Raw genomic sequence first — 144179 nt, 5'->3', positions numbered from 1 at the left:
TACCTCAAGGATCATGCCCCTCCTCCTTGGGAGAATCAATCCACATCACCCCACCTCCTACCTGGAGGTATGGCTGCATGCGATCCCTCAGCCCACTTGGCTCGAAGTTTCCCCCTACTGGAGGTCTCTGTATGAGTAGATGTCTCTACTCGATCTCCTCTCAACTTCCCTTGTTGTGGCTGCTCCACAACCTCCTGAAGCTGTTGCACCAATCGTGGCTCCTCCACAATCGTCTGATACTTCTTCTGGCTCTGCATGTTGAGAGGTAATATACGCTCCTTCTCAACCACCAAGTCTCCATCAGTTGCCTTGCTGCTCAAGTCTTTGCATGCATCTTGAACCTCAAGAGCATACAAGTTCTTGACCCGTGAACCAATCTGCTTCACCTTTCAAGTGATGATGTGTCTAAGGAAAACCTTTCCCTTACTGAAGACTACATCATAGCCTCTGTCTTCCAGCATCGCGATCGACACCAAGTTTCTCTTCAGTCTTGGTACATACTTGACATCGGTCAAGGTAAGGCGAGCTCCATGCTCCCTCTGAAAAATAACCGTGCCTACACCTGAGACACTGTACTTCTCATCATTACCCATCCGTATGAGTATCTGGAAATCTTTCTCCTCCAAAGTACTGAACAAACTTTTGTCACCGGTCATGTGGAAAGAAGCTCCACTGTCAAGAAACCAACCACTTCCCATCATGGATGAAACCATGCATGCGAAGAGTGTGAAGTCCAACTCAAACTGTGAAGCAAGTGAGGCTACCTCACCTTCAGATCCTTCCTCGGATCCCTTCTTGGACTTATTCTGTGGGCAATTAGTAGCATAATGGCCCAACTGATGACAACGAAAGCATCGTATACCTTCGACTTGTCAACCTTCTTCCCATCTTGGAAGAACTGGATTTGGAAAGAGAAACCTTCCCCTTTCCCTTCTTTGCCTTACTCGCTAAGGCACAGTTCTCCTCATCATGCATAGATGAAGAATTGTCTCTGGTGCGTCGTCTAATCTCCTCTTGCATAAGATCCGACCAAAGTCTCTCCCATCCTGGCAATTTCTCCCTTCCATTCACCGAGTCCTAGTAGCTATGCCAACTCTTAGGAAGGCCAAGGAGTGCTAGACTCACCATATCCTCATCCTCAACAGTTACCCCCACACTTCTCAGCTCATCCCGGCATTGGGTGAACTTCATGAGATACTGGGGCATACTGTCTCCATTCTCACACCTAATGTTTCTGAGTTTATCCTTGAGCGCCAACTTCCTCTGGTCGCTCTTGCTTTGGAATAATTTTGTCAACGTTTTCCACATCAAATATGGAGAAGCCTTTCCATGGAGGCTGGATACAATGTGATCCCTCACACCCTCCAACAGAATCCTTCGACACTTTGTTGTCTTCTTTTGCCAATCCCTGACTTGAGCAGCATCAGTAGGTTTTGGGACATCCGCATCTATGAACTCCTTCAACCCATTATCATCTAACACCGCCTCCATCCTGTCCTTCCATGCAATATATTTGAGCCGCCCTCAAGGGCATACTCCAATCGCAATCCGTTGAAAGACATTTCAACTTTGACACCAAGAAAACATTGCTGCAAATTTGAATTCCACCATCTCAAAAAACTCAACCGCTTCTGATCTAAAATTCGTGAGAACAAAGTATTTCTCGTACAGAGATCGACTGTATGGGCATTCACCGGATATCTCACCTTCCAAAGAAGGATGAATCCAGAGGCTACCTGGCCCGATCACAGACTCTGCCTGAAGAAATAAAATGTAAACACTTTCTGAATATTAGATCTGATGATCAATCCTCGCTATATATCCTGTAGAACTTTTCTACAAATCAAAGAGCTCTGATACCATGTAGAAATTTTGAATAATAAACACATATTCACTAGAGATTATCCTGATCATGCACTATTGTGGAATACATGCACAATACATAAGCTCCTCTATGTTGATCATCAATTTAGCAGCATCAAAAACAATGAAACATCAATCGCATGCACACATTAACACAATATGTAACCCGGGGAAAGCTTACAGCTGAAAACCCCACACTATCTGTATATTAATGATTGAGAACATGTAACATTACATAGTAAAATACTCCTCACAAGTATCCAGCACTATCTCCACCTGTTACACACAATACAGCTCAGATCTGATCTCCAAATCTCCCCCGCTGCTTTGCCTGCCTCCACTGCACAATCCTACATGAAATGAATCCAAACTCGTTCCAAGTTCTATTTACCTTGGAGAATCACTCACACTGGAAATCATGTGAGCACAGGCTATATCACTGGGCATATGCAATTCTCATGGGCATACTCAATCCTTTGATTGTGCAAGATCTCATGCACAACTATAGTCACAACTGATAGCAATCTCAACCTCTAACACCTGTCTCCACTGAACTGTACATGCACTGAGTTAACTGATGTATTCTTCAGTTGCATTATGAGTTAATAATTAGTGAATTAATTAATAACTAATTCACACAACTCATCACTTAGTCTATTGGCCAATTAGACTAAATACAACTAGTTCAACTAAGTCAAACTGAACACAACTCCATCAACTCCACATCCAACTCCACAGAACTCAACCACATGAGTTCTAACTGATGTCCTACATGCAATAGCTCAACTGACCCACAAAGAAAGCATATTTCCTTCTGATAGTTGCATGTGCCACATCTGTAGCTCAAACTGAAGTGCTCCAAGAGGATAAGATAAAGTTTATAGTCTAAATATTATTATGAGACAATAATATTTTACTTTTCTATTTTTGACTAGCAACCTAAAAATGGACTCTGATCACTCCTGCTGTGATCCAAAAATAGAAGTCCATCTATTTTCCCAACATGACCAATCATCCATAAACAGCATCCTGCAACTCATAGACCAAGATCCATATGTCTAAAAATAGACATAGTCTAAAAATAGACTTTGCGCCAAAACTTGTCTGTATGACCACTTAGTGAAGGCGACTCCTTTCCACTAAGCTCCATCATCTTGTTGCATTCTCAACAAGCATTTCTTGTTGCACACTTTTCAACATAACATACTCCTAGTCGGTGAGGGAGATTCTAAAGAACATTTTCATTTTCTCAGGAAGTAGCCCCATGCTTCTTTTGTATTTTTACACCGAGAATCAAGGAATTTTTTTCTTAGTTATCTTGTTTTTACTCTTGTTGGAATTTATTGGATTTTGTAGAGGTGGTCTATATTCAACTATGTGACAAACTCCCCTATTGAGGAGAAATTTATGTAGTAAAGCATGTATGGTGCAGAAAAAGCTATCATGAAAATTGTAAAAGAACCTTGCCTTAATTTTTTCAATAGAAGTGTGTTCTTCTATTGCTACCCACTCGTGCGAATTCATTCTCTCGCCATTAGTTAATATTAAATTTAGTCGATTGTTAGATTCTATTTGTCGCATTAGGTAAGTGTTCAACACATTTCTTCATTTGGCGAGGACTGATTGGATAAACTTCTCATGTGCTTCTATGAAGAAATGCACTCTAACTTATGCAATAGATAGTCAATTTCTTCTTACGTAACTTTTCAAGTAGTTATTAATTTTCCTCTGCCACTACTCTTGTATCTCGTATAGTGTAAGCATTTATGCATGCATATTGTATAAACTTGGGTCCAACATTACTGACAATGGAACCAATATTGTAATCTAGTGAAAAATAGGCATTAGTCACCATTAGAGTGAAACATTGAGTAAGCTTAAAGAATCGCATGCATCACATGGAAGAGAAAAGAGACACAAAAGTAGTAGAGATCCAATGAAAAACACACTTGTATTAGTATATCCTCAACAACCAAACAACTTTTTCATATAGTCAAATACGTCCATATTTATATCCATGAATAGACAGTTGCAATAGTTTAACTATCTCAACTGACTTGATGAGGCCGAATTGTATGGTCGACTCGTCAGAGGAGCAAACCCACTTCCAATACATTATTTGATGAGTCGACTCGACTTGGCTAGTCAACTGAATCGATTAGCCCCTCCAAAAATATTAACATGTGGCTCCTTTTAGTATGTGACATACTAATATATATTCGATATAGATATGTTGATGTTATAATTTATGATTGTATTTCTTGATGTGATGGTATGCATAAGCATGCAGTTCTTTCTACTTAGTAAGAATTTTGTGAGAATAATGATGTTGTATTCTTGTTATTACATTCAAGAATTAGCATGTGGATTATTTGGTATTAGGTAATGTTTTATGATTATATAACTCATGCATTGGTTGCATGTTGTAAGGTGGGGACTGATAGGGAATCCATCGAAGGACTAAGAGAGTCGATTTATTTGATGATCTCGTGGGATCTCATACCTACAAGGGAGAATATGTAACACTTTATGGGCCGAGGAAAAACTCAATCAACTACTTATGTCAATGTTTTTTTTTCCTTGTAGATTCTTGATGGGATATGCAACCATATTGAGGAGGTCAAGTGCCTAATATTGGAGTTATGATGTAGAAGTCCACAAGTGTGTGTGGGACTTCAATGTCTGGGGCTATACCTGGTAAGAGTTGTGGAGGGAGTTTGGGTTAGCCTTTAAAGACATTTGGAATATGTAAGTACCAAATTGGATGCATGCCTTAGGGGCTCAGGTATAGACCAATGGGGGCTTTAAGCCTAGTTCCAAAAGTTGGGAAAGAAGAGATTGAGAGTACTTGCACTTTCCCTGATGTTGTGATGTATCTTTTGATGTTTGTTATGGTCACTTGGGTAGTCCTTATACTAGTTACAATAGAGGGTGTTGGTAAGAGAGAAGAAATAAATAAATTATATGATTAAACTTAACTTCAGGACGAAGTTCCTTGAAGAGGGGGAAGTATGTAATGCCCCATATTATCAAATTAATAAATAATAATAATATAGTAATAACAATACTAATAATAATATGTGAGAACAATAATTAATAACTAAATAAAATAATAAATAATAAAGTGGCATTCCAAATAAATAAATAGACTATAAAAATAATTAGAATAAAGTCAAGTTAATAAAAAGTAAAAAAATAAAATAAGCAAGAGTCAATTATGGAAAAATATGAATTGAGAAAAATTTAAGACAAAAGAAAAGAAAATTGCATGATGGCATATGGAAAATGTGCATGAAGATTTTCTTTTCATGCTTGGAACAAATTATAATTTATTTTATTTAATGGATGAGAAGGAGAATGTGAATCATTATTCTTTCCCAAAGGAGAATTATAGGATAGAAGGATTCATTAGCTAAGGTTGTTGATTGAAGGCTTGGGGGTAGCTAGTTGTAAAATAACATAGTGCAATTGAGTTTACGGTTGGGCGGAGAGTCATCCCCAAAATGTTGGTTGTGGCCAGCTGGATCTGAATAATGCAACAGTTATGAAATTACAAGGAAGTTAATTCTTCGTTCTACATGTAAGTTTATCATCTCTCGTGGATTTCATAGATTATATACTAACCAGCTGAAATTTTTATTTATATTGGTGATTAATGACCTTAATTTATGTAATTAATTTGTATTTAATTATGTTTTAAGTGTGGACTATTACAAAATTTTACTTTACTCATATTGGCTCTTTCATTTCATAGGTACATTTCTAGGATTAAAGATCATAAGGAATAATGACTTTAGCAATCGAATAGATGAGTAGCAATGCAATTTGCTAGACAACGGTAATGAAGTAAAACTAAGTTCAATCCACAATTTTTTAGTTCAATTGCATCATCCATTCATTTGATTAATTGTATTTTTCACATTTATTTAGTTGGAGGGAAAGCCTCATTGTCATTGAGTTAGTGTACAATCAACCAGAACCACAACATAAAATTGAATACATAGGAATTATTGGTCCAAGAATAGCTTTATTATCAAATATATCAATGATGTAATAACAACATAATCATGGATATCAACCACATGACAATTGTGTAACAATTGAAAACAAGGGTGGTACCATGAGTGAAACCTGCAATCTTCAATATCTATAATAAAGTTTTATTTTGCAAAATAAGTTCAATACATAGTTTTGGGATGTATTTGAATTAACATCCCTATAAAATCCTATAGAAATAGACTAATTATTAAAATTAACTAATTGTAACTTGAGCATAATATGATGTTATATTTTCAACTCTTAGAGTAATTTAAAGTTTATTTTAAAATAAACAAATGATTTAAATTTTAAAGTTTTATGAGCTAAATATTTTCTAGCCAATATAAATATGTGTGTTAGTTTTAGAACTAAACTGAAATCGAAACAATAGAATTTAGAGACCAAAAAAAGCAAGTTTGCATTTGATTTTTTGCATGTACATTGTAAGTTTCATCTACTTTACATGCAAACATTTCATTTGTTGACCTAAGCATCTATCAAGTAGAACCCTAAGTAGAGGTCAACCATCGTTGAATCAATGGTTCTGAAATGATAATCATTTAATTAATTAGGAAGAGAAAATAAAATAGTTGGAAATTTGGGAATCAAGTGGTATGGTTTAATTTTGCATGTTGATTGATTTGAAACTTTTTCCCTTATATTCACAAACTTCATTAGCGGCTAGTGGAAAAAATGTTAACCAACAACATATGATATGTTACAACCTTCGTGGTGGACTGGGTTAAACACATGAAATGATGCCTCGAAGGAAAACAATAAATCCCTATAAATGCTAAATAAAATTCAACGTTTATGATGGCTATGACATTATTTATAATGGAAAAGTAATAGTTTTTATATAGAAAATACATATTTATATGAAGTGAACTTTGAATCAATTTTGTTGAGAAATATAGTTCAAACCGGAGCTTCTTGCACAAGTTAGAGTGAATGTGTGAGAAGCTTGAGACAATTTCTAGTGGTTGTTTAGTAAAATTGTGAAATAATACTATATTGTAATTTTACTTAAATAAATATAAGTGAAATTCAATTACAGAGAGTAGTTTATTTGGAAAAGTGTGTAAATATGTTATGTAAAATATTATGAGGTTTTTGACTCGATCTCTGATGAAAACATGTCCAAAATAAGGGAAGGCATGGTCCACCTAGTGGTTATTGTGGTAATAGATGAAATCAGCCATGTATCACACGAGTACGAGAACACCAAAATTGATTATTCCACTAGTCATGTGTGTGTGTGAAAGTCAAATTTCCTATATTCTTCAATTCTAAGAAATGTAAATAAAATATTTTAAAGATTCTATAATTGTAGTGAATTAGATTGTTCTAAGGTTAGTCATACACCTCGTTGTTGAGAAAGATAAGGTAGTTGCTAAAATTAAAGAGATTAGTTGTGAAGCTATGGGGAATTAGTTTCTAGGATCAAGGGGATTAAATATCTCTCTTAAGCATAAATAGGACAAAATGGGAGAAGATGAACCACACATGAAAACATTTGAGAGAGACGGAGACAAAGAGAAGAAGGAGAATACACTTGAGAAGAGAAAGTGCAAATTTATTATAAAAGAAGGAGAATACACTAGAGAAGAGAAAGTGAAAATATGTTGTAAAAAACAGGAAGAGACAATTTGTACAGCATCAACATCTTAGCCAATCTGTACAACATCAACATCTTATAGTTGTATAATAGTAGTTGCTACCTTCTTTCTTCAACATAGCCATACTTCCAATTCAATAAGTTATACTTCTTTCGTTTATTTATCATATAATTGCTAAGTTACGACAGATTGTGGAGGTACCTTGTAAACTTTGATAATGGGAATGATAAACTGATTTGAAGGGAAAAATCATTGTGTGTGTGTGTTGTTCATTTACTACTTTCATTGTTAATTTTTTAACAATATGTGTGATTATTGCATGTTTGGAAATATGTATTTCTATGATTAAATGAGTTCATATTTGGTTTATTTAATTAAGAGAAACAGGGTACCAATCATCTAGGGCCTTTGGAAAATTTAACATGGTATCAAAGCTTGGTCTTTGATTGAAAGCCTCAAGGGTTTACAATAGTAAATCAATTACCAAAATCAATGGCCACTAGTTAGAGGGCTTCATTATTGTTGCTTGAAGGACTAAGCACTTTTTCATAATACCTTTTTTGTTTTATTTTTAGATCTAAGAAGTTTTTGAATTTGATATAAGATATGGAAATGAATGACCTTGTATTTGAGGAAAGATTGGATGGTGCCTCCAACCTTTTTCCCTATAAATTGAGGGTAACATTTCTATTGGAAGAAAATGATCCTTGGGATATTGTTAATGATGTTGTGCCTCCACCTATAGATATGTGGTAGTTGGCAGCACACAAAAAGAAGGAAGTGAAGCCCAAGCAAACGAACTTGGATGTCATGAAGGATCACCTAATTCCACAAATATCTGAGAAGACAATGACAAGGGAGATGTTAGATGCCCTAGTTAGCTTGTAAGAACATTCATAGAAAGATGATATCTGGAACAAACTTATATCTTTAGAGATGACCAAATTAGATCGTTACCAGTTACACGATGAAAATCCCACAGATTTGTGAGCAACTCACACTGGTTGGAGAGAAGGTTGCAGATGTGGAGTTGGTGAACATGGCAGAGAATGTATTCCCAAATTCATGGGAACCATTTATTAAACATATTTGTGCTTGAGAGAACCTTCCTAATTTTGAAACATTATGGGATGATAGTATCAATGAGGAAATTTGAATGGATCTAAAGGCCAACAAGAAAAGTGGTGATGACAACCTAGCCCTAATTGGTCAAACCAAGTAGGGTAGCGGTAAAGAACCCAACAAGGGTAAGGGAGAAAGTGATGATTCAGCCTCGTAGCCAGTGAAGGACTTAACTAAAATCAAGTGCTTCATTTATCATAGGTTTGGTCATTATACGTCATAGTGTCCGAAGAAGGGGGGCTAATGGAAATAGTAGCAGAACCACATAGCATCCTTTGCAAAAACTCAGATGACCAAGTTTGCTACCAAGTTTGAGAAAGATTTCGCAATGGTATCTTGCCTCTCTACTAATATTGTTCTGAGGAACGTTTGGTATGTGGATAGTGGATCGTCTAGGCATATAACATAAGCATGTGAGTTATTTTCAAGTCTAACAGAGCAATACTTAAGAGTCCAAGTTGAACTTGGTGATGATGCCAAGTACCCAGTAGTAGGAGTTGGTATCATTCCCTCCTAGCTCCAATCAAGTAACTCTTTAGACTTTAATGATGTTTTATTTGTTCCAAATCTCAAGAAAAAAATGTTTTAAATTTTTGGTTGTGGATGATAAGAGCTATGTAGTAGAGTTCAAGAATTGACAAATCCTTATCAAGCTATAGGAATCTAGCCCAGAAGCAGTACGAGTGATCAGGGTTAGGGAAGGCAAATTGTACAGGTTATAGGGTGAACATGTTTGAGCCCTAGTTCATAACACAAACAACTTATATGAGTTATGGCATCAGAGGACAAGGCACCTACATTATAGAGCATTGCCTATTATGAGAGAGATAGTCACAAGTCTTCCAGAGTTCAACATTGAGCAACAAGGAGTACACAAAGGTTGTGTGGTTGGCACATATGCCAAGGTTACTTTCCCAAGCAACAAGCATAATCTAAGGAGATTCTAGACCTTATGTTTCCTTCATTGATGATTTTCATGTAAGATGTGGATCTACTTCTTAAAGATAAAGGATTGTTATAGACATTTTTGCGCCTTACAGCACTGAGCATGAAATGTCCATAATCTAAGGGATCCAAAGTCCCTAAACATGTTGTTCCTACCCCTAGAGGAACAAGGCTATCAAACCACAGCAATTCACAAAAGTTCTCCACCTGAAACTGCTCAAAAACAAGTCAATTCAGGATCATGTCAACTGCTCCACTGACCATCTGTGTTGAATGTCAATGGCTCCACTGGCTACCTGCGCTGAATGTCAACTCCAACACTGGCTACCTGCGCTGAGCGAGATTGGACAAGTGGCAGACTCATTCCTCAAGGTGTCAGAACCCAGGAAACTTCCAAAATGACACTTGCCTCAGGGAATTCGACTGGTGATGAGTAAGAGGTTCCAAATCTCCAAGTGGAAGCAAGAACCTTCAAGTGGACTCAAGAACTGACAGAGGGAGAGGACACTAGTCAGATCTCAATCTGACTCATCCTCTCTCCAAACATCTATATATGGATCTCTCCTCCATGAGATCTAGAGGCCGGAATTTTGTTATTGCAAAGAATTGTTGTTGGTTTGAGACTGGAATCATTGGGTGCTTAATGCTTTGAAGGGGCTGAAGATAGGAATTCCATTTGCTGGGAAGGAGATGCTGGATTGGAGCCCTCTGGGTTGTATCTCTTCCTGAACCTTGTTATTCATCAATAAAGCTATCTTGGTTTCTCCTATATGCTGATGTATTTTGATGTATGAATGTATTAGTGTATTTGGTTTATCTCTAATCCGAAACTAGTTATGAATGTGAGTATCTATCTTTGTGTAGTGTTCTTCTCTTGTCGCAGGTAGTTGTTCTCTTTTGATCTTGCAGGAAGTTGTAGCTGGATAAGCAAGAAGGCAAGTAGCTGTGAACACCCAAAGAGAAGGGAGATTGGATCGAGGGACAAACGGAAGACACCGGTAAGTCTATTGATCTCTCTTCTTTCACATTTCATAAAGGAAGAAACCAGTGTAGCTGTATTCGTTTGTTGCTAAGGCACTGTCACACCTTAGGTGGATAGGATCGTCCTGCATAGGCATTTTTCCCCACAACAAGGATGAAGTCTTTAGTAGGTTTTAGGAGTTCAAAGCTCATGTTGGGAAGTAAATAGGGAAGAAGATAAAGGTTTCGAGATCAGACAATGGGGATGAGTATACTTCTAACAAGTTCAAGGATTTCTACGAGGTCAGAATTAAGAGGATGTTGATAGTTCCATACAACCCACAGTACAATGGGGTTACAGAGTGAAAGAATTGATCCATCATCAGGGTTGTGATGACCATGATTCATGACCAACACTTACCCATTATATTTGTGAAAAAGCATGCAACACGCCATTCTGCATCCAAAATATGTGTCCTCATAGGACCTTGGGTGATCAAACAACAACAAAGGCATTCACTGGTGTGAAGAAAGACGTGAAACATTTTTGCATCTATGCTTGTCCAGTCTATATTCGTGTACCTATAATAAAAAGGACCAAGTTAGATCCCTCCAACAAAAAGGTTTGGTTTTTGGATTATAATGAGACTTCAGAGGCCTATAGGGTCTATATTCCATGGTTGAAGAAGATGATAGTAAGTAGGGATGTAAATTTTGAGGAAGACTTAATATCCAAGAAGTCGCATGAGCCCATTCCAATGATAGGGGATGTGAAGCAAGAAACTTTGAAGGTTGAGCCATGGTCACCAAAGACACCAACAATGTCCAGTTTAAGACAACCTTCAGATGAGGAGAAGGAGACATTAGCCCCTTGTAGTTTTGTGAGGAGACCACAATGGTTCAAACAAGCTAAGGGATACTCAAGAGTATGTTGGGGATCCTAGGAGCACATTTAGGGAGAGCATGCCTTTGAATAATTTTACTACATACATGGCATTGATGAGTAGCATAATTAATTCTGAGCCTTCCAGTTTTCAAGAGGCAATAGACCAACATGTGTGGCAAGATGCTATTGTGGAGTGTTGAAGAAAGTAACTAGTGTCGGCCTTCATAATTGTACTTGAGTCATGATGTAATATATTTGTCAAAAGAAAATTTTATTATTATTAAATTGACTTATTAAAGAATGGGTTTCATGCTTGGGTCAATAGTCAACAGGTCAAGCCTCCATTGAAGGCCTTTGGGATTTTCTTGTTGATTCAAATTCAAAGTGTAAGAAACTTTTCTTGGGTTCATAAGTGTCAAAAGATAGAAATATATTTGTGTCTTGTCACACCCTCCTTCATCAAGTCACTTCTAGTGTCGACCTCAAATTAATCCTCTACAAGTTGGCTTCTCAAAATATTCAAGTCGGCTCAACTACAGACATAAACGACTATTTATACCCTAGTAACCTCGACCCTATGGAGGCAGTGATATGACATCCAGGTATGTATTTCAGACAACAAGAGAAGAGGATTCAGATTGTTTACAGGAACGAGGAACATAACAACTATAGGCCTGAAGTTTCAGTTCTATAACTACAAGTTTGAAATTCAAATATATGACTACAGGTTCGACTTTCAGGTGTCTAACTAAACGTCCAAAGTTTCAAGCATGACTACAGGTTTGAATTATAGGTATATGATTACAAGTGACTACAGGTTCAAGGGGTGACTACAAAATTGTGCCTTCATGAGGACCGAGAATCCAATTATATGCATAGGACTTAGAACTTATATATAGCAATATGCATATGTGACTACAATACCTAGATTCCATATGATGATAGGACTAAGACTTCATATGACTACAGGACTAAAGGTTAAAGATGACTACTATTGCATGATCAAAGTATAACAAAGCCAAGATGAACTACTTATAATAAGCATATGAAGAAATGGACCAAAAAATGTGCATTAGGTTGACTTGATGGATGGAAGGGTTTTTGGTCTAGGTATCAAGAGTCTTGGTTGTCCGACTGTGATTTGAATCTACTGAAGGAAGAGTTCTTGACTACGTTTTCCCCTACCTAGGGGTTTTTCCCTAGTTGTGTGCCTATATCTTGTGTTCCCTTTTTATTGTGATCTTCATGAATTGGAATTAGTATTAATGATAAGAACATAACGAATTGAAAGAAGATATAATAAATAAAACATCATAAGATAATGTCATAATAGAAGAAAAATCAAGTTAAATACATGATGCCCTAGATTTCTTAACATGGTAGCAAAGTTTGGTTCATTTGAAATGAGGGCAGAAAGAAGGTCACATTGGCTTAAGATCAAGAAAAGAAGGATATCTACCTAGGACCGAATTACTTAGGGCAAGGAGGACTTAAATCTGGGCACATATGCTACCTCTCTCCACAGTAACTATATTGTAGATCTGAGCATAAATAGCATAGGGAGAGTATCTTAGAGCAAAGGTTTAGATTCTCCATTAGAAGATCTGAATTTATGGTGTCACCTCAAAACTTTAAAGTCTAGGAGTGTATACACTTGTGGAGGAGCCAAATTTTTGTTTTGAGTATCACGTGAAGGACAAATATCAGTGCGAGTTTAAGCAAATTTTGCGATCTCTATAACTCTGGAAAGGACCCAAGCCTCCCTCAAACTTTTGAAGGATAACTATACATTGGTAAGGCTAAATATAAGTCGAATATTTGAACACATAATGAACTCAAGGCCAATAAAAAATTGAGTCCAGTCATCAATCAAATTTATATCAAAGGTATTGTAAGGGACTGAACCAAACGACATTGTAATCTTGTTATATAGTCATAATCACCACAGACTTCGAGGATCAAATCAGGTTACGTTACAATCACTATATTTGAAGAAAGGCAAGTTAAATCAAAGAAAGTCGACTATTGAACGAAGAATAAATTGATGTCTTTCTCCAGCATGTGGAAAAGGTCATGAAGATTTCACCAACAATCAAGTAAGTATTATATTTTTTTGTATGTCTCTAACCTCTGAAAATATGTCCTCAGTTAAGCAAGGAGAACAATAAATTTAGTAGATAACGAAGAGGTATATGACATTGAAATATCATTTGGTTTAGGATAAAAATGCTTTAGGTTACTTTTATGTTCTTAGGATAGGCTTGAAGAATGTTAATATATACTTTTGTTTCTAATTCATGATATCTAGGGCCTATAAGTAGGACAATGTCCCTAGAGCAAATAATAGTTTGTAATCCTTTCAAGGCAATCAAAACCTTAGTTAGACTTTATGTTATTGTACATGTATATTTTGTTTGTACTTGTCAATAAGTATTGCAGGCATAAGAGATTAAGAGAGAGCACTTCAAAAGAAACACTACAAGGTTTGTAGAAGGAGCAACTTTAGGTATGTCTTTAACTATAAAATTTACAAAACTTATTTTAAAATTTGTCTTGTATTACTCACTATCTTATGTTTAGGATTTGAATCTAAAATATTCTTGTTAGGGTGATTAATCGTTAGATTGAATCTACCCATGTTATATTACACTATCTTGTTATTTATTTATGAAACCCTAATCATTATGGTTCACTATGAAACCCTAGCCTCTTGTTGCTAAGGGTATGTCGATGAAACCCTAATCTACTTGGGGGTTGTTAATGAAGTCTAGAAATCCTATTCTTTTGAAGTTTAGGTTTTGATATTGTTATGATAGAAACCTTTAGGGTTTGATGTTAATTTCTAAATTGTGTATTGGAACCCTAGATCTTTAGGGTTCAGTAAATTAGGGTTTATAAGAAAAACCCTTGTAATATCTATACTAAGATTATAGAAATGGAACCCTAAGTGTATATCCATCTGATCGAAACCCTAGTCTGGAGAAAATTTGTTTTCTAAATGTTTATATCCTGGGTTTACCTAGTACATGTGAATATTGATATAAAATGTTCGTGCATGATAATGAAATCCTAGATATGTATATTTGAGTATGCTAACTTAACTGTTGATGCTCATGTTTTAGGTGATGAAATCTAGGTTTTGTAAAACACTAGTAAAAGATTAATATTTTAGGATACGATGCTATTGTTTTCAATATAATATAGCTTTGATAAAATCTATGGTTTGCTACAAACCTTAATAGAAGTCTGACAATCCTAGATATGTATATTTGAGTATGCTAACTTAACTGTTGATGCTCATGTTTTAGGTGATGAAATCTAGGGTCTGTAAAACCCTAGTAAAATATTAATATTTTAGGATATGATGCTATTGTTTTCAATATAATATAGATTTGATAAAATCTAGGGTTTGCTACAAACCTTAGTAGAAGTCTAATAGGTAAAAGCATATTGTTGAAACCTTAGATGTATAGTAGGATTGTTATTTAATTGTTGATATCTAAGGCCTTGTATACCAAAGATGGAGTCTAGGGTTTATGATAAAATCCTAGTAAGAAATCGAAGTCTAGAATATAAAATATATGTCCCTTGTTGATTATCAACCTAACTAAGTTTAGGTATTTAATTTCTAAAAGCATGAATGAGTTGATGTTTCCATGACATAGTTAACTTTGTGCTTTTGTATATTTGTTTTTGGTTGTACTTTCTATTAAAGTTTTGCAGGTACATAATCTTCAAAATATTGAAGATGTTTGTATAAGCATGATGGTTGAAGTTGTATGAATGATGATGATCAAGATGACCTTGATGCCATAAGGAGGAATGAAGGCATGAAATAATTTCCAATGTTATAAAAAGAGGAAGAGGTTAATCTCCCTAAGTTGAGAGGGAGACTCGATAAAAGAGAGGTTACATCTCACCGTTGAGTGGGAGGGCATACTATCATAGTCATGATGAACACCTTGAAGAAAGAACGAAATCGGAGAATGAATGAAAGTACCACAAATAGATTTACAATGTATTGAGGATGTCTTGGCGTCGCTGAAGAAATGAAAGAAGAAAAGCTTTCGACTAGTTGAATATGGATAACTTCATGATGATATAAGCAACATTTGAATGATTGAGGACCCCGTAGGTTTGTGTTTACCTCTATGTATATTTGAAAGTTTATTATTGATTGGGCTTGTGTTTGTATAGGTAAATCTCTCCATAAGAAGAATGAACAGTTGGGAAGCATGCTTGGACAAATATATCTAGTTTGATAGGGAGAGTTGAAGCATCTAATGGTGGATGCTTGGGAGGGCATTTGGTCGTCCTATGTGTTGATGTCTAGATCCTGAAGGGGCAGGGTGGCGTTGGTCATGGAGCTTCAATCTTGGATACACACCTAGATCCCTGGGTTGATGGTTAGCAAGTAAGCTTGATGGTACCTAGAGTGGTTGAAAGCTTGATTCCATCTTAGTCCCACCCGGATAGATTTCCCTAGTCAAGTATAGTCTGCAACATTGAGTGTGCTAGAATTCTTGGTAGTTCATTTCATTTTGAGATCTTCCATGTACCTTCATATGTATGTAATTATGAATACCTCCCTAGTTAAGAGGGAGTGTTGAAGAATGTAACTAGTGTCAGTCTTAATAGTTGTACTTGAGGCGCGATGTAATATATTTGCCAATAGAATTTTTTATTATTATTAAATTGATTTATTAAAGCATGGGTTTCATGCTTGGGTCAATAGTTAATATCTCAAGCCTCCATTGAAGGCCTTGAGGATTTTCTTGTTGAGTCAAAGTCAAAGTGTAAGAAACCCTTCTTGGGTTCATAGGTGTCAAAAGATAGAAATATATTTTTGTCTTGTCACATCCTCCTCCATCAAGTCACCTTGAAAGTCGCCTCAAATTAATCCTCTACAAGTCAGCTTCTCAAAATTTTCATGTCAACTCAACTACAGGCAGAAATGACAATTTATACCCTAATAATCTCGACCCTACAGAGACAACGATATGATATTCGAGTATGTATTTCAGACAACAAGAGGAGAGGAGAGGATTGTTTACTGGACTGAGGAACATAAAAACTATAGGCCCAAAGTTTCAATTATGACTACAGGTCCAAATTACACATATATGATTGCAGGTGACTACAGAATTGTGCCTTCATGAGGACCGAGACTCCAATTATATGTACATGACTGAGAACTTATATATAACAAGACTTGTTACCCACCACTTGTGAGTAGTATGCATAGATAATTTTTTTCTCCTAGATGGTCCATAATCGGCAGCCAGCAACCCCTAGATAGCTCGATGTGTCATTTTCTCCGCCACCTGAGCCGGTCACGTGGTCCCTCGCCCATATGTTATGAATGTATGTTTGAAGGTGGGCCTTCTCACCCCAAAGGTATGGCTTTTCATTGGTATAGTTGAGTAATTTTGAATACTTGTCACGGGCACCCTTGGGCATGAATTGGTGGGGGATTCGGTGGAAAGAGGGGGTTAGGTTTGTATTCTTGTCTCCATTGCCCGATTTCATGGTTACCCTTATATCCTAGTCCCATGGGATCTCCTTTACTGTCTATTAGCTTTGGGGCTGGCACTACATGGGAAATCCTGATTTTGGTTGTGTGGTCACGTTTCTTAATACCACCTACATTACTCCCCTTCCACTCATTTTAGCCCCATTCGTCTCTTTTCCCATTCGGGTCCACATGTGTCCACGGGGTCCACATAGGGTTAGCCTCCCACTCCTCTTGTCCACACCTTGGTTCGGGATTGAAATGATGCCTCGAAGTTTGATGCAGATAAAAAGAAAATAAAAAGCATAATTTGGCCACTCTCAATAGGAAATGTACCACAAAATGCAAAAGATGGCAGGGACACACAAATTTAGCATGTGGGAAAAAGCCAAACATGAGCTCTACCCCTTATCCATGGCCATGACCCTAATTCCTAAGAGCCCTCATAAGCTCTCTACATCATTGAGGAACCCATGATTGTCCCAAACCCTGGTGGGTGATGAACTGCCCCACCTCAAGGAGGTATCCACTGCTACATATTACACATCATGTTCTCCATCCCCCAAAGCCCCAAGAAATTATGAAAAAAAAAAAATCAAAGGCAAAAGGCATATGAATAAGGGTGAAAAAACAAAGGTCGAGGTAACTCGTGTACCACAATTTTCTCTCTCCTGCACTCATATACCTAGGTGTGGGCTTCCCTTATTGTAGCTACCCTTGCACCTTGACATGTGTTCTAGATGATTCCCCTGATCCCCACTCCATTCCATTATTATATCATTTGCCACCTACCATTTTAAGGATGTACCATGGACATGTCACCCCTTTTAAAGGTTGAGACCACCTAACAAGGTCCTTGGTTAACCCCCTATTGAGCTTGGAGACACTTATACATGCCAAAGCCCACTATAGAAGGGCATACCACCATGAAGTGCCCCATTGATCCCATGACTTGTAAGCTTTATTACTTGAGTATTCTAATGACTTGTTGTATTCAAGGGCAAAGGGAGGCATTGGATCTTATGCAGGATTGCAAGTGGGTCTTCATTTGGGGCTTGGTCTCCCTATACGGGGTCCTAGCCCTCCAGAGGGTCACATTTAGGGTGAGCGTTGAGAGCCATGGGCCTCCACCATAGAAAAGATTACTTTATGGATCCCCAGCACCGATCATTGATTGCTCGTGTTCCACCTTTTGGATGAGGATGATGCACCTATTTCACCATGCCCAACCGGCTCCACACTTGCACCATACACTTGGCAGATGTTCTAGGGTCTAAAGGATGTTTCTCGTTGCAGAGGGAGGGCTTACATCACCATCCTATCCCTTACATATGGTCTATAGGAATTTTCGATCCACTTGGAGACTCATGAGGATGTCCTTGTGCCCCCACACCCACTTGGGAGCACCACAGGTTCTTGCTTGGAAAACAAGGGGCCAACCCCTTGTCCACTATGTTTGGAGTCCATTTCTACATCATGGCACCCCTTAGACTTCATTAGGCCTCCTCAAAGGCCCAACGACTCACTTTGTTGATCATTCGACCCTCTTGAGAGGTTTGTCTTTACATTATTGAGCTATTTGGCAAGCTTGTCACCAAAGGTATTGTTATTATGCACATTATTTTATTTTAGGGGCTAAATTAGGCCAATTTAGCTAAATCAAATTCATTAGAGAGTGTATAAATAGAAGTGAGATGAATCATTTTGATATTCGTCACTTGGATTGGGTTATCTTATCTTGTAATATTTTTGCTATCCTTCTTGGAGAACAAGTTTGGATGAATGGGTGAATTTTGATGTTTGGATCTCTTTCATTTTGTCTTAGAGCTTCACTATTGGCATGTGTTGATGATTGGATATACTATTTCTTACATGTGAGTACTCTTTTAATGTTATACTTGTTCTTTTCTTTTGTCACATGCATGTGTTAGAATTTTCGCAATACTAGGTTGAAATTTACTGGAAATTTGATCTTTTATAGCATTGCATCATGTCATGGGCCATGTATGAATGAGTAAATATTCCTAGAGATATTTTGTGTCAAAATTTTATGTTGATAAGTCATCAAATATTGTAAATTGAAGTATAAAGACCTTGAAACAGTTGTTCTCATGCCCTGATGCCATGTGAAGTTGTTTTTAAGGCCTCCTTGACTAAGTGAATCCATTTCAAATATTAAAATCTCCTTGCCTCCATCTCTCCCAAAGGAAAAGGCATTAATCCTCCATAGATGATCACTCAAAAACATATTTTTCTCACCTCTCTCTCTTTCTTTCTGTTCCTAGCCTCCATAGGTGAACTAGGGCATCGATTTTCTCACGATTCACCCATCCAAAAACCTCGATCTATTTCTCACTACGGCATTGTTATGTCTTCTAGAGGCCCTCCAAATTTGAAGCAATTCCAACGATGGGATCTTAATCAAGCCCTAGATTTGAGATCGATTCTTGCCCTTGGTTTCCCTTATCCGGTGACCTCATTAAGTTCATTGCATCAAAATCACTAAAAAAATCCCCTTTGATCCCCTTCTCCCCCTAAATTAGGACAAGCACACCCCTGGTTGATTAATTCCATCCCCTTGACCTAATTTTGGGTCCACTTGGTCCTGTGTGGTCCCACAACCTATTGAAGTTAATATCACAAAGACCACTGGGAAACCAAGTTTTCACAAGGATTTTTAGGATGGGTATCTTCCTTACAAGTCTTATCCTCAAACCCTAGCTCTTGAAATTTCGTTGTCCCTTGCTAGGGAGACTTACACCTTGCTTCTCAAGCAAGAAAACCACACAATTGAGTCTCTCTTGTGAATAGGCCTTAGGAACCACTCATCCTTTCAATGACTCATTCATCTAGTGATTCCATTTATATCGGGTCTCCTCCCATCAGTGAAATCTGTAAAGAGCAGAGAGCCTTAATTGAGGTGACAGTGGGCTATCGCTCCATCGTTTCCCCTGACCTAGCAAATGGCCTTTAGGATCCCCTCCTAGGACCCCTACTAGTTTGAGCGATAACGTAACTCACATGTGACTACATGAACTAGATTCCATATGATGACAAGACTAAGACTTCATATGACTACAAGACTTGTAGAAATTCTCACTATAGATTAATCTGATTATGCAATGTACTAAAGCAAAATACTTAATCTAATTCTACAATCAAACTTGCGGAAGCTTAATCGCTTTGAGCAAGATCAAACAGAACACATATAACAGAGAAGAAGAATCAATACACATAAAACACAGAAGAATACTCTGGGGAAAGCCTCAGCTAAAAAACCCCGCTATCTGTATTATCATACGAGTGGAAATATCTCAGGATTACACAAAGCTTTAGATGTCACAGCTATCCAGCTCTCAGTACAATCCCTCACACTGCTCATAGACAGACTAGACAACTCATATGTCTTTCCCTCTATCCTCCAAGCCTCCTATTTCCTTGCGTTGTTTTCCCTGGGTGCTCCAGTTGTAACCTTGTGTGACACTAATCTCACACACTGCTCCAACACATTGTAAAACTGCGCAAATCTCAAGGAATGAATTCTTTCTGCATGTAAAAGATTTTCTTATAGGAAAATTCTTGCAACTGATAGTACATTGTCCCTGCCTTTAATCTCAACTAGGTCTTTGTCTGAACTAACATGCATGATTTATTTATGAGAGAATATTTAGTTATTTGGAGTACACTAGTTTCATGCATGAGTTATTTATGAGAGAATATTCAGTTATCTAGAGTACACTAGTTTCATGCATGCATGCATTAACTGACTGAACTCACAATTAGTTCCTCCAACTGTTTGGAATTAATTTAACTAGACTTAACTCAGTTAACTGAGCTAAATAATTACAACTCAAATACAACTCATCCTTATCTCCTTAATTAAGGGATAACTTCCTCAATCAAAGGGATAATTGTTGCATGACTTCACAAAGACTTCATGTTTGAATTTCTCCAACTAATTAATCCAAGATGACTTAATTAATTATTTTTCAAACAGTTGGTGAGACTAAATTCGAATTTTAGTTCTCAATTTTAATTCAAGGACAAATTAAAATTGGAATATTCTTGTTGCCAAATTTCAACACTCCCTCTCAACAAGAAAGGGATTATCAGCCACCTCGATCCTGCCTCTATGGAATTCAAATTTACACTTTGACAATGCCTTAGTCAAAATGTCAGCATCTTTCTCCTCGATCGAAATATGTTGCAACAACATGATCCTCCTCACCACACAGTCTCTGAGATGATGATACCGAATGTCGATGTACTTGGACCTGTCATGAAATACTGGATTCTCAGAGAGTTTGATACAACTCTGATTATCACAATAGATCACAGTTGGATCCATCCTCTGATCAAACAAACCAACTAGAATTTTCCGCATCCAAATGGCCTCACATGTTGCCTGACTTGCAGCCATGTATTCAGCCTCTGCTGAGCTAAGTGCAACTGACCTCTGTTTCCTGCTGTACCAAGAAACTGCAGCTGACCCAAGGTTGAAAATTCCTCCTGATGTGCTCTTCTGATCTAATGGACTCCCTGCCCAATCTGCATCTGTGAAGCCCTGTAGCTTCACTCCCTCTGTCCGTCTATACCATAATCCATACTGAGATGTGCCTCTGAGGCTGCCTTTCAAAACATCTTGGTACGCTGAACCATAGCTTGAATCAGCTGGTTCACCACATAGCACAAATTTGGTCGTGTGTTCACTAAATACATCAGTGAACCCACAAGCTGCTGATACACAGTAGCTTCTACTACTTCTCCTGAAGTAGCATCCTCCTTCCTCCAGTTACTTACTAGAGGAGTCTGCATGGGCTTACACTTCTCCATGTGGAATCTCCTCGATATCTCATTGGCATACTTACCTTGAGACACAAACAACTCCCCATCCTTCTGCCACACTTCCATGCCAAGGAAGTAGTGCATGAGACCCATGTCTTTCATCTCGAATTCTCTTGCAAGGTCCTCCTTGCAAGACATGATCAACTGATCATCACCTATCAATATGAGATCATCAACATAAAGAAAAATGATCAATTGCTTACCTTCTACCATGATTTGGTACAGGTTTGCATCCGCTTCACTCTTTGTGAAGCCCAACCCGGTGAAGTAGTTGTCGATCCTGGTGTACCAAGCACGAGGTGCTTGCTTCAGCCCATACAAAGCTCTCTTGAGTCAGCACACATGCGACTCACGGTAGAAGGTCTCAAAACCTTCCGAATGCTCTATGTACACCTCCTCCTCAATCTTTCCATTGACGAATGTAGTCTTCACATCCATCTGATGGATATTCCAACCCATTTGTGTTGATAGTGCCAACATCAATCTGATAGATGAGTACCTTGCTACAAGAGCAAAAGTCTCATCATAGCCGATCCCCTCGACCTGTGAGAAACCACGGGCAACAAATCTTGCCTTATGTTTCTCCACACTACCATCAACAGCTTACTTTACCTTGTAAATCCAACGGGAACTCACAACTGACTTGTTCTCCAGTCTTGGAACCACATCCCAAACACTGTTCCGAACTATGGAGTCATACTCCTCCACCATAGCATCAACCCAAATCGACTGCAGCATTGCTTCCTCAAAGGAAGATGGCTCAGTCTCAACACATTCCCCAACAAGGTCCATGTATCCAATGTACCTATCAGGCGACCTCCTATGTCTGCACTGAGAAGATGGTTCTCCCACATTCTCTCTCGCATCCGACAACAATTTGTCAACTTCTCTCGTGCGCTTCTGCCCATCTCTGGAAGACTTTGCTTGAGTGGATGTCTCCACTCCTAGAACCTCTGCATGCGGCTGCTCTGCATCAGTCTGAGGCTCCTCCTCCTTAGGAACCAAAAGTTCCTCCACAGCCTGTAGTTGGAGCTCCCTCTCAAGGGAACCTCGCATGGCCTTCTGCTCATCAAACTTAATATCTCTGTGAACCACTGTCCTCCAACAGGTAGGCAAGTACACCCGATAGTTGTGGGGTGTATCAGTGTGCCCCACAAGTATCCCCAACTCAGCTATTGGCTCAAGTTTATTCTGGGCATCCTTGGTCACATGGAAATATACCAATGAGCCAAAGATCCTGAAGTGACCCACATCTGGTCTCTCCCGGGAGAAAGCTTCCTCTGGTGTCTTCATCCCAAGTATGCGATGCGGGCTTCTATTCCGCAAATAGACCATTGTGTTGCATGCCTTAGCCCACAAATGAAGTGGTAGGCCTTGGTCATGCTGCATCGCTCAAGCTGCCCCCACAATCGTTCTGTTCTTCCTCTCAGCCACCCCATTCTATTGTGGGTTATGAGGTGTTGTCAACTCCCGTTTAATTCCTTCCGCTACACAGAAGTCCTTAAACTCTTGAGAGACATACTCTCCACCATTGTCGCTTCTTAAGGCCCTGATCTTCTTCCCTGATTCTTTCTCAACCAAAGCTTTGAACTCACAAAATTTTGAGAAGGTTTGATCCTTCTTCTGCATGAACTAGATCCAGCATTTACAAGAAAAATCATCAATGAAAATCACATAATACATTTGTTTCACAGTGGAGGTTGTCGAGAATGGTCCACACACATCTATATGAACTCGCTCCAAGATTGATTCAGCTCCACTGTCTCGATCATGAAAGGAAGACTTGGCGTACTTTCCCAAGGTACAACCTTTGCATGTGTACACTTGCTCAAGTTTACCTTTGGGAAGTCCGATAGAAATATGTTGCATTATCTTCAAGGCCCCGTGATGCAAGTGGCCCAACCACCCATGCCATAACTCGCCAATGTCTTGGCTTTGCACTAATTCTGCTTTCGAACTCAATGCAGCACAGTCATCTACCTCCAGCTTGTAAAGATTCTTTACTCGAATCCCAATCCTCTTGATCTGACCCGTGGCTATGTGTCTCATGAACGTCTTTCCTTTACTGAAGACAACATCGCAGCCTTTGTCTTCCAACATCGCGACTGATACCAAGTTCTTCTTCAGTTCAGGCACATACTTTACATCAATCAAGGTGAGAGGAGCTCCATGCTCCCTCTGAAAAATAATCGTGCCTTCACCTGAAACACGGTACTTTCCATCATCGCCCATCTTTATGCGCATCTTGAGGTCTTTCTCCTCCAAGGTACTAAATAAACTCTTATCGCCGGTCATGTGGAATGAGGCTCCAATGTCCAGGTACCAAACACAACCCACCATCGATGAAACCATGCATGCGATGAGGGTAAAATCCAATTCGAACTGAGAGGCCAGTGCCTCACCTTCTGATCCTTTCAAGGATCCCTTCTTGGATTTCTTCAATGGACAATTAGTTGCATAATGGCCCACCTCATGACAATTAAAGCATCTCACTTTAGATTTCTCAATCTTCTTCCCACCATGAGAAGAACTTGATTTGGAATGGGAAGCCTTCCCTTTCCCTTTCCTTGCCTTACTTGCTAAGGCTAGCTTTCTTCATCATGATGCTTAGATGAAGAACCATCTCTAGTGCTCCTCCTGATCTCCTCTTGCATCAGATCCGACCACAGTCATTCCCAATCTGGTAGTTTCTCTCTTCCATTCACAGAGTCCTGGTAGCTATGCCAGCTCTTAGGAAGACCGAAGAGAGCAAGACTCACCATATCATCATCGGTTGTCGTTATTCCCACACTACCAAGCTCATCTTTGCAGGTGGTGAGCTTGTTCAAATATGTAGAAATAGTGTCTCCCTTCCCACACTTGATTTTCCTAAGCTTATCCTTGAGCGCCAGTTTCCTCTGGTCGCTATTGTTCTGATATATGTCCTTCAATGTCTTCCACAATGAAAATGGAGTCTCCTTCCCACGGAGACTCGAGACAATATGGTCTTGAACTCCCTCCAGAAGAATCCTTCTCGCCTTCGCCACACACTTCTTCCATTCCGCCAATTCTTGTGCATTAGCTGCAGTTGGCTTGGGGATTTCTTGATCAATGAAATCCTTCAAACCATTGTCTTCTAATACCGCTTCCATGCGATCCTTCCATGCTATGTAATTTGAGCTGCCATCCAGAGCATACTCGAGTCTCAAGCCATTGAACGCCATTGGTGAACTTTGAGGTGTGATAAGAATTCGATTTTGTACCTGCAACCAAGAACTTCAAACTTCGAATTTTCCCTTCTCAGTATGTTGTTCACAGCTCTGATAACCTGGCTCTGATACCATGTAGAAATTCTCACTGTAGATTAATCTAATTATGCAACGTACTAAAGCAAAATAATTAATCTACTTCTACAATAAAACTTATGGAAGCTTAATCGATTTGAGCAAGATCAAACATAACACATATAACAGAGAAGAAGAATCAATACACATGAAACACAAAAGAATACTCTGGGGAAAGCCTCAGCTAAAAAACCCTTCTATCTGTATTATCATACAAGTGGAAATATCTCATAATTACACAGTTTTAGCTCTCATAGCTATCCAGCGCTCAGTACTATCTCTCACACTGCTCATAGACAGACTAGACAACTCATATGCCTTTCCCTCTGTCCTCCAAGCCTCCTATTTCCTTGTGTTGTTTTCCCTGGGTGCACCAGTTGTAACCTTGTGTGACACTGATCTCACACACTGCTCCAATACACTATAAAACAATGCAAATCTCAAGGAATGAATTCCTTCTGCATGCAAGAGATTTTCTTATAGGAAAATTCTTGCAACGGATAGTACATTGTCCATGCCTCTAATCTCAACTGGGTCTTTGTCTGAACTGACATGCATGAGTTATTTATGAGAGAATATTCAGTTATCTGGAGTACACTAGTTTTATGCATGCATGCATTCACTGACTGAACTCACAATTAGTTCCTCCAACTGTTTGGAACTAATTTAACTGGACTTAACTTAGTTAACTGAGCTAGCTAGTTACAACTCATCCTTATCTCCTTAATTAAGGGATAACTTCCTCAATCAAAGGGATAACTGTTGCATGACTTCACAAAGACTTCATGTTTGAATTTCTCCAACTAATTAATCCAATATGAATTAATTAATTATTTTTCAAACAGCTAGTGAGGCTAAATTCAAATTTTAATTTAAGGACAAATTAAAATTGGAATATTCTTGTTGCCACATTTTAACAGGACTAAAAGTTAAAGATGCCTACTACTGCAGGATCGAAGTATAAGAAAGCCAAGATGAACTAGTCATTAGCATATGAACAAAGCGACCAACAGATGTGTGCTAGGTTGACTTGATGGATGGAAGGGTTTTGGTCTAGGTATCAAGAGTCTTGGTTGTCCCATTGTGATTTTAATCTACTGAAGGAAGAGTTCTTGACTGGGTTTTCCCCTACCTAGGGGTTTTGCCCTGGCTGTGTGCCTATATCTTGTGTTCCCTTTTTGTTTGTGATCTTAACAGATTGGCATTAGTCTTAATGATAAGAACATAATGAATTGAAAGAAGAGATAATAAGTAAAACACCATAAGATAATGTCGTAATAGAAGAGAAATCAAGTTAAATGCATGATGCCCTAGATTTCTCAACATGGAGGAATACACTTCCATTATGAAGAATGATGTTTGGGACATAGTGCTAAGATTAGAGGGGGAGATGGTAGTAAATTCTAGGTGGCTCTACAAAGTCAAGTACGTTGTAGATGGCAATATCAAGAAATTCAAGGCGATGTTTGTGGCGAGAGGGTTCTCCAAAAAAAAGGGAGTAGACTATAAGCAGACATTTGATCCAGTCATTAGGTACACTCCCATTAGGGCAATTATACCTTTAGCTTCATTTATGGGATGGAAGATACATTAAATGGATGTGAATACAACCTTCCTTGAAGGAATTATTAGGGAAAAAGTGTACACAGAGCAACCTCAGGGCTTTGAGGTAAATGGGAAGGAGATCCAAGTGTGTAGGCTGAAGAAAACCTTGTATGGACTCAAGCAAGCACCAAGAGCATAGTACTCTAGGATCAAGGGGTATTTTCTGAATATGGGCTTTACCAAAAGTGAAGAATATTTTAACATATATTATACATTTGTTGGGATTGATCTACTTTATTTGGTGTTATATGTAGATGACTTGTTTCTTACAAGTGTAGAGAAGTTCATTGCAGGGTGCAAAGCAAATATAGCAACTAAATTTGAGATGAAGGACATTGACATGATGCATTACTTCTTGGGTTTAGAGGTTTTCAAGAAATTAGGGGTGCTATTCCTTGGGCAAGGTAAGTATGCAATTGAGACCCTGAAGGGATTTCGGATGGAGGACTGCAAACCTATGACCACACCCATGATCACCATTTTGAAGGTGGTGACAACTTCAAATTTAGAATTGATGGATCCCACATTGTACAAGCAATTGATAGGTTCCCTAATATATTTGGTCAATACCAAACTGGATATGTGTTTCAGAGTGAATATCTTGAGTCAATTCATGGAGAAGCCAAGGAAAAAGCATGGAGTAGCAGCAAAATATGTGTTCAGATATTTGAATAGCACAATTGAGTATGGTCTGAGATACTTCGGAGATGGTGAAGTGAAGTCACAAGGCTATATAGACTCAAATTGGGTAGGCAATGCAACATACAGAAAGAGCACCTCTAGGTGGTGGTTTAGCTTGGGATTAGCAGTGATATCCTAGTTCAATATCAATAGGAAATAAACTTTCATGGCATTAAGATCCAGTATATTCCCACTAATTAGCAAGTAGCTGATATTTTGACTAAGCTCTTCATAAAGGAAAGCTTGAAACATTTAGAGATAGACTTGGATTGGTGCAGAATTTCTTCCTCACTAAGGAGTGTCGAAAAATATAGCTTGAGTAGGAGCTTTTTGCACAAATTAGATGTGAAGGTGCGAGTAGTTCGAGACAACTTCTAGTGACCACTTAGTAAAAGTGGGAAATAATACCATCTTAATTTTACTTCAATAAATATAAATGAAAATCAAATTTTCTATATTATTCTAGCCTTAGAAATTTAAATAAAATATGATAGATATTATAGAATATTAGTGAATTAGATTTGTTCTAATCAGAACCATACACTTCCCTGTTGAGATAAAGTGGTTGCTAGGATTAAAGAGATTAGTTACTAATATATGACAGATTAGTTGCTAGGATTGACGAAATTAGTTTTCTCTCTCAAATCATATATAGGACAAGATGGGAGAAGCTGAAATACACATGAAAATGCTCAAAAGAGGTGGAGACCAAAAGAGAAAGGAGAGTGCATTTGAGAGGAGAAAGTGCAAATCTGTGGTAGCAAACAACAAGAGGGAATCAGTGCAGCAGCAATATTGTACAGTTGTACAGCGGCCGTTGCAGCCATCTTTTTTTAGCAGAGCCATATTTCTATTTTAACAGGTTAAAGTGCTTTATTTTGTAGTGTTTTGTTTACCACACAGCTGCACAACAGATTGTGAAAGTACCTTGTAAGCTTCATTGGAATGATACGCTGATTTGAAGGGGAAAATCTATGTGCATGTCCGTTATTCATTTACTACTTTCACTGTTAATTTTTCAGCCATATGTGATATTGTTGCATGTTCAAAAATATTCATTTTGTGATTAAACAAGCTCAAGTCTAATTTCTTTAAATAAAGGAAACATAAGACAGCAGTCATCTAGGGCCTTTGAAAAAATTGACAATTTTAACTCTAATTCTCTTGCCAAGTCAAACTTTCAAGACCATGGCATAAGAATAATAATTGAAATATGGTAAAACAAATACATATCCGTAATCTAATTTCTTACTCAAGAATTACAATGTAGCTTCTTAGACAATTAAGTTATAACTTTTATTTCTTCTTCATTAGAGTTTGTCACACAAAAGGGATAATTTTTTTACTCAATAATCACAATATAGCTTCTTAGACAAAGGAGTTGCAACTATTCATTCCTACCCATTGGAGTTTGACAAACAAAAAATAATATCACACAAAATATAATGGAGATAAAGAAGTACAACTCCAGGCCTACTACAATCAAATCAAATGAACACATTTGGCATCCATCATGTTCCCTAGAGAACATCGGTTCTTTCCTATAAACTGAACATACAGAATAGTAGTATACCAACATTATATAGGAAAAGTAAGCAATTTTAAAGTATTGAAGAAATGGACTTCAAGATGAATGAAAAGACATGTTATAATTGAAAATTGCTTGAAGTTTAAAGAGGACGCTATCTTGAAAGGGTAGGTTTATAGGTTTATAAGCTTCAGATCATTTATTGGCAGACCCCATCCATGCCAACAAGCCTCTCAAATATCATGCGATGCTCAGTTTTTCTATGACCACCTAACTAAGAGCCACTTCTCACAAATGAAACTAGAATAAAATTATCAAGAGAAGCTACCTATTTCCCAGAGAATTGTGTTATGCTAAGACAAAATGACATCTTTCTATAGCAGTGCTTCAAAAAACGCCTTTAGGGACTGCATTGCATCGAACAGACTTCGCTGGACTTTGCATTTGATCCAAGAGATTTGCACCAACCCTTATCCTTGAAACGCGTGTCATTCTCGTGGGGCAGATCATAGAGAGAATGAAACTCTAGTGGATGGCATAATGCTCCATCAAGCTCACCAGTGAACCAAATGCCAACTGGCAAGTCAAAATAAATGACTAAAATAATTGATTCTTTTCATTTTCCTAAATTTCCTTGTACTGTATTTCCAAGATTTTAATGTGGTTATTCTATAATTTATCAGACATTCTTTAAGATAATTTATTTGGAAATATAAGTATGAAACATCCGTAAGACTGTTTAGAAATTACTTGAGTAATTTGTCATTGCTAAAACCAAATTCATATACTAGACATAAGAATTAATGTTATAGCCAGAGAAGCTAAGAGAGAGATCTTGCGTCTTCAAGGTTAAGATACACAAATGGTTACTACTCTGAAAAGAATCAAAGCAGAGTTTGAAATAATTGAATAATTGGTTCCCTTGATGTATGGGTTTTATGGCAGAAGACCACGCTTCAAGACACATTTGGACAACAATGCAGTTGAAAGCATTAATTTTCAATTTGGTAAAATATTAATCATACTGACAGCATGACCAACTTGATGAAGTCCTGATTTTCACAAACATATTTTAAGAAGAATTAGTTTTCGAACTAGTTACACCTTACAACGGTGTTGGGTTCCATCACGAATCAAATGAAACTTGGGATGCAAAGGATGCACAGCCAACATTTTATGTTTTGCAACCACAGAAAACCAACTTTGCCAGACAAGCATCATCCAAGTCGAGCTTGTGATCTTACTCAAACAAACAATGTATTTTTCATTTTTGTTTTTTGTGACCAGGCTGAGCCTAGGCTGGGGCCAGCCCGTTTCTTGGATGGAAAAAGAACAATCAATCTATAGTGGGATGTTATCATCAGGATTATTCCGTCGAGCCTGGATGCCTTGGGAACCATCCTCAGCCCCTCCCCATGAGGTTTGAACTCGAGACTTGGCGAGGACTAAACCCCACTCAAACCAATTGATATACATTTCATGGTAAAGCAAACAATGTACTTGAAATAAAGGAAAGGAACATGATGAGCAAGATGAAAAGAAAAGACTGCCAAGTCACAAGCCAGTTGAACTCAATTTTTAAGTGAAATGGAAAATCTTTATAGGCTTCCCTTCCTCCTTTCACTTCAAAGAAATTGATCAAATGTACCTTGTTCAATAAACTATAAGGACAGTACGTATTTAAAGTAACGAATAAATTTGTCCCGTTTATAGGCTATTTTGGCAGATCTAAATATCATGTCTAATACTGAATCAGTTTCTCTGTTCTTTACATATGGAGATGAACTCTAGTACATAGAAACAATTGACAAGCTTGCAGATGATACTGCAGTCCCTTAAATCTTCATGAAAAGCCGTCTCCTGGTTTCAACATCAAATAAGAAGTAGGAACACAAGAACATAGCTGCCCTGTTAATCAAATGCAAATTATACCCCTGCATACTTTATTTCAATCTTTCTGAAACTCCAAAAGGTTGTGTACCATTAGCACCTTGGGTATCTTGGATCTCAGAAGAATCCCAATAACTGGATCGCTTGATGCCATGTAAGTATCTTAGAAACAATGTTACATTTACATGAGATGTCCGAAACTGTAAACAGTACGAACTTCCTTTCTTCCGATTACTGTCCATCAAGAGAAACTCTCTCAGGATCACAAACTTGATGCCTTGGCTTAGCATACCAATTTAAATGACCACAAATTCCAGTGGGAGTCACAGGAATATCTGTTATTGCCTATTTTGACTACCATTGACAATTTTCTCTCCAAGACGCCATTGTTATATTCTTACATTCTCTTGAAGAGCACTAGATTATCCCAGTGACGGAAGCAACTTCATTAGAATCCATGTATACATCACGGACAACGCAGCACCAATTGGAATCGTCACAAACCAAGAGACAACTATCTCCCGTACTGTTTCAACTCGAACATTTTCGAGACCTCTCGCAAATCCAACTCCCATCACTGCGCCTACTAAAGTATGTGTAGCAGAAACGGGAAGCCCAAGCTTTGATGCAATGACCACAACAATAGCAGCGGCAAACTCAGCTGCAAAACCTCTCGTTGGAGTCAACTCTGTAATTTTCCTGCCTATTGTTGCAATCACTTTGTAGCCCCACACCGTCAACCCTGCAACAATTCCAAATCCACCCCATGCAAGAACATCAATGGACACAACCATATTTCCACTTAAATGTGTTCCTTGAAGGATAGATAAGGCAGCGCCTAAGGGACCAATAGCATTTGCCACATCATTTGCTCCATGTGCAAATGACATAAAACAAGCTGACAGCACTTGCATATATCCAAAGACACTATAAACTATTTTCAGCTGATCTCCTTTTGGGCCAGCTATTTCTGATAATAAGTCGATCCGTCTAGGAGTTTGTTGCTCATTCAAATGTGCCTCTTTTGACAATGCAAGAAGATTGCCAAGCTGTCGATTAATAACACTGGTTATGAGAATGGTTCCCAGGATGCCACAACCAAGAGCTTGTGCTGTTGCAATTAACGGAATCGTGCTCAAAGGAAATGCCAAGTATGAAATAACTGTGACTCCTAAAAACACAGCAATAGGTGCAGCTGCGGCTGCAGCTTCGCCAGGATTTGGTGCACTGTACACAAACTGTACCAGGAAATCAAGTTAATAAATTTTCTTTACAGAGCATAAAGAAGATACAATTAGAATCTTTATCTTTTTTTCAGGATTTTGTAAGGTCAAAGGTGCAAAGCATCAGTATTGACATAACAGATAGCTTCATTGCAGTGTAAGAGAGGATGGGTTTAGAAAATCCAAACGATTCAGAGCCCCACCGTACGAATACACTTGTAAACAATAGAAGCAACTGCTGCGCCTATAGCCGGAGATATAATCCACGACAAAATGACTCTGCCTAATGAACTCCAAAAGACAGCTCCAACTCCTCCATACACCAGCCCAAAGCCCACTATTGCTCCAACTATACAATGAGTGGTGGACACTGGCAATCCGTAAGATGACGCAAACTACATTCACCATAAATATGCACCTGTCAACTATTTGAAATTCTAGGCTTTTGGTCCATTATAAATAAGCCAAGTGTGTTTATCTTATTCCTGTGAGTGCATAACAATCTTGGTTCATCCAACTGGTGTATGACTGTACTTGATTACAGAATATTTTGCACATACAATACATCGTTTAAAAGATAGGAAAGACATGCGTGGTTATATGCTACTGATAGAAATTCAATAACAAGAAGCAAAATGGGTGACTGCTTTATAAGGTTAGTCTCGTGAAATTTGGCAAACCTTGAACTGATCATTTTTTTCTTAATGATTTTCGGTGAAAAATTAACAGTGCAACTAACAGACAAACTTCCAAGTCACTTAAGAAAATTAACAGGGCAACTTGAACTAACAACAGCAAGTTTTGCATACTGTGATCAGAATATAGAGCATGACAAAAAATCAAAGGGATTGGTTGGAACTTTGGAAGTGCTTCCGAAACATCAGCACCGCATCAAATGGATTTCTTTCAACCTGTGTGTTAAGTTTGAAATTCATCCTTATGACACTTTGGCTATTCTAGTGGGGACAATGAAACACCTTGCGAACAGCTTAATATTTGAGTGGGACAAACAAACAAAAATTAAAACCCCTTATAAACAATTATATCTATAATAAACAAATTCTAATAGCAATGTTTTAGGGAAAATGGATTATGTAAATCACTTTTTTTCAGATTTAGGTTGAGTTTAGGCGGGGTCAATCTACATATTAGATGGATGAACGATCTACTCAACTACATATTAGATGGATGAACGATCTACTCAACAATTGTACAATGCTCAAGGCTCTGTCAAGCCCGGACATCCTTTTTACAATTTTTATCTCCCACAACTCACTTTCGCTCTCAACCCTTCCCATAAGATTTGAACCTAACCCCACACAAACCAAACTATGGATCACCTGAACAAATCAATAAAAATATATTAAAAATATAATTTCCTTCATGTTTTAAAGATTCCCATGACCAAGATTCCCATGACCTGCCCAGGTAACGAATGACCTTCCTATAGTACCTTAAGTTCAAATTTTGATTTAGAATTACATACGCTTAACCTAACCCCACACAAACCAAACTATTGATCACCTCAACAAATCAATAAAAATATATTGAAAATATAATTTCCTCATGTTTTAAAGATTCCCATGACCTGCCGAGGTAATGAATGACCTTCCTATAGTACATGATGTTCAAATTTTGATTTAGAACTACATAGGCTGTTTCATTTTCTCAAGACGCCATTTATCCATTCATATGAGAATGGAATCTTTTGTATATTTGTGACAGTGCTTCTTCGTAAGAAGTCACAGGCTCAAATCCAGAGGGGTAGAGTATGTACACCTTTGTAGACTTTAGCAGTCAAATCCCTGCCAAAGACTGATCCCTTGTCCCACAAACAAGGGGGTCTCATACACCAATTTAGTGTTAGACTTAACCATGACCTTAAAATTAGATTATTATTATTAGTATTTTCTAAATTTATTATCAGAATAATGTGATATATATATGAAGTTTGATGTATACTTAGACACCTGATTAAAATTAAATAATTATATTTAACAATAAATGTAATATGGGTATGCAGAGTGCCACCATATAGGGACGGTGCCTGTTATAGTTTTTATATTGCTCTCTCTAGCAGACATCGATAAAGCTGTTGATGCAAGTTATTTCTAATTTTATTTATGTTTTTGAAATATCAAGTGCTAAGCATTAGAAGAGCGATGTCATGAAGATTTTTGAAGTATTTCAAGAGAGACATCAATCATCGAGACTGGGACACCCTTGCAACGAAATGATCCAGATGAAGAAATGAAAGCATTGAGAGGAAGACAAGGTGTGAATAAAGGCATTATATCCGACAACATTGCTATCATACACCCATGCAATATCGATGGAGTTCGGACTCTATCGGGGCACAGTCAGAAATTCCCGAATGCCATTTTTAGTAGATATTTGGTTTCCGGGAGACCAGCCTTGCAGGTAGACGGTGATTTCTGATAAAACCCCTGTGTAGCAGCAGACGCGCCCACGCCTTAGAGTTGAGATGCCAAACAAGCAGCACTGTATGCAAACGTATGTGTTTTTTCTGAAGATGTCACAGAAAAATGCTCACAACCCAACATACATGATCAAAACGCTAATAACAGATTCCCACAAATTGTTAGGGCAGAAACAGGTTGTACAAAGATGCCCGCGTCTTGTGCACTTGCAGATGAACTGCAGTCAGAGCACAAACAGTCAAAATAAAGTTCCGCCGATGTGGAGAGTTGGCCATATTTGCGGAATGTGGGGTCCAGTTGGCTCGAACTGATGTTTCAGACCAGCAGATGTGACAGAGGTGCTGAACTGTAATAAGGAAGTATCGATTGTATGTTATAATGATAAGAATTGCTACCAAGTTTACAGATGGGTTCGCTCTAAACTTGGTTGTCAAAGGGAAGAAATGAGCATACTTGGTTAAGTGGTATAATAACACAAAGATAGCATCTTACTTTCAGAGAGCAGCAAATCTGTGATGAAGTCCATCCATACCTCTTTCTATTATTTTTATTGAGGATGACATTAGGATAGAGAATATCCGGATAGGGAATAGTTTACACCTTACCACGTTGACACGGGTCACTATTTTTGCTACAAATTGCTCAATATTAAACTTCATTTTTTCCGGTAAATTGTAAGTTTGGTGGAAACTCACATGATTAGCAAAGGGAGAGGATGCCAATGCTGAATAGCCTGTGCTATAAGAGGAGAGCCATGTTGGAAATAGAAACAATTTTAAAGAGGACACCATTCCTGATGGTCGAAGGTTGGCTGTTCGTTCCATCAATAATGCCCTGTTGAAGTATAATGGTAGTGGGCTCCATTATGTAATCTGTGAAGCACTTCTGTACCCAAGCAGGTTAATTGATTGAGATGAGTTGAATGCAAGTGGTCCATCCCATCAAATAAAGCATCTACAACGATATTCTCTTTACCTTTATCGTAGATGATATCAAATTCATAGGCTTGAAAGTGAGCGATCCACTATTTTTGCTCCTATATTAGAGTAACTTGTGTTAGTAAGTGCTTCAAGTTGAGGTGATCCGTGTTAGTCAATAACTTATTAGCAAGGAGGAAGTGATGCCATGTGACCACTACATGCGGAATGGGAAACATTGTTTGTTTTATGTGAAAATGTGTCATTCCTTGTCATGCAACTCTCTGCTTTCAAAGACAATGGATCTACCGAATACCATACCAAGTCCAAACCCAGAAAACTCACACTCAATAATTAACTTTGAGTGAAACCAGGTGCAGCAAGCATCGGAAGGGTTCAGACCTCTCAAAAGCTTGTTGTGCCTCGAATGCACTAGTGAAAGGCATCCTGCTTTGTTGAGTTGGTCTCATACAAAATGGAGATGAAAGTTTGCTAGGCCCAAAAACCACTGAAGTGTCTTGAGGGTCGTAGGCACTTACCACTCCTGAATTGCTTGAATCTTTGCATAATCAGTATGAACACCTTTTTGCAAAGATGATATGGCCAAGATATTCCAAGAAAGTCTTGGAAGGTCCACAATCAGATCCTTTTACATAGAGCTTATGATGTGCTAAAGTAGCTGATGAAGGATCCAAATGCTCTTGATGCTTTATGTTTATCTACAACCTCTACTTCATAGGAGGATACCATCAAAGAAGGCTAAGACAAACTTATGGAGATACTTACCAAACATTTCTGACATTAAGGCCTACAATATAGTAGGAAAAATGCAAAGCCCTAATGGTATCACCCAAAATTAGTAATGGCCTTGATGAATCCTAAACATCGTCTTTTGTAAGTCCTAGAGAGCGGTATAGGTATTTAGCAATAGCAAGAATGGAGGTCAATCTTATAAAAGAACTTGGCACCATGTTGTTCATCCATTAAATTATCCATGCGAGGCATGAGGATCTTATTTTTAATAGTGATTTAATTATGTGCTCTATAATCAATATGGGCTCTTGCTAGGATTTAAGATCCCAACTTCTGTAAGAATGTTTCAATCTCAGACCTTTGAAAATGGCTACATTAATAGGGATGAACCACAGTGAAGACTATAATAGCAACAAGATCAATGACATGTTTCATACCCTTTTTAGGTGCAAGTTTTGTAAGCAACTCTTGGAAGACCACCTTATATTTCTAAATTAGGGTAGAAAGGCTTATATGATTGTTGAGATGTATCTAGCTCCATATAGTACAAGCAAACCATGAAGCCAAAGTGGCCCTTCTTCAAAGGTGGTTTGTACCTATGTTTGGAGTCAAATAATATATGTACTTTTAAGTTTTTGGTGGTAGGCCTTTGATAGTGTATGAGTGACCATCTTTATGAAAGGAGAGGAATTTTTCTCAAGTATTAGTGGAATAGGTTCCCAAGGATTGAAGTTATTGAATATCCAAACAACATCTATTCATCCAATCTTTGGGAAATAAAACTCATCCATGAGAGTATAGCCTTCCACTATAAGTTACACCTTGTGCACCACACCGTCACACTAGATATGTTATAGCCTAGGATGCTAACGGGGAAGTGATCAGATGTATTAAGATATATTCCTGATAACTTGTTTCTTATCAAGAATATTTGTAGCATCACTAATATCAACTAGAACAAGGAGGCTTTGTTTTTTCACGTAGGTGTAAAACATCAAGACCACCCAACTCAATCCTTGTAGTAAGACCAAGGATTCCCTTGTTTCTAATCGTGGAGGGGATCAGTCTTCTGGCCTAGAGTCATTATCTAGTTCAAGGGGAGTATGCTCCTCTTCAGATTCAACCACTTAGTGGCATAGAACTTCAATCATAAAATGTTTTTGAGGGTTGCAAACATTTCCCTTCAACCAAGATTGACACCATCTATGACAGAGGTTTGAAGTTGAGGGATTACATTTTTGGGCAAGTTGGTGGCTAGGATTTTTGAGTTGAGGCATTTCATGCATTCCCCATTTTGTATTCGTTTAGTAAAGTAGTAGAAGGAGGCACTATCACTAAATTGTTTTTATATTGCTTTTAAGAAGTTTACTTTCAAAGGTGGAATGTCTTCTTTGTGAAGGTTTCTAGAATGTTCTTCAAACCATATTTAATCGGGTGGTCCTTGGGACAAAAACAAGACAATCTTGGATACATTCCGATGTTATTTTTATCATCCTTTTGTTTTAGAACAGATCTACAAGCATTATTTCAAGGAGTAGGAAAAGAAGACCATTAGTGCCATTATTCATTCTTCTTCAGCATCCAATCCCTCTTTTCCAATCGCCTTAATCCATAGCAATGATTCGGTAGCTTGGTAAATTAACTAGGTCTTGATTAGTGATTGTGGTCTATGTTTAATCTGGTTCCCTATGGCAAACATGCATTGATTTGTACCAGAACTATGTAGTAGCATCTCTAATTAATGAAAATAAATTCATCTAATTTATAAAGTTGTTTTTCTCTTGAGAATTTCATATCGACTCTCTTTGCTTGAGGTCTTCAGCTTTTCAGAGCTTTTAATTAGCGAGGTTTTCATTTTACCTTGTTATTTTTCTTCACTTCACCTTCCTCCATCACCCATTGAATTGGCATTAGTTAATCTTAAAAAATCTAAATCTTAAGTTCTACATCCTATTAGGGATAGCCCAATGAAAGTAGCAATCACTAATTTCGAAGCAAAAGAAGAACTAGTGACAAGGTTACTTTTCGCAAGTGGTCACTCGATCTCCCTTAGAAAGTTTCCAAGCGGCAACTTCAAGGGATAACATTTTGGCACCATTGCTGGGGAGTGAAGACTAGCTTCCTAGGAGCAATAACTTGTGTTACATGGCATACTAGTGAGCAACACATGTTTTGAAGATCTCATTGCTCACCTAGAAACTCCATTGTTCAAGGATCAGAACACTGTAGACATATTTTCACATTGATACTGGTAAGAAATATATCGTCTTCATGATATTCAAATGGCCTAGCAGCTCATTGACAAAAAAATTAGTAGGATAGAGTACTAAGACATCTTAATCTTCACAAACCAATTAAGGAATCAAACCAAAGCCAGCAATCACTTTCTCCTTCAATGTTTCTCAAGCTAAAAAGTGTTGATGCTTCGTTCTTTTCTTTCTACTATAGGGTATGCAAAGTTGTGAACTTCCTCATAGCAAGGATGCTTGTGTTTTTACACAACGAGTAGATTTATTTGATGAAAGACCAAAAAGAAAATAATTATCGAGTTGGAGACATTTCTGAAGTAGATGATGAGTTTAATATCCTCTCTTTTCCTCCTCATTGTGCTTAATATGAAGAACAATATGAGGAACTTTCAAACACTAATGATGACAATGTGAAATAGAAGATTAACGATGAAGATTCAAACGCTGAGAGTGATTGAGACTATGGATGTAATCTTCAGATGTGGATACAACACACTCATATATAGTTTTTCCTTAGAAATATATCCTCGGAAAACCCATAGGCACTTCCCTTCCCCACATTTTGAGGATGTACCTAGTGTAAAGTAGGCCATGTAGACTATTTTATGCTAACTTAGCAGGGGCATTGAATGAGAGACACATATGCAAAGGAAACCAACCCAGTGACTTAACCTTGAGACCTCTTTCTTGCTATTCACGACTCTCAACCACTCTAGATAAACCACCGAGCTTCCACGCACTCATATATGTCATTAACGTATTTGTAATCATGGCTAAGGCCATCCTTTTATTATTTATTACCATTCTTTTAATAGTAGGGAGTGATTAAAGTCGATCTAGTTGTTGAGTTTCCATGATCTTGGGTCTAGGTTAGTCTTATAATCACTGACGCTACCAAACCAAGAATCTCAACCATCAACTAATTTGCACAGTGGAAATATAAAGCAATAAATCACATATGCACAAATATACACGGTTTTTAACAAAATTGTACAATAATATACAATCGCCAATCTTCGTTATATTAAACCAAATCTAAATAATACAATAGTCTATGGTATACAAGATACAATGACAAACTTCATTGTGCAACTTCGATGTCGTATCTTGTCATGTCGGTCCTTTGCTCCCATACTGCTCACTAGTAGTGCCTTAGTCCATCAAGGCCACTACACATCGAGACTCCAAGAGGGCTGCCTCCTAACAATGTTGCAAGTCACTTCTGTTGCATGTACACGGGCTCATCAAACTGCTCTCTAGGTTGGCCAATACCTGAGCTCCAATCTACCTTCTAGTAGCCTCTTTCGTCCATCAAAGAGCTACTCATAAGGCTGCAATCTTCACCCAATCACGCACCAACAACGTCCTTCTTGTCTGCTGCTCTAAGGCTACTTTGGGTAGCCAACACACTGCCCTCCAATCATATCAATGGCACCCAATCACGTCACTACAAGATCTGCTTCGATGAAGACACACGATCACCCAATCTTGTCTCCAAATTGGCTCCCACAAGCTGCAAGGTAAACTGATCCAAATCCGGTCATAAACTATGACCCAACACTCCTCCATATACTGCTATCCTCCATTCTTTGCTTGTTGCTCCTGCAATTCTGGTTAGGGCACAATATGCAGCCCTTAACCCAACACACAGTCAACAAAACTAGCCCTCAAGAGTTGTGGCCTACCTTGGAGAGGCTCCTCCCATGCCATGCTATCCTCTAAAGGTTTTGTCCACCTCAATGTTGTCCTAGAATACCTCCAACTGCTTGCTATGGCCTGCGTTCTAGCACAACTTGTTGTAGCTTTAGGCCTCTTCTAAAATCTGCCAAACAGTCACCCCAAACAGCAACATATGTCCCTCTGCTCCTCGGCCTAGCAGCCCAGCATCTCGGCCCTAGAACAGCTTCTCAGACTTGTCTTTTTAAACCTCACACAGCCCTTAGATGGTCTGCAATCATGCCCAGAACTTCAGCCTCCAAACAGACCTGTCCACGTTGCTCCTCGGCCTCTACTTTAGACTTCTCCCACATTGTTCCCTGACCCTTTCTTGTTGCGGCTAGGGCATCCGAATTTCAGAGCTATCTTGGATGAATATTGCACAAGATGGATGCTCAAATAACCTCAATTCACCCTCCTTTTATATCCATACAAAGGGCTCCAACGAATTATTGAAGAGACCCATCTATTGGACGAATTTTACATCAAGCCTACATGACTTGAAAACCAATAATTACTAGTCAACTTCAAAAATTCATAACTCTCTAACGACAACTCGGAATCGGATGATTCTTGTTGCATTGGAATTGTCTCACCGAGCACTATCATCCTCATCCATCACATGTCACAAATCCATCATGGTTTTGGCCCAAACATCAATGGGTGCAAAACCCCACACTTGGGTTCCAAGCCCACAAGTGACCCTTGTGGCACTTTGCCCTCCAAACCCTGAACCCTAGGGCTTGGAATACCTCCCAAGCTACACAAATCAACACTCCCTCTTAGTAAGGGAGGTACTTCCAAGACTAGGAAGTCTCTCGTCAACATCATCACTGCTCGCAACACTTGCCCAACTCCTAGTACTCACAATCGCAGCAATCCCTACACAATGAACTACGCACTTCTGGGAAGTGTCATTGTCACTGTTGGAAGCACCCCGCTTCTTCTTCTTATCCTGTAACGTCTTCCACTCTCTCCATGATTCCTTCTTGGCAGTTGTAGGAGCACCCTTGCTCCCGACTGACCACATGCTCTTCTTGGACTGCAGAGTCTCCTTCTGAATTTGCAATCTCCCTCTCGAAGTAGACTCCCTCTAAGTCTCTGGAACCTGGACCTTCTCGGGATGGTGTACCTTCTTCTTGGGAACTTGTACCTGCTCCTCTCAAGCCTACACTTGCACCTGCTCCTCTAGAACCTACACTTGCTCCACCTCATTCTTTCCATGATCCACACGCTTGCCCGTCAACCTATAGAGACCATGCTCTCTAACTCCGAGTACAATCCCATCGGACTTAGAGCCTCAGGGCCTAAGTCTTGCCTTCTCATACTGGAACAAGACCTCAAACCCTTTCCTCTTGATCATTGAGATGGAAATCACGCTATATTTGAGTCTTGGTACAAACAGTACATCTTGGACCCGCATCATACGTCTTGTCTCCATTCTGAGTGGCACAGCTCCCGATCCTCAGATCTCCAACTGACTCTTGTCGCCCAACACCATGTGCAACTTCGAGTCCCATTCAGCTAGAGTCTCAAAAACCTCCTGTGACCCTGTCATATGCTTTGTCGCACCATTATCCACATACCATCCATCCTCATTGATAGTACCCTGCGAGAAATGAGAAATCATAGCAAAGTCCTCCTCTTTCAATCTCCTGGAGAGATCACCTATCTCAACTAAAGTGGCAACACTGGCAACCTACTTTCCTTTCCTCTTCTCATCAACTCCCTTCTTCTTCATCGGACATCTCGACGAATGATGACCCATCTCGGCACAATCGAAACACTTGACTCTACTCAAGTCCTTCTTTTGCTTACCCTTAATTCTTGATGCAAGTGCCATGTCATCATCTAAAGCCTTATTCTTCAGATGAAGATCCTCGTCTTGCAACTCTTCCTGAATGAATTCATCCCACAGCCTATCCCAGTCTAGCAGCTTCTCCCTGGCAACTATCCCTTTAATGAATGGCTTCCAATCCTCGGTGAACCCTTTCAAGGCAATCCTTACCATATCTCCATCTGAAGTAGACACACCGATGACAGCAAGCTCATCTGTGACCTGAGCCAATTTCGTCATATACAAGGTCACGCTTTCACCCTTTATCATCTTGGTGGACTTCAACTTATCCTCCAATACCAGTACCCGGTTCTTGTTCTTATTTTGGAACAAATTTTGAAGAGCCATCCACATCTCATGTGCATTGTTCTTCCCGGACAAATGAGGTATTAGGGCATCCTTCACACCATCTAGGATGATCAATCTCGTCCTCGCATCCAAATCTTCATATATTTCCAACTCCTTAGGGTCAGTTGGCTTCTTGATCTCTTTCTCGGCGAACTCCCAGAGCCTATTGACCTATAAGACCAACTTGATCCTTTCCTTCCAAGGACTATAGTTGGACAACCCTTCCAACCTATCCTCATACCAAAGACCTACCTGTAACTTCGACATTGTAGTGAGCCCTTCACTTACAATGTGACCGCCTCCCTGTCACGTTGTACTTCGCTACACACAACTCTGATTTACTTACTTCCAAAGTAGCTCAGACACGCTCTAATACCATATTGAATTTCCACAACCTTGGGTCTAGGTTAGAGTCTTAGAATCATTGATGCTGCCAAACCAAGAATCTCAACCATAAACTACTTTGCACAGCGGAAATATAAAGCAGTAAATCTCATATGCATTAATATACACAGTTTTAACAAAATTGTACAATAATGTACAATCACCAATCTTCGTTATATTAAACCAAATTTGAATAATACAACAATCTATGGTATACAAGATACAATGACAAACTTTGTTGCGCAACTTCGATGTCGTATCTTGTCTTGTCGGTCCTTCGCTCCCGTACTGCTCACTAGTAGTGCCTTAGTCCATCAAGGCCACTACACATCGAGACTCCAAGAGGGTTGCCTCCTAACAATGTTGCAAGTCACTTTTGCTGCATGTACACGGGCTCATCAAACTGCTCTCTAGGCTGGCCAATACCTGAGCTCCAATCTGCCTTCTAGTAGCCTCTTTCGTCCATCAAAGAGCTACTCATAAGGCTGCAATCTTCACCCAATCACGCACCAACAACGTCCTTGTCTGCTGCTCTAGGGCTACTTTGGGTAGCCAACACACTGCCCTCCAATCAGATCAATGGCACCCAATCACGTCACTGCAAGATCTGCTCCAATGAAGACACACGATCACCCAATCTTGTCTTCAAATTGGCTCCCACAGGCTGCAAGGTAAATTGATCCAAATCCAGTCATAAACTATGACCCAACGCTCCTCCACATATTGTTGTCCTTGTTGATTTGGGGTAGCATCGGATGTGCTCTAGCCATGAAAATTGGTGGAGAGGGTAAAGCGCATGAGATCTCCAAGAACCAGAAATGTTTTGGACAGATTGTACCCGGCTTGGGAGATATTAAAATAATTAATATTTTTAATGGAGTTCCCAAGTCTAAACTTGGGAAAAATAAAATATTAATGGGTATTAATATAAAAATGGGTTAGAAGGTTCCAGAAGTCATGGATCAAGCCAAATCTAATCTTAGTCATTGATTAGAGATTTAATCTCGGGCGTTGAAGGACCAACGAGAAAAGTATAAGAAGAGGCTTGAGGCTCAGTTGGAGAACACACTAGAGTGATCAATCATTCATTTTGCTAAAGCGGGGTTGCTATGTAAAAGTGAATCAGTGATCAACAGCGAGGGGCAGTGAGCACTGGACAGAGCGACAGAGGCAGCACTGAGAGACCAGCGCAGAAGTGCGGAGAGCGAGAGCAGCAGCGAGTTCAGGCCACGCAGAGCCCAGCAGAGACAGCGCAGAGGCCAGAGGGATCTCGTCATCCACGCAGAGGCTGTTGAAGTGACACAAAGGGTCCCAGAGGCTGCGCAGTGCCTCAGAGAGCTGACGCAGAGGGTCCTAGGGTTGACGCACGTCAGTAGGAGGCTAACGCAAAGGCAAGAAGGGCCAGCGTTGAACTTCAGAGTCGCCGGAGAGGGTTTCATGGGATAGGTTTTCTGAATACCTGTTTCTGAATATAGAGGTATTGTTGCCGTGTATTTTTCTCTGTCGGGTGAGTCAATTAGGCACCCAGTTGTAATCAAGGAAATATTGCATAATAATAAACCCTCAGAATAGTTGCACTGGTTTTCCCGCATTGGGTTTTTCCGGGGACATTTATCCAAAAATAACGGTGTCACTTGTGTGCTTGTTTTCTTTCAGTTGATGATCTGTAGATGTTGTCACTGTATTGTGTTTATTTAAATGTTTAAAATAACTTGTTCAGAATTTACAAGTAGAAGAAACAAACCAGCAGAATATAGATTAATTTTCTAACGGATAGACTTAGAAAATTCAACATGGTATCAAAGCGTGGTTGCAGATCACAGGAGAGCTGAAGGCATCAGCTAAGCAGAGCATTTGTAGCAGAATCGGTTGTCCCGAGTGACAGTAGTTGATCCTTACAAAAGCAACAGAGGAAGGGTTGACATAGAGGGACTGTGTCATCAGTCCAGGCTAGAGAGAGGCCAACGCAGACGCTGAGGAGGGCAGAGAGAGGCTCATGCAAAGCCACGCAGAGACCAGGAGGGTTGCGCAGTAGCTGAGGGAGCTATTTTTGTTGTAGTTGGGATTGCGCAGAGCCTAGAGGCTCAGTGCTTCAGTTGCTGGGGTGAAGGAAGTTGTGGCCAGTTTGCAGGAGCGAAGCTGGTGGGGTACTGTGGTCAGAACAATACCTAACAAGGCAAGACCAAGGTAGAGGGAGTTGCTGCTGAGGCGGATTTCTAGCCAAGGAATCTGGATCAGTGTTGCAGTTGCACAGACGATCGAAGAGGGGCAACTTGACAGTTGGCAGAAGGATTTCCAGGAGGGAAATCGGGACTCAGAGGGAGTCCAGAAGAGAACATCCAAACGGGAAGTAGACAGACTCGAAGGAATCGAACCAAGAACTTCCGGACGGGTTGTAGAGAGACTCAGCAGGAGTCAAATCGAGAACTTCCAGGCGGGAAGTAGAGAGACTCGGAGGAGTCGACAGAGAAGAGCAGAGAGATGGTCTTGAATGGGCTGAGAGATCAGGACAGGCTGGATGGGGCATACAGCTTTGTGGTCTGGAAGGCCAGGATCTTGTCCATTCTAGACAAACATCGTATCAAGGGCTTTGTCTTGAGAGTAATGGCTATCCCAGTTGACCCGGTAGCTAATGAAAGATACGAGGAGGCAATGGCTAAGGCAAAGTGCATCATCCTTGATGGGGTCAAGGATCATGTGGTCCAACATATTGCCGAGAAGGAAACGGCAAAGGAGATGTGGGACACTTTGAAGACATTGTACCAGCATACTTCCGTGCAGAGGAAGATGCTCCTAGAGAATCAACTAGGGTCATACCAGATGCAGAAGGGAGAGCAAATAGATCTCTTCCTCGATCGGTTGAAGGAGATCCGTGACCAACTAACTTTCATAGGGGCCACTCCGGATTAGGAGTTGATGGTAAGGACCACACTTAACGCAGTCTCTGAGGAGTGGGACATATTTGTCCAAAGCATACTGGGCAGGGCAAGTCTTCCAGATTGGGAAGAATTGTGGGCAGCGCTTCATCAAGAAGAGATCAGACAGCTGACCAAGACGGGAGGTAGCAATAAAAGGGTCAGGATCAAGAAGGAAGAGGAAGAGAATGCGGCTCTGGCATCTGCAGGAAAGCAGGAGAAGAGGAAGAAGGACCTCTCCAAGGTCAAGTACTTCCATTGTGGGGAACTAGGTCACTATGCGAACCAGTGTCCGAGGAAGAAGAGTAAGGGAGAGGCTTCTGACTCTAAGGCAGCTCCAGCGAAAGCAGAAAAAGTCGAGGAGGATGACGATTGTGCCATGAGTGCTCATGTGCCACTTTAGAGGAAGTGGGGAGACATCGAGCTGTAGTCAAGAGGGAGCCACGCAGAGGCAACAGAGACTGCGCAAAGCCAAAAGGGTCTGTGTCATCCACGCAGAGGCTGCAAGAGTGACGTAGAGAGCCAGAGAGGCTACGCAGAGCCTCAGTAGGCTGACGCTGAGGATTTCAGGCTGACGCTGAGCTTCAGATTGTGTTGGAGAGGGATTTCGTAGAGCAGGCTTTGCGAATACCTGTTTCCAAAGAGAGGTATTGCTACCAGATTTTTTATCTCTATCGGGTTAGCCAGTTTGGCACCCAGTGTACTCAAAAAAGAGCTACTTAATAATAAAACCCTCAGATAGCTGCACCTGTTTTCCCGCATTGGGTTTTTCCGGGGACATTAGTCCAAAAATAACGGTGTCATTTGTGTGCTTTTTTTGTTTCCTTCAGTTGACAATCTGTAATGTGTTGAGCATGCATTTGTATTTAATTTTCAGTATTTACATGATAAATAACTTGCTAATTAACAAAACAAGTAGGTAGGAATAAATCAGTAAAGTGCATGGAGGGTTTCTAACTGTTAGACTTAGAAACTTCAACATAGGAGAGCTGATGGCATCAGCTAAGCAGAGCATTGCAGCAAAATCAGTTGTTCCGAGTGACAGTAGCTAATCCTTACAGAAGCAACAGAGGAAGGGTTGACGCAGAGGGACTACGTCTCAGTAAAGTGCATGGAGGATTTCTAACTGTTAGACTTAGAAACTTCAACATAGGAGAGCTGATGGCATCAGCTAAGCAGAGCATTTGCAGCAAAATCAGTTGTTCCAAGTGACAGTAGCTAATCCTTACAGAAGCAACAGAGGAAGGGTTGACGCAAAGGGACTACGTCTCAGTCCAGGCCAGAGAGAGGCCAACGCAGACGCTGAGGAGGGCAGGGAGAGGCTCACACAGAGCCACGCAGAGACCAGGAGGGTTGACGCAGTGGCTGAGGGAGCTATTTTTGCTATAGCCGGGATTGCGCAGATCCTAGAGGCTCAGTCCTTCAATTGATGTGGTGAAGGAAGTTGTGGGCAGTTTGCGGGAGCGAAGCTAGTGGGGTACTGTGGTCAAAACAGTACCTAACAGGGCAAGACCAAGGTAGAGGGAGTTGCTGCCGAGGCGGATTTCTAGCCAAGGAATCCAAATCAGTGTTGCAATTGCACAGACAATCGAAGAGGGGCAACTTGACGGTTGGCAGAAGGATTTCCTGGAGGGATATCGGGACTCAGAGGGAGTCCAGAAGAGAACTTCTAGATGGGAAGTAGAGAGACTCGAAGGAGTCGAACCAAGAACTTCCAGACAGGAAGTAGAGAGACTCAGTAGGAGTCAAACCGAGAACTTCTAGGCGGGAAGTAGAGAGACGCGGAGGAGTCGACAAAGAAGAGTAGAGAGATGGCCGTGAATGGGCTGAGAGATCAGGACAAGTTGGATGGAGAGTCCAACTTTGTGGTCTGGAAGGCCAAAATCTTGTCCATTCTAGACAGACATCGTATCAAGGGCTTCGCCTTGAGATTAATGGCTATCCCAGTTGACCCGGTAGCTAATGAAAGGTATGAGGAGGCAATGCCTATGGCAAAGTGCATCATCCTTGATGGGGTCAAGGATCATGTGGTCCAACATATTGCCGAGAAGGAAATAGCAAAGGAGATGTGGGACACTTTGAAGACATTGTACCAACATACTTCCGTGCAAAGCAAGAGGCTCCAGGAGAATCAGCTAAGGTCATACTAGATGCAGAAGGGAGAGCAAATAGATCTCTTCCTCAGTGGGTTGAAGGAGATCCATGACCAATTGACTTCCATAGGGGCCACGCCGGATCGTGAGTTGATGGTGAGGACCGCACTTAACACAGTCTCTGAGGAGTAGGAGACATTTGTCCAGAGCATACTGGGCAGGGCGAGTCTTCCAAAATGGGAAGAACTATGGGCGGCTCTTCGTCAAGAAGAGATCAGACGGCTGACCAAGACGGGAGGTAGCAGCAAAGGGATCAGGGTCAAGAAGGAAGAAGAAGAGGATGCGGCTCTGGCATCTGCGGGAAAGCAGGAGAAGAGGAAGAAGAAGGACCTCTCCAAGATCAAGTGCTTCCATTGTGGGGAACTAGGTCACTATGCGAACCAGTGTCCGAGGAAGAAGAGTAAGGGAGAGGCTTCTGACTCTAAGGCAGCGCCAGCAAAGGCGGAGAAAGAAGTCGAGGAGGATGACAATTGTGCCATGAGTGCGCATGTGCCACTTGGGAAGAAGTGGGGAGACATCGAGCTGTAGTGAGGAGGACTACAGGCGATGAGGGGCGGATCCTTGAGGTACCCAACCTCTTGGATTATACCATGCTACGGGAGCCCCGAAGAGGAGTAGCAGGACTAACGGATGTCAGTAGAGACAGATGCGGATGAGGGGGTAGAGAGTGCTACAGTGCAGGAGTCCCCATGCAGTGCAAGGCTAGCAGGCTGCAACAGTGCAAGAGGAATGCTAGTGTTGCAACGGTGCAGGATGGCACAGAGAGGTTTACAACGGTGCAAGATGCAGGGAGTTGTTGCAGTAACGCAGAGGTCAGTAAAGGGAGCACTTGTTAGCAACAGAGGGAGCTTCAGCATCGAGAGTGTTTCTAGCCTGACAGGGATGTCAGAAGTTGGGTGGATCAGTTACTTACTTCTCAGTAACTGAGTTGCAGTGTAGTAGCAGTATGCAGTAGCACGATGCAACATGATGAGAGGGGGATGCAATGTAGATGCAGTGTTGGGAGGATGGACCAGCAGCAGCACAGATGTAGAGGGAGCTGTCGTACGGATGCAGCAGTGGCAGTGGCAAGGCCATGGGCAACAGTACAAGATGGAGCAATGCAGAGGATGTTGGGCGGGGAGGCCTAGCATCAGCACAGGTACCGGTGCCAGATAATCATTGTGATGCTCAGTGAGGAGTATTATTAGAGCACAGTCCTCGCTAAGAGGGAGTGTTGATTTGGGGTAGCATCGGATGTGCTCTAGCCATGAAAATTGCTGGAGAGGCTAAAGCACATGAGATCTCCAAGACCCAGAAATGGTTTGGACAGATTGTACCCGATTTGGGAGATATAAATATAATTAATATTTTTAATGGAGTTCCTAAGTCTAAACTTGGGAAAAATAAAATATTAATGGATATTAATATAAAACTGGGTTAGAAGGTTCCAAAAGTCATGGATCAAGCCAAATCTAATCTTAATCGTTGATTAGAGAGTTAATCTCGGTCGTTGAAGGACCAACGAGAAAAGTATAAGAAGAGGCTTGAGGGTCAGTTGGAGAACACACCAGAGTGATCAGTGATTCGTTTTGCTAGAGCGGGGTTGCTAAGCAAAAGTGAATCAGTGATCAGCAACGAGGGGCAGTGAGTACTGGACAGAGAGGCAGAGATAGTATTAAGAAACTAGCGCAAAAGTAGGGAGAGTGGGAGCAGCAACCAATTCAGGCCACGCAGAGCCCAGCAGAGACAGCGCAGAGGCCAAAGGGACTGTGTCATCCACGCAAAGGCTTCTGGAGTGACACAGAGGGTCCCAAAGGCTACGCAGTGCTTCAGAGGGCTGACGCAGAGGGTCATGGGGCTGACGCAGGTCAGCAGGAGGCTGACACAAAGGCCAGAAGGGCCAGTGCTGAGCTTCAGTTGTGTGCTTGTTTTCTTTCAGTTGATGATCTGTAGATGTTGTGACTGTATTGTGTTTATTTCGGTATTTAAATGTTTTAAATAACTTGTTCAAAATTTACAAGTAGAAGAAATAAACCAGCAGAATACAGATTAATTTTCTAAAGGATAGACTTAGAAAATTCAACAGTCCTCCATTGTTTCCTTGCTGCTCCTACAATTTTAGTTTGGGCACAATATGCAGCTCTTAACCCAACACATAGTCAGCAAAACTAGCCCTCAAGGGTTACAGGCTACCATGGAGAGGCTCCTCCCACGCCATGCTATCCTCCAAAGGTTCTGTCCACCTCAACGTTGTCCTAGAATACTTCCAACTACTTGCTATGGCCTGTGGCCTTCCACAACAGCTTGTTGTAGCTTTAGACCTCCTCCAAAATGTGCCAAACAATCACCCCAAACAGCAGCGTATGTCCCTCTGCTCCTCGGCCTAGCAACTTAGAGTCTCAGCCCTAGAACAACTCCTCAGCCCTGTCTTTTTAGCCCTCAAACAGCCCTTAGACAGTCTGCAATCATGCCCAGAACTTTGGCCTCCAAACAAACCTATCCACGTTGCTCCTAGACCTCCACTTCAGACTTCTCCCACACTATTCCTTGACCCTTTCTTGTTGCAGCTAGGGCATACGAATTTCAGAGCTATCTTGGATGAATGTTGCACGAGATGGATGCTCAAATAACCTCAATTCACCCTCCTTTTATATCCGTATGAGGGGCTCCAACGAATTATTGAAGAGGCCCATCTATTGGACAAATTTTACATCAAGCCTACATCACTTGAAAACCAATAATTACTAGTCGACTTCAAAAATTCATAACTCTCTAACAACAACTCAAAATCGGATGATTCTCATTGCATTGGAATCGTCTCGTCGAGCACTATCATCCTCATACATCAAATGTCACAAATCCATCATGGTTTTGGCCCAAACATCGATGGGTGAAAAACCCCACACTTGGGTTCCAAACCCACAAGTGACCCTTGTGGTGCTTTGCCCTCCAAACCCTGAACCGTGGGGCTTGGAATACCTCCCAAGCTACACAAATCAACACTAGTCACACTTGTACATGTACGGTTGCTAACCCCTCTCGGGGATAGTGTCGTACCTGAGTTGTTTATAAATGGTAACAACCCATTTTGAACTAGGCAATTAAATTTACATTTATGACCTAATTGTTTTTCTTTGTGTATATGTGAAACACTATTAGACATTAGCACTTTAGTATATGGACACATGGACCTATGTAAATGTAAATACTATAAATAATTGTTGTTATGTTATTAATGATAGATGTTATTTGATCTACTTCAAGCATGTGAGTTTTAATTGAAGGATTTTGGTACATGGGTACCAACTTTAATGATATGTTTTAAATGCAATCAATATCATGTGCAAGATGAACTAGTTGACTTACATGGTTCATTGATGAGTAAACTAATCTACATGTTGAATGGACCATGTGATAACCAAATAACTGTGATATTAAGTGGTCAATGTCATGAACATTGAATGAGAAATGGTATGATAGAAAGCATTACTATGTTATTTTATATTGGTTCAAACACATTGCTATGATATTTGTGAGCAAGTGTACATTTTTCAAGTGGCACAACCACTGAAACTAGATATTCAATGAGATGTTCCTAGAACATAGTGCCATAGTATGGTTTGTGATAGTGTTGACTCTAATTCTATTAGGAGGGGCAGAGGTATTGTCCAATCATCAATGTTTTAGTTGTGTTAAGCCACGGTTCCAAATGTGTGTGGGAAACTATCTGTTGCCTAGAGAATTTTGGTCAAGGTAGTTGACACTTTTGCTTATAGGCTCTTTTTGGGGTTAAGTCAATGTAGTTGATGCTTCAGTATAGTCCAGTAAAGAAAGGATAGAATTTATAATATGGAAGTAGGTAAAAAAAAAAGGATGATTCGGTGTAGTCGAGTGTTGTTGGGCTTTCATAATGCAACTTTAGTGGGGGTGATTTTGAAGAGATTTGGGGGTTACAAGTATTGGAGGAAAATATTATGTTTTTGAGGAGGACAAACCATTGAATCAGGGAAGATTGTGTGAGAAATGGATTGAGTTTGTGATTTTGACTAGGATTCTTGGACATAATAGCTGGTTGTGGTTTTGGAACTTTGGCCATGGACAGTTAGGAAACCCCCAAGGTTTCCTATAGCTAGGAAACCGACGAGATTGTTCCTAGCTGACTGGGAGGAAAAAAATCTAGTTTGGGTAGTTAACGAGGAAAGGAGATAGCTCAACATCAAGAGACACAAGCAACTAGAGTGAAAGGTATTTTACAATTTTGTGTATCCATAATTGGCTATGTTCAATTTGTTATTTTATGAGGCTCAAAATCAATATTATGTTGTGTATTGAAATTTTGTTATGAAGCTACTTTGAAATATAACATATGAGATAGAAATAGTTTAAATTGTACCATAAGGAAATTAAACATAAATTAAATACAAATGGAAATCAAACATAAACTTCTTTCATATGTTCATAACAGACCATTCATTAACAGAAAAAAAAAAAAAAAAAAATTACTTGATTACAAATTTTTTTTGTTTGTTTAATTCTAAAGCCACAGAAAAGGGCTTTACATAAATACACCACAACAACTCTCAATTATATTATCTCATCTTGTGATCTTCTCATCGATCTCTCTTAATAAAGTAACATTTTCCTAAGGGCATCTAACTGTTTGTGCTCTCTTGTTCTGGGATCTTTTCTCACATAGTGCACTTATTCTTGGCATTTTTTTCTCTGTAGCACACTTGTAACTGAGTTACTACAAAATTTGGGTTTGTTTTGATTCCATTCAATTCCCTACTTTCATTTGTGGATCTCAACTTGACATTAGAGTGGGTGCAAACCTTACTCTCTCAATTCTATAGTTGATTTGACAGCTATTAGGTAGTGGCATCTCTCAATTTCTCGTCATTGTTGAACCATAGTTTTCTTAGATCGTCTTTTTGTAGATTTCTCCAAGGTTATCAGAAATTAAACCCTATCAAGGGCGAACACCTCTATTCTCAAGTTTTCTTTGGCATTCTCGAGATCTTCTCACCCTCCAAGGCCAATGTCTCCTTGCCTAGGTTACCTAGATTTTTTACCCTTTAGTCCTATTACAACAAAATCTAACACCCAAGGGCGAACACCTCTATTCTCAAGTTTTCTTTGGCATTCTCGAGATCTTCTCACCCTCCAAGGCCAATGTCTCCTTGCCTAGGTTACCTAGATTTTTTACCCTTTAGTCCTATTACAACAAAATCTAACACCCAAAAAGTGTGAAGTCTCAATCATCAAGGTGTTGTTTTGTGCAACTCAAGAAGGCCACCCACTATCACCTCTCTAGTTCTTCCTCTTCCTTTTGGTTGGTTTTTCTTCAATTCAACGGAGGCTTCTTTAAGAATAGGATGATCAAGACTATGGAGTGGTGGCTCAAGGTGAAATTAAAGAGTAAGCCTTGATAAAACAAAGTGGTTGCAGTATAATGTGTGGAAATGGAAATGTCAATGGAGTATGGAAGAGAAAGGAAAGAAAGATGAAGGGAATGACAATGAGATGACTAGTGCCTACCATCCTATTGGGCTAATGGAGCCATAAGGCATTGAATAGATGAGAAAACTAGTATATCATAAACAACTACTTTGAAGTAAGCCATATGATAGAAAGGACCGGTAGCCCTATGATGCAATTTTCCAGCCAGTAGCCCTACCATGATCCACAAATTACGAACCTCAAATGCCTCTCATTTAATTTCCATTCAGTGCATTCATTCATCTAGCTCACTCATCCGATGAAGGTGGGTCATCTATTGTGAGGTACATTAGCCATTTTTGTATTCAAGTGCTTCCATTTAATGTTTAGAGGCATTTTAGTATGGATCATAGGTTGAATTGAATGATAGACTGCTATTGGTTGTATACTTGTTCCATACTTCACCTTGGTGGTTATCAGTTACCCTAGTTTAGTGTGACCACTCTTAGGGTCTTTCTTTCATTGTCTAGGAGGAGCACAAATAAGAGGCTTTGATGATGATAACATTCCATATTATCCATATATAACACTTGTCATCATTCCTCCTACTCTGTTATCCCATATTTTGATTGGTTGTTGTCAATTGCTCATGTTTTTCCCTATTGACCTTGTCCTATGAGAAGAAGGGGTTGTATATACCAGAGATTGGTGGCACTATAGGAAAAGAAAACACATGAGCCAAATATCAAAATGCAAAAGAATGGCAAGGGGTGATGTAAAGCAATAAAAAGCCAAATTATAGCTTGAGATCTACTCCCTTTTATATAGCCAGTTGTCCCCAAGAGTATCCATGCATATCACGCTATTCAAAGTAAAAAGAACTCTCTAAGAACATCCCACCCTTGATGAAGCAATAAACTGCTCATCGCTAGAAGGGGTTATCTCATTATTACATGATAATCAATGAGGCTTGGTAAATAAGCTATGTAATGGGAGCTTGGAAAAAAACAAAGGTGAGAGAAGGTAACTCAAGTAGCTAAGTGATCCCTCTACAAATGTGCTCATGGACAACGGTTTGATATAATCTAACATAAGACTATGACACCATTCATGAAGTAAACCCCAATCCATAACACCTATCACATACACCTATCTTCTGAAAGGGTCAAACTAGGAACTAGTCCTCCCCTTAGGATTGGAAGCACTGAATAGGGCCATGTGATAACCCTCCCATGCTTAAGCATGGTAACTTGTATACAATCATAAGGTAGTAAGACATTTGAAGATGATGCTTATATGAAGAACTTTAATGGCTTGAAAATTGAATATGGCTCACTTTGAAACTCTTATGCTTCTTGCACCCATGATGTTGATCTCATTTGATTCTTGAGTATGTGCTAGATATTGCTCCCAGGTACAACCAACATTCCTTGAGGGACTATATGATGCTTCTCTAGCACTTCAGAGAGGATATCCAACCATTATGATGATGACAAAGGGCACTTTGACAGAGGGCATTGAGCACTTCTTAAGGAGTGTTGACCTTGGGATGACTTTACACAATTGATGATACTCTCTCCCACCTCCAAGACCATGGACATTATCTATCATAACTAAGACATTGTCTTGAGAGAAGATGTAACCTTGATATGGCAAGATGCCCCCAAGCTAGCATTGCACCTACTTGATGGATGTTTCCTTGCTCTTGAGAATGATTGATGATGATGATGACATGGTACCCCTTTGGAGGGGGATGTACACTATTTACCATGATGATGTTATACCTTAGCATGATGATGTCCTCTATTTGATATTTTAGATGATGACTTGTTTGCCTTTGTGGATGACGTTGGGCTTGAGGATGTTTTGCTTGATGAGTGAGCATCCTTTTGATGGGAATGTGACTTTTGGGATGAGATGCACCTCTTGGAGCCATTCATTGCACATTTCATGGAGAGACACACCTTTTGGAGGATGACATCACCCTTGGAGGACACCTAACTCACACGTGTGGGTTAATTGAGGCATAATTTCATGTTATTTCATTGATTTAGCTATCTTTGGGGGTCGACTTGTGACCTATCCAACTTGTATCGTGGATTATTTTTATTTTAGGGATTTTTAGACTAAATTTAGGGAAATCGACTTAGTAGCTCCCATATAAATAGAAGGTTGTTTTACCCTTTGATTCATTGTGATGCTTGAAGATCATTCGTACTAGCTATTTGTCTCCTCTCTTGTGCGCTATGGAGCACTAGTGAAGCGAACTTCTCTTGGATGGTATTTTGTGGATGGTTCTCTCTCTTGGATGATTATTGGTGATCTTTGATGATATGTGCTATGCAAATGTGATTTACCTTCTTCCAATCTTGTTCTTATTGATGAATTAGGGTTTATTAAAATTTTCACCAAGGTTTTGTTGATGTTTTATGGCTCTAAAATATTCCTGCACAATATTTTTCATCAAGTTCTCTTGAGGTGACGAAGGTTTAGCTCCCTCCCTTTGAATTTTCCAAGAAGATAGAAGAATGCTGGGGTTGAAGAACTGAGGGACACTAGTTTGTCTCCCTTTATTTCTTTGAATCCACATCCATCTCTTTTCTTCTAATCATTTTTACTCCTAAATTCCATTAGCCCTAGATTAAGGCACTAGTCTTCTCTATTGGGCCAATCTTTTAAAACCCTAACAATTTATTTTATTTGTTATAGGGTAAATTAAGGTTTGTTTACAATAAATCACATATTTTCAACATTATTTTTTTTGGATGACATTGTCCTAGGGTTAGGGTTTGTTTGCAATTGATTGGAAAAGCAAACGAATCAACATTTTTCATCCATAATTTAGGGTTGACATCTATGGTTTAATGTGTCGTTATACTTATTTGAACCGCTAAAAATTTGTCGCAATATATTCTCTTGTTTACTCTCTTAGAATTTTGGATAGCTAGGAAGGTATTTCCGAGAGGGAAAACCCACCAAAAGTAGTTGGTCGGGCAAGTTACCCAAAGAATGGGGTTTTGGACCCAAAGAAATGGGTTTGGGACCTAAAGAAACTAATTGTTTATTCAAAAGGGTAAGAGAGCGAAAACCCTCAAAATCTAGAGTTTTCCTAAATGAACACAAAGGAAAAGAATAAATAGGAGACCAATGGAGAGGTCTCACTTGAGATAGCAATCTTATTCTTGTGGAAGAAGTAGCCCAAGAGGAGAGCCGCAAATATTCAAGTACAAGTCGAGTGGAGTTCTCTGTCTTAAGGAAGGACGAATAGCATCCCTTGAAGGAGTCGAATTCTCTATTTGGTTAACAAAGAAGAGGCTGGACATAAGGGTTTTTTGTTTGCTAGTTTGGAGGTTATACAGGCTAAGATTTTGTTTATGGTTAAGAATAGGATCAATGAGACTTCAGATCAGCAAACAAGAGAGGACACAGGACCTCAGTGTTGTGGATAGATAAAACAAAAGTTTGCCAGTTGTGTTAAGGGTCTAGTTCTGAAGCAGAGAGAGGGTTGAACCTTACTAGAGGGACATAAGGCCTAAAAAATGCCCAAACAGGCCCAGACAGGCCAAGAAACTATAGTAGAGATTCGAAGTGGTTTAGATCAAGCCACAGTATGGGTGATACAAGCCAAGAAGCCTCAGAAAGGGAGTTTGAGGTTGGTCGAGGGTTCCTACAGTAGACCAAGGACTTGTATAAGACTGGTATAAGGTGTCGAGGACTTAAGAAGGGCAACCAAAGCCTTGAGTAGGCCAATCGAGGCCCTAAAGAAGCCAGTTGTGGCAAACAAGAGGAGTAACAGTGGTTCTCCACTAAGGCCGCAGGCTAAAGGGTAGTTTGAGGTTAGGCCGCAAACCTACAAGGGGGGCCAAAAGGCCTCAAAACCTTAGTAAGAAGGGGCTTTTGTTTGCATAGAAAGGTTGTTGAGCTGCTTTGAAGAAGACTTTTTGGTAATGAAACTCTGAACAACAATGGTTTTGCGGTTGATGTGCATAGTGGGCTAAAGAGAACTAGCTCTGTATGATTTTGATGACAAAGGAAGGCCAAAATAGTGGATAAAGAGGTCTAAAAGCGTTGAAGGTGAAGGATTGCTACAACAAGTCTGGTTATTTATCTCTATGTTTTGTGGGCAGATTGAGGATCTATAGGATCAGACCTCAAGCCCTAGTTTTTGTATACTATGTACACTAGTTGTACTAGTGCTCTGAAGGGCCATGATCCCTGGTACGGAAGCCCCATGAATTTTTTATTAATGGACTAATAAAGACTGAGCTTTGGGCTCAATATATCTGTGTACTATATTTCCACTATGCAAAGTGCTTGTGTATTGGGGTTCTTAGTGTGTTTGTGTGCTTAGTTAAGCCATAGACCAGATCTCGGGCCTAAGGAAAATTCAACATGGTATCAGAGCTACTTTTAAGAGCACGTGGATCAGAGTGTGTGCAGGAAGCAGTTTAAGAGAGAGTTGTTGCAGCAAGCAACAATGTTGCCTAGACATGGAGCAAGAGGTTCAACTAGAGAAGGTGCCTTTGCTTGGACGAGATAGCTTCTTGTAGATGGCAGATTGATGGCAAGATAATGTCTTCATTGGGTCGTGGAGTTGCACATCCAACAAGGGAGCCATGTGCACATGAAGTATTTGACCCAGGCGGATGAGATCGCTTGCAGAGTTGAGTTGCAATGGTCTAGAGTTAATTAGACCCAATTTTTGATCGTAGCTCGGGATTGACTTTGGAAGGACACAAGTTCAGTATCAGCACTTTCCGAGAGGGAAATCAAAGTCATCCAATGGAGGTTGTGTAGATTCAGAGGGAGTCTAGCTTCAAAGGGATAATGCAAAGGAACGTCAGTTGCCCCATGGAAGTTTGAATCTTCAAGTTTGAGTACGACATAAGAGTTTTTAGCCCATGCAAAGACAGTCACGAACCATGAGAGAACACTCATGGTGGTGCAAAGAAAATTCGGTAGAGATTCGAAGTGGTTTAGATCAGGCCACAGTATGGGTGATACAAGCCAAGAAGCCTCGGAAAGGGAGTTTGAGGCTGGTCGAGAGTTCCTACAATAGACCAAGGACTTGTATAAGACTGGTAGAAGGTGTTGAGGACTTAAGAAGGGTAGCCAAAGCCTTCAGTAGGCCAGTTGAGGCCCTAAAGAAGCCAATTGTGGCAAAAAAGAGGAGTAATAGTGGTTCTGCACTAAGGCGCAGGCTGAAGGGTAGTTTGAGGTTAGGCCGCATGCCTACAAGGGGGGGCAAAAGGCCTCAAAGCCTTAGTAAGCAGGGCCAAAGTATCCTTGAGTTGCAGGCAGGCAAGAAAATGGAGTTAAGGGGCTTTTGTTTGTATAGAAAGGTTGTTGAGCTGCTTTGAAGAAGATTGTTTGGTAATGAAACTCTGAACAACAATGGTTTTGAGGTTGATGTGCATAGTGGGCTAAAGAGAACTAGCCCTGTATGATTTTGATGGCAAAGGAAAGCCAAAATAGTGGATAAAGAGGACTGAAAGGGCTGAAGGAGAAGGATTGCTACAACAAGTTTGGTTATTTATCTCTATGCTTTGTCGGCAGATTAAGGATCTATAGGATCAGACCTCAAGCCCTAGTTTTTGTATACTATGTACACTAGTTGTACTAGTGATCTAAAGGGCCATGATCCCTGGTACGGGAGCCCCATGATTATTTTTTTAATGGACTAATAAAGACTGAGCTTTGGGCTCAATATATCTGTGTACTTAATTGATTTCACTGTTGTTATATTTCCACTATGCAAAGTGCTTGTGTATTGGGGTTTCTAGTGGGTTTGTGTGCTTAGTTAAGCCATAGACCAGATTTAGGGGCTAAGGAAAATTCAACATGGTACCAGAGCTAACTTTTAAGAGCACGTGGATTAGAGTGTGTGCAGGAAGTAGTTTAAGAGAGAGATGTTATAGAGAGCAACAATGTTGCCTAGACATGGAGCAAGAGGTTCAACTAGAGAAGGTGCCTTTGCTTGGACAAGATAGCTTCTTGTAGATGGAAAATTGATGGCAAGATAATGTCTTCATTGGGTCATGGAGTTGCACATCCAACAAGGGAGCCATGTGCACATGAAGTATTTAACCCAGGCGAATGAGATCACTTCAGAGTTGAGTTGCAGTGGTCTAGAGTTAACTAGACCCAGTTTTCGATCGTAGCTCGGGATTGACCTTGGAAGGACACAAGTTCAGTATCAGAACTTTCCAAGAGGGAAATCAGAGTCATCCAGTGGAGGTTGTGTAGATTCAGAAGGAATCTAGCTTCAGAGGGATACTGCAAAGGAACGTCAGTTGCCCAATGGAAGTTTGAATCTTCGGGTTTGAGTACGATAGAAGAGTTTACAGCCCATGCAAAGATAGTCACGAACCATGAGAGAACACTCATGGTGGTGCAAAGAAAAGTCATGTTGCATGCAAGGACAAATATGCACCATGCAAGTTAAATCTTGATCAAGTACAAAAGAGACATCGCACATGTCACGACCGATATGGCTACACAAGGGAAAGTCGTGACTCATGCGAGGACAGTCATGGGTATGCACGGAAAGTCAGCGCTGAGGTATCCTTGAGTATCAGGGAGCCATGCAAAGGGAGTTAAGGGGCTATTGTCCGTGTAGAAAGGATGTTGAGCTGCTTTGAAGAAGATTGTTTGGTAATGGAACTCTAAACAACAAGGGTTTTAAGGCTTATGTGCACAGTGGGCTAAAGGGAACTAGCCCTACTATGAGCAGTGGTGTGACAGAGGTTTAATGGAGCAAATCTCTGTATGATTTTGATGGCAAAGGACAACCAGAACAATGGATAAAGAGGATTGAAAGGGTTGAAGAAGAAGCACTGCTACAACAAGTAAGTCAAGTTATTTATGTTGATTTGTGTAGCTTGGGAGGTACTCCAAGCCCTAGGGTTCGGGGTTTGGAGGGCAAAGTGCCACAAGAGTCACTTGTGGGCTTGGAACCCAAGTATGGGGTTTTGCACCAAATCATGTTTTGGGCATTTCCATGGGCACATTTCTACATGTGATGGCATGAGATGATAGAGGGCGGAAAGGAGAATCCAACGCTTCGAGAATCATCAAATTCCGAGTTGTAGAAGTGGAGATATGAATTTTTGAAGTTATATGATGGGTTTGCACATGTGTGTCAAGGTCGGCCTAAGGTGTTTTAGGCATGTGACAAGCTGGCAGCCCCTTGTGTGACGTTTTAGGAAGCCCTTCTATTGGTGTATAAATAGAAGGTAAGGACAAGCCATTTAGGCATCCATCTTGTGCAACACAAGAGCTCATTAACGGAGAAATACACTTTTGTTCTAGGCCGCAGCGAGGAGGGCTAACTAGCGTGGGAGAGAGGATTGTTTTGGGCCTCTTTTGGTGACCGAAATTGTAGGGAAGGAGGGCCGAGGTACAAAAGTGAAGTTTGGAATGTTTAAGGGTTTATTGTGGGTAGTTTATACCTGAAATGATATGCCGCAAGCCTTGTTGTATTAATCCATGGCAAATAAAGGAAAGACAAACCCTTGGAGAGGCAGTCGCGGCTGCTGTGGGTAGGTTGTAGACCCTACTACTTTGTTTGAGGGCAGCATAGGGTGGATTGAGGGTTGTTCATGCCCAGAACAACAACAGAAGAGGAGGAGACCTCTCCAAGAGAAGGTCGCAACAAATGAAGGGAAGTCGCAGGTGATTCAAGCATAGTTTTAAAAATCAGCGTACCTAACCGGTTACCTGTCTAACTGGCCGATTAGCAAGCCCATCGGTTGGAACCAGTGAAAAAACCTAGTTTAATAGGCTGCGTGACGAAAAAATTGACCTAACCAGTCCTAACCGGCCAGTTTAGGACGAAACCAGCCGATTTGTAGCAAACCAGCCGGTTACCGACCATGCCCACTGAGACCCCACTCAGCGCATTTCTCAATGAGTTTTAGGGGTTTTGGAGGGAAACTAAGGGTTCTTTCCCTCCAAAAACACCCTCTCCAAGCCTTTAAGAGGCCCCTCTCCCTCTCATTTGTCTCACACATCTGATTTGGAGTGTTTATGAGTGTTTGTGAGTTTGTTTGTGAGCTTGGAGAGTGTTGAGTTTTTGCTGGAGTAGTCATCTTGGAGTTGGATTTGGAGCTATTTTTGAGATAGTTTGTATCTGCCAGTGGAGTTGGCATCTTCAAGAGGAGGCTAAGGAAGCTAGTTTGCATTTCCAGGTAAGGATTTTCACTTGAAAATTCCTCATTTGACTGCTGTCCATGAATTAAATTTTTTTATGTGTTATAAATTTATAAACTTCTCACTTCTATCATCTATGCTATCAAATCTCTAGCTCTATGCCATCAAATTTTGTAGCTTGCATGTGCATTTGTTTTCCTAAATTTAGCTTTGGTTTTCCATGTTGCTTAGCTGCAATTTTATTTTTAAATGGCAGATTTCTTTGCAAATTGTAATTATTTCAAGCAAACATGGCTCCAAAAAGAAAGGACAGTGCATGGGCTCATTGTGATGTAATTGATGGAAAAATGATATGCAAATTATGCCATAAATCTACTGGAGGTGGGGGTATTCTTAGATTGAAACAACACTTAGTTAGGATAAGAGGCCAAGTAACGCCATGTGGTGCACCAAATGCAATGTTGGGTCCTATTAAGGCAGAGTACATTTCCAAGCTTGAAAAGTTTTATGATGATAAGGCTAGGGAGAAGGCCATCCAAGATGACATTGCAAGGAAGAGGGAATTATTAGAAGCCATGAAAGAGAGTGGGTATGATGATTATGAGATTCAAGACTCAACTTCTATCCCTTCCACCAATGACCCCTTTCACTATCTTCATCCTTCTTGTGGCTAACCATCAAAAGGAACAAACATCCAAAGTTTTTTCTCATCTTCTGCCAACATTTCCTCTTCTAATCCCACTTCCTCCCAGCCAAGTCGTCAACCCACTTTGGATCAACATTGGAAAAACAATGCAAAGAAGCTTCTCATCAATACATTGCTAGATGGTGGTATGATTTAGATAACCCATTTAATGTTGCTCGCTCACCTTATTACCAAGCTATGTGGGACTCTGTTATAGCTGCAGGAAAAGGCTTCAAAGGCCCTAGTATGCATGACTTGAGGGGAGCTCTTTTGCAAAAAGAGATATCTTACATTGATGAGTATTTGATTGAATTTAAAGATTCATGGCTCAAAACAGGTTGTTCCATCATGTCAAATGGATGGACCAATGGAAAGAACCGCACTATCATTAATTTCCTTGTTTCTTGCCCTCAAGGAACCATGTTTTTGAGATCAGTTGATGCATCTGATAAGGTGAAGGATGCAGCCCTTCTATTTGAGCTTTTGGATAACATTATTTAGGAAGTTGGGGAGCAGCATGTTGTGCAAGTCATCACCGATAATGCCTCAAACTATGTTCTTGCTGGAAAGATGCTTGAGTCCAAATATAAGACCATATTTTGGACTCCATGTGTTGCACATTGCATAGACCTCATGCTTGAGGATATAGGCAAAGTGGAGTGGGTAAAAAACATTGTAGAGCATGCCAAGTGCATTACAAAATACATTTACAACCACTCATGGGCTAAGTAACTGGATTCGTCCAAATGATCTGGCGAACCGGAATCCGACGTGTCGGGTACGATTCGGCCAAAAAACAAATCCTAAAATAGGATTCGTCGAATCCTATCAAGATTCTTTGAATCCCAAACGAATCCCAAATTTTGCCAGCATGTCCTGACTTTTGCCTACATGTCCCAATTTCCAGGATTCGTTTCGCCGAAAAGGGACTCCCGCGGGTTAAAAAAGGCCGCATTTCCTCATTTTAGTCGCGTTGTTTATCATTTGGCTTGCATTGTTTGAGCTGTTTGCAAGGAGAGAAGAGTTTGGAGCAAGGAGCTAAGGGAGTAGAGCGTTCGGCAAGGAGATTCAAGCACCAGGTAAGTGCATTTCAGCGCCATTTTTTTGCATTTCTTATTCTATTACAGCAGTTTGTATATGATTTTTTGTTTACAAATTTGTGCATGTTTTGTTCATTTCTTTTACAGTATTCATGGCTCAATCAAAGGCAGTAGTTAGGGGGCAAAGGAAGGGCAAGAATGTCTCCATTGGAGATGCCCCTCCTCCCCCAATATCATCAGAGTCCGCTGCAAGTAATGTTGACGAAAGAGGAGGACCTAGAGACAACACTGATAAATATCCATTGTGGAAATATGTCACAAGAGAGGATGGGACAAGCACCAAGGGGAAGGGAGGAGGCAATGTGCAATGGAGATGCAAGTTTTGTCACATTGCTTTCAAAAGCACATATTTCCGTGTGAAAGCACATTTGTTGGCTTTACCGGGTTGTGGGATTGGAGCTTGTAAAGTTGTTTCTTTACAAAAGATAAAAGAATTGGAAAAGGAGTCCACTATTGGTATGGAAAATGTGGCTTCAAAATCAAGAAAACCCAAGAATGAAGACCCCCTTCCATTATTGAGGAAAGCCACCACCAAATTTCCATTTGAGAGTTCTACTTCTACTGGGAGACAAGCAGCAAAAAGAAGAGCACTTGGTCCAATGGACAAGATTTTCCAAAAAGAGAGACGGGAAGAGCTTGATCTCACCATTGCCTTCTTCTTCTATCAAAACTTCATATCATTTAATGTTGCACGCTCACCTCTATTTATTGAGATGTGTCGAGCTCTAACTCAAGGGGCTCCAACAGGGTATGTGCCCCCTGGGTCAGAGAAGCTAAGAACCACATTGTTGACGAAGGCAAAAAAGGAGGTGCAAAAAATGCTCGAACCTATTGTAGCATCATGGCCAACATCTGGGGTTAGCATTGTTTCTGATGGATGGACAGATCTAGCACGACACCGAATTATCAACTTCATGGTGTCTTCCTTGAGTGGTCCAGTTTTCATGAAAGCAATGGATACACTTGGAGAATACAAGGATGCACAATTTATTGGTGAGTTATTTATTAAAGCTATTGAAGATGTAGGTGTTGATTCTTGTGTGCAAATCATTACAGATAATGCACTTGTTTGCAAGGCTGCTGGCATGATTGTGGAAGCTAAATATCCACAAGTGTTTTGGACACCTTGCATTGTCCATTCATTGAACTTAGCACTGAAATCCATTGCTTCTGATGTGATTTGGATTGGAAGCATTATTGAGGATGCAAGACATATCCGTAACTTTGTGCAAAATCATACAAATGCCCTCACTATCTACAAGGAGTACGCCAATCTATCATTGTTGAAGACTGCTGATACACGGTTTGCCTCTTCATTCATGATGTTGAAGAGGTTGAGGGAGGTCAAGACCGCTCTTGGGCCCATGGTTATTTCTGAGTTTTGGTCTTTTTGGAGAAAGACAGATCAGGTAGCCTCTAAAAGAGTGAAGGACACAGTGCTAGATGATGCTTGGTGGGAGAGGGTAGATCTAATTATTCGGATCATGGACCCTATCATTTCTTTACTTCGATTTGCAGATTCAGACAAACCCATCCTAGGAGAGGTTTATGAGAGATGGGATTCCATGATTAAGTCTATGAGGAGCATTATTCTACAGAGTGAGTGCCCCAAGTATGAGACATCACTAGAGGCCTTCTGTGATACTATACAGAATATTCTTGTCAGCAGATGGGACAAGAATTGTACACCTTTACATTGTTTGGCTCACTCATTGAACCCCAAATACTACAGCCATGAGTGGCTGAATGGTGGACGTTCCCGCAGATTCCCTCCTCACATGGATGGTGAAATCTCACAGGTGAGGAAAGAGGCATTCAGGCGGATTTTTCAGGATACTGCATTGCTTGATGAGGTGGAGGATACCTTTGCAGAGTTTTCCACTGGCAGTGGTCGATTTGGAGGTTATGATGTGATTAGAGACAGGGGGGCTAAGAAGCCCTATTCTTGGTGGGAAAATCATGGGGCAACAAGCCCTCCTCTTCAGCAGTTAGCCATGAGGCTCCTCTCTCAAATGACTTCATCCTCTTGTTGCAAGAGGAATTGGAGCACATATGGGAATTGTATAGTGTGAAGAAGAGCAGGCTTGAGCAGTCCAAGGCAGAGACAATTGTGTATGTGCACATCAATCTTCGTCTTATTTACAGGCAGAGGGAAGAGTGGTTGAGGGGAAAGACAAAGATGTGGGATGTCTTTCCTGATGATATGGGTCTGGACACCAGTGTTGAATTGGCATTGGCCAACATGGATCTCAATGATCCAGTGCTAGAGCCTGTTAGATTTGATGACTTAGAGGGGTCATCCTCCACAACAGCAGATGCAGAGGCGACTATGGATACAGGGGAGGAGGAGGATGCAGAGGAGAGCAGTGGGGACCATGATGATGAGGACATTGATGTTGATTCTGATGATGAGGATTGATGCCTTGAGGCTTGTATATCTGTAGCTGTTTTATATTTTCTATTTCTATTTGCCATTGGCATTGCACCAGCACTACCTATGTAACACATTTTGATTTGATGACTTAATGAAAAAACTACAGTTGTCAATGTGTTTATCTTACTATCTTGTAGCTGTAAGTTGTCTTTCAGTTATGAATTATGAATCATGATTTATGTGACCACTGACATGCATTTGAATTTTGTATGTACTATGCATGCTATAGATAAAGATCTATGTTTGAAATCAATAAATTTGTATCATTAATTAAAATTTGTGTAAGAAATAAATTTGTATCATTAATTAAAATTTGTGTAAGAAATATCTAATTTTTAATATATATATATATATATATATATATATTTTAAATAAATAAATATATATATATAATAAAATAATATATAACGAATCCTATGTGTCCTGTTTCGGGGGGTCAACGTGTCCGAATCCGATACTACAAATCCTGAATCCTACGAATCCCGAATCCCCGTGTCAGGTGACTTAGCTCACGGGTATTGAGCCTAATGAGGAAAAACACTGGGGACAAAGAGCTTGTTAGGCCTGCAATTACGAGATTTGCAACTCACTTCCTCACGTTGCAATGTCTCAATGGTCAACATAAAAACTTGCAGAAAATGTTTTCCTCTGAAGAATGGTCTGAATCTCGATGGGCTCGTAGACAAGATGGAAAAGACACCAAAAATAAAGTGTTAGACAATTATTTTTGGAAAAGGTATGTAGAGCTTGTGAAAATTACCGAGCCCCTTGTTAAGGTGCTAAGGATGGTGGATGGGGAAAAATTGGCCATGGGCTACATTTATGAGGCTATCGATCAGGCAAAGAAGCAGATACGGGCAGCTTACAAGGACTAGTTAGCTAAATATGGTCGTATATGGGAGATCATTGATAACAGATGGAACAATCAACTCCATCGTCCTATACATGCAGCTGGGTATTTTTTGAACCCAAAGTATCATTATAAAAATCGGCTAGGAGATCTGCATGATGGGGAGGTCAGAGCTGGATTGATTGATTGCATGGAGAGCATGGTCCCTACCCATGCAGACTAGTTGGAAATACATAGACAACTTATTGTTTTCACTATGGCAGGTGGTACCTTTGGCAAAAACTTGGCAAAGATGGCAAGAGATGTGGACCAACCAGTTAAGCAATTCCAATTTCCAATTTGTTTTTCTTTTCAAGTTAAAATTGTTTACGTTATTTACAATTCAAATTATAAACTAAGTTACTAATTAATGTCTTTTTCTTTGCAGCACATTGGTGGGAGTCATTTGGTGGCCAGTGTCCTCAATTGCAAAGGTTTGCAATTAGAGCCCTCAGTCAAACTTGTAGTGCTTCAGGTTGTGAGCGCAATTGGTCTGTGTTTGAGCGCATACACACGAAGAAGAGAAACCGTTCGGAACAAAAACTGTTAAATGATCTTGTTTTCGTGCAATACAACCTTCGACTAAGGAGGAACCAAATGATGAGCAAAACAACTGATCTAGTCCAATGTTTTTAAAACCGGAACCGGTGACCGGACCGGTCCACCTAATGAACCGGTTTACCGACCGGAACCGGTCTAACCGGCACTGGTTTGGTCTAAACGAACCAGTTTTAAAAAAATACATTAAATAATTAATTTTTAATGAAACAAAACTATTTTTAAGATGTAAAACCATGATTCCAAGCCAATAGAGACAAAATATGCAAAGTTTGCTTATTTATATACCATGTAAAGGTGAATACATCAAAATGGCACCGAGTGCAATACATATCATCAACAAAATAGCAAAATACATAACAAATGAGGCTCTAAATGGCCTATAAAGTCCAAAAACATTGTTGCAAGCTATGAGGCCATTGGCCTACTACAAGTCTACAGTATACACATGATCAATCATCGAGTTCATTACCACTACTAGTAGTAGACACAAGATCATCATCAAGAGCTACATAGACATCATCTGGTTCAGAGTCTGAGGATGCCTCAGCCTGATCTGCAACCTCAGTATCAATGCCACCAATGACAACAGAAGTGGACCTAATGGAAGCACGAGTTTGTCGACCTGCATGACTAGTGCCTTCCATTGGTTCCTTGCCTTTCCTTGATGCCGCTATTGATCCTGGTTCTGATGCCACCACATAATCTGCTTCATCCCCCGCCAAAGCCATGTCGATATCAAAATCAGCCTCAAACACAGGTTCTTCAGTCTCCTCCACCCATTCTGATGTTGGATCAATATCGTCCAACACAATGGGATCTAGATCAGGAGTTTTTCTTATCATTTGGAGCTCTAATTGCATTTATTGTTTACCCCCAAACCATGAAATCCTGAAAACCATTAAGTCTGCTGAATTTTGAGTGAAATCTAAAATTCTAGTTTCTCCATATGAAATCCAATGAGGTCGAAACCACTCTCAAACATCCTGAGTCATTTCATGGTAATGTTAAAAATTTAAGTAAAAGGATGAAAATGAAAATTATAGGAAATGTCACTTTTACTTTAAGAATTTAACATTACCATTAATTGCCAACATTGTTAGGGTTGAAACACCCTTAGTCCCCCCCCCCCAAAACCCCTCAAACACAGTCAAAAACATGTTTTTTTAACTTTATGGTGGTTGTGCCTAAAACCGGCCGGTTTAGGACAAAACCGGCCGGTTTGTAACAAACCGGCCGGTTTTGTCCTAAACCGGCCGGTTTTCACCGGTTAGGGCCAAAAATCGGGCAAATGAAGGGTCTGACCAGGTTTTTAGGCCGGTTCGGACCGGCCAGCTAGCTAACCGGCCGGTTTGACCGGTTACCGGTTTTTCTGAGCGGTTTTTAAAACTATGTCTAGATCCCACTGTGTTGGACGATATTGATCCAACATCAGAAAGGGTGGAGGAGACTGAAGAACCTGTGTTTGAGGCTGAATTTGATATCGACACGGCTTTAGCGGGGAATGAAGCAAATTATGTGGCGGCATCAAAACCAGGATCAGTAGCGGCATCAAGGAAAGGCAAAGAACCAATGGAAGGCACTAGTCGTGCAGGTCGACAAACTCGTGCTTCCATTAGGTCCACTTCTATTATTATTGGTGGCATTGATATTGAGGTTGCAGATCAGGCTGAGGCATCCTCAAACTTTGAACCAGATGATGTCTATGTAGCTCCTGATGATGATCTTGTGGCTAGTAGTGGTGATGAACTTGATGATTGATCATGTGTACACTATAGACTTGTAGTAGGCTAATGGCCTCATAGCTTGCAGCATTGTTTTTGGACTTTATAGGCCATTTAGAGCCTCATTGCTTATGTATTTTGCTATTTTGTCGACGATATGTATTGCACTCGGTGCTATTTTGATATATTCACCTTTACATGGTATATAAATGAGCAAACTTGGCATATTTTATCTCTATTGGCTTGGAATCATGGTTTTAAATCTTAAAAATAGTTTTGTTTCATTAAAAATTAATTATTTAATGTACTTTTCTAAAACCAGTTCGTTTAGACCAAACCAGTGCCGGTTAGACCGGTTCCGGTCAGTAAACAGGTTCATTAGGTGGACCGGTCTGGTCACCGATTCCGGTCACTGGTTCGGTCACTGGTTCCGGCTTTAAAAACATTAGATTCAAGGGACTGTGTGTAGGGCTATTGCAGTATGCTAGGTGCCCTAACCAGGAGCAGTAAATGACAGTGGTAGTTAACAAACTTAGAGAGCAGAATTTGTCTTGTGTTGGGTCATAGTCTTGACCAGTTTGGATCAGCGTATTGCAGCCTGTGGAAGCCATGTATTGGAGTTGACTTGGGTGGTGAGAAGACTTCAATTAGGAGCAGATTTCGCAGTGAAGGATTGGGCATCATTGGTCTAGTGGAGGGCAGCGTGTTGATAGCCCAAAGTAGCCCTAGACGAGCTATCTTGAAGTGACGAAGAGGAGTTGAAGGTTGGGTGAAGATTGGTGCCAAAGTGTAGTACCTTGATGGACAAAGATGACTGCTAGCCTCGCAGATTGGAGCTCAAGAATTAATCCTACCCAGAGAGCAGATTAGATCAGCTCGCGTACATGCTACAGAAGTGACTTGCAGCAATGTTAGGTGGCAGCCCTCCTGGAGTCTCGATGTGTTTTCCTTTTAAGGACTAAGGGGCAGCGAGTGAGTAGTACGGGAGCGAAGGACCTACAGGACAAGATATGACATCGAAGCTGCAACGAAGTTTGTCATTGTATCTTGTATACCATAGACTGTTGTATTAGTCAGATTTGGTTTAATATAACGAAGATTGGGTTGTACATTATTGTACAATTTTGTTAAAAATTGAGTATACTTGTGCATATGTGATTTACTGCTTTATATTTTCTGTTGTGCAAAGTAATTCTGATTGAGATTCTTGGTTTGGTAGCATCAGTGATTTTAAGACTCTAACATAAACCAAGGTCGTGGAAATTCAACATGGTATCAAAGAGTGTCTGAGCTACTTTGGAAGTCAATGAATCAGAGTTGTGCACAGCGAAATACAACTTAAGAGGGAGTTGGTCACATTGTAGGTAACAATGTCGAAGTTGCAAGTTGGTATTCGGTATGAGAACACGTTGGAGGGGTTGTCCAACCATAGTCCATGGAAGGTGTTAGTGCCTGTCATCCTGCCAGTCACCAGTGATCAAATGTGCTCTTTCAAAGTTTTTGTTAGGGTCCTAGGTCAAGTTTTTTATGGTTTCAGTAGGTCTTCAAATAAAAAACTTTGATCATTGGTTGGTGTGTCTAGGTCAGTGCTACTCCCTTCAGCATTCATGGTTATCATTATTCATCATGGTCATGTCATTTTTCAAGTGTTACAGGTCATGGATCAGTCAAATAATCATATAGGTCTTGGTCTAGGTCATCACTTGTAATTGTCATCATTATGTCAGTTTTAAGCTAAAAAAGCCATGTTTATGGTCTTGAGTCCACACATAAGGGAGTTAGCATCTTAGGAGGCATATGTAATAAAGGTAAAGGTACTACTTCAGTTCATAAAGGTATTACTGCAAAACACCTCATTTTGGTTTCAAAATGAAGGATGATGTCATGTCATGACATATGCAAAAAAGTGAATTTAACTCTTATAAGAGACCATACAAGCATTTCTTTCACTCATTCCATTGGCATTGAGCACTAATTCACTAGCAAAGGCCATCTTAGTACAGCAAGCATCGAAGGACACTCTCAAAAGGTGATTGGCACCCCCTCCAAAGCTCCACGCTACGTTTTCAGCCAACCACACTGCATTTTTGACCCTTCGCTATGTTTTCACTTCTAGAGGCAAAGAATACATCTCCAGAGGTTTTATGTGGCCAATGAAGGTTCCATCAGCCTATTGACAAGTAAGTTAAAGCTCTTTCCACCTCCTATCAGCATTTATTTCATCTTTTCAGTGGAGAAACCCTCCCACAGTCCCCACGCTACGTTTTTGGTGGGTGAGCTCCATAGTTTGGGTTGCAAGCAAATATACCTAGTTCACTACCTATTCTACCCTTCTCCACACCCAAATACACTTCCCACAACCTTCATTACCCTTCCTCACTCATTTCCCTAACCCCTAGGCCTAACCCTAGTCTCCACGCTGCATTTTTGGCAGTTTTAGGGTTAGGACTGTGTTTAAATTCCCTACAGCAATCCCTTCACTATTTTCATCATTTTCCACCTCCCTAAACTTCCTAACACATCTCCCTACCTCCCCAATTTTTCTTACCCACATATCTCTTCCCTAACCCCTTCATTCCCTCACCTAAATATACTAATCCCAATCCCCTGCTCCCTCTAAAAAACTTTGTTTTCCCATCTCTGTGGTTGGGGTTTTTGCTTTGCAATTGTGAACAATGGAGGGAGGAAAGAAGCCATACAACAAAGGAGGTCAGGTGTCAAGGTTTGAGCCACTTGACACCAAATAATTGAGGTCTTCAGCATTTGCCAGACAATGTTTCCAAAAGGTGGGTTGTTTAGGGTTTTGTGAGCAAATTCAACAAGTAGGATATCATGCCAAGTTAACCAGTCTTTTTGCCACAAACCTTAGGAGTGATAAGGTCAACATTGCAGGGTTCAACTTCATCATTTCAATTGAGGCCATAGCTACAGCTACAGGGATACCAAATAGTGGAGAAAAATGGTTCAAACACTCAGATTTGGATGTTCTAAACTATAGAGCTTTCACAAAAATTCAGTATAAAGAGGCTCCCAAGAGTGTTTTTCCTTTTGGACTGTTGCTTGAAAAGTTTGTTCCATTAATGAAGTTCATTATGAAATATTTTTCATCAACAGTGTAAAGTATCATATCAGATTATTGATGCACTTCACCAGTGTAAAGCCTCTCAACCTACCTCACTACCTCTACAAAAATTTAGTTAAGATGGAAAAGAAAGTGCAAAACAAAAAGGGTGATCACCAAGCTAGTCTCTACCACCATGCTTTAATTAAAATCATTGTCCTACACTAGCTTGAACAGATGAACATCTCTTGGGAAACCTTCATGCAGTCCACAATTTTTCTACCTTCTACTAGTCAACCTACTAGCCACAGTACACCACCAGCATCATCCAAACCAAGGGAGGTTGGCTCATCTAACAGAGTTTCAGTGAAGAGGACACCTAGGGCAGAAATCACTCAGACCTACATCAAAGGGAAGAGGCTTGTGTTTTCTCCTAGAGAAGAGGAAAGGGCCAAGCCTACTTCAGTTGATAGGGAAGCATCTCCACATCACCATGAGACATCATTCCATGAGCATATTCATGAAAAACAGGGCAAATCATTGAAGCAACTTGTCATGGAGAAAGAGGCTGAGATTAGAGGTTTGAAAGATGATTTGGCTAAAGCCAACTTCATGATTGCATTTTTGCAACAGGAAAATAGGCAACTCAAAGTGAATCAAATGCTAATGTCAAAACCTAGAATGGGTGTAGAGGATGAGCCAGGCAAAGGTAAGAAAGTCATTGGTTTAGAGAAAATGGAGGACACTAAAGTTCAAGTCAATCCAAAGAGGCCTAGAACCAAGGGCATGAAGAGGAAAGGAGACCAAATGAGTGAGCCATCTACACCTTTGGAGCAGCAAGACATTAACAAATCCATTGAACAAGATTTTGAGAAAAATAGGGAGTATTTGTTGGATAAAGTTAATTGCCACTTGGAGAAGCTCCTTGAAAGGGCCAACAGGGCCACCAACTTGCAAAGGCACATGGCTAGACATTATTACACTAGAAACAAGGTTTCCCAAATCAGAATTCAAAACTTGAAGAGAAAACTAAGGGAAACCCTAATTTAGCAAAACAAGGGGGACAAGCTTGAGTTGTTGGTTGAGGCTTCACTCATAGCTTGAAGAATCATTACCTAGCTCCAAGGAACAAATTTCAAACACTTTGAACAAATTTTGGAATTTTTTGAAGATTTTGGGCATTTTGGAAATTTTACACAGTTTTTGGGCAGAAAAGGTAGCATGTCCCACGCTACGTTTTTGCTGGAGGCCTCCAAATCACGAAAATTTTGCATTTTTGGATTCCTTATGACCTGCACATTAAAGTTATGTAATTGTAGATCCATGTCAGTAGCTTTTGCTAGGTCAAAAAGTCAAAAAAGTACCAAAAAAACACCTTTCTGCCATGTTTTTCAGAGGCATGCTACGTTTTTGGAGTAGTTGTGGGAGAAATGGTTTTTGGAGGTCTAGAAGCAATCTTTTTCAGTGCTTGAAGATTCTATGGTGTAGTAGACAGGCAAAGCTTTCTCCAACATTTTTCAGATCTTGATTTGGAGCTTGGGAACCCCTCCAAAAGTCACTTACAAGCAGCACGCTACGTTTTCTCCAAGCACGCTACGTTTTCAGGCAATTCGCTACGTTTTTGCCTGGAACTCATTTTTCTTAGTTTGCTCAGTCCAGTTCGACTTTTGCTGATGTAATTTGTCATTTTAGGGGTTGTGATGATGCATTGAGGTGTAATTATGTTTGTCAAAGTAAAAATTAAGTAGATTCATGCTTGTATAGGTTCTTATGGTCAAATGAATCAGTTTTGCACCAAATTGGGAGTTGGTTTCTAACCTCCCTAGTCTTAGGTATGGTTGGAGATATTCTTGTAAGCAGTTCCTTGAATGTTGGATTTGACCCCTAAGAGGGGGAAACTGATATTTTGATCTATATGTAACCCAATCTAAGTTAGAGAAAGGGTTGGATGCTTGAGAGTCTTTTGGAGCCTTTGTACTTGATCACTTTGCAGTAATACAAGCCAGTTGTAGCTATTATTCAGGAATTCATGTGGTATGATCTTGTGGTAGTGTTTTTCTTCTGTGATTCACTTTTATGAATGTTTAATGTATCTTCTTTCCATGTCTATGCTTTCAATGATCTTCTTATGAGTTTGATGAATAGAATTCTTAAAGTTTAAGCTCTATTTTGATAGGAATTTCATCTTTATGTTATCTATCTTTTGATGAATGAACTCATGCTTGCCATGCTCATTTTGAACCTATGTTTTTCAACCATGCACTACACCGACAAAGCCTCAAAGTGCCATTGAGACATACCTACCTTGCTCCTTTGTATTTCTGCAACTGAGATTTTCCTAAAACGCTGGCCTTGGTTCCTTAACTCATGCTTCATCCAGCAAAACCCTGAATTTCAAAACCCTAGAGCTGAAATAGACCTAGCCTAATACCTTTTTCCCACTCTAGTCATATTTGGATGTGAGTTTTATAGAGAGAGCCCTCTTTGGTTTAGCAAGGCTAGTTGTTGAACCCTAAGTGGTTTGAGGTTACCTCCATCAATCTCCTTTCTCAGCCTTGAGATATTGTGGAGGATAACAGAAGTAAAGGATCAAGTTGGTCTTGCAGGTCAACAGGATCTGGGAGTTTGCCGAGAAAGCCATCAAGAATCCAACCAACCCTAAGGAGCTAGAAGTGTACGAGGATTTGGATACGAGGACGAGATTGATCATCCTAGATGGTGTGAAGGATGCTCTAATACCTCATTTGTTCAGGAAGAACATCGCACATGAGATGTGGATGGCTCTTTAGAATTTGTTCCGGAATAAGAACGAGAACCGGGTATTGGTATTGGAGGATAATTTGAAGTCCACCAAGATGATAAAGGGTAAAGGCGTGACTTCATATCTGACGAGATTGTCTCAGATCAAAGATGAGCTTGTTGCCATCAGTGTGACTATTTCAGATGGAGATATGGTGAGGATTTCCTTGGAAGGGTTCACCCAGGAATGGAAGCCCTTCATCAAAGGAATCGTTGCCAGACTGGAATAGGCTGTCGGACAACTTCATTCAAGAAGAGTTGAGAGACGAGGATCTTCATCCAAAGAAGATGATTTTTGATGATGATGTGGCAATTGTAGCACGAATGAAGGGTAAGCAGAAGAAGGACTTGAGTAAGGTCAAGTGTTTCAACTGTGGCGAGATGGGTCATTTTTCGTTGAGATGTCGATGAAGAAGAAGGGAGATGACAAGAAGAAGAAAGGAAATCAAGTCGCCAGTGTTGCCACTTCTGCTGAGATAGATGATCTTACCAGGCGATTGGAGGAGGAGGATTTCGCTATGATCTCTCATTACTCGCAAGGCACTATCGATGAGGATGGATAGTACGTGGACAGTGGTGCGACAAAGCATATGATAGGTTCACAGGAGGTTTTTGAGACTCTAGCTGAATGGGACTCGAAGTTGCACATGGTGTTGGGCAACAAGAGTCAGTTGGAGATCCGAGGATTGGGTACTGCGCCATTCAAGATGGAGACAGGACGTGTGATGCGGGTCCAAGATGTACTGTTTGTACCGAGACCCAAATATAGCGTTGTTTCCGCCTCAATGATCGAGAGGAAGGAGTTTGAGGTCTTATTCCACGATGGGAAGGCAAGACTCAGGCCTAGAGGCTTTAGCTCCGCTATCGTACTTGGAGTTAGAAAGCATGGTCTATATAGGCTGACGGGCAAGCCTATGGATCATGAGAAGTAGGTGCAAGTTCCATAGAAGCAGGAGCAGGTGCAGGTGCAGGTGCAGGTGTAGGCTTCAGAGGAGCAGGTACAGGTTCCCGAAAAGAAGGTCCAAATTCCAGAGACTCAGAGGGAGTCGAGTTCAAGAGGGAGCTTGCAGGTTCAGAGGGAGACTTTGCAGCCCAAGAAGAGCGCATGGCCAGTGGGGAGCAAGGGTGCTCTTATAGCTGCCAAGAAGCAATCATGGAGAGATTGGAAAGCGATACAGGATAAGATGCAGGATGCTTCCAGTGACAGTGACACTTCCGAGAAGGGCGTAGTTCACAGAACAGGGATTGTTGCAACTGTCAGCACCAAGAGTTGGGCAAGTGTTGCGAGCAGTAATGATGATGATGAGTTACTTCCTAGTCTCGGAAGTACCTTCCTCACTAAGAGGGAGTGTTGATTTGTGTAGCTTGGGAGGTACTCCAAGCCTTAGGGTTCGGGATTTGGAGGGCAAAGCGCCACAAGAGTCACTTGTGGGCTTGGAACCCAACTATGCGATGTTGCATCAAATCGTGTTTTGGACATTTCCATGGGCACATTTCTACATGTGATGGCATGAGACGATTAAGGGTGGAAAGGAGAATCCAACGCTTCGAGAATCATCGAATTCCAAGTTGTAGAAGTGGAGATATGAATTTTTGAAGTTATATGATGGGTTTGTGTGTCACAGTCGGCCTAAGGTGTTTTAGGCATGTGACAAGTTGGCAGCCCCTTGTGTGATGTTTTAGGAAGCCCTTCTATTGGTGTGTAAATAGAAGGTGAGGACAATCCATTTAGGCATCCAGTTTGTGCAACACAAGAGCTCATTAAAGGAGAAAGACACTTATGTTCTAGGCCGCAGCAAGGAGGGCTAACTAGCACGGGAGAGAGGATTGTTTTGGGCCACTTTTGGTGACCGAAATTGTAGAGGAGGGCCGAGGTAAAGAAGTGAAGTCTGGAATGTTGAAGGGTTTGTTGTGAGTAGTTTATCCCTGAAATGGTATGTTGCAGACCTTGTTGTAGCAATCTGTGGCAAATAAAGGGAGGACAGACCCTTGGAGAGGCAGTCACAACTGTTGTGGGTAGGCCACAGGCCCTACCACTTTGTTTGAGGGCAGCATAGGGTGGATTGAGAGTTGTTCATGCCTAGAACAGTAGCAGAAGAGGAGGAGACCTCTCCAAGAGAAGGCCGCAACAAATGAAGGGAAGTCGCGGTGATTCAAGGGACTGTGTGTAGGGCTATTGTAGTATGCTAGTTGCCCTAACCAAGTGTAGTGAATGACAATGGTAGTTAACAGACTTAGAGAGCAGAATTTGTCTTGTGTTGGGTCATAGTCTTGACCAGTTTGGATCAGAGTATTGCAGCCTATGGAAGCCATGTATTGGAGTTGACTTGGGTGGCGAGAAGACTTCAATTAGGAGCAAATTTCACAATGAAGGATTGGGCATCATTGGTCTGGTGGAGGGCAACGTGTTGATAGCCCAAAGTAGCCCTAGACAAGCTATCTTGAAGTGACGAAGAGGAGCTGAAGGTTGGGTGAAGATTGGTGCCGAAGTGCGGTACCTTGATGGAAAAAGGTGACTGCTAGCCTGGCAAATTGGAGCTTGGGAATTAGGCCGACCCAGAGAAAAGATTAGATCAGCCGTGTACACGCTATAGAAGTGACTTGCAGCAGTGTTAGGCGGCAGCCCTCTTGGAGTCTCGATGTGTTGTCCTTTGAAGGACTAAGGGGCAGCTAGTGAGCAGAATGGGAACGAAGGACCGGCAAGACAAGATACGAAGATTGGGTTGTACATTATTGTACAATTTTGTTAAAAATTGTGTATATTTACTTATGCATATGTGATTTACTACTTCATATTTTTCGCTGTCCATAGTTTTGGTTGAGACTCTTGGTTTGGTAGCGTCAACGCTTTTAAGACTCTAACCTAGACCCAAGGTCGTGGAAATTCAACAATTTATATGTGTTTTGTGAGCAAAATGAGGATCTATAGGATTAGACCTCAAGCCCTAGTTTTTGTATACTATGTATACTAGCTATATTAGTGATTTGAAGGGCCATGATCCCTGATACGGGAGTCCCATGATTCTTTTATTAATGGACTAATAAAAGTCGAGCTTTGGGCTGAATATATCTATGTACTTAGTTGATTTCACTATTGTTATATTTTCACTAAGCAAAGTGCTTGTGTGTTGGGGTTCCTAGTGTATTTGTGTGATTAGTTAATCATAGACCAGATCTAGGGCCTGTTACTGCTCAAATGAGCAGGGGGTCCTAGAGGGGCACTTGCTAGGTCAAGAGCAACAATGAAGCTAAAGCCCACTGTCACCACAGCTAAAGCTTCCTACTCTTTACAGACTTTCACCGATGGGAGGAGACCCGATATATAGAGAATCACTTATGAAGGATAAATCAACTAAGATGGATGTGAAGTGATCTCGATGACCCTTTCTTAGGAGAGACTCAAGAGTGGGACTTGCTTGCTTTTTAAGCAAGGTGCAAGGTTCTCTAGGATAGGGGAATAGGGATTTGAGGGGTTGGCTTAGGGAATATGACTTGTAAAGGCGCTTGCTAAACCCTAAATCATTGTTGAACTTGGTTTCCCAAGTGGTTTTAGAAGAGTTGACTTTGATAAGGTATGGGACCACATGGGACCAAGTGGACCCAGGTTAGGTCAAGAGGAGAGAGTTTAGCAACCAATGATGAGTTTGACCTAATTAGGGAGGGGAAAGGGATCAAGGAATGAATTTTCAATGAAAGGCAATGCAATGCAAAGATCCCAATGATGTTTCTAGCCTAAGGGAAACCAAGGGCAAGAATTGGTCTTCGAGCTAGGGCTTGCGATATCTCAAGATCCAACCGTCGGAATCTCATGAAATTTGGAGGGCTTCTTCAATACACACCACCGCAGTTGTGGACCGAAAATCGAAGTATTTGGATGGCTAGATCATGAGATAATTGATGCCCTATGTGACCTAGAGGACTAGACCTAGAGAAGAGGAAAGGGGAGAAGGAAAATAGGTTTAAGGTGATCACCTTTGGGTGGACCAGTGCCTAATCCTTTGGGGAGATTGGAGTCAGGTAGAATTATGACTATGGACCTTTGAATTTTCTAGGTCAAGGAGGCCTCAAAGACAACTTCGCTTGGCACTAAGGCAGCAACAAAAGCAGCTTCAAAGACTTTATACTTCGTTTTGCAAGATAAATGGCTTTGTCAAGTTGAATTTTTGTAATGAAACATCCCTAGGAACATTCATTCATTATGCATGGCTCATACATGAAGCATTCACTATCCAAAAACAAAATTCCCACAACTTCGCATAAGAGATGCAGCAAATAATCCCTATTATAGCAGAAATCCCAACAACAATGTATGTGACAAAATTAGAAAGAAAAAATAGCATTAAAAAGTACTTACATGTATAAGAATATATCCAACCATCCAAAAACTTGCCATCAAGAAGCTCCAAGACATATGAAAATTATCCAAACATCAAAATTCATTCCATGCTCCAAAAATTCGTCCTCCAAGAAGGATAGCGAAAATCTCTAAAGAGATACTAGTTCCAAATCCAAGTGATGATGCTAAAATGAATTCACATCACTTGTATTTATACACTTCTAATGAGTTTGATTTAGCTAATTAGGCCTACATTAGCCCCTACAATAAAATAATGTGCAAAATAACTAACTTTTGGTGACAAGCCCACCAAACTAGCTCATAAACAAAAGAATAAGCCTCTCAAGAGGTCGAATAATGAATAGTGCATGTCGTTGGGCCTTGGAGGAGGCCTAATGGCGTCCATATGTGCCATAGTGTGTAGTTGAATTCCCAAAAGCAATCGACAAGGGATTGGCCCTTTATAATAACCTGTGGTGCTCCAAATGACATGTGGGGGCACATAAGTGTCTTCATGGATCTCCCAACAAATAAGAGATGCATGTGGATTGCCTGCAAGGACTAGGATGATGGTGTAGGTGATGCCACGTCATCATGTAAACCCTTGATCATCTGCCAAGTGTATGGTGCAACTCTGGCATGATGGATCAGGTGCATATTCCTCGTCCAATAAGTGAACCACGAGTAATCTCTGAATGGTTGTGGGGATCCATGGAGTGTTGTCTGTTGCTGTGGGGGGGCATGGCCCTCTACACACAGCCTACATGTGCCAATGTAGCCCTCTAGGGTCAAGGCTCTATATAGGGAGACCAAACCCAAATGGAAAGCACCTGCAATCTTGCATAAGATCCAATGCGTCCCCATGCCTTCCAGCACACCAAGTCATTGAAGAAGTCAAGTAGAAGAGTTTATAAACCATGGATAACAAGTTAGCACTTCATAATGGCATGCCCTTCCATATTGGACTTTGGCATGTGCTAATGTCTCCCAGCTCCAAATAGGGTTAACCAGGCATCCTATTAGGTGGTTTCTACCTCTAAAGGGGGTGGTATGTCCGTGGTACATCCTTCAAATGGTGGTGGCATGTGGCATAATGATGGAATGGAGTAGGGAATGAAAGGGGGCAACCTGGATCAGATGCCATGGTACAAGGATAGCTAATAATAAAGGAAAGCCCACACTTGGGTGAATAATGTGTATGAAGGAGCAATCGTGGTGCATGAGTTACATCAGCCTTGATTATTCCACCCTTCTTCGTATGCTTTTTGCCTTTTTATGATTTTCTTTGGTTAACTACTCAGGGCTCTAGGTAAAGAGAGCATGATGTGTAAATTATAGCAATGGATACACCCTTATAAGGTGGGGCAATTCATCGCCCACCGGGCGTTCGGACAATCATGGGTTCTTGAATGATAAAGGAGGCTCATCAAGGGCCATGTAGGAACGAGGGTGATAGCCATGGAATGGGGTAGGGCTCATGTCATGGCTTTTGTCCACGTGCTAAATGCTTTTGTCCTGGCCATCTTTTGCATTTTGTGGTACAATTTCCTGTTGAATGTGGCCAATTATGCTTTTTCTTTTTCTTTTAGCTGTATCAACCTTCAGGCATCATTCCAGGCTCGACCCAAGATGTGGGGGCAAGGGGAGGGGGTGGCTAACCCTATGTGGGCCCAGTGGAGGAATGTGGACCCAAGTGGGAGGAGAGACGATCGGGCGTGTAATGAGCGGAAGGGGAGTAATATAAGTGAATCGGGGAGCGGGACCACACAACAAAAATTAGGGTTTCCCATGCAGTAACATCCCTAAAACCAATACGTCAGTAAAAGAGATACCAAGGGACTAGGGTGCAAGGTTAACATCCCAAAAGAAACCTAGGGGACAAGAGCACAAACCTAGACCACTCTTTCTGCTGAATCCCCCCCTTAATCCATGCCCAAAGTTTCCATGATATTAAACTAGAATATTCAATTACCAAATAACAAGGCATACATTTAGTTTGGGAGCCCCACCTTCAAACATATGATCATGAGAGATGGGTGAGGGACCACATGGTTGGCCAGGTGGCAAAGAAATGGCACATCGAACTAGTTGGTGGCTGCGAGGGGTTGTTGGCTGTCAGCTGAGGACCATCATGGAGAAAATTTTTCTTCTAGGGATATCACCCACAAAATGGTGGGTAACATCTAGCTCCAACTGAGACATGATCTCTCGGAAAGTGGGCAAAAGCTACTCGAACAGGAGGTCATGAGAATGCCAACAATCTTTTGGTTACCGTAGACCTATTACCTGCACATATCAAAGACTAAACCCATGGGGCAACATGTTTTTATGGTGTCTTATGATCACCCATGCTTAATGTTAGGCCGTAAAATCAACAGAAAAAATAAAATATGCAAATTTTAATCTAAATGCAGCTAATCTACCATGAGAAATATCATATGTCATTAGTTCTAATGCAAAAATCAACATGCAATGCATCCTACCCAAACATGCATATGGTACAAAACTAATACTAAGTGTGCAATGCATCCTACCCAAACATGCATATGGTACAAAACTAATACTAAGTGTAATCATAAAGCCAGTGCAACCAACATATCATCAAATCAATATAAATATGTTGGCCTATATGATTACTCATGTAGCAAATGCCAAAGCGAATGTGGACAGAATCACATGGATGATAAGGCCAGTGGGAGGTAGGAAAATAGAATTCCCATACATGGATGATCACGTGAGAAGAGGAAAGAAAGGATGTAATCTAGTCCAAGAGATCATCTCTTCTAGCCAAAATATAGAGATGTCAATGATTAGGCTCATAAACTTTTGATAGATGGCAACCTCAGGCATATTATTTCTATTATGGTCCTAATCATTTATGTCATGTTTTATGGCCTCTATAGGATTATGATTAGTAGGCAAGGGCAACTGATGAGATGGAAAAACACAAGTAGCTTTCCCATGATGATCATACTGAAAAGGGGGGATTATAAATTGATCATGATCTTAAGGGTGTGTCAAAGGAGATAAAGTATAGTCAATGAGGGGTTCTTCCTTGACACCATACTCAGAAGGGGGAAGGGCTCATGGTCACTCGAGATCATTTGAAAAGGGGTGAGGGAATCACTTGTGGAAGACTTGAAGTGATGAAAAAAAGGATAAGGCAAAGGGGAGGGTGGTTTTTCCTCCTCAAAATCATCCTTTTCATGTAAGGGAAAATAATGGCCCTTCTTCTCAAGGGTATCGATGGTTATGTCATCATAAATAATGCTGGAGAGAAAGGGGAGACCACTCTCAACCTCATCTTCCTTGTCGGTGTCATAAATGGGAGCACAATCAAATTGAGGACCAACAATTTCCCATTTCTCCTTTTCAATGTGGAAGTAATCTTCAATGTCATCTTCCAAGGGGCTAATGGGGTCACCTTCTTCAAGGTTCTCAAAAGGAGATTCATCGAGAGTAATATCCTTGAGAAAGGTAAGGTTAGTCTCAACTTCACTTTCCATGGACTCATCCTTCCCAACACATATGTTCTCAAAATCATTCTTTTCATCATGTGGACCCAAGGAGGACTCATCTTCCCATTCATCACTTAGATTCTCAAGGTCTTGATGATGCTCGATGAAGCCTTCCTCTTGAATGCTCAATGTGGGGCATACTTGAAAATGCCTAAGAAAGCCATCAACGAACTCCTCAATAGATGAGATGCTCCTAGGTTCGTGATTTTGCAACCATGAGTTATGACCATAGAGAGAACTAAAGAATAACAACATAAGGACATCCTGGTGGACCACTTTCTCCTTTGAAGTATGTGCATTAAATCTTTCCACATGGTCAATTGTGGAGCTTGGGTCACCATCAAACACGGGTACCCCACGTACCATCCTTCCTGTGACATGATTGGGGTGCCCAGGGACGCTAGCGATGTCCAAAGCAGGAAAATCATCAAAGAAAGACACCCTACTTCGGGTATACATGTAAATTTTGTAGGAGTCGCCAAGGTGATTTTAAAGATGCCTAGAAAAATGCTTGCTTCACCCTACAAGCATCGACCTTAAAGTTCAATGAAGAAATAGGGCTTCTTCCAATGGAGTTGACAATAATGATATGTCAATATGTTGTATGGGAAACAAAACACAAGTTTCGTGTCCCCGGCAACGGCGCCAAAATGTTACCGCTCAAACTAGCAGGGGGTCCTAGAGGGGCACTTGCTAGGTCAAGAGCAACAATGAAGCTAAAGCCCACTGTCACCACAGCTAAAGCTTCCTACTCTTTATGGACTTTCACCGATGGGAGGAGACCCGATATATAGAGAATCACTTATGAAGGATAGATCAACTAAGATGGATGTGAAGTGATCTCGATGACCCTTTCCTACGAGAGACTCAAGAGTGGGACTTGCTTGCTTTTTAAGCAAGGTGTAGGGTTCTCTATGATAGGGGAATAGGGATTTGAGGGCTTGGCTTAGGGAATGTGACTCGTAAAGGAGTTTCCTAAACCCTAAAATCCTTGTGGAACTTGGTTTCCCAAGTGGTTTTAGAAGAGTTGACTTTGATAAGATATGGGACCACACGGGACCAAGTGGACCCAAGTTAGGTCAAGAGGAGAGAGTTTAGCAACCAATGAAGAGTTTGACCTAATTAGGGAGAGGAAAGGGATCAAGGAATGAATTTTCAATGAAAGGCAATGTAAGGATCCCAGTGAGGTTTCTAGCCTAAGGGAAACAAGGGGCAAGAATTGGTCTTTGAGCTAGGGCTTGCGATATCTCAAGATCCAAGCATCGAAATCCCATGAAATTTGGAGGGCTTCTTGAGGACACATGAGCGCAGTTGTGGACCAAAAATCGAAGTATTTAGATGGCTCCCCAGGTGACCTAGAGGACTAGACCTAGAGAAGAGGAAAGGGGAGAAGGAAAATAGGTTTCAGGTGATCACCTTTGGGTGGACCAGTGCCTAATTCTTTGGGGAGATTGGAGTCAGGTAGCATTATGACTATGGACCTTTGAATTTTCTAGGTCAAGGAGGCCTCAAAGACAACCTCGCTTGGCACTAGGGCAGCACCAAAAGCAACTTCAAAGACTTTATATTTCATTTTTCAAGGTAAATGGCTTGTCAAGATGAATTTCAGTAATGAAACATCCCTAGGAACATTCATTATGCATGGCCCATACATGAAGCATTCCCTATCTAGAAACAAAATTCCCATAACTTCGCATAAGAGATGCAGCAAATAAGCCCTAGTATAGAGAAAACCCAGCAACAATGTATGTGACAAAATTAGAAAGAAAGTATAGCATTAAAATGTACTTACATGTATAAGAATATATCCAACAATCCAAAAACTTGCCAACAAGAAGCTCCAAGACATATGAAAATTATCCAAACATCAAAATTCATTCCATGCTCCAAAAATTCATCCTCCAAGAAGGATAGCGAAAATCTCTAAAGAGATACTAGTTCCAAATCCAAGTGATGATGCTAAAATGAATTCACATCACTTGTATTTATACTCTTCTAATGAGTTTGATTTAGTTAATTAGGCCTACATTAGCACCTACAATAAAATAATGTGCAAAATAACTAACTTTTGGTGATAAGCCCACCAAACTAGCTCATAAACAAAAGAATAAGCCTCTCAAGAGGTCGAATAATGAATAGTGCATGTCGTTGGGCCTTGGAGGGTGCCTAATGGAGTCCATGTGTGCCATAATGTGTAGTTGAACTCCCAAAAGCAGTGGACAAGGGGTTGGCCCCTTGTAATTACCTGTGGTGCTCCAAATGACATGTGGGGGCAAACAAGTGTCCTCATGGGTCTCGAAACAAATCAAAGATGCTTGTAGATCACCTGCAAGGGCTAAGGATGATAGTGTAGGTAATGCCACATCATCGTGCAAGCCCTGGATCATCTACCAAGTGTATGGTGCAAATTTGGGGCCAGCTAGGCATGATGGATCATGTGCATCTTCCCCGTCCAATAAGTGAACCACGAGCAATCTCTGAATTCCATAGTGGGCTTTGGCATGTGCTAATGTCTCCCAGCTTCAAATAAGGTTAACCAGGCATCCTATTAGGTGGTTTCTACCTCTAAAGTGGGTGGTATGTCCATGGTACATCCTTCAAATGGTGGTGGCATGTGGCATAATGATGGAATGGAGTAGGGAATGAAAGGGGACAACCTAGATCACATGCCATGGTACAAGGGTAGCTAATAAAAGGGAAGCCCACACTTGGGTAAATAATGTGTAGGAGGGAGCAATCGTGGTGCATGAGTTACCCCGACCTTGATTTTTCCACCCTTCTTCATATGCCTTTTGCCTTTTTATGATTTTCTTTGGTTAACTGCTCGGGGCTCTAGGTAATGAGAGCATGATGCGTAAATTATAGCAGTGGATACACCCTTATAAGGTGGGGCAGTTCATCGCCCACCAGGGGTTGGGACAATCATGTGTTCTTGAATGATAAAGGAGGCTCATCAAGGGCCCTGTAGGAACCAAGGTGTTGGCCATGGAATGGGGTAGGGCTCATGTCATGGTTTTTGCCCACGTGCTAAATGCTTTTGTCCTGACCATCTTTTGCATTTTGCGGTACAATTTCCTGTTGAATGCAGCCAATTATGCTTTTTCTTTTTCTTTTAGTTGCATCAACCTTCGAGCATCATTCCAAATTCGACTCAAGATGTGGGGCAAGGAGAGGGGGTGGCTAACCCTATGTGGACCCAGGTGGGAGGAGAGACGATTGGGGGTGAATGAGCGGAAGAGGAGTAATATAAGAGAATCGGGGAGTGGGACCACACAACCAAAATTAGGGTTCCCCATGTAGTAACATCACTAAAATCAATAGGTCAGTAAAAGAGATCCCACGGGACTAGGGTGCAAGGTTAACATCCCAAAAGAGACCTAGGGGACAAGAGCACACACCTAGACCACTCTTTCCGCTAAATCCCCCCATTAATCCATGCCCAAAGTTTCCATGATAAATAAACTAGAATACTCAATTGCCAAATAACAAGGCATACCTTTAGGTTTGGGAGGCCCACCTTCAAACATACATGAGAGATGGGTGAGGGACCACATGGTTGGCTCAAGTGGCGGAGAAATGGCACATCGAGCTAGTTGGTGGTTGCAAGGGGTTGTTGGCTACCGGCTGAGGACCATCATGGAGAAATTTTTTCTCCTAGGGATATCACCCACAAAATGGTGGGTAACCGGGCCTAAGGAAAAATGAACATACTCTTTATTGAGCCCTAATTTTACACCTTTTTATTATAGATTCCGGGGCTTTTTCTTATTGTTGTTATAAACTATTTGCTTGTTGCAATTTTTGGTTTAAAATCCTAGTTTATGACATCCAAGTATAATTTCTTGATTGTATGTTTTTGAGAACTTAATTGAGCCTCTATTGGTTGACCTAAGCATCTAGATTGAGCCACAAGAAACCTTGAATGCACAATCTTGGAATTATACCTTAATCCACCCAAAACCTTGATTGTTATATCCTTATTCAAAGGCGAAATATTGTTGTAGAACCATTAGGGGGCATCTAGTTTAAGTTGAATTGGGTTATTTGATCCCTAGGATCTATTAAGGAAGCCTCCCTTGTGTTGGACTGTATCCATCACTAAAATGAGGGGAGTTGTTGCTAAGGTGACAGTTGTGGCACTCCCTTTGTTGTGCTCATCTAGGTTGCTTAGTGAGTATTTGCACTAAAGTGCTAGATTTTGCGGTAACAATTACCTTTCATATGTCTTTGAGTTTATTGGTGGAAATGTTTGTGTATCTTCATTTCTTAATTAGAATTGGTTGCCATCTTCATTATCATTTTGTGAGCTCACCTTTCATGCATGTTTGGAGGTCTTCATTCATTAAGGTTCCTCAAAAGTATTTTCTGTATTAGTGGAGAGCAAGATAGGATTGTTGTAGCATGTTAACTCCATCTTCTTTACTTCTTAATCACATAGGACAACAACCCTGCTACTTTTATCCTTTAACTACTCTTTAATGGATCGACACTAGTTTTGGTCCATACATCACCTTATTCTGAAAAACTATATTGCATATTTTTGTTTTGCTCAACTTCATTCTTCATTTGTTAAAATTGGCAACTAGGGTCAAACTCCATGTGGGTCATCTTATTTATGGCAGCTGATATTTTTCTTGGATTCCTCTCTTCAAGAGGTGTAGGATTGATTTAAAGATCATTCGATTCTGACATGTATTTATGGAGATATGAATTTATTTATATTATTTGACAATTTGTCAAGGTCAGACAGCAACCAAATAACCCCCAGCTCAACCTCAACATTGCATTTAAATAGAGGAGGCCTCAAGTCATTTGTTATACACATCTCTCATGATCTCTCTCCACTCGTTTGGGTTTGGTGGCAGGAGAGGTCAAGTGGGAGATCTAGTCGTTGTCCTAGAGAGGAGATCTAGGTCTGGCCACAGTCAAAGGGAAGGCTCCTATATGTTGTCAAGAGGAGCTAAGGGAGGCCCTTATTCCGCAGCAAGGAGACCCTAATACGAAGCTAGAGGAGGAGCCCTAATCCGTTGTCCAAAGAGGCTCTTATACGCAACAAAAGGAGACCTTAATCTGCAGTCAAGTGAGGCCCTAATCCATTGTTAAAAGGGAGCCCTAATACGCATCGAAAAGAGATCCTAAGCCGCAGCAAAGGATGCACTATATGCAGCAAGAAGAGAGGCCCTAATCCGCAGCAGAAGGACCCTTAACATAAGCATGAAGAAGCATGGAAATCTATGTGTGTTGTAGGTGACAGCATGTCAAATAAGACACTTATAAACCATGACTTGAGGACTGTTAGCAAGGCTGGGAATTCGCTGTCATAAGGAGAAGTAGCGTGTTGTAGAAGTCTGCTCTCAAGGCCGAGTTTGTTGGGCAGTAGGCCGAGTTTAGGAGTGGGCAAGGTATTGTTGTTTGGGGTAACTGTTTCGGCCTGTTGGAGGTGAACGCAGTTACAGCGAGCTGCTTTGCTAGGCTGCAAGCCATAGCAAGCAGCTTAGGTTGCAATGTTAAGGTGGACAATATTTGCTAGAGGCAGCATGGCATAAGAGAAGACTCTCCCAGATGGACCGCAGCTCTAGGAGGGCTTAGTTTGCTGACAGCGTAGAGGGTTGAGGGTTGCATATTGTGCCCTAACTAGATTTGCAGGAGCAGCAAGCAAACAATGGAAGTGAGCAGCATTTTGTGGAGAAGTGTTGGGTCAATGTGTTGACTGGATTGAATCGTGATTGCAGCAGCTTGTTGCTACCATGTGGAGGATCTTCCTAACAGCGAAAAAGATGCATTGAGCTTACTATTGAAGGCCAATGTTGGTATGGTTTGACCAAGCCACTTAGCGGAAGATTTCAATCATGTTTGACCAGCATTGACTTCTCTAGTCAAGGCCTTATCTGCTGTTGTTATTAAATATTAGTTTTGTACATTTGTACTATCTCTCTCTGCTGAACTATTGAAGAATATAGGAAGATTTGATCAAGGGTTTCCCCACATTGGGGTTTGTCCCTGGCTGGTGCCACATCTTGTGTCCTCTTGTCTTGGCTTGTCTTCTACTGTTTATGTTTATGTTCTATCTGCATTTTACTATGTGATTGCTAATCTGGATATTGATATTGAGCTAAGAAGAAAATTGAAGTAAATTGCTCTTAAGCATAGAACATACCGAAAATTAACATGGTATCAGAGGTGAGGTGAAGACAAAGCCCAAGCAAGAGTGAAAGAGCAATCATCGAAGACAGTTGGAAAGGACAAAAGGCTCAATGGGTTCCTCATCCCACTTTCCCACTGAAGACAAGCTACGTGAAAAGTCAGACTATCACGAATCGAAGATGTCTCTTGATATGACATTGGAAGAAAAAAGGAATGGTGGAGCAAGAATATGCCTTCTAATAGAGGCAACCCCTCTGCTTTCTCCACTCATGCCAAAAGGAGAAATAATGCAGGGTCTAAAGGTCACTTCAATGGAAAGCCTGGATATAAGGGTGGAAGAGAGGGCAGGTGCTTTGTTTGCAATAAGTTTGGCCACTATGTGAGGGAGTGTCCAAATAGAAGGGACACATCACATGATGAAGATCACAATCACCCCAGGGGCAACTTCATCAACAATGATCGAAGGAATGACAGGTGCAATGGCAAAGGCAAAAGGAATGCGGGACATCAAGGAAATGATCGACCCTCCAAGAAAGCTAGGAACTCCAGGTATGAAGAATCAAATGTTGTTAATAAGCAAAAGGAGTATTAGCTTATATCGACCCTATCCACCACTTCTCCTCCGAACACTTTGGGAAATTGGCTTATTGATAGTGGTGCTTCAAGGCACTTCTCCGGATACAAGGAAGCTCTCTCTAATCTGATAGAGAAGGAAACAATCTTGGAGATTATTCTCGGAGACGTTGCCACCTATCTCGTAAAGGGTGCAGGGAATGTTACCCTTCAATTGAATCAGGGTAACTTGATTCATTTACAAGAATTTCTATATGTACCTAATCTCAAGAAGAACCTAATGTCCATTTCGACAATGGAAGACAAAGGTTTCAAGGTGGCACTCATCGATGGAAAGGTACGTGTTTGGAAAAGGAATTTTAAAGATGGTATTACTCTTGGGTTCAGGGTTGGCACTTTGGATCAAGTTGCAAGAAGTCCATTGGGGACCATGTCTTGTGACACATCTCTTCAATCTGAACTATGGCACTAGAGGTTTGCCCATCTTCATTACAATACCCTACCCAATGTGAGATAGATAGTGACAAGGATGTTTGAGTTCAAAGAAGAGCATGAAGGTATATGTCCGGGATGTACCGAGGGATAGCTTACAAGGGAACTATTCCCCTCAAGTAATAGCAAGACCACAGATGTGGAACAACCTGAGGGGTTTGAGTTTCATGACCAGGAATCTCATGTATACAAGTTGAAGAAAGCTCTCTATGAGTTGAAGCGAGCACCCCGGGCTTGGTTTGAGAGGATTGACAGTTATTTGATGAAGTTGAGATTCACTAGGAGTGAAGCCGATCCAAACCTTTACCTTAAGGTTGAAGAAGATAATCCTCTCATACTGGTACTTTAGATGGACGACCTCTTTCTGACAGGTGCAGACCCTCTCATTTACAAACATAAGAGGGAGTTGGATTCCGAATTTGGAATGGTGGACCACAAGCCTGTGACTACCCCGATGGAGCTTAACTTTAAGAAGTTATGCAGTAGTGCTACCGGACCTGAATTGGGTAATGCCTCTGAGTATCGTCAACTCATAGGAGCACTGATGTTCTTGGTGAACTCCCATCCAGATATATATTTTGCAATTAACACGTTGAGCCAATATATGGTTGAGCCTCATCACACACATTGGATTGGTGCCAAAAATCTTCTGAGATATCTTCAAGGCACAACCACTCAGGGACTGAGATACACTGCCAAACATGTGAGGCTGCATGGTTATTCTGATGCTGATTGGGCAGGCAGTGTGATGGATTGCAAGAGCACTTCTAGGTGCTATTTCTCTTTGGGTTCTGCTTCGATATCCTGGATGAGCAGGAAGCAGAAGTTGGTTGCTTTGAGCACCGCTGAGGCTGAATACATAACTGCGAGTATAGCCTCCTGTGAAGCTATCTGGTTGTGGAGGCTCTTCAATGAGTTGTTTGGACATGTGTTGGATACCACCGTGATCCTCTGCGACAACCAGAGTGGGATCTAATCGTCGGAGAATCCCGTATTTCATGATCGCTCCAAGCATATAGACATCATGCACCACTTTATCCAGGATATGGTACAACAAGGAGAAATAAGGCTCCATCATATTGGGACTGATGAGCAGGTCGCCTATATTCTAATGAAGCCCCTGGGAAAGGTCAAATTCTTGAATTTCTGAGAACGACTAGAAGTTGTGGAGAGACCCTCTCCTGAGGGTCCTGTATGATATGGACATTGAGCTCTGGGAGCTCCGAGGGGCTTGGGGGTACTTCTTGGAGCGATGAGCAACCATAGGGTGAGTGGTTCAGCCTTCCCCTAGTGGTTTTCTATGTAGGCAGGATGAGTGGTTCATCCTTCTCCTGCTAAGACACAATCATAGGGTGAGTGGTCCAGCCTTCCCCTAGTGATTTGTTGTGTACAGGGTGAGTGGTTCAGCCTTCCCCTAAGATACCCTATGGCGACATGTAGGCAGGATAAGTGGCTCATCCTTCTCCTGCTAAAACATCCTACCCATGCAGTTTGGGACTCATGGGAAGTACCTCTCCTCTGGCCAATCAGTAGGGAAATGAGGATAGGGACCATAGTACTATCGGTGAACGCATCCTGTACTACCATACTCCCTATGCTAGGATGATATTGATCTAGGATCAATTGGAACTGGCTTCGAGTCAGTAAGAGTGGTATGAGACACTTTCTTTATTTGGAACTGATTTCGGATCAGTAAGAGTGGTATGAGACACTCTCTTTATTTGGAACTGATTTCGGATCAGTAAGAGTGGTATGAGACACTCACTTTATATGGGACTGACTTCGGCTTAGTAGAGAATGGTATGATACATTCTCAATCACTTCTTCTTCTTCATAGTTCAGCAGAGCAGAGCAGGGCAGGGCACTGCATTAATGCCAGAGATAGTACAGACTGGAAAATGGATTAGCTGATGAAGTTCTCCCTAGTTGAGAGGGAGTGTTAAAATTGGAAACTAGGGCCAAACTCCATGTGGGTCATCTTATTTATGGCAGCTAATATTTTTCTTGGATTCCTCTCTTCGAGAGGTGTAGGATTGATCTAAAGATCATCCGATTCCGACATGTATTTATGGAGATATGAATTTATTTATATTATTTGACAATTTGTCAAGGTCGGCCAGCAACCAAATAACCCCCAGCTCAACCTCAACGTTGCATTTAAATAGAGGAGGCCTCAAGTCATTTGTTACACACATCTCTCATGATCTCTCTCCACTCGTTTGGGTTTGGTGGCAAGAGAGGTCAAGTGGGAGATCTAGTCGTTATCCTAGAGAGGAGATCTAGCCCTAGCCACAAATCTAAAAGGAGTCATAGCCACAGTCACAAGCAAGCCCTAGCCGCAGTCATGAAGAAAGCCCTAGCCGCAGGTGAAGAGGAGACTTAGCTGCAGTTGAAGGAGAGCTCTAGCAGCAGTTAAGGAAGAGGTTTGGCCACAGTCAAAGGAGGCCTAAATCTGCAGTCAAAGGGAAGGCTCTTATACGCTGTCAAGAGGAGCTAAGGGAGGCCCTTATTCCGTAGCAAGGAGACCCTAATACGGAGCTAGAGGAGGAGCCCTAATCTGTTGTTAAAAGGGAGCCCTAATACGCAGCTAAAAGAGATCCTAAGTCGCAGCAAAGGATGCACTATATGCAGCAAGAAGAGAGGCCCTAATCCGCAACAGAAGGACCCTTAACATAAGCATGAAGAAGCATGGAAATCTATGTGTGTTGTAGGTGACAGCATGTCAAATAAGACAGTTATAAAGCATCAGTTGAGGATTGTTAGCAAGGCTAGGAATTCGGTGTCATAAGGAGAAGCAGTGCGTTGTAGAAGTTTGCTCTCAAGGCCAAGTTTGTTGCGCAGTAGGCCGAGTTTAGGAGTGGGCAAGGTATTGTTGTTTGGGGTAACTGTTTCGGCCTGTTGGAGAACGCAGTTATAGCTAGCTGCTTTGCTACGCTGCAAACCATAGCAAGCAGCTTAGGTTGTAGTGTTAAGGTGGACAATATTTGCTAGAGGCAACATGGCATAAGGGAAGACTCTCCCAGGTGGACCGCAGCTCTAGGAGGGCTTAGTTTGCTGACATCATAGAGGGTTAATAGATTGGCAGGAGAAACGAGCAAACAGTGGAAGTCAGCAGCATTTTATGGAGGACTGTTGGGTCAATGTGTTGATCGGATTGAATCATGATTGCAGCAGCCTGTTGCTACCATGTGGGGGATCTTCCTAACAACAAGAAGGATGCATTGAGCTTACTATTGAAGGCCAATGTTGGTTGTGTTTGACCAAGCCACTTAGTGGAAGATTTCAACCATGCTTGACCAGCATTGACTTCTTTGGTCAAGGCCTTATCTGTTGTTGTTATTAACTATCAATTTTGTATATTTGTACTTTCTCTCTCTGTTGAACTATTGAAGAATATAAGAAGATTTGATCAAGGGTTTCCCCACATTGGGGTTTGTGCCTGGCTGGTGCCACATCTTGTGTCCTCTTGTCTTGGCTTGTCTTCTACTGTTTATGTTTATGTTCTATCTACATTTTACTATGTTATTGCTAATTTGGATATTGATATTGAGCTAATAAGAAAATTGAAGTAAATTGCTCTTAAGCATAGAACATACCGAAAATTAACATCATTTCAACTTGAGCTTCCATTGCATAACTTTACCAATCCTACTCTAACAATAACCCACTTGAGCCAACCCAAAGTGAGAATGGGAGTTATTGTCATGATTGTTACCCACCAAAATGTGGGCAACACAGGAGAAAAAAAATTCTCTCATTTGTCAGCCATCCAACCTATAGCCTTATGATGGTACTCAGATAACTTTACCTTAGAGCTCTCCACTTATGCTCTGGTCAGTGCTCTCTCCCATCTAGCATGCTTCTTTAAGGAAGGTGGGTCATCTATTGGAAGGTACGCTAACCATTTTTGTAATCATGTGCTTCATTTAATTTTTTGGGTCATACTAATATGGACCACAGGCCAAGTTTGATAATTGACCACTCTTGATTGTGCCCTTGTTCCCATGCTTCACTTGGGAGGTTATCCTTTGCCCCTAATCCAGTGTGACCCCCACTAAGGTCCTACCTTCAAGAGGGGCACTAATAGGAGTCACTAATTAAGTAGCATGCCCAAGGTAATCCATACTTACCACATTCCACATTTCCCTTATTGTCCACTTCCATTCTTTGGGTTGTTTGTCATTTGTCATTGGGACCGATACCTTATATCCTCATCTCTGAGTCAATGCCCATAAATTTTCCCTAAGAGGTTGATGCAGTTGAAAGAATAATAAAAACATATGAAGCCAAATCTAAAGAAAAAAATGCAAAAGGTGGTTGGGACATGGTAAGTTCGTAGGCAAAATTCTAGCATTAGCTCTACCCCCCCCCAAACAAACAATAGCCATCACCCAGTTCCTCAGCATTTCATGCTCTATCTAAAAGGAACTTTTTAATGTTCCAACTCCGATGAGCAAGAAACTGCTACATCTTAAGGGGTATTGGAAAAGCATAAAGCAAGCTTGATCTCCTAAGCTATGCAAGAAAGAAAGATAAATCATTAAAGTAAAAGGCACACCTGAGGGATGGAAAAAGCAGGTCGAGGAAAGTGGTAACTCATACCTCCACAATTGTTCCCTCTTCTCATTATAATACTTAAAGATGTTGGACCTCCTTCAGCTAGTACCATGGTTGTGGCCACCTTCCTTGATGTCTTTCCCACGCCATTACCCCCATTATCGCATGCATCTACGAATTGATGGATCTACCTGTGAAATGTCCTTCCCATTGGGCGCTGGAAGCACCTAATAGGACTAAATACATAACCATTCTTAACACAAGTGTGGCAACTTGCTTACAAAATCCTGAGCTAGGAAGACATTGGAAGGCAAGGTTTGTGTGAACTATTTTGTGCCCCTAACATTGAATAAGGTCCACTATGATACTTTAATGGTTGTTATCCCTGATGATGTTGATCTCACTTGATATTGAGGGTTTGTTTCAAGTGGTTCATTACTCATGCAAAAAAGATCCTTTCAAGGATGACTTGACACATATCTAGCACCATTTAGAGGACGTTTTTCCATTCTTAAGAGCAAAGTTGAACTTGCAGCCCCAACATTTCCCTCCTAAGATGAACGTTGGGCTTTAAGGAGCCTCCACATGGTTGAAACCCGCTTGCAACACCTCCAAACGTTGAAATGTTGTAACAAGTGGCCAAGGCATTGGCTTATTTGATGATGTGCCCAAATGGACCCAAGATGCCCCCAAGTTGGCATTGACCTTTTTTTATGGACGTTGCCTTGTTTCAAAACCCAAATGATGATGGAGATCACTGGGATGACTTGGGATGATAGCAAATCATGCCTAGATACAAACACTTTCCTTAGAGCTTGCCATGTCATTCCCACTTGCCCTAAAAGGGTGACATGAGGTGACGTTTGCACACTTAGACACTTAGGCCTATGCAAAAGTACCTACCCACCCTACAAACATCAACACTCCCTCTTAGCGACGAAGGTACATCCTGAAGAGCTCCCTAGAACTAGATATCCCTCTGGGCCTAGCACAATGTCCCATGCATCATCCTTTACCATGGATTTCCTCCAAACCTCATGGTCTGCTATGTCTTCAAGGACGCTATTTATTAGTGTCGTATAGTTCAAAAACTTCTTTGAAGCCCTATTGTCCCTAAATGTGCTTCTAGGAGCCCCCACATGCTCCTAAGCATCTCCCAATATGTGTTCAAACCACCTAGGTCTCCCGATGGAACTAGAAAGTGCTACTAACTCTCCCCCACATGAAGGTTGAGTCCCTAAACTAGAAGTCCTTGCATGTTGCTCTACCTTTAGAGCCCCCTGCTCCTCGTCCTTTGTCATTGTTGGTGGCAACTCATGAGACTTCTTGGATGCCAAAATCTCCTTGAACTTAACATCCATGCTCCCAACTGTCTTCCCATACACAGTATGAAGATCCTATAAGCTTTTGACGTCTCATTATATCCCACAAATGTGCCCTTCTATCTTGAAGGCTCCAACTTCGTTCCCTTCTCCACAAGAACATAGATGTAAACTAGACAATCAAAGATGCGCACATACCCTATCTTTGGCTTCACCACTGTGAATGCCTCCTCAGGAGTCTTATACCCCAATATCCTGTGGAGATTGTTATCACAAAATTTAGCAGGCCTAGTGTAAAGCCCCACTAGGAAATCTAGGTCTTATGGCAGCAAGATATCAACCACCATTGTCACCTCAGTGGCTTCTCTCCAGCTATTTAGTGGTGAATTAAATCCCACAAGGGAGGCTTTCCTATAAAGATGATCGAAGGATATTTAATTAAGAAAGGCTAATGGTGATGCAAGGTCTAATGATTGGAGGAAGGTATTGGCAGAGCCTATAAAGTCTAAGATAAGATTTACAAAATTTCAAGTACTCTTCCTTAAGACCTTTGTAATTTAGAAAAGGGATGTTATAAGTTAGAGTTTGAAAGATATGCAAAATTAGGGCACATGATGGCATATAGCAGCGCTAGAAAGCCTACCAATGATGGATCAACAAAGGATCAGGACTATCAAAGGGGTAGACTAGGTTGACGGCAAACAATATAGTTTTATTGTTGAAAAATCCATAAAACAACAATCAATATGATGATACCACCCCTATTTTAGGGTTGTAATATGCAACCAATGCTAGATTTTGCCTTTTTCAAGTTTATTAGATGCAATCCATTTAATAGGGTAGTAACACATAACTATTAAATTGTTGAAAATCCAAATTTAGGCTAACCCTAGCCCTAGTTACCAAGAAAAAGAGAAAAGTATAGAATTTAGAGTTTGATCAAAACCTACTAGACTAGTGTCTTGATCTAACTGGGCAATGGAGTCTTTTATGGAAAAATTTATGAAAAGGGCCTTGATGAAGAGGGTGATAAAAAGGTTATCTCCACTTAGAAACCCTAGTGAATTCCTTTAACGAGAGATTTTAAGTTCAAGGGATGCATATGTCAAAGTTCTCTTGAAGGATTCAAGGAAAACAATTTTACATACCTTGAAGAATTAAGAATTCAAGAAAAATATTGCAATTTTAACATGGCTCACATAGAAACTTTAATTCACATAATATAGCATACAAAATGGAAGAAAATCATCAATAAACTTACAACATTCCACAAGAATCTATTCAATCGGCCCCAAAGAAGTCTCCCCATGCAAAAATTCCCTTCAAAGGACAATTCGCTCTATGAAATCACAAGGCATCCAAGTAGAAAGAGACCAATAGCTAGTGCGCACTTTTAAAGACAGAGAAGTGTGATGAACGATGATCATGAAGTGAATGAGAATCCCCTCTATTTATATGAGGGTAACCAAGTCTCATTTTATTAATTTTACAAGTAAAAACCCTAAAGCAAGTTTACTTGAGCATTCAACTAGGTCAAAGGTCACAAGCCAACCTTGAGATAGCTCTAAAACATAATAAAATGCCAAAAATAACCCACACATGTGGGAATAAATGCTCTCCACCATGACATCATCCTCCAAGAATGATCAATAATGCATTGAGCAAGTGATGAAATGGTCCAAGAGTGCTCCTCATTCCAAGAAATCCTTAAAATGCATGTGCACATCTCCAAAAGGCACTTCCTCCATTGTAATTTCATCCATAAAGAAGCCTAAGTCACCCTTCCAAGGATATAATCAAGCGAGGTCAATCATCCATTTTACCCCACAATTCATATTAATATGCCTGTAACATTAAATGAAAGCACATGAATGCTAAAATGGTAAGAGCACCTTTTAATAGATGACCCACCTTCCTTCAAGAAGAACGCTAGATGGGAGAGAGCACTAACCCAAGTAATAGGTGGAGAATTCTAGCATAATGCTATGTAAATACCATCACGGGGTTGTTGATTTTGGTTGGATAGCAATGAAATGAAGAGAAAAAATTTCTCCTATGGGTTACCCGCTTTTGGGGGGTACTCTTGTTTTGCACATATACTACAGTGTTACATGCCTCTACTCAACGAAACATAAACAACTCCTAGTCATGTAGTATAACCTTCGCAGAACCAATGATGGACCAGTTCTTTCTCTCCACAACCCCATTTTGTTGTGGGTTGTACGAGACTGTCATCTCCCTCTTGATCCCTTCCTCCTTGCAATAATCCTTGAAGTCATTAGAGGTGTACTCTTCCTCATTGTCCAACCTCAAGACCTTGATCTTCTTGACTGTTTGGTTCTCTACATGGGCCTTGAATTCCCAGAATCAACTAATGGCTTTATAATTGGTCTTCATGAAGAAGATCTAGGTTTCACTAGAATAGTCATCCATGAACATGACATAGTAATGTGCTCCTTGTACTGATGCCACTGACAACCAACATACATCTGAGTGCACGAGATCCAAGATCCCCTTGGACCTACTCTTGCTGCTCAGAAAAGAAGTGTTGGCATTCTTTCTAGGTGCACACCCTCTAAACATGCCTTGCTACTCGATGCTAAAATCTAGGAGACCAGTGATAATCTCCCTTAGAATCAACAATGCCCTGTAATACAAGTGTCCCATCCTCTTACGCCATAGCTCACATAGTTTGTCATTGTCTTGTACCAATGCCTAAATAGGTTTGCCCATCAACCTGTATAAGTTGCTCTCTCTAACCCTAATGCCCATTGTTGTGCATGGGCTAGACTCCTTTGGATGAATGATCACATCCCCATTCTTGAACATGACCTCATATCCTTTGTCCTCGATCATTGAAACTGAGATCAAGTTCTTTTGTATTCCTCGTACAAATAGCACATACGTGACTTCCAATGTCCCCCCTGACTCCAGTAGAAACTTAATGGTTCTAACCCCCTCCACTACATACTTAACATCATTATCAAGCTCCATGGGCAAATATGAGTCACTCTTTGTCAAACTATTAAATAGCTCCCATGCCTCTGTCATGTGGCGTGATGCACCATTATCCAAGTACTAAGCACTCCTTGTGATGGTGTTGGTAGATAGACAAGAGACAAATGAGAAGTTCTTCTACAACTTCACTGCAAAGTCATCAAGTTGAACTTTTGTTGATGTTATTGCCTACTGTAATTTCCCCTTCCCTTCTTCTTCTTTAGCCATTAAAAAGCATAGTGCCTATTCTTGTGGCAAATGAAGCACTTGAGCTTGCTCAAGTCCTTCTTCTTCCTTGGTTGAGAGGTTGGCCCATCAATATTACCTTTGGAACCCTTCCCTTTGCTCTTCTTGGCCATATGGACCAGGGCCAAGTTTTCCTCTCCATCTCCCTACTTACTGGCCTTAGACTCCTCGCAAATCTCTTACTAGATGTAAGCATCCCAAAGCCTCTCCCAATTGGGGAGGTGCTCTCGAGCGTAGATCCCCTTGACAAATGGTTCCCATGACTTGGAAAAATCATTCAGTGCCATGTTTCGAGCTCTACGTCCTCAGTCCTCCACTTTTCCCCAAATGGCTACAAGTTGATCTCGTGTCTAGGTGATCTTCCTGAAGTAACTGGTAATGTTATCAAATCTTGACATCTAGATGGATCTAAGTTTGTTTCTCGATAATTTTCATGTTCATGTTGTCACTATGGAGTAGGTCCACTAGAGCTTTGAACATCTCCTTGACCAACTACTTTTTTGTCAAGTGTGGGATCAAATGATCCTTCACAACATCCATGATAATCCTTTATGGTATGATGTCCTCCTTTACATGAGGTGCCTTATTTGTTAGATTTGTCAGTTCATAAACAATCGTTTTTGCAAACTCCCAAAGTTCATGTTCAACAACAAGATGACCTTGCATTTAAGGGCAGAAAGTTAGACACTTAATCCAACCTATCCTCAAATTTGAGACTCGCTCCTACCATTTTTAGATATGATAATTATGCCTTGTGCTAAGTCCTTCTAACGCCCAAAAGAATAAATGTTGGTTTATCGATCTGCTAGGATCTCCTTGTGGATCTGTGTTTATGTCCTTTGAAACACCCACAAAAATTTGTTGCCAAACCCCTAATTGGTACAATCTCCCTCTCTCCCTTTGAAGAGTGACCTCCACCAATCACTGCTACAATCTAGTAACTCTACAAGCAAATCCAATTGCCTTAATTGCCTGTGTACTATCAACTACATGTTGTTGGGCTAATTTGTGATACTATATAGCCGCATGCAAACACCCCTGCGCTTCTTCAACTAACTGTACCTACGTATGGCTACTTTTCTACCCCCTCCTTGGCGACCTAAAAAAAATTAGCACCATGCACTAAACAAATGATTGGTTCAGTGCCTTTTCATCTTTTCCATTGAATATCACTTTATTCACATCCAATGGATAAGATGTAAAAACAATGAACCAATCATTGCCTTAGTGCATGGAGCTTAATATTTTCCCTCAACAACTGCGACTACACTCCAACTGTCATCGACTGCAGCTACAATCCAACTGTCGTCACACTCCTGGTGGCTGCCTTTTTCCTTTCCTTGACAGCTTTGACTGCTCTATTTGCCGCACACTGCACACTGCTCTATTGTCGACTCCTCTCCATAGTGATCTCCTGTAGTGGTTGTTGTGCATACCACGTCCCTTGCGTTGTTGTATTCTGCCCATGGCCCCCCGACAACTCTGCCAGCCACTTTCTGTGCACCCTCTACCAACTCTTCGTGCTCTGACCTGTGGCTCTGGCAACAAATAAGCAGCCTGCCATAAGGCATTTAATGCCCCTATGGTGGCCCTTCCACCATACATGCAAATGCAAACACCATCCTGATGCGTTGACGAGATGGGACGCCTAGAGGGACCCGCAGTTCGCCAGAAGTCACCATTTCACATCCCTTTCCGCCGGTAAAGACTACGTCAATGACTAGGAGGAAACATTTCAATTATAATTGATTTGATTCATCATAGATTGGTTATTTGGGATTAGGGTACAATATATAGCCACGAATAATACAACATTGAAGAAAAGTCCAGCTCCAAGAAGACTTGAACCAAATTAAAGGCAGGTGCGAAAGCGAAAACCCAAATGCCAATGGACGTGAAGATGCAAAAAATAGACGCTTATTTGACCTGAAAACAATAAGTTGTTGAGAGCAAAGCTTTCTTCGTGGGAACGGGACCCTGTTTACTCTAAAGGAGAAACGTCAAGTCAACTGAACTGAGCAAACCGGCCATCATGTTCCAATTAAAATATCTCTGGCTCTATTATGGATTGTGCGATGAAACAGGGTAGAACCATGGCATGCATGTAAACAGCATTGTCATAGTCTTTACCGGCGGATAGGGATGTGAAAGGGTGACTTCCGACGGATTGCGGGTCCCCCCAAGTGTCCCATCTCATCAACACATCCGAATGGTGTTTGCATCTGCATGTATGGTGGAAGAGCCGCCATAGGCACATTAAATGCCCTATGGCAGGCTGGTTATTTGTTGCATGTGGCTCTCACCTTTGCAGCTTGACCAGCAGCCGGACTTCTACTAACGACTTAACTCAACGACATGTTGCTAGACACTTTATGGTCCCCGTGTTGTTGTGTCCTTGTCAGCCACTTCGACGGCCATAGTTTCCGTAGTCTCTATGCGCTTGCTCTGACATCCTATCGGTTTTGTCTGCCACTGCTGTGGTTGTCTGCTACCTATCGACTTGCGCAACAACCCCTGTTTTTTTTTTAACTTTTCTCCCAGTCTTGTCTCCACTGGCCTCGCACAGTACACTCTTCATCCTTCTATCATTGACTTTAGCTCTGTTGTCATATAATGAATGGCCTGATACTTATACGAACCCTGGCACTTACCTGTGTGCAATACTTCGAAGATCAATTTTCATTGTTCAAGCTCTGATACCAAATTTCGGACCCTAGCAACCTAGCAATTTATTCCTAGCAAATTCCTTGCTGTCAAAACAATTATTACACAGATCTACTGATTAAAAGCATGGCTAGGATTTTAACAATTATACAGTGGAAAAAAAGAAAAACTAAACACCAATCTCACAATCACATGCACACAAGATTTTTGCCCTTCAAATCAATTCTTCATTCAAATAACTTCAGAACTTACAAGGGCTCCCTTTCTAGGATAATGGCTCAATGAGGAAAATACATACAACAAGAACCTGGAACTGACATAGGTGACCAAACCTTGATTAGTCCTTCAATCTGCTAGCTAATCTGGATCCTTCCCTTGCAACCCCTTGCACTCTTCTTCAAACCCTACACACTTTAATGGAAATCCTTCTCCACCCAATTTCAATCTCACTGTGTCTTGTGCTCAACATGTGTTGTGTCTCCTCCCTTAACCTAGCGTTCATTTCATAAGTTTGAGTCATTGACTGAATCCACAACCCTAATCTCCAAAGTGATTAACAGTTGAAATTAAATCTCACCTCACTTGAAATCAATAGTTGAGATTCATCTAATTCACTAATATAAATAACCTTTGCATTTCATTAAATTAACTCACTTTATCTTATAAATAAAGTAATCATTAAGAGTAAGGATCAATTAGGCCACTTCCCCACACCTAGGCACTTAGGCCTATGCAGAAGCACCTGATCGACCCACAAACATCAACATCAATCACACAAACTGATGGCCGGACATGATTCTCAGCCTTCCAAAGTAGTAATCACAGCATATACAGGAGTGATCCTGGCAAGATTTCTTGTGCGGAGTAGTAATTACTTTCTACATTTAATTATATAACCTTTACCTTCAATGGTATTTCAGCAAGCAGGGTGTCTAGTCAAAAGTTCAGAACATAAGTTGCTGGTTCTTTGTATGAATTCAAAATTTTAGCACCCTCCACATGAGGATTGGCATGCCTTTGATAACCTTAACTCCAACACTTGCATGAGGGTGAGTTTAATATTGCATGAGGTAGATTTAGCACCTCAAATAGTCCACAATCAGCACCTCAGAGAGGACAAGTCCAGCACCTACATGGGATCAAGTTTAGTTTCACATGAGCATCATTTTCAGCCCCTGCATGTAGATGAGGCTAGCACTTAATATGTGGATGAGGATGCTTTTGAAGATGTATGCACCAAGCATGGATACATCAATTTAAGCGCATAAGATAGACCTCAGTTCACGCCTCAATAAACTCCAGATAAACATGATAACAGCGCCTAGATGCATGAGGATAAGCCAGAATGGATGCATGATTATCAGTGCGATAGTAGACCTTAGTTCAGAGCATGAATTTCCAAATCATTGTCTGATGTGGGAAATGCAGTTTCTTAAAGAATATAATATTGCTTTTATGAAGTAAAACAGCTCTTATATTGGAGAATAAGGCACTGATTTTGATAAGGGCATACTCTTGCTAATTCCAGAAAAGCATGTTGCTTTTGTATGGAGGGTTTAATGTTAGCATTTTAAGAAAGGGTAATTCTTTTGAGGAGATAAGGTTGCAGATATTTTTAGAATGAGAACGCTGCCAATTTCATCAAAAATACTGCTGCTATTTTTGGAAGAGATATTGCCGCTTTTGTGCATAAGGGTTGCTGCTTTCTTAATTTGAAATATGCCTAAAATTGGAGGAAGGCATAATTTTTTTTGTGGAAAATAAGTCGTTGCTGTTATTAGAAATGGGCACTTTTGACATATGCCTAAAATTGGAGGAAGGCATAATTTTTTTGTGGAAAATATGTCGTTGCTGTTATTAGAAATGGGCACTTTCTTTGCCTTCAAAAGTGTGCTATGGCTGGGAATAAATAACGTTTTTCTTAGTTTGGAAAGCATTTTGCTGTCTTTGGAAAAAGTATTTATTGTTGTTCTTCGCAGTATGCTAGCAGCAATCATAAATAAGCGCTTAGTGACAGCAATCAGATCCATCTTTTGGATCCTTTTAGCCCGTTTTTGTTCACTGGTTTTAAAAGCACAATCTTCTGTGTTTTCATTGTCCAACTTCGTTTTTTCCTCTTCATGTCAGATACTGTTTCACAGCACTGCAATCAGAGATATTCCAGGAGTCAATTTGTCATGTTTTTCTGTAGCATGTTTTGTTTATCACCCAAAGGATCGTGTCTAATAGGATTTGAAGTTGTGAAGTTCACATAATTCCAGTTATTTCTTGTCAGTGAAGCAAATCAGCACTTGAATGTTCAGGCTATGTTGTACTCAAACAACTTCAAATAAAGAGACGGTGGGTTTAATGTGGTTCCTTGATTCTTCCAGTTTCTTATGAATGTTACAAAAGTCATTTAATGATGATTGCTCTCATTTAGCAACATAATTTAAATCTGAAATTGATTCTTTAGCAAGATTGTTTATCGTTGTCCTGTTAAATATCAGTCTACATGAGTTGTTTAATGCCAATAGGTCAGTCTCCTATTGAACAGCAAAAAAAATTCTATCTTTTCTTCTCTCTTACTTTGTGGTTTCAATTATTTCAATGGATCCCCAATGGATACAAGTGTCAGCCAATCATTAAAAAAAGATACTTGAAAAATCTTATAAAAATCTTCTACTTCCAGTAGCATAAAAGAGCTTAATTATAAAAGCATTCATGCAAGAGCTCTATTGAAAAACTGAAGAGTTAGAAAGGGACACCCCCCTTGAATCATTGATTTGTCGATTTTGAAGTTAGAGCGACCGTTACACCATCTGTTGACTGCCTTTGGAGGACTCTTAGATAGTGTCTTCTTTGACAATATTTTGAGAGGAACATTCGGAAAACAATAGGGTCTACCAAAAGGTTTAGAGATAACCCGAAATAAATTATAAAACAAAATATCCTTATTCAAATTTGGCATCATCCTAAACCTATGCTCCTTACCATACTCCTGGGTGTAATTGCAAGAATATTTTGTTCAACTTTCTACCATTAATTTCTGAATGAAGGCAAACCTTTATTTTCAAACTATCACTGAAGGAATATTCCTTATGTTATATAGACTATAGAGAAAAATTCTTCCCTTGTTTGAATTTTATGGGCGTACATTTCTTCAAAGATGATGTCATCAACTCAAGTATATATCCAATTCAAAATAAACTTCAAATGACACAAAATAAGCACAAAAGGATGCCATAAGAGGATTAAAATTTAAAACCCGTCGAATGTGGAAATGTAATCAGAAAACAAGGACAAAGATATTCATCAGATAGGATTAAGACCTGTGAACACTGAAATGCAGAAAGACAATCAGAATAAGTCCCAGGATTTACAAGTTTCTGATGATAATTTGTTGCATCAAATATGCTAACTCTCACTTTTGCTTTCTCATGGTATAGGTGTTCTAATATGAATAAGACATCAATGTTCCTCGTATCCTCAATAGTAATACAGCTTCCCTTGACAGTTTGTCAAAGTCCAAGACATGAATTGTTTATCTGTCATTATTTTTTGTATCCAGATTAGTCCTGTATAGAGGATGACTGCAAAAATCGAAGGAACCATGGCAGCAACTTTCCAATGTAATAATCCTTGATGCCAATTTTGTGCATGCATGTGACAAGCCCTCAGAAAGTCAGTGGGAGCAATTGGTAAACTTGACACTCGTTAAATATAAATAGCTCATTACATACTAGGAACCCAGAATGTTGCTCGTATAATGAATGAAGAAAAATGGGCAGTTTCGTATTAATTTCAATAAGGGTTAAGTTTGAGAGATAACTTGCGAGCTGGCAGATGACAGAAATCTAAGCTACCCACATTACTATTTTGACCTTTTTGTTTGTAATATATGTCAGAGTAACATACCTGCAACCATGTGCCAGCAGCTAATAATGATGATAGCATTCCTGCAAGAAATAGAGAATCCTTTCCATTGAAGAAATTTGCAACCAGAATTCCCTTCTGCATAGTGTCGCTAACATGTGAACCCATCAAAAAGGCTCCTGAAAATTCCAAGATACTTGCAGTCAATACTGCTTGTCTCAATGTTAATGCACCTGATCCAACTGAAGTTCCCATGGCATTGGCAACATCATTGGCACCTATATTCCATGCCATGTAGAATCCACAGAGCAGTGTTATATAAGAAAGACCCTTTATTTTGAAAGGCAATCCATGTCCCAAAGATTTCATCAACAGTGGAAGAACTACAGCTGCAGATGCAATGCCTACTCCGATACCAAATGCTGTTCGAGGAGAGATGTTTAAGGCTTCAGCCATTCCTTGCGTATTTTCATTTTGTGAGTTGCCCTTGTCAAGCCTGGCATCACTGCTGTCAACTGGGTATGCTTTGTTCTCATTATCTTCTCCACCAGCCTCCGCAACTGATGATAATGAGGCCGAAGCAACCTGTTTTCTCCCCTGCTCGGTATCTCTGGAATGACGAGACTTAGAGCCTTGAACTAATGTTTTCCTTCTCTGTGTCGTGTGGAGGCTCTGAATCTGCCATGGTAGGCCTGCAAAACCTGTGATGCTTGCTGGATAGAACAAGTATCTAGAATTGTGAACATCGTGATTGATGGATCCTATGGTTGCAAATGAAGAAACATAGCCCGAAACATGATGAGATTCTCTGACAAGACCAAGCCTGGGGGCGAATGATTTCTCGGTTGGATTCAACGACCCTTTTGGTGGCTTCCCCAACAACCGACTTTGCAGACAAGAAGTTGTGTTCAACCTCATTTCGGACAAAACCCAACAGTCTAATGCTATTTACTGCACAAACCACTGTTGAAAGTCCAGCCCAATTTTTTACAACAAATACAAAACAAAGCTCAATTTTTTACATAACCCACTACTCAGAATTCCGCTGGTTTAATATCCCACTAAAGACAAATGCATTCAATGCATCAAACTCTACTGAAATTTCAAACATATAAAAAACTTACTGCACAAAATTCATGGGTGTAAACCCCTTACTCAGAATTCAATCACAGCAAAATCCTGTGATACCTACTTTCCAATGCAAAACCCAATACTCAAACATTCATTCAATGCCAAACCCAACAGTCAAATATATGGACAGAACTTGGACCGGACTGCACAGAGGGCAGTCAAATTTCAAGTGACTGTTGTAACTGGTGAATTTGTTGATTCTCCCACACTCCTAAATTGAATAGAATGAAGTGCCCACTAAGGAGTGTGGCGGTAGTTAATAGCATAGAACCTTGACAGAAATGCAGGAACATAGAACAAATATTCGGGTTCTGAGATTGAAACAGTAGGAGGGTACTTACCATGCGACCGTCCTCCTTAGGTGTCCACTTTGAGCAACGATCGCACCAACTCCACCTCGTCTGTGCTCTGTGAACTGGTTTGTTAAGAATAAAATCGAGCATAGCATATTTTTTTGATGGATTATTTATTTATTTTTAAACTGCTTCAAAGAACCTTTCACAGTTAATTTATAAACTGAACCAGGCTAAAGTTGACTGGGCTGCCCCCGTGGAATATTAAAGAGCTGTGACCTGTAAATTTCTTGCTTGTACAGTAATATTCATTCTGCTACCGAACATATCAGCTTGATTAGATGATGCATGAAATAGAAGGCGGGGTAATAATTTGAAGCCCCATAAGTGGACGACCTCTTATCCGCCCAGCGAGGAATTTCGTGTGGATGACATGGGTTTTTATTCTTTTATTGGAGCCATTCAATCGATCATGTGGCTATGAGTGTCCCAGCCAGTTCGGAAAGGAGTATCCATGCAGGACTCATTCTCAACGTAAGTTTGAGAAGATAGCTTTCACCATCACATGGATTAAAATAAATTAAGATTATCTAAACGAATAACATCGTGTTGAGTAGGAATCAACAAATATGTTATGGGATTAATAAAAAAAACGAATATGTTATGGGTTATGGGATTAATCCAAAAAACGTTTCATTATCATTATAGAACATAAAAATCTAAAATCAACGAATATATTATTATATTATAAAGAATATAATAAAAAATATATTATTATATTATCATTTTAATTTTAATAACAATATCCAAATTAATAATAATAAAAAATAAAAATAACTATAGAGTAGGATCGAAATTAATAAAAAATAATATAAATAATTATATATTCTTGGAGAAGATAAGTAAATTATAAATTTATAACAATTTGTTTGGTTAATTTCAACTTTAATATCAACAGCCAAATTAATATAAATAATGATATATTATCTTGACATGATATGTAAGCTGCAAATTTATAATAAATTGAAAAACAATTTATTTTTTTAACTGGATTAATGTTGTTAAAGCCTAAATAAAAGTTGATATATATATATATATATATATATCTTAATTTGTTTTAAGTTCAATATTTTTTTATTTGTAATTAGAATTTTAATTTTTAATATTATTTAGGAAGAGTTAATTGTAATTATAGTTATAAAATCATATTTTTATATTTTGTATTTTTCTCTCAATTTTTTCTTAAATTTAATATAATTCTTTTTTAAATTAGTGATTATTGGGGTATTTTTTAGTTTTTCTACATTTGTTGAGTACAATGGAATTGGATCCTTTTCTTAATCAATAAATATGATTCATAGCCTATATTTCATGTGCCATAGGGACTTTTGTGCATGGGAATCAATGAGGGGAGAGTTGCCTCATGAGATGTCGCAACTATAGTGACTTCTTCACTGCTTTCAAGCACTAGACTCATTGCAATTATGAAATGAGAAGGTATGGAGTCTTAAGGGACTCTTAATTGGATCCACCCAATGGTCATTCTTGTGTCTTACCATCAAGAGGGCATATGTTTCTCCCTTAAGAACTAGGGAAGCTTTATATTCAATATGATGCTACCACCTTCAACAAGACCCGACCACGTGACCATGGTCAAAACAAAGTTTATAATGAAAGGAAATGTGCCTATAATCCAATGGTTGAGTCCAAGTTCAGTCACCACTGTCAAGCACAATGTGGTTAAGTAGACCTTTGCTTAAATTTGCATAATGCATAACCCAATGTAGGTAGTAAACATGTAATGGTTGGTTTTTAAGGTCAATGATGTGAGTGCACTGAAAGAATTACTAATGGTTGTTAAAGTTGAAGAACTTCAATATTAAAGAGAGATTATGCAATTTGACCCATATAGGGAATATCATCAATGCTTTTGTATAAGTGTTAAATCTAGGGAGTGGCACTTTAATAAATAATCTAGCATCGTCCATAAACAAGAGACCTTCCCAAGCAACTTAAGCTTTGTACCATTATTTTTTTTACTCCAAAGTGAAAAGGCCATGTTCATGTCGATGAGGAAAGAGTGGTTTATCCATAAAGGCCCTTGACTCCCTGGAATCCATGTATGAAGCTTCTTTAGGGAGGACAATAAGTTTTTGTACCTAAAAATCATGCCATAAGCAAGGAAAAAATTATCTATGTTGGATCAAGCTTGAGGGTTAGGGTTTAGGTAACCTTCACACAAAAGGTTGGGATAGGGATCCTAAGGGAAGGATTGGTTGGATCCCAAGTTATTCCCTAGTGGAGAAGAGTGATGTTAAAAGAAACTAGCTTACCTTTGGCAATGCTTTCCAAGGTTGGAGCTATTTAAGCAATGGAGGGGTTAATCTCTTTTTCCATGAACATGAAGTACTAGGTTCAAAGTTAACTTGTTATGACCTGAATTGAATCATTATGTTTTTTTCCATCCATCTTGATACTTTCAAAGTGGGAAAAATGGAGGAATTAGCTCACAGGGCCATTTTTATCGAGGAGTCCCAATTTGATGAATTGGGGCTTGAAACGTTCTAAAAGCAATTTGATGCATCAAATCACTGACATTTTGTTTTGGGGAGGGGGAGATGGGGTAAAACATTTTTTCTTTAGTGAAGCACCCCATAGAATTATTCTACATACAAATACCTTTCCAACAATTGAAAGAACTGCCTTAATCAAAGTATGTATGTAAAATGTATGCCACCTAGAAGTTGACCTTCTTGTTTTGACCACCATGATTCAAGAGGACACCATGTCAACCCCCATTATTCAAGGAAAAGGGGCTAGCCACATGATTATGATGAAGAAAATTCTAGAAAATTCGAACTTTTAACTCTAGTTAATAGTTGAAGGGATTAAACTTAGCCACAATTAGACTATTAAGTTTTGTTATGACTGGGCCACTAGGAGGAAAAGGGGTTCCATTGTATTCAAGTATTTTGTTCCATAGATGAATAGAGTAGTTGAGAGTGGATAGAGAGAAAGCAAACAAAGAGGGTTTTTGTATTATAGCATTCCACAGGCCACAAGTATCACTCCTTTATACTTGCATACATTTCCATTCAAAGAAATAGAGAACAAAACAACCTCACTTTCCAGCAAGGTTTTCTCCCAAAAGGGTTTCCAAGATCATATCATGAGTTATTATGGTCGTGAGTGATTATATTTCTGTTTATTCTCTATTTTCTACACTTTATATATTGCATGCATGAAAACAATGTAATTTCCCTTTTTCTAGATGTAGGTAATGGAGACCAACTCATTATCCTAGCCAATTCCCATAAGCTACAAATCAAAATTAATTGTGAAATATCAAGGAATAATTAATTTAAACAAAAAAAAAACACTAAGGAAAAATAACATTATAAAGTCACTTATAAAAAAAATATAGAAGGTGACCCATGGTATTTGAAGGACACATGGTATTATGATATCTCATGACATTAAAGGATGATGAGAACTGGCTTTTGGACATGTTGATTTGGATATTGATTTTGTTAATTGATTTGAGAGCTAGTGGAGCTGGAAGGTTAGGTGTAAACCCATGTGGATGGTAGTTTCGGTGGTGCAAGATCCACCTTAGTTGATCTGGCCAAATTGGTTTTGGTGTTGTGACGATACACCCTAGTCAGTCGTTAAGGAGGGATCATTGAGATCTCTCACTTATGCTTATGTAGAAGGAAGAGGAGGGATCATCGTGATTCCTCACAGATGCTAAATTGAGGAATTAATTTGCAGGTGATCATGGGAGTTGAAGGAGAATTGTTTCATCATTTTAGTAGCTCTTATATTTCATTGGGGCCAAGCTCTACCTTGCAAAGGCCATATTTAAATTATTGAGGCCAAATCCTTCCTTGTATAGGAGAGGTTTATTTGTTGGGGACCGAGTTTATTCACTGAGGTTGAATTCTTCTTTGCAAAGGTTGATATTATTTTCCAAATCCAAATTCTCTGGGAGACCGACTTTTTATTTCAACAACTGAATTTTTATGAAGAGTTTGAGTACTACAACAACTGAATTTATTTATAGAGAGGTTGAATTATTGCAGCAACTAAATTTATTTGTGGAGAGGTTGAGCATTGCAGCAACAGTTAAATTTATTCGTGGAGAGGATCTAAATTATTGCAGTAGCTAAATTTATTTTTGGAGAGGTCGAGTATTGTAGCAGCTGAATTTATTTATGAAGAGGGGTCGAGTTATTGCAACAACTTAATTTATTTGTGGAGAGATAGAGTTATTGCAACAACTGAATTTATTTGTGGAGAGGCTGAATTATTGCAACAACTGAATTTATTGGTGGAGAGACTAAGTTGTTATAGTAGTTGAATTTATTTGTGGAGAGGTCGATTTATTACAGCAATTGAGTTTATTTGCAAAAAGGTCGTGTTATTGTAGCAACTGATTGGATTTGCCAAGTTCTTCAAAATAAAAAATAAAAAATTGATGTGATTCTTCCTCTATATTATTAATAAAATTGGTCAGGTTTTTTGTTGTGGCATTTTCCAATGAAAATTTTGTGATTTATTAGTTTTCCAATTTTTGTTGGAATTTATTAACTTTTTCAACAAAAAAACATATGGAGAATTTTTGAAGAAATTTGATAGAAAAAATGTGAATTAAATTAGAGGGATATTACAAACAACAATTTAATCAATCCAAAAGTCTAAGGAAATAACCCTCATAGTAAATATTTCATATTTTAAGTGTAATTTATCAGATTTGTTGTGACAAACTATCTAGTGGAATATCCACGGTAGTTCCTGAATCATATTGGTATCAAAGGATGTTTCTTTGGGTATTTTGTAGGAAGTTGCAGGAGATCTAGATCGATTCAAACAAAAAGTTATAAAACTCCAACAATGGCTAACAAATCAATTAATATCCTTTGAGATTTGGTAGAGGAGAGGTTCGCAAGGTTGGAAGAATAGGCTGCAAACATTAGTCGTTATATTAATATCCTTATGGTAGCTCTAGCGAATATGTTGGGATTCAGAGAAACATAGGTTCCAACTTGGAGGCCAAATCAAAGGGAAAATTTGGGGATTAGGAAAAACTAGAGAGGGGTTCTAAGAAACAACCTGAAAAGGAAAAAACCAATTCAAGCATCATGAAACTTTCACAATCCCTATTCAAAATGGAACCAAAGGTCGACAACAAGCCATATCAAGGTGAGATTGACACTTTGAATTTAAATCACTAGTTGCCATAATTATAGGTTTATTTTAGTATTCACAACATAGAGGAAGAAAAACATATTTCATTTGCATGGTTGAAATTAGAGGGTCATGCCTTGACCTAGTGGGAAAGCCACATGGAAACCTTGAGTTTGGAGGGAGATCCTCCAATGACCAATAAGGAGTATTTCAAAACCCTCATAAAGTCACAATCTTACCCTATTGGGTATGTAGTTGACTAATGGATCCGGTGGCATTCCTTTAGGTAGAGATAGGGGCAAAGTGTAGAAGAGTACACCACAATATTTAGAAATATGGCTATAATGATGGGTACCTCCCCAAAGAACCCAGATGTACTCCTTAAGTATATGGGGTGTCTGCATAACCATATGCAAAAGCAAGTGATGTCATTCAAACCCAAAACAGTGGATGAGAATTATGTATAGGCACACTACCTAGAGAACGTAAGCTATAAGAAAGGACAATCAAGTCGGTCAAAGTAGAAGGAGCACCGAGAAGTTTCCAAGGAGGGGAAGAAGAAGTTAAAAGGGAGAAAATACAAAAGGACAATAGCCATAACACATCAGTGCAAATATCCCAACAACCATTATAACGTTGATGACCATACAAAGGAGAAGCATTGGGAGTTGCATATAGAGTTCAACCCAAAGAACTAAAAGAAAGATGCTAAGAAGAAAAATCTCATGGCCACATATTCGAGTAATCATGTTGAAAGTAGCTCATATGTGGATGAGAAGATTGTCTATACATTAATGTAGGAGGTGAATTTGGGTATCCTTCAACAATGGGGCCATTCTTAACTACCTTGCCTATGATAAGGATGTTTATGCCTTGGTGTAAGCTATGAAGGAATGGAAATAATTTGATGGGAAAGGAGACTAATCACCAACCACTATAGTACTTATAGGTCCAAAGTATGCTACACAAAACTAGGCATTGTAAGTGGATGGGGTTTCTACAACAATTTCCTGTAGTGATCAAGTATAAGAAGGGTAGCACAAACAAGTTGTCTAACATCCTTTTAAGGCCACCCACATCAAAGATAATAGGTTTGGGAACTCTGATGCACTTGGATCCAGTCATCCATGATGCACAAAGAGAGGCATATTCAAAGGATGAGGACTTCAAGGAGATGTTTCAACAACTACAAAGACAGAGTCATGTGCAGGATGGTGACAACACAATTTACTACCATATCTAGGATGAGTTACTCTACAGGCTAGATAAGTTATGTGTTCCTAAAGGTGAGTGACTATAGCTAATATGAGAGGCTCACACCTCCAAAGTTGAAGGGCACTTTGATGCAGGGAAGATAGTAACCAACTTTCAGAGGTATGTGTATTGGCCTAAGATGCAAGAAGAGATAGCTAGATTCATAAAAGGATGCATGCTTTGTTATACCAACATGCCTAGTAACAAGAAACAAGGTCGGTATCATCCCTTGCCTATACCCACCCATCCTTAGGAAAGAATTTCCATGGACTTGGTGGGAGGTTTACCAACAACCAAGTAGGGACATAGATATCTATTCATGATAGTTGATAGGTTCTTCAAGATCTGTGCTCTAATGCCATGTAAAACTATCATTAGTGTGCAAGAAGCAGTGAACTTTTTCTCCATATAGGTTTAGGTGCACTTTGGGATACCAAGAAGCATCGTTTTAAACAGGGAAACAATATTTCTCGATGAATTTTGGACTACATTGTGGGAGAATATGGACACGAAGTTGAAGAGGTATACAACATTCCATATACAAAGAGATGGGAAAACAGAAGTATCCAATAGGACTCTGGTGCAACTTTTGAGGAGTTATAGTCAGAATCATACAAAGACTTCAGATGAAAATATTGTATATATACAACACTCTTATAACAAATCATTCCACACTTCTACTGGTAAGTTCCCACTTGAAACCTATTTTGGATATTTTCCACCTTCACCTTTGGATATTACATATGGGAAGCAAGGAAAAGTGAGGGAGGATCCTGTAGTGGATGTATTAAGGGAAGAAAAAAAAATGTTGAGAAGATCAGGAAAATCTATCTATAGTTGCATAAGACATTGTAGAAGTCACAAGAAACATACAAGGCCATGCATGGTCAACATAGAATAGATAAGTCATTCAAGATGGAAGGCAAAGTATGGTTGTAGTTGAATAAGGAGAGGTTATAGGGTCCTAGTAAGAAAATCAAGGCTTTGTGATATGGTTCCTTTGAGATGTTGGAGAAGGTGGGAGATAACACCTATAGAATCAATCTACCCCCATACATCTGCATTTACTCACAAGTGAAAGTAGAAAAAATGAAACTCTATGAGCCTCCCATTCTGGATTGGGAAGTGGAACAAGTCCTACCTTCTAAAGAGGATTTAGCACCAAAATCTTAAGCAAAGTTGATAGTGGATATGATTTTTCAAAATAAGTTTAGAACTACAAGATAAGGGCCACATTACCTTTGGCAGATTGGGTTGAAAGGATAGCTTCCAAGCAAGGCTAAATGGTACTCTAGGGAGAAGGAAGAGGAAAAATTTCCTCACCTTATTCAGGAAAATATTGTTGGGACCAAAAGCCTCAAAAAATGGGGAGGTATGGTATATATTGGATCATTATATTATTTATCATCCATAATGATGCTTTTAGATTGAAAACATTAGAGGAATTAGATCGCATGACCATTTTTACTTGCAGATCCTAGTTTGGCAAATTAGGGTCTAAAAACCTCCATAACCAGTTTGAGACATACAACAACATTTTTTTTGGGATAAAAATTTGTTGCTTTATTCCAATAGCACCCAGTGCTATTTTATGCACAAATACATTTCCAAAGGCATAATAATTGCCTCAATTAGAGTCTCTATGCAAAATTTATGCCACCTGAAAGTTGACCTTGTTTTGACCACCATGATTTGAAAGGATGCCGTGTCAACCCCCATTATTCATGGAAAAGGGGCTATCCACGTGACCATGATGAAGAAAACTCTAGAAGAGTCAAAATGTTAACTCTAGTTAAGTGTTGAAGGAGTCAAACTTTGCCATTAGTAGGCTACCAACTATGTTATAACTAGAGCACTATGAGGAAAAGGGTTTCCATTCCATTCATGTGCATTTTGTTCCATGGATGAATAAAGTAACAAAGAGTGGATGGAGACAGAGCAAGGAAAGGGTTTATGTATTGTAGCATCCTATGGTCCACAAGTCTTCACTCCTATGTACTTGCATCCATTTCCATTCAAAGAAAGAGAGAGCATAGCTACCTCACCTTCGAGTTAGGTTTTCTCCCAAAAGGGGTTCCCAACTCATATGATGTGTTATTATGGTTGTGAGTGATTGTGTTTTTTCATTTTCTATATTTTCTACATTTTATATATTTCATGCATGAAAAAAATAATTTAATCAATCCATAAGTATAAGGAAATAACCCTCATAGTAAATATTTCTTATTTTTAAGTACAACTTTATTAGATTTGTTGTGACAAATTGTCTTGTGGAATATCCTTGGCAGCTTGTCGATCATATTGGTTTCAAAGGAGGTTTATTTAGCTATTTTGAGGGAAATTACAGGAGTGTTAATCTCCTAATACCAGTCTAGATTTATTTTCTCACAACAAAAATTTATTCCCAACAATTTATTTAATTAACCAAAAAAAAATTGAATGGCGAAAAATAAAATCACTGGTATTTCAACCTCTAGAAATTATATGCAACAGAAATAAAAAAATTCAGAGAGATCAATCACACATTGCAACAAATAAATACCCACAACAATTCTGTACCATTCATTATATGGAAAATCAAGGTTTTTGAACCACAAAGAATTATAAGGAAAAATACATTTACTAGAACCTGTAATTCGGCCCCCACTAGATGAGTTTAGCCCAAGGAATTTGACCTATTGGAAATTGGCCTCTGAAGGAACTCGACTTCAAGAATTTCATCCCAACAATTCATTATAATGTCAACCTTGTGCCTTCCCTTCAATCTACATCTACACCTCAAGAAATTTGGCGCCGGAAATTCAACCTCTCTAATCAAATCGGCCTCCCTCTCACTTCAGCAACTTAGCCCTGGAATCTCCAACAATTCAACCTCTTGGATATGCCCTTGAATCCTCCTACAGCCTTCCTCCTTTGCGCTTTAGTATATTGAGCTAATCACACTAGAGAGAATCACTTTCTCTTCTCGTTTCTTCACCTCTCCCTTAGTATTCATTTTGTAATTATCATTAAGCCTATATACCTATCCTAATCTCCCTTCTAGAATATCTAAGAGATCAACGATTGAGATCATTTCTAAGTCACTTAAATAATTAAATGATTTATCCTTAGAAAATGGCTTAATAGTTCATAATAATTAATTGACTTTAATTATTGTACTTTTCCAAAGTTAAACTTAGGAAAGAAGACATAAATCACTTACTTTGCCAAGCAAGCACCTAAAGAGGCAATAAATCATCTTCCGCGTGCTAAGACACCAATACTATGCAAAATACCTTTAGAAACTATCGTAAGCTTCAACATTCCCACCTAGAAAAGAAGGGATTCTCCACCACCCCCAACTTATCTCGATACTTCACAAACTTCCCTTTCACTAAAGGCTTAGTGAGAATATCTGTCACCTGCTCCTTTTGTAGAAATGTACTACAATCTCACAACACCTCTCTGGACATTGTTTCTGATGAAGTAGTATCTAGTCTCTATATGCTTAGAATTATCATGTAACATGAGATTCTCAAAGAGCTTAATGCAACTCTGAGTGTCACAATGAATCATTGTTGGCCCCATCTCTAGATAAAATAGTCCTGCAAGTATCTTGTGAAGCCACACTACTTCACAAGCCATACTTACTACCATGTAATCTACCTCTACTAAACTAAATGCCATTGGTTGCTTCTTCCTGCTATACCATGAGATCATGGTTGATTCCAAGCTGAAACAACATCTAGACGTGGATTTTTTGTCCACAACATTCCCTACCCAATCAAAAATTGATGGGGATGCTAAGATGAAAAACATAAGCCCCTCTGCTCTTCCTCACTTCCATGGCCTGACCTCAAAAGATCTAGATACTTTTTTGTTTGAATTCGTTGTCATATGTGAACTTATGATTACACCTATAATGATCAGAAGTTTAAACTATTTCCATCTACTCTCAAGGATGCAGCCCTGTGTTGGTTCATGGGTTTACCCAGGGATAGTATCACCACTTGGGCTCATATGCAACAAGATTTCAACAACAAGTATAGGGACTACTGCAGGTCCAAAGATACCAAAGAGGAAATTTTTAGAATGACCTTGGGACATGATGAGTCCTTAGAGGATTATGAGGAAAGATTCCAACTCATCTACAAAAGGGTCAGGTGCACCCTTGATCCCGAATCACTTAAGTTAGTCCTTCTCAGGGGGATCAGGGAAGACCTTCTAGAGACCCTAAACCTATTGTCAGGAGGGGACATTTACCAGTTACCCTATGATGATATCAAGATAATTTTCAAGAATCATTCTAGGGCAACTAGAAAGAAGGGTAGGGCTAGTCAAGTGGTGGCCAGTTCATCCTCTTCCAATACATCCATAAAAAATGAAATTGGGTACATTTTGGAAGACTTTAAGAGTGTAATGATGCAAACCCTTGCTCTGCAAATAGACATTATGCAAATCAAAAGGAAGTAGGAGGAAGCAGAGAGAGCATTAGCCATCTTCTGCCCTAGATGCACAAGGAGCCACCCTAGGAATGAATGTCCAATGAACCTTATAGAAATCTGATCAGTCTATGAGGAAAACCACTCCACGGACAAGTGTCCTTCTCTGCCTGGATTAAAAGTTGTGTATCAAGGAATCGAAGGGACTGAACAACTCTACTACATAAATCAAAGGAGGCCTCATGGACCTCAACCATACCAGCAGGGCATGCAAGGGTCATCATATTCATATTACAACCCTGATCAAAACACATCCATTCCCCCTTGGTGCCCCTCGCTCATCCTTCCTGGTCTACACCTTCTCCCTTGTCTTTTTCACCTCATGCCATTCCCAATCGGCCAACCAATCATTTCAGCCATATACTCCTCCACAACCTCAGTGGAATGCACCACCCCAAGGGTGGAGGCTCCCAACCAACCAAGCTGTTATAGAAATTTTTGTGCCTTACAACACTGAGCATGAAATGTCCATAATCTAAGGGATCCAAAGTCCCTAAACATGTTGTTCCTACCCCTAGAGGAACAAGGCTAACAAACCACAGCAATTCACAGAAGTTCTCCACCAGAAATTGCTCAAAAACAAGTCAATTCAGGATCAATTCAGTGGCTCCACTAGCTGTCTGCGCTGAATGTCAAAGTCAACACTGGCTACCTGCACTGCAACGCAGGTAGAAGCACTACCAGGGTGCGCTGAGCGAGAGTTGACAAATGGCAAGTTCATTCCAAGAGGTGTCAAGACCCAGGAAGCTTCCAGAATCTTCCAAAATGACACTTGCCTCAAGGAATTCGACTGGTGATGAGTAAGAGGTTCCAAATCTCCAAGTGGAAGCAAGAACCTCCAAGTGGAATCAAGAACTGACAGAGGGAGAGGACACTAGTCAGATCTCAAGCTGACTCGTCCTCTCTCCAAACATCTATTTATGGATCTCTCCTCCATGAGATCTAAAGGCTGGAATTTTGTTATTGCAAAGAATTGCTGTTGGTTTGAGATTTGAATCATTGGGTGCTTAATGCTTTGAAGGGGGTGAAGATAGGAATTCCATTTGCTGGGAAGGAGATGCTGGATTGGAGCCCTCTGGGTTGTATCTCTTCCTGAACCTTGTTATTCATCAATAAAGCTATCTTGGTTTCTCCTATATACTGATGTATCTTTGATGTATGATTGCATTAGTATGTTTAGTTTATTTCTAATCCCGAACTAGTTATGAATATGAATCCATGTCTTGTGTAGTCTTCTCTTCTTGTGATCTTGCAGAAACCTCTTGAAGCTGGGCGAGCGAGAAGGCAAGTAGCTGGGAACTCTCCAAGAGAAGAGAAACCGGATCGAGGGACAAACGGAAGACACCGGTTAGTCCATCCATCTCTCTTCATTCTTAATTCATAAAGGAAGAATACTAGAATAGCTGTCTCTGTTTGTTGCTAAGGCACTGTCACACCTTAGGTGGATAGGATCGTCCTGCATAGGCATTTTTCCCCACAACACAAGCTCCAACTTTATTTCCTTCACTTCCATCTCAACCACAACTCCTACACCCTGCTCCACCGAAACAACCTCAGACGCCTACCCAACCAAACCTGAACCCAAACAACAGACAGGCACAACAAGTTTACAATGGAGAGACATCCTACCCTGCCTATGCTGTGGAAATTCATGAAATTAAACTTAGGTCTAGGAGAGTGCTCTCGGATAACCAACCTCCATCTCCACCTGGGGAGAGTGAGGAGGAAAGAGAGGAAAGTGTGCTTAGAATGAATCTAGCCCCCTTTCTTGAAAGGTCAACCCATCCAGTCCAGCACACCCCATAAGAGATTGAACTTCTAGGTGAGTTGAAAAATCTGTGTCAAAATCCTGCTTCTCCAAGCTATCAAAGATGTCCCCATTTACAACAATCTGATCAAAGAGAAGTGTTTCAAACATCCAGGAAGGTGAAATAAAGACACCCCTACCATTAATGTCATTGGACAACTGTCATACTTAATGCTAGGGTGGGTAATTTTCCCAAAGTATTTAGATCCTAGGAGTCTTGTAGTAGATGCATGCATCGATGGCACCATTGTTTCCCATACCTTGATCGATATTGGGGCTGCCATCAATGTGATGACTAAGGACACCATGCTCAAGATGAATCTCCAGGGATCATTAAGGAAGACCACGATAGTCTTGCAGCTTGTAGACCGGTTCACAGTATCTCTTGAGGGAATTGTTGAGGATGTGATGGCCTCCATTGATTCCTGGGAATACCCTGCTGACTTCTTAGTTCTCCAGCCTAAGACCAAATTGAATGGTTATCCTCTCATCCTTGGGAGGCCTTGGTTAGCCATTGTCGATGCCTACATAAGTTGTAGGGTTGGAAATATGGCCATCAAAAATGGGCATTTGTCCAAACAATTGTTCATGTACCCTCTTGTCCATCCATCCCTAGAGCATGACTTACCTTTATGGCTAGAAGAGGAGGAAGCAGATGAAGTCCACTCCTCCCAAATGCATACTCTGGAAATTGCCATAGGAGGAGGACAACCTGATGAAGCTGACTTGATTGAACACATCCTCCAAAATCAAACTCCCAACACCATGTCACTGGAGGAAGTAGTGAAGGAATCCAAAACAACCATCATATTGATATATTCCCTACTGACTCAAACCCTACTCACATCAAGACAATAGAATTTGGCCCTGAAAGAGCATTAAAAATCAACCACTCTCTCTCTGTACACCAAGAAGAGGAGTTATGTAACATGCTAAGAGAGCATTTGGATGCCTTTGCTTGGAATTACAAAGAAATGAAGGGAGTGCACCCTTCAGTGTGTACTCACCACATTTACATCAAGGAAGGTTGCAAGCTAGTCTGCCAACCCCAAAGGAGAATGAATCCAACCCTCAAGGATATAGTCAAAGAGGAACTGCAGAAGTTGTTGGATGCAGGATTCATTTACCCTATCTCAGACAGTGAGTGGGTGTCTCCTTTGGTGTTGGTTCCAAAGAAAAATGGAAAGTGGAGGATCTGTGTGGATTACCGAGAGCTAAATAAAACCACAAAGAAGGACCATTTCCCTATACCTTTCATTGACGATGTATTAGATGGTCTAACAGGAAAGAAGTTCTTCTCTTTCCTGGATGGATTCAACAGGTACAATCAAATCCAGATCAGCCCAAAGGACCAGGATAAAACCACCTTCACCTATCCTTGGGGTACTTTTTCTTATAGGGTCCTTCCTTTTGGTTTATGCAATGCCCCTGCTACTTTCCAGAGAGTAGTCCTGAGCATCTTTGTAGAGCTAGTCCATGATGCAGTAGAAATTTATATGGATGATTTCACACCCTATGGGTGTGATTTCCAGGAGGCTCTCTCTAACCTGGGAAAGGTGTTAAACAAATGCATTGAAATGAACTTATCCCTTAGTCCCGAAAAATGTGAATTCTTGATGACTGCAGGGACTATTCTAGGTCACTCAATATCCCAGGAAGGACTGCAAGTAGACCCAAATAAGATAGCCATCATCAAAAGGGTCCCTACTCCACAGAAGTATAGGGATGTCAAAAGTTTCTTAGGGTTAGTCGGATACTATAGAAGATTTATAAAAGATTTCAACACATTATCTTCTCCCTTATTTGGATTACTAGCTAAAGACTCTGAATTTTTATGGTCATAAAGCTTCCAAGAGGCCCTGGAAACCCTAAAGGACAAGTTGACTATTGCACCTATTCTCCGAGGCCCAGATTGGGCTCTTCTTGTTCACATCCATGCCGATGCCTCTCACAAAGCTATAGCAGTAGCTCTAGGCTAGATATATGACAAACTACCTTATGCCATTTTCTTCATCAACAAGACTTTGTCGAAAGCCAAGTTAAACTACACAGTAACTGAAAAAGAGCTCCTAGTTTTTGTCCATTCATTGACTAAATTTAGACATTACATTGATGGTTACCAGACATTTGTACATACCAACCATGCTGCAATTAAATATTTGATGAACAAACCTGATGTAAATGCCCAGATTATTAGATGGTTACTTTTATTGCAACAATTTGATCTAACTATTATTGATAAGCCTAGCAAAGAGAATGTAGTTGCATATTTTTTTTATCCAAATTGACTTTGCCTGCAGGGGAGAAAGGAATGGTCGATGATTAGCTACCAGATGAACATTTATTGGCCATTTCAGTTCTCTCTCCATGGTTTTCTGACATAGAAAACTACTTTGTATCTACACTTTTCCCTCCAAATTTGTCCTCCAAGTAAAAGAGCAAAATCATAAGAAAAAGCACCCCATTCACTTGGATTGGGGGCAATCTCTTCAAGCTAGGTCCAGATCAAATCCTGAGAAGATTTTTCAGGGAGGAGGAGGTTTTTGACATCCTTCTGCCCTGTCATGATGGGCCTTGTGGAGGTCACTTTGCAGCTAAAAGAAAAACATTCAAGGTACTACAAGCTGGCTATTACTAGTCCACTCTCCACCAATATGTAAAAAGGTATACCACAGTGTGATTGGTTCCAAAGGATGGGGAAGCCTACCCCTAGGGAATAAATTCCTCTGCAACCTCAAGTGAATTTCGAGCCATTTGATAAGTGGGGCATGGATTTCATCTGACCCATTGACCCTCCATCCAGACAGAAGAAATACATCATTGTGTGCACCGACTGCTTAACAAATTGGGTTGAAGCCAAAGCAATCAATGTAGAAAAAGAAGAAAAGGTGGTTGAATTCATGAGGGAGAATGTGTTTTATAGGTTTGGATACCCTAGAGAGTTGGTCACTGATCAAGGCAGTCAATTTACATCCCACATGATTGAAAATATGTTAAGCCAACATAAGATCAAGCACAAAAAGTCCACTCCTTACCACCCATAGGCTAATGGGCAAGTGGAAGTCACCAACCGAGCATTGGAAAGCATTCTGACCAAAGTGATTAGTAGTGGCAGAAAGGATCAGGTAGATAAATTGGTGGAGGCCACCTGGGCCTACAATACTACTTGGAAGACCACCACTAGCTTCACTCCTTATGAGTTGGCCTATGGGAAGAAATCCATGTTGTCCATTGAATTTGAATACAACACCTTAAGGATGGCAACACAGTTGGATCTAGATGTCACAAGGGCACAACAAGAAAGATTGCTCCAGCTGAATGGGTTAGATGAATTTAGGATGTAGGCCCTCTTGCACATAGAAGTGACTCAAGTACAAAGGAAAATCTGGCATGACAGAAATATCAAGGACAAATTGTTTCAAGAAGGTGATTGGGCCTTGCTGTATGACTCCCGATACAAAGATTTCAAAGGCAAGTTAATGACCAGATGGTTGGGACCATATGTGATAGAAAAGTGCCATGATAATGGCGTTGTTCAAATAAGAACCATCGATGCAAAAGGTATCCCTTTGCTTGTCAATGGGTACAAGTTAAAGGTCTACAAAAAGCCCTTATCAAAGTAGGAATTCATCAGTAGCATCAGCAAGGCAGTGATGGTGATTGAATAAGTCTCAACTTCCACCTCACCAAGTTCTTAGAGAGAAAAAAAAAAAAAAAAGAGAGAAAAAAATAAAGGGACCTAGGTGAAAACCTCCATGAGGCACTTAAGTCCAACTTTTGGGTTGAAAACCTCTTGAGGCAGCCCAAGAGTATTATTTAAAAAAAAAAAATCTCTTGGTGAAAACCTCTTTTGAGGCACCTAGGGTAGGCAATAAGGATGAAAACCTCCTTCGAGGCAACCTAGTTGTCTTTTCAAAAGAAAAAAGAAAAAAAAACATACAAAAATAACAGTTATGTTTTTGCATGTTTGCAAGAAGATGATGAGCACAGGGTATAGAGGACAACAGGCCCTACCACAAACTATGTTTTTCTTCATCCATCTCATCTCCTCCATAATCCCCATGTTCTTCCATCCATACTCAACTCCAGATTCCAATTCCAAGCAATTATGTGTTTTCTACAAAATTCCCTGTAATACTACAACAGTTTCGTGTAGGTATTACAGGAAGGCCTTGAAAAAGTACAGGAGGGGCAGTCCAGTGGAAAAATGGTGATACAAACCTGTTTTGGGATATGAAAAGAGCCATTGACCTCACCACACCTCAGCCAACACCCTTCATGACCATGTCATCCCTGTATCCATAAAAAAAAAGCAAGTTAGAAAATATAAAAAAAAAAAGGAGAAGAGAAAAAATATCAAAAAGGGGCATTCTAACAGCAACATACCTCACCTTCCACTCCATCACCACATCCTCCACTCATTCCAATACATATTCCACTTCAGAGCAGGGAAAAGATGCGAAAGTTAAAGAAAAAGGCAGCTACAAGACATCCTGTAGGAATTCCTATAGCAGCCTCTTCCACAAAAAAGTCCACAGCAACTCCAACCCACCTTCAGGACAAGGACTACAGGAGTGAGGAATCTCCTCCAGAACCTAGCAATAACAAAATACAACACATGTACATCATCAAAGGAACAACTCAACAATAAAAGAAGAAGAAAAAAACACAGTTGGAGGATATGCATCTATGTCAAAGAACAACAAATTGACACCACTCTCCAGCATGCATGAGTAAGGCAAAGGACCAACAGGTATGTCATCTCACCAATACTCCCTCATAGGTACGAATATGATTAAACTGTAGGAATAATGCAAGAAGTTGATTTTATAAGCGAAGGTGGCCAGTTAACTTGGCCACCCTCAGTCAGATAACGAGAAGAAAAAGGGTTAGTCAACTCCACACATGGCAAGGTCACATAAAAAAAAGGGGGAATGAATAAAAAAAGTGGTTAAGTTACGGAGAATAGAAATGAGAGATGATTATGAGGAAAGGTGATATGATGAACTTGTAGTGGGACCAATGGTCCAAAAGGAGGTATTCGTACTCGACCATCCAACACATCACCCAACGAAATCATCCACAAATAGAAATAATCACTGACTCCCATGCAAGTATTGGTTATTTCGAAAAGGTGAAGGCAGAGGCAAATTCAAGGAGTCACCAAAGGAAAAAGTTACTCTCGACATCCCTGCAATGAAAACCTACAAGAAACAGTGAACACGTACATCAAACAAGAGAACCTATAGGAAATAGTAAGCACCTACATCAAACAAGAGAACCTCCAGGAAATAGTAAGCACCTACAACAAACAAGAGAAGCTACAAGATACAAGTAGAATTACCGCACGGAGTTGTAAGAGGACACCGAGGGCAATCAATTCAAGAGTTCTCATCACCAGAGCATAGTAGAGGGAGGTAGATGCCATACCTTATGTGTTTCTCATCGAAAAAGAAGAAATCATCATTTATTTTGAGTATTTGCAGTATGCATAAAGGTAGAAAGATCTCTATGAAGGTCAATGAAGGATAAACTATGAAACCTCATCACCCATCAAAGTTCTTAAACTATAGCCACCCAAACCTCACACAGACAAGAATTGCCAGAAAAATATGATAGGAGGCTTCAACAAAAGAGAGCCCACCAACACAACTAGAATACACCAACATCCTCTTGTGGTAGAAATCTTTACAAGGCATCAATGAACGAGGTTCTTTGAGATAATGAGGGGATACGATGACGATGCGGCTAGAAAATTTTCAATGTCACTCATACCTTTCACTAGAGACAATGCCATTGCTGTAGTGAAGGGTTTGTCAGTAGCAATAATCCCTAAGAGTATTAGTAGGATAAACACACTCCCCTTAGGGTTGCAATGGAGAAAAGAGGACATGACTAACGACACTCCTGCAAAGAAAGGTTTTTTCTTGGAAGGAGAAGAACCAATTGAAGACAAAAATGGGGTTAGAAGGGAAAGCATTCCATATCCTTGGAATGAGGTAAGTTACCACATCATCAAATATATTTCCTATGAAGGTAGATACAGTGTAGTGTATGGGTACCACTTTAGACTCCTCCATGAGCTAATATTTGGAGAGGAGAAACCTCCTCATAACAGGCTTAGTGTACCTTATTTTATGTTACTATTTTATGTTACAATCAATAATAGACATGAGCATCAAGGTACAAGAAGGAAAACATCAACAGCTAGCACATCATGGGTTGATCAAACTCATCCTGGAATATGCTCTAAATAATTTAAGAATCCTTATTTCATGGTAAACATTTGCATACATGCAGGAAGAAGGAGCAATTCGAGCCATTGAGTATGATAGAAACCCTACTTCTAGTGAGGGAGAAGAAAAAACTGAGGATGAAAAAGAAGAAGAAACATAGGATGAAAAAGAAGAAGAAAAAGAGGATGAAGAAGAAGATGAAAGAGAGGATGGAAAAGAGGATGGAAAAGAGGATGAAGTAGAGAAGGATGAAAAAAATTCTAAAAAATAGAGCAGGGAAGAAGAAGAATCACCAGGGTGTCTCCAGAGCCTACAGAAAAGGAGGCAGCAGCTGCTCTAACTGCCCTAAGTACATTTGTCAAAGCAAAGGGAAAGAGATAGAGGCAAACTCCCCTTTACTTCAGGACAAGGAAGATCACCCAGATTAAACAAGGGAGACCTCGAACCCCTACCAAAATTCCAATTATCATAGAGGACTCACCAAAACAACAAGAGAAAGTAGTCCGTCTAGGGAAGAAGGTAAAAGAAGAAACATCAAAACAAGCTTCTTCTAAGTCACCGATCACCTACGTTAGGTGACCTGTCACAAGGTCGACCTCAACAAAAGGGAAAGGTATCCTACAGGAAACACAATTAGAACTACAGGAAGTAGAAATTGTCCTAGAGGAAACCCTATCAAAGCCATAGGAAACACAAGAAAAAGATCAAGAAAGGCTGCAAGGGAAAAGGGAAGGAAAAGAGGAAGAAATTACTCAAGAAAAAAATAGAGAAAGAGGCCTAGGAGCTGAAGGAGCCTATCCCACATCCAAACCTCAACTCCTACTACAGATTAATTGAAGGAGGTAGGGTGATACCACAAAAATTTGCCATTCCTCTACTTGAAAAAGAAAGAGCAAGGACACATAGGTGGATGAAAATTGCTAAATCAAAAGGGGTGGATGATGTAGGCCACATGGAAGAGAAGCTACAAGGAATGGGCAGAGAATTAAGTAGCATAAAAGATAGGGAAACAATGATGAAATCTCATTTAGAGGCTGAGAACACATGGCTAAGAAAGCAAATACATGAAAAGGAAGGCCAATTGGCAACTATGGCAAGTTTATCCATGGAGGCAATTCAATGCAGGATGCCAACAAAGTCATATGCCTTATACCTCAAAGAGCAATGGCTACAGTTTTAGATAAAAATCTTAGCACAAAGAGGAACTATGCCTTTCCAAGACTACAGGAAATTCATTGACCTTTGTGATCAAAGCACCCTGGAGGATAGAGCAAAGATATATGAGATCTACCAACACAATTTAGCTATGACAGATTTAAATGTGTGGGACCCCAATCCAAAGCTAGGGGACTTGGCATCTTGGATGAGTCATGAGGAAGCCAGAGCTACAAAAATTAAAAGGGTATTGGCAATAGAGGAAGCATAACCACTTTTCATCAGATTAGAACAGAGTAACTCAATGGTTGTCATCAACACTCACAACCTCATTGCAAATGATCCTAAGCTTGCACCACAATACCTTTTTGTACAAGAACAAGTAGTCACTCATTTTGAAGACATGCTAAGATTGCTAGGAGATGAGAGCCAGCAAGCCTACCAAAGGAGATGGAACACCTTACCCTACAACCTAAATATCATTCTCTTGATAGAATGAGGGATGCACCAGAACGAGTCCCAATGTATAAGAAAACATTAAAGAGACTCAAAGTCAACTAGATTGGATTGAAACCCAGCCCACCATTACTTTTAGGTATTTTAGAGGGGAGAAAGGAAGAAGAAGAAAGAAAGCAATGGGAGGAGATAGAGAGGAATGCAGGGTTTTATCCACAAGAGGAGGAGACTACAACAAAAGCTTGGAATGTCAAGGAGGTCACCAAAGCAATGAAAGACATGGACATAGATTGAGTTTCTTAGAGGATGAGCAACATTTTCAGTAGGGGGTGATAACGAGGCTCATCAACGAGTAAATTATATGGACCTTAATGCACCTCCGGCTTACTAAAATAAACTTTTCTCATCATTCTTTACATGTTTTAATTATGTTTTCCTTAATGAGGAGAGTAAATATGAGATGTCATGTCTAGTGGTCTAATGTGCATTGATTGTAGGTTTTGGAGCAAATTTTGGCTAATTAAAGTGCAAGAACTCGAATGAAGACAAACAAGAGGGATTCTAGGAGATAGGATCTCCCTCCTTAACTCCTCACTCACTTGACTATTCCTCAATCAAATCTCATTAGCTCGGAGTTGCAAGTAGCCAAGTCATGAGGTTCAATGGAAGGCAAGCCAATGATAGTTGAAGACTAGTTGATCTCGAGATTGGGAGCCAAGCCTCCCTAAATTTAAGGAATTTGTTGGTAACTTTAGTTGTATAAATCAAGAGGCCTAGAGCCTCATTAGGATTCAGATTTTTTGTTCAAGATAACTAAGCAATTTTCGAGTTGAAGCATTGTAACCAAGCACTCTTGTGTATTTCTGATATTTTAATGAAAATGAGCAGCATTCCCTTGATCCAACACTGAGTTGACTTAGAGGGCTGAAACTTTTGGGTTAGGGCCCAACCCCAGTAGCAAAGGTTCCTCTTGTTGTACATGTATGCTTAGGTTATACTCATAATTAGTTGCTACATTGATTTTGGTATTGTTCATTTGTAAGTATTGGTAGGTTTAATTAGTTTGCTTCCATTTGTGGATAGTTCTAACTATAGCATTGTAGTGATAAGAAGATATTCCGAAAAGGTTGACAGCAAGTGGTTTTCACCTCATTTCTCCATTTCAGGGATCATCGCTTGAGGAACACTTCCCATCCAACCCAAAAAGATAAAATTCTTGCTTTTTGTGTAATCTAGGGTTTTCCTACTAATTAGGTCATTATCTTTCAGTTTCATAGGATAAGTTGCAATTGGTATTTCTGATCTCGCATGTTTTGCATTGATTTCATCTCACTTTTATATTGGTTTCAAGCACTTCCATGCATAAACTTAGCAAGTAAATGAGGACAACTATGTTTTCTTCTATTTGAATAAACCCTTCTTGTTTCTAGATGAATTTATGTGTAAATTCCAATAGTGATGTGTGTTGTTGCAGGAGTTTCTACATTGCAGGGAGACCTCATCTCATTAGCCTCAGCCAAGCCACATCCACCCATGATTTCCAAAAGTCACCAAGGTCTCAATTGAATTCTTGTCTTATGAGGATAACTTGCCATTTTCGTTGAGCAAATGCAACCATCTTAAAGATTTAGCTTGAGTTCTGAGTAGGTGCATACCACTCCCATGCCTTATTCCCTCCTTATTCACCTTTTACAAGCTCCATCCCGCCTTCTAGACCACTCCCTAAGCTTTCGGCCTGTACCTGTAGTAAAACAGGGGATCCTTTAGGTGATCTATTACTTCGTGTAAACATCTTGTAGGAAAACCTGTAGTATCTTGTTTTGAGCCCGAATTGAGAAAAATCATCACCAAAGCCAGGATTAGGCCCCTACTTGACCTCCAAGTCATCAAAACCATTGTAATCCTCTTCCTCCACACATGTCTACCCTGCCAAGGAACAAACAAGGATTAGAATTTACATTTTTCAAGCAAAAAGATAAAGAAAAAGAGTCTTTTTATATTTATTCATGCACACAACAGTTAGTACTCTCTAGATCATATTTCATGCTTAGATTAGTTAAAACCTCACATGTGTTAAAGTAGGGTTATTTTGCAAGCAAGGTATGTTAGCAAGTATATAGAGGATTTCATGTTATTTTGCAAGCATTTCTTTAGTCTTTAATTCTTTCAATAGGCAGCATTTATTTTCCCCTAATTAGGGTAAATTTCCCCTCTCCAAGATGGTAATCAAAATTCTTCTAGTCAATAGAAGGTTGGTTTGAGAAACCCTAGTGGCCTATCGCCCCAACTTAGCAGTGACAAAGAGTAGACTAATTACATCTATTTGTGTATACATCATTGTCACCTCCAAGTTTGTACGAACCCCAGGTTGATGAAGTAAAGTCGGTAGCCCCAGGAGTTGCAGCATCCTTGTTGCAATACTGGTGCTCATCAATAGGGGAGGATTTCATCCCATGTGCATGTATGCTTTGATTTGTACATGCGTAGATGTGCAAGATCATCCTATTGATAACCTCTGTTTGGCCATCAGTTTGGGGGTGGAAGGTCGTGGACTTAGTGGGCTTGGTATCCAACAACGACCAAAGGCTTGACCATAATGTACTTAGGAATCTATTGTCCTAATCTGAGATAATGGACTATGGGATCCCAAAGTGTACCCATACTCATTTGAAGAAGAGTTTAGCAATGGTTTTTATTGTGATACTCTTCTTGCTGGTCACTAGAATGGACATCTTAGAGAATCTCTCAGTGACCACAAAAACACAATCATTGCCATGCTTGGTAGAAATAAGGCCCAACATTTTATCCATGGAGATGGATTCTCAAGGATGGCTAGGAGTAGGAAAAGGAGTATACATGCCTTGCTTCTTGATTGTAGGTTTGGAAATGGCGCAAGAAGTGCAGGATATGATGTACTTCCCAACATACTATCAAAGGTTTGACTAATAAAAATAATTATGCAGCACTGCCACTATCTTTTCTACCTTAAAATGTCCAACGACCCAACTGTAGTGTGCCTCCCAAATAATATTGGCACACTCACTTAAAGGAACACAAAGGTTTCCTAGGTGGCATAATAGTGCATCCTGGAGGTGAAATTCTATAACTTTCTTACCTTGTAGGAGCATTTGGTATGTGGTTCCTAATTCTGGATCCCTCTTGTAAAGATACGGCCATCCAGAAATCTCATGTCCAAAAGAGTCGAGCACAGTGGTTAGCGCCATAACCGGCGGTCAGTTGAGGTAGTTTGCAATATTATTGGTACTTACCTTCTTGTACTTAATACTCAAATGGAACTGTTGTAGATGTGTGGACAATTTCTGATGGCAATCACTCTGCAACTTTCCATGTGTTTGTATGAATTGCAGGGGTCGGTGGTCTGTGTAGATAACTGTTTCCTTCCCCATAATGTAATATTTCCATTGTCGATAGGCATGCACAATGTAATGCATCTCTTTGTCATAGGTGGGATACTTTCAGACTATATCTGAAAGTGTCTCACTGTGATATGCCACCAAATACACCTTATGGGTAAAAACTGCACTAATAGCATAGTATGAGGCATCTGTCTCAATTTCAAATGGTTGTTGCAGGTCTGGTCACTAGTACAAATGGGGCCAAAATCTGGTGGCTATTAGTCGGATATGTGACTTATTGGCATTGACTATCCGACACATTGGTGCTCCTCAAATCATTGTTGGAATTCTATTGAATAGTCAATAGTTTAGTTACCATCGGATATGCGACGATACAAATGTCAATTATTTGAAACATAAAAAGGCCAAAATGGTCATTGAAAAGCCAACATTTATAAGTCAGTTTTGCAAAGCTACAAATTGTTCGATATCTGACGGACAAAATGTCAAATATCTGGCAGGTCCCGCACCAGTCCGGAATTGGATATTCAACACAAAGGTTGTTTTGTCCGAAGGAACAAATTGATGTTTAGGCATCGGGTAATTGATGACATAAGTAAATTGTGCAATAGAAGTGTTGTCACTCTGACACTTTCAAGCTGACGGTGAAGCGTCAAATATGAAATGGGCAAGAGTTTTGTCCGATGGGAGTGTTAAGATACCGATACTTTCGTCCGTCAAAATTTTCATCGAGTATCTTATGAGTACTTTGATCGATAGTTGTGGAATATTTGATGACCTGCCTCTGCCATCAAATATTCGACAGAGTCCTGTTTTTTTTTAAGTCTAGTTTGTTGAATATTCGATGGAGATATGCGTTTAAAAAAAAAAAATACATAGTACTATTTTGAAGACTATAAGAATTGACATCATTCTGTGGCTACCTTCAATTTTGTCTCAACTTTGCTCTCTCTTTCTCTCCTCCCTTGTGGCTCTGGCTCATTTCGTCTCAACTTCATTGTCTCTATCTTTCTTTGCGTGGAGAGTGAGGAAGAAGTGAAGCATAAACTCAAAGATATTATGCAGAAAACAAGTAGAGGTGTAAGGATCAATCCATGATGTGTAAGTGTCAGATCATCTTAAGTTTGGCCCACTCGATTGGTTGTTTTAGGGGATATTGTAGGGTTCTGTCACTGATGAAAATTCAATGGATTATAAGTGTTTATTCATGATATATCTTTTGGTGCCCTAAAATTGGTTGAAACAATTCGAATTTTGAGGTATTTTGCAACCCCTACGCCAAGGGGGCTCTGAGCTACATACATCTAATTGGGCATGGAAAGGATATTGAGAGGGGTACAAGGTAACGACCATGGGTAGTCTTGTCTCTCGCTATTTTGTATGTGCACACATACACAAAAATAAATAAAAATTGAAAGAGCAAGGGGACTGAGCCAAACATTAAAACAAATTCAAACATTTAACTTAAGAGATGCTCTTGATTTTGTCAATGCAGCTCTTGAAGCACATCCATATGATGTATGTAACGTAGATGACATTGATGATATCTGTGAAGTAGACGAAGTGGAAGAGTTAAATGTGATACTAACATGTTATATTGGAAAACATTTTTCAATCGTGGCTGATGAAAATGCTAGATATAGTGGTGTGGCATCCACTCTACCTTGTAGGCGTAGGGTGTGTGCACACATGGTTCCATGATAATTAAACTAGTGGTCGATATGATGCAATCAATTATTTCCACCACTGTACAAAATACATAAATGCATATCTAGGCTTTGTCAAAATAAAAATTCCTCTCCCTCCTATATAATTTTGGTATTACAAGATAATAGAGACTACAAAATTGGTTACTATAGGGTCATTTCCAGCACTATCACCAATACACCTCATATTGTGAAACCACGTTATAAGTCGGTTTGGTCATTTATCAATACGTTGTTGAACTGCTCACAACTCATGTTCCTTGAAAGGAGAATTCACCACAATTTTTTTAGAAAACATGCATTGCAATAGGGAAGTTTTGTACTAATTTCTTGTTAACCATTCCAATAGAACACTCCTCTCAAGTGAATAAAATATTCTAATGAATCTCTTCGATCAAATTATTCTAAAAGAGAATGGAATTCACTTATATCCGTAGTTGGGATTTTCCTCAGTGGGCCCGAAGTCGACATTGTTTCGGGAAGCCATTTTTTCTGTTTGACATAAATGGAGTCGGGTTTAGGTGAAGCGCGGGTGTGCTTTTTTCAAAAGGAGTCGTTGGATATCGATCTGACACCCGAAGACATCCTCGCCTGTTGGGGTCTAGAAGATTCAGAGGAGAACCTGCAACATTTCTTCCCGAAGCAGGCGTTGAAGTCAGTAAGCGTGGAAATGGCAGTGGATGCAGGAGTAAAGGTAACAGGTGCTATCGACCGAAGTTTTGGGGGAAATACAATGAGGGAAGGATTGCTATCAAGCTCTGTTCGACCCTCGACTGTTGAAGAGCCGGGAAGAGATTTAAAAGTTTCAGGAAAAGAGGGTCAAAATCAAAGTTATCTGTTAGGATCGGCGGGTGGGGGTTCCAGGGTGGCTGAGGAGCCAAATGAAGGCATCTATCGACAGTCGGATAAGTGTTCTGAGCCATTTGAGGCTGTAGAGGGAGGAGATAAGATGGAGGATGTGGGTGGAAAGAGGAAGAAGCCCAAAATTTGTAGGAAAAAGGCGGCAAGACCCAGTTGTGTTTTTGGAGTGGATATCCACATAGACAGGGCGCTGGAAGCATCAGAAACCGTTCTAGTTGGCAGAGTCCGTGGAAGGAAGTTCTCGGTGGCCTTCATTAAGCAATGGGCTCTGGCTGAATGGAAAGAAGCTCCGGGACAACCATAAGAGGTCAAGACGCTTGACAGAGGTTGGTTCTGTCTTTGGTTTGGGCAAAGGTGCATGTCGAATGGGTGTTGTCAAAGCATTGGAGCCTAGGGAAGAGGCCTATTTTATTCAGGAAATGGACGCCTCTCTTTGATTCCTAGAAAGAAAAAATAGAGGAGTTTCCAGTCTGGGTCAAACTAATGGGCCTCCCTATTCATTTCTGGACTGACTCGGTTTTCTCCTCAATCGGAAATACTCTGCATAAGTTCCTTGATTCAGATAAATCCTATTTATACACTCATGACTGGAGCGCAGCCCGCCTTATGGTAAGTTTAAACCCCAAAGAAGGTCTGGCGGATGATATACTTTTAAAGTATCGTGGCCAAGAGTTCATCCAGACCCTGGACTATGAAAAGCTCCCGTTCAGATGTCATCGGTGCAAAGTATATGGTCGTCTGGCTCGGGATTGTCCTCGTGGGCATCATCGACGTCGAAGGCAGAGGAAAAATGGGATTAAGGCAGAGTAAAAGGAAAAAATGAAGATCACTGCTCAGAAGGAAGAGATTCAGTCAAAGGAGGTCGAAGTCCTAGCAAGTGTCCAGGAGTTAGGGCCAGAGCCTATGGAGGGCATTGGAATATTTCAGTCTGAGATGACAGCGAGTGCTGTTGTTTCAACTCATCTCTCTTCAGCTAGTTTCTCAGCAGTCATTGCAATGGAAGAATTGAATCAGGCTTGTCCCCTCCCCCCTCATAACTCCTCCCCTCTCCTATCAAGTGCATTGCATGTGTCGTGTAGTGGTGAGTTTGATCATTTATGCCAACTCTCAAACGTATGACAGACACAAATAAGGGACTAAACACAACTGACAATGTTCTAATGTCGGTTCCATCCCCCCCTTCTCTTGGCTCTACGCATTCTGGAGATGGAGGACATGAATCTCATTAAAATCTAAGGCCTTTAGCCACCAGAAAAGGAAAAGGGCTGGTAGTAGGCGGTTTGGCAATGGATGAGGTGTCCATAGGTCCGAGGAAGTTAAGAGGGAGGAAGTCGGATTTATCGAAAGCAAAGTTGAAGGCTATCATTGATATTGCTGGAGGAAAGCAGTTGTCACTGCCAGGGGTGCTTAAAGCAAAGCAATCACCCCTCGAGGTTTTTAAATGATCATTTTATCTTATAACTGCAAGGGTCTTGCTAGTACCCCCAAAAAACTAGCTCTGAAGGATCTGGTCAAGGCTAACAAACCTGATATTCTTTTTCTTCAGGAAACGCTTGGGAAAGGAGATGATATTATAGGCTGTCTGCATAAGCTTTTGCCGGGTTGGAGTTTTCATGCAGTGGATGCAAATGGGCATTCTGGAGGTGTGGTTTTGGGGTTTAATGTGAAGGTAGCGCGTGAAATCTCTTCATGGGGAGCAAAAAACATTTTGGCGGTGGAACTCTATTCCAACGAACTCTGTATTCCTTTTCTTTTTCTGAATATCTATGGTCCTAATTCGGAGCAGGAGAAGTTCTGGAACTCTTTCTTCGCGAAGTCCTTTTTGGCGCATCCAAATCTTATTATTGGTGGAGACTTCAATTTTTCTTTGGGCCTGACTGAATCCTAGGGGGTTAATGCTAGAGCGGATCCCCTCTCTGCTTTCTTTCATCAGAAATTGGCCTCGTCGCCTCTTGTTGATGTTAACCCATCAAAGATGCGCCCCACTTGGAGGAACCGCAGAATTGGCGATGACTGGATTGGGAAGAAATTAGACCGCTTCTTAATAAGCGATCTGCTGGCTGAGAAACTACAGGCGTTCAGGCATTGGGTTAGAGATGGTGGCCTCTCTGATCACTTACCGGTTCCTCTGGAGGTGAAAGGTGATTTATCTAAGCTAGGTATCCCTTTCAAGTTTAACTCTTCTTGGCTTTTGGATGCATCTTACATTAGTCTTTTTCATAAAACTTGGAGGAAAGCCGTGGTTAATGAGAATGAGAACCGAAGTCAGCTGTTTATGGAAAACTTATTAAGGATGAAGGCCACTTCAAAACACTGGGCTCTTCAAAAGAAGCTAAAGGAAGAAGAATTAATGCAAGCGGTGAACTCAGAACTTGCCCTACTCGAGGATCCAGACAGTCAGGGCTATGGCTCAAGTGCATCTCGATCGAGGATCCATGAGTTGGAAATGGAAAGAAGGAGAATTCTGCAGCTCAGGGAGCAAAGCTGGCGCCTTAAAAGCAGAGTGATCTGGTTACAGGCAGGGGATGAAAATTCCAAGTTTTTCCAGAATTATGCCAAAGGGAGAAAAAACTCAAATACAATATGGGAAATGAAGAAAGCAAATGGTGATTTAGCGCTCTCTTTCGAAGATTTGGCTATTGAAGGGGTAAATTATTTTAAACACCTCTTTAAATCTCCAGGTGAAGCTTCAATTGCTGAAGTTATAAGGGTTGCCCAGATTTTCCCTCGGTTCATAGAGGAGGAAGACAATGAATTTCTCATGGCACCTATTTCTAAAGAGGAGGTTGCAAGCGTCCTCAAATCGATGCAAAAATGCTGGAAGAATTCAACTGTCTAGCCATCCGGGCCGGGGATTTTTTCTTTTTGTTAAAATCCTATCATTTTTTATTCCCGACTATAACTAATATTAGTCCATTAATACTGCACAAATGTGGGATACATCTTAAGTACCAAAATAGATTAATAGATTTTTGAGTAATTAAATTGAGAGTTGACTTGGTAAAGAAAATGTATTTCAAAAAAATCATTTTTCACTAATAAGAAAGTTTATTATGTCCATATAATCCAAATTTTCCACTTATCTCAAATCTGTTGACCAGATTTCAACAGATCATCATATTTTATATGCATGTTTTGGATAACCAACATCCCAAGTCTGATCTCCCAGGTTCTTTTGCCGATTTCAGGCCCATTTCTTTGTGTACCTGTGTTTACAAACTTATTGCTAAAATCATTGCTGTCAGGCTAAAACCCTTCCTTTCTAAAAATGTTTCTCCGGAGCAGTTTGGCTTTTTAGATGGCAGGCAAATTCATGAAGCTGTGGGAGTTGCTCAAGAAATGCTCCACAGTCTCAAAGTTGGAAAGAAAAAAGGAGTCGTTGTGAAAATAGATTTATCGAAGGCTTACGATAGAATCAGCTGGCTGTACCTGAGACTCTTGTTAACTCATCTGGGCTTCAGTTTTGAATTTGTAAGATGTATTATGAGCTGTGTCTCGTCTTCCTCCATAACTGTTCTGATCAATGGAGCAGCCTCCAGTTTCTTCAGCCCTGAACGTGGCCTGCGCCAAGGCTGTCCACTCTCTCCCCTCTTGTTTTTGCTGGCAGCAGACGGAATCAGTCATTTGATCCATGAAGCAAAAAGTCAAGGTTTGTTGAAAGGAATCGAAGTTGCTTCAAATTTCTGGGTCACTCACCTTCTCTTCATGGATGATATTATACTCTTCAACAATGGCAGCCTTGATGACTGCAGGATGCTTAAGAGGATCTTGGACCTCTTTCTGAAAGCGACTGGCCTCTGCATAAACGAGAGAAAATCTACTATTACTTGCTCTGGTCTGGCTAGAGAGGAGGTGCGTAGAGTGACCTTGGTTCTGAACTTTGAAGTTAAATCGCTCGAGGATTCTTTCAAATATCTGGGGTTCTATCTGAAACCAGAAAATTACAGGATAAAGGATTGGCAGTGGATCCTTGTAAAATTGGATTCGAAACTGAAACATTGGAGCCACAAGTGGCTCTCTCGGGCAGGTAGGCTTGTTTTAATAAAATCTGTTTTGATGGCAATTCCAGTCTATTGGGCGAGCTTGACTTGGGTGCCCAAAGGTATTCTAAACTCTATTGAGAAACTTTGTAGCAGTTTTCTGTGGGCGGGGTCCAAGTCTGAGAGAGTTACCCCATGGATCGCATGGGACAAAATAGCTCGCCCTAAAGAGTGCGGGGGCTGGGGTATAAAAAACCTTGCCAGTTTCTCCCAATCCCTTGCAGCAAAGTTGGCTTGGAGGATCATTACAATGGAAAATCTATGGACTGCAGTGACTAAAAGGAAATATGTAGATCCATTATCAATGCTAGATTGGATCAGACTGTCGCAAAAGCCGTCCAAAAATTCCTCGGTGGTCTGGAAAGCAGTGGTTGCATCTGTTCACATCATTGAGAAGGGGTTGGCTTGGTATGTGGGAGATGGAACACAAATTCGCTTGGGGCGAGATCCTTGGATTGGATGTTCTGAGGGGTTTACTCTATCTCAAGGTTTGGTTGCAGTTTTAAAAGACTGAGGTCTATACACTCTAAACCAGGTAGTTGATCCCTGGGCCTCTTCCATTTGGAATCAAGGGTGGCTTCAAGGGCGAGACTTAGATTTGTCCGAAGACAGGTTGGAGGAATGGGACAGGTACACAAGGGATCTCCTCAACTCCTCTGTGTGGCTATCTGACTCTCCGGATGAGCTAAAATGGGTTTTTGCTCAGAATGGTTTTTATTCCCCAAAGGCAGGTTACAATTGGATGATGTCTCAAAACGGATGGGAAAATCCAGACTGGTGGACTAAACCATTATGGAAGTTAAAAGGACCAGCTAAATCAAAATTGTTCTTTTGGTGTGTCCTTTTCCAAAAAGTTCCTACGTGGGATTTCCTTCAAAGAAGAGGTAGAATTGGTCCTGGTAGATGTCCTCTGTGTAAAGACAGTGCTGAATCAGTTCAGCATTTATTTCTCCTTTGCCCCTTCAATTCTAGTCTTTGGGCAGCAATGCTAAGTTTAATAAATGTTCCTCATAGATGGGAAGGGCAGGGGCTCTTAGAGGTCTAGAAGAGTTGGTGGAACGTTTCTTTAAATGAAAGGGAACGAACCATTCCGTTACTCATTACTTGGGGGACCTGGCTTGCCAGAAATCAAGCTATTTTCAAGGACTTTGCATTCCCTATTGGAAGACTTGCCGCTGAAGGAGCTGCCATCTATGAAAGCATTCCTATCCCTCAAGCTCCTAATTCCTCCAGAGCTGTTAGTCAAGAAGTCATTAGACACTCTATGCCATGGGCTTATTTTGATGGGGCTTCGGATATTAATGGTCGATGTGGGGCTGGCTTGATCATACATTTTTAAGAGGAGAAGATTGTTAAAGCCTTAGTAGGTCTGGGACAGGGTTCAAATAATTTTGCCGAATTGAAAGCCCTTCATCTCCTCCTCTGCTAGCTTATTCTTCGTAATGTGAGAGAAGCTCAACTTTTTGGGGATTCCATGAATGTGGTGCAATGGTTCAACGGGGCTTATCGCTGCAACAATCTCACTCTGCTTCCTCTGTTTAGAGAAGTTTCTCGGCTTAGGAATCGCTTCATGGAGATCTCTCTTAGTCATATCTTCCGGGAAAGGAATTCTGAAGCGGACCGTCTTTCTAAAGAAGGAGTAGAACTTGAGATGGGGTCGTGGGCTGTCTCGGAGGTTGATAATGGGGTTGTTCGACCTGTTGAACAACCCATCTTCGCTTAATTTTATTTCTCGTTTCCTCTGTTCCTGTAAATATTCGTGTGGTGTTCTGTCTCTTTTTCCATGTTTTTTCATCTCTCTGTTTTTTTTCCCCTGCCGGTTTCTTGGGCTGTTCTCCCTATTTGTGGATGCCCAGGCAGAGGTTCCAGTCTCTTCTTGCAGCGGCTTCAGAATCCTCAATGTTTATTGTGGATCTCTGAGGCTTTCTTCCCTGATCGCGTTCTCTCCCGCGTGGTCTTGTTTCCAACGATTCGGTTGGTTTTGGAGGTTTTTTTCCCTTGCGGTGGCTTTCTTTGATATAGCTGCGGGCTGTTTGGACTGTGTTCAAATGAATTGTGTGGTTTGGGAGGAGTTCCTCCTTCCTGCGGTGGCTTGCACTGTCAGCGAGCAGGTTTGGTAGCTGAGACTCTCCCCGCTTGCTGGCAGTTACAGTCTTAGAGTTTAGCTTACATATTTTATGTAACCCTTTTTATTAATAAAAGGTTGGACTTTTTTTGTGGAAAAAAAAAATTGGGATTTTCCTCTCGAAAATATTTTTGACCTCAACCATCTATAAGATCCCTCAACATTGCAACCTTCTTGTAGAATTATATAACACGTGATTCTGAAATATGGGAGACCTTTAATCATAGGGAACACATTGGTCCCTCAGGGATCTGCCAACACTCTGAGGTAGTGGAAAGTTTTGAGAGATACCACTGGATAGATTATTTTAACAAATTAAAAGGATATAATGATAATGTAGCTAGGGAATTTTCGATGAATTTTCAAAAAAATGGAAAAAATAGATATGTGGTTGTTGTTAAGGGGCTTGAAATTTTTGTGACTAAAGGCATTATTATTAAGGTATCTAGGATGAGGTAGCATATCATATTTTTAAAATACATCTCGTATGAAGGAAGGCTAAGTATATTTTATGTTTATCAATTCATAATCCTATACCAACTAGACACCAACCACACTTATAACTTGTAGAGACCATAAATGTGCCATACTTCCTCCTACAATCCATAAATGGAATGATTTCCAAGGAAAAAAAGGGGGTAAACATGAGTTGTTATCCCATCATGGGCTCATTCAACTACTGGTTTTCCATAATTTGGATAAGTTGGAGCACATATTATTTTTGATTGATTTTGGGCTTATACACTTTTCCTCTCTCTTTCCTATCAACATCAAGGGACTAACTAACGACATGGTTCTATGTAAACTCTAATAGGCTCTATGTTTATAGATATCCATAGATTTTCCCCTACATCACCCCTAGGAGCATGTGCTTATTCTAGATACCTATTTTGAGATCGTTGCTTCACATTTCATTCATGGTACCCCAAGGGTGGTTCCGGTAAATCCAATAAGCATTCATTCATGCAAATTAATTACACATGATAACATTCTAAGACATATGTTGCCGTCATCTAAATCTCCATATTGCTTTACAACTTTCCAAGATTTTGTTTCATCTTTAAGTTCATTCATAATTTTTCTATATCATTGATTACAAGCTTAATAAATAAATCTTTTGGAACCTCTCCATAAGTAAGCAATGTGACCAAATGTCTTGAAAGAGATGTTGTGCTCGACTTATAGCTTGTTCCACAGATTTACAAGAAGTTGATACTTGGGTAAAAAACATAATTTTCATGTATTTCAACTTTTATCATCAACTCTCGAAAATGGATCGTTTTACATGGAAATATTTAGTTAATAATAAGTGTTCCTTTGACTGAATGGCCATTATATAAAATACAACATTGAATGAGCAAGGGGTAGGCCTCTGAAATCTAATTGCTTAAGTGTTTTCCTTAAAATACATTTTTTGGGCATTGGGAAGCCAATTTTTTGTTGAGTCAAAGTCAAAGTCATTTTTGTAAGAGACCCTTCTTAGGCTCCTTAAGGTCAAAAAGGGAAAAATGTTTTTGTCTAAATATCTCCCCCACCAAATCAGTTGCTTCTCCCAAAAGGATTACCATTCATCCTTCAAAGCTAGCCTCCAAACAGAATATAATCAAGTCGACCTTCATTACAAGCCTACAAGTTGGGTTCAAGTCAAATTGTTCATGTTGGCTCAAATGCACAGTGACCAATAAGTATAAATAGCCTACTATTTCACCATTTGAAGGAGAGAAGTGAAGCATTTGTTCAAGAAGTAAGAGAAACTATTACAGGATCGAGAAATGGAGAGGAAGCAGAGAATCTTAGAAGACTATTATAGAGAGGAAGATGAAAATGTGAATTGAAGAAACAATTATAGGGAAGCGGAAGTTCCTTGTTGTAGAGATGATTACAAACAGGGCAATGACTATTGCAGAAGGAAGGCCGAGATTTTTGAAGCAGGAAGGCTGAGATTTTAGAAGTAGGAGGGTTGATACTATTGCAGAAAGAGGGTCAAAATTTTGAAGTTGAAACAGAAGAATCCAAGAACCATGATTTTAGAGACAATTGCAAGAGGAACTGGGCTAATGGTTGGGGTAAGTCTATTTCTTTAATCAAAGGGTCAATTGTGTCTCAACCTAATTTAATCTACTAGAGAAAGAGTTAATTGGGTTTTCTCCTTCATAGGGGTTTTTCCCTGGCTGTGCGCTTACGTCTTGTGTTCTTGTTTTGTGATCTTCATGTAGAAATTTTGAATAATATGACACTTATTCACAGATATTATCCCGATTATACACTATTGCGGAATACATGCATAATACATAACCTCCTCTACGTTGATCATCAATTTAGTAGCATCACAAACAATGAAACATCAATCGCATGCACACATTAACATAGTATGTAACCCGGGGAAAGCATACAGCTGAAAACCCCGCACTATCTGTATATTATAATGATAGAGAACATGTAACAATACATAGTACAATACTCCTCACAAGTACTCAATACTATCTCCACCTGTTACACACAAACTAGCTCAGATTTGAAGCCTCAAATCTCCTCCACTGTTTGCCTGCCTCTACTGCGCAATCCTACAAGAGAATCAATCACTATATGAATTCGAATTCCCTTGGTTATACTACGCAAGCCTCATGGGAAATCTCCATCCATGCATGTGCAAATCTCATGCACAACTATAGTCACAACTGATAGCAATCTCAACCTCTAACACCTGTCTCCACTGAACTGTACATGTACTCAGTTAACTGATGTATTCTTTAGTTGCTTTATGAGTTAATAATTAGTGAATCAATTAATAATTAATTCACACAACTCATCACTAGTGTATTCTTTAGTTAGACTAAAATACAACTAGTTTAACCAAGTCAAATTGAACACAACTCCATCAACTCCACAATCAACTCCACCAAACTCAACCACATGAGTTCTAACTGAAGTCCTGCATGCAATAGCTCAACTGACCCACAAGAAAAGTGTATTTCCTTCTGACAGCTGCATGTGCCACATTTGTAGCTCAAACTTAAGTGCTCCAAGAGGATAAGATAATGTTTATAGTCCAAATATTATTATGAGACAATAATATTCGACTGTTCTATTTTTAGCCTGGCAGTCTAAAAATAGAAACCGCCCATATGTCTAAAAATAGAAGTCAATATATTTTTACCAACATGACCAATCATCCACAAATAGCATCCTGAAACTCATAGACCATGATCCATATGTCTAAAAATAGACATAGTCTAAAAATATACTTTGCGCCAAAAATAGCCTGCGGGCCCACTTAGTGAAGGCGACTTCTTTCCACTAAGCTCCATCATCTTGTTGCATTCTCAACACTCCCTCTCAACAAGATATGGATTATCAGCAACCCCTATCCTGCCTCGATGGTATTCGAATTTGCTCCTGGTGAGCGCCTTCGTCAAGATATCAACATCCTGATCCTCCGTTGGAATGTATGAAAGTAACATGATTCTCCGCTGCACACAATCTCTGATATGATGGTACCTGATGTCAATGTGCTTAGATCTATCATGAAATATTGGATTAGCCGAGAGTTTAATGCAACTCTGGTTATCACAATAAATCACTATAGGCTCCAAGTGAGAACCGAACAACCCGACCAGGATCTTCCTCATCCATATAGCCTCGCATGCAGCCAAACTTGCTGCCATATACTCGGCCTTTGCTGAACTGAGTGCCACGGATCTCTGCTTCCTGCTGTACCGAGAAACTGTTGTCGAACCGATACTGAAGACCCCTCCAGATGTGCTCTTTCTTTCCGTTGGGCTCCTTGCCCAATCTGCATCCGTGAAGCCACATAGCTTCACCTCATCCTCCTGTCTGTACCACAATCCATATCCCGATGTGCCTCTCAGATAACGCAATACATGCTTGCCTGCCTTCCAGAAGAGCTTGGTTGGCTTAACCATAGATTTTGAAATATGGTTAACAGCATAGCATATATCGGGTCGTGTATTGACCAGATACATAAGTGACCCCACCAACTGTCGATAAACAGTGGCATCCACTACTTCTGCTGAAGTAGCATCCTCCTTCCTCCAACCTCCAGGAAGAGGAGTATCAACAGGCTTGCAGCCATGCATGTTGAACTTCTCCAGTACCTCTCGAGCATACTTACCCTGAGAAACAAATAGTCCATCACTACTGCCAAATTTCCAATCCCAGTAAATAATGAAGGAGGACCAAGTCCTTCATCTCAAACTCCTTAGCAAGATCATCCTTGCATGAAAGTATCAACAGCTCATCACCTGTTAGAATCAAATCATCGACATAAAGTACAATGATAAGCAACTTACCCTCCACCACAATCTAGTATAGGTTAGGATCCGCCTCACTCTTGGAGAATCCAAGTCCGGTGAAATAACTGTCTATCCATGTGTACCAAGCACGTGGTGCTTGTTTCAACCCATACAACGCTCTCTTGAGCCTACACACATGCGACTCGCTGTTGAAGATCTCAAAACCTTCGGGCTGCTCTATGTACACCTCCTCCTCAATGACTCCGTTGAGGAACGCAGTCTTCACATCCATCTGATGATTGTGCCACCCCATCTGCACTGAGAGAGAAAGAATCGTCCGTATGGAAGAATACCTTGCGACAGGTGCAAAGGTCTCCTCATAATCGATCCCCTCTATCTGTGAAAAGCCTCAGGCAACAAATCTTGCCTTGTACTTCTCCACACTCCCGTCAGCTGCCTACTTAACTTTGTAGATCCATCTCGAACCCACCACTGATTTCCCTTCGGGTCTTGGGACAATATCCCATGCACTGATTCT

The 144179-nt window shown here is 40.3% G+C and overlaps 2 protein-coding genes across 4 annotated transcripts; one reads left to right on the top strand and one right to left on the bottom strand.

The window, feature by feature from the left end:
* Positions 1-30502: 30502 nt before the first annotated feature.
* On the bottom strand, positions 30503-107123 carry LOC149205774 (inorganic phosphate transporter 2-1, chloroplastic-like). Of its 3 annotated transcripts, none has more exons than XM_089395152.1 (4): positions 106752-107123; positions 105322-106242; positions 32244-32435; positions 30503-32055 (listed from the first exon to the last, which is right to left on the bottom strand). In XM_089395152.1, exons 2-4 carry the CDS (start codon positions 106195-106197, stop codon positions 31240-31242), a joined length of 1884 nt encoding a protein of 627 aa, XP_089251278.1. In that variant the 5' UTR covers positions 106198-106242; positions 106752-107123; the 3' UTR covers positions 30503-31239. The 3 variants fall into 3 exon arrangements, with proteins under 3 accessions (XP_089251278.1, XP_089251280.1, XP_089251279.1); XM_089395154.1 differs by having other exon boundaries at positions 105322-106230; XM_089395153.1 differs by lacking the exon at positions 106752-107123 and having other exon boundaries at positions 105322-106745.
* A 27386-nt stretch (positions 107124-134509) lies between these two features.
* On the top strand, positions 134510-136062 carry LOC149205773 (uncharacterized). The gene is made up of 3 exons (XM_089397503.1): positions 134510-134656; positions 134770-134892; positions 135112-136062. Exons 1-3 carry the CDS (start codon positions 134510-134512, stop codon positions 136060-136062), a joined length of 1221 nt encoding a protein of 406 aa, XP_089253629.1.
* The last annotated feature ends 8117 nt before the right edge of the window (positions 136063-144179 follow it).

The sequence above is a fragment of the Pinus tabuliformis genome, chromosome 1_2, assembly GCF_031772625.1.
Source record: "Pinus tabuliformis cultivar Carrire ecotype Pingquan chromosome 1_2, CPIR1, whole genome shotgun sequence".
In the NCBI taxonomy this organism is placed as follows: Eukaryota; Viridiplantae; Streptophyta; class Pinopsida; order Pinales; family Pinaceae; genus Pinus; species Pinus tabuliformis.
Note: the sequence above shows the minus strand (reverse complement) of the source record. Positions and strands in the feature narration are given on the sequence as shown.

Bases quoted from the DNA above. Each gene is read 5' to 3' on its own strand.
- LOC149205773 (XM_089397503.1), top strand. From the start codon at position 134,510: ATGGATGAGGTGTCCATAGGTCCGAGGAAGTTAAGAGGGAGGAAGTCG. The intron at 134,657-134,769 runs GTTTTTAAATGA...CTTTTTCTTCAG, and splicing joins CAAAGCAATCACCCCTCGAG to GAAACGCTTGGGAAAGGAGA. The intron at 134,893-135,111 runs GTAGCGCGTGAA...ACTGAATCCTAG, and splicing joins TTTTGGGGTTTAATGTGAAG to GGGGTTAATGCTAGAGCGGA.
- LOC149205774 (XM_089395152.1), bottom strand. From the start codon at position 106,197: ATGAGGTTGAACACAACTTCTTGTCTGCAAAGTCGGTTGTTGGGGAAG. The intron at 32,436-105,321 runs GTATGTTACTCT...TGGTGAATGTAG, and splicing joins CTGCTGGCACATGGTTGCAG to TTTGCGTCATCTTACGGATT. The intron at 32,056-32,243 runs GTGGGGCTCTGA...TTCCTGGTACAG, and splicing joins TTTACAAGTGTATTCGTACG to TTTGTGTACAGTGCACCAAA.